The sequence below is a fragment of the Acomys russatus genome, chromosome 25, assembly GCF_903995435.1.
Source record: "Acomys russatus chromosome 25, mAcoRus1.1, whole genome shotgun sequence".
NCBI classification, from domain to species: Eukaryota; Metazoa; Chordata; class Mammalia; order Rodentia; family Muridae; genus Acomys; species Acomys russatus.
In genome coordinates this window covers 13,211,774-13,335,774 of record NC_067161.1, presented here as the reverse complement: position 1 = coordinate 13,335,774, position 124,001 = coordinate 13,211,774, and the positions used below count along the sequence as shown (strand labels likewise).

Below are 124,001 nucleotides of genomic sequence, written 5' to 3'. Positions count from 1 at the left end.
TGTATTTGGGCTCCCGGTTTGGTTACTAGGTCCTGCCTGCCCCAACGAGGGATAGGAGCATTCTGGTAAGACCATAAAAGAACAGGCTACCTGGCCCCCTCCCAAGTCCATGGTCCTTCTGGTAGTCCATGGATATTGTTTCGCCCCAGTGGCTCCCTGTACCCATGATATTTTATCAGGCGGGGCCATCTGGGTGGAGGAGCCCTGAATGTTGGGCTCCTGTGTCCAGCAGAAAACTGGTGGGTTTCCCCTCCACTTTTAGGGTTTCTCTAGGTTCGGGGAGGGGGGCCGAAGCCCGAGCTTAAGCACCTTAGGGGCCGTCTTCTTAGTGCATTCTTTTGCCCAGCGTCCTTCTCCCTTGGAGCATGCACACTGGCTCTTCCTTGACTGGGGTCGCCCTTTCTTCTGGAATTGTTCCTTACCGTCTTTTCCTGACATCGTCTGTTTCAGACGCCCCCTCCAGTCTTCTGGATCTGCGGCAGCTCACAGCAGGATTCTCGCCAAGTCCCTGTGCTGCCTTTTTTTTCCCCCTCTGCTTTAATCTGCTTTTCCTCTGCACTGTCCCTATTATTAGACACTTTTTCTGCCACAGTTACTAAATCTCAGACTCTTTTTGCCCAGTCTCTCTACTCTCTGAAGCTTTGAAGCTTTTTCTTTTTTGGGGGGGGGGGTTTCAAGACAGGGTCTCTCTGTGTAGCCTTGGCTGTCCTGGACTCACTTTGTAGACCAGGCTGGCCTTGAACTCACAGCGATCCTCCTGCCTCTGCCTCCCGAGTGCTGGGATTAAAGGTGTGCGCCACCACACCCGGCTGCAGCTTTTTCTTTATGTCTGTTGCAGACTGGTTGAAGAAAGCCTTGACCACAGCGGCTGTATTTTTTTTAGCCTCAGGACTTAATGGAGTGTACCTGCGGAAGGCATCCATGATTCGCTCCAAGAATGCAGCTGAGCTTTCGTCTGATCCCTGACTAATATCATATACCCTAAACAAATTAGTTGGCCTAAGAGCAGCTACTTTGAGACCTATCAACAGAGTCTGGCGGTGACCAAGAGTCTCCCCTTCCTTACCTTCAACAGTACTTATAATCCAATTCAGGTCTAGTCAACGGAAAGCCAGCCTCACCACTGTAGCAGCGAGAACTCCAGTGGTGCCCGGTACCAATTTCCTGGCTTCCATTTGGATAGTTTCCTTTCCTCTGTTGTAAACAAAACCTGTAACAACTGCTGGCAATCGTCCCATGCTGGCTGATGAGTGAACAAAACAGTTTCTAGTAAACTAACAAACTCTTGGGATTTTCAGAGAAGGGAGCATTCTGGGTCCTCCAATTACAGGGGTCACTAGTAGCAAACAGCCAATGATAGGGCTGATGGCCGTTCGTATCTGCAGGACCGGCTGCTCTTAAGGGCAGAACAGTAGAGTCCGGGCTTTTCGGGGTGGCTTTTATTTTTTTTTAACCTCTAGTTCCCTGAGCCGGTCGTGACCTTGTCTGAGTTGTATCTGGCGATGGTGGTTCTGGAGGAGGTAACGGGGACTCCTGCGGAGCCATAGATTCCTCCTGAGGAAGTGGCCGCTGCGAAGGGGAAGGATAGGGAGGCGGAGGAAAAATTAACTCTTCATCTGTACCACCCTGTAAAACGGGATACAGCAGTGGTGCTGATGCCTTGGACCCAGACTTAAGTATCTCCGGGTCCCTGCTTTCCGTTCTGTAGTTGCCAGCAGTTCAGTTTTCTGCGGAGGAAGAAACGATTTGATTCAAACAGGAAGGATTAAAGGAGTACGCCACCATGGCTGGCTTTTTTTTTTTTTTTTTTTGGCTGAGCCCAATTCTAATCAACCTTAAAGACTAGTGTGCTTAGCTGGTCGCAGTGGTGCATGCCTTTAACCCCAACACTCAGGAGGCAGAGGCATGGGGATCGCTGTGAGTTCCAGGCTAGCCTGGTCTACACAAAGTGCGTCCAGGGACAGTCAGCCAAGGCTACACAGAGAAACCCTGTGTGCTAAGTAAGGATTGAGGCCCCCCCCTCCCCACTCTGTTGTCTCTCTCTCCCTCTCTCTCGCTCTCTCTCTCTCTCTCTCTCTCTCTCGGTGTGTGTGTGTATGTGTGTGTGTGTGTGTGTGTCTTTGCCTTCTCTCTCCCAGAGGGTCTCACTATGTAGCCCTGGCTGGGACTCACTATGTAGACCATACTGGCCATAAGCTCACAGAGATCCACCTGCCTCTCCAAAGTGTTGAGACTACAATTGGATGTCATCATGCTTAGCCCTTTCATCATCATCATCGTTGTCGTCATCGTTGTGTGTGCACACGTGTACGATGTAGATCTGTATGCTGCATGGCACAGTACATTGTGGAGGCCACTGGACAACCTTGGAGTCAGTTCCCACCTTCCTCCTCTATGTGCTGCTGAGGACTGAACTCTGGTCCTTAGGCTGCATCCTCAGGCAGCAAGGCCTTTACTCCTCAAGCTGCCTCACCAGCCCTTCTTTCTCCACTTCCTGTTCACTTTGGGTCAATCGCCGTTGTCATTTACACTTTTTTATTCATCTAGCTAATCCCCATCACAATAGCACCACCCTTTCCCTGCCACTCAGTGTCCTGCAATTTGTTTTATTTTTGTTTTTGTTTGTTTTAATATTTATTTATTATTATACGTACAGTGCTCTGGCTGCACATACGCCTCCAGGCCAGAAGAGGGCATCAGATCACATTATAGATGGCTGTGAGCCACCTTGTGGTTGCTGGGAATTGAACTCAAGACCTCTGGAAGAGCAGCCAGTGCTCTTAACTTCTGAACCATCTCTCCAGCCCCTCTTTATTCCTTTGGTTTTTTTTTTTTTTTTTTTTTTTTTTTTTTTTTTTTGGAGACAGGGTCTCACTATGTAGCCCTGGCTGTCCTGGACTCACTCTGTAGACCAGGCTGGCCTCAAACTCAGAGATCCACCTGCCTCCGCCTCCTGAGTGCTGGGATTAAAGGTGAGTGCCCTCATGCCCAGCAAGCAGTCCAGCTCTTACCTCTGACCTCTTTATGTTTGCCCCCAGCCCCCAACTTAGGTGCTGCTGCTCTGAGGGAGGGTGTTCCCTGTCTGTTAATACTTCCTAGGAGAGCTCTCACAGACCAGTCCAGGGCCTTGTCTCTTAGATAACTTGAGATCCTAGTCCACTGACTACCAAAATAAACCATAAAGTGGACTAATTTACCTCTTTTGTCTTGGATGTTGGGTACTGATGAAGCAGAAGATGAACAGTGCAGGCAGCAACCTCAAGCAAACATTCGGGCCTGGGCTAAGGCTGGAGTAAGGTCCCTCTGTGCTGGAACAGAGGACCAGAGCAAGTGGTTTGCTCATTCCAAGCAATGCAGGGACAGAGGTCATCAAGCATTGTACTTTGGCTTGCAGGCTCCCTTAGGTACCTCTCATCACTTTACGGGGCCTGGCAGCTGGGCTCTCCACAGAGGCGCAGCCCTCACCCCTGCATGCCTCCAGCCTGGCAGCTGGGCTCTCCACAGAGGCACAGCCCTCACCCCTGCATGCCTCCAGCCATAACCTTAGCAGGAGTGAGACAGGAATTTAGAGCTCCAAGAGAACAGGAAAGAGAATAAGAGAACGAAGCAGGAAAAAAATATTGGTTGAAATATCTATATTTTTCAAGCTTAAAGAAAGACATTAATTAACTAATGCAAGCAGCCCAATGAACCTTAAGAATGAGTACAGAGGTGGGCGTGGTGGCACACGCCTTTAATCTCAGCACTCGGGAGGCAGAGGCAGGTGGATCGCTGTGAATTCGAGGCCAGCCTGGTCTACAAAGCGGATCTAGGACAGCCAAGGCTACACAGAGAAACTCTGTCTCAAAAAAAACTAAAAAAAAAAAAAAAAGGAGTACAGAGAGCCGGGCGTCGTGGCACACACCTTTAATCCCAGCACTCGGGAGGCAGAGGCAGGAGGCGGGCAGATCACTGAGAGTTCGAGGCCAGCCTGGTCTACAAAGTGAGTCTAAGTAAGACAGCTAAGGCTACACAGAGAAACCCTGTCTTGAAAAACAAACAAACAAACAAGCAAGCAAACAAAAGAGTCAGTACAGAGTGATGGCTCAATGGTTAATAGTATTTACTGCTCTTACAGTGGACCTTGAATTAGTTTCCAGTACCTATATGGTCACTTACAACAGTTTATAACTTGATATCCTCTGGCCTTTGAGGACACCTGCATGTGTGTGATGTACACAAACTCATCCCAGTACAAACATATAAATTAAAAGTAATAATAATAATAATAATAATAATAATAGAATCAAAGCCAGGCACAATGGCACACACCTTTAATCCTAGCACTCGGGAGGCAGAGGCAGGTGGATCTCTGTGAGTTTGAGGCCAACCTGGTCTACAAAGCAAGTGCAGGACAGCAACCAGGACTATTACACTAAGAAACCCTGTCTTGGAGAGAAGAAGAGGAGGAGGAGGAGGAGGATGAGGATGAGGAGGAGGAGGAGGAGGAAGAAGAAGAAGAAGAAGAAGAAGAAGAAGAAGAAGAAGAAATGCAAAGCTTGCTTGATGTTGCAAGTCATCACTCCCAATATTTGGGCAGATTTTATATTTAAAAAAAAATTTTTTTTTAAAGAGTTTTTGAGACAGGGTTTCTCTGTGTAACCACGGCTGTCCTGGAGCTCGCTCTGTAGAACAGGCTGTCCTCAAACTCACAGAGATCCTCCTGCCTCTGTCTCCTGAGGGCTGGGATTAAAGGTGTGTGCCACCATAGCCCAGCTCACTTGACCAACTTTTTAAATTCAGGCAGTCTGTTTCACAATAGGGGGCTGGTGAGATGGCTTGAGCACTGTCTGCTCTTCCAGAGGTCCTGAGTTGAATGTCTGGCAACCACATAGTGGCTCCTAACCATATGTAATGTCATCTAATGCCCTCTTCTGGCATACAGGTGTAAATGCAAATAGAGCACTCATACAGTAAATGAACAAAATCTTTTTTAAAAAAGTTAAATGAAGGGGGCTGGGGAAATGGCTCAGAGGTTAAGAGCGCTGCCTGCTCTTCCAAAAGTCGTGAGTTCAATTCCCAGCAACCACATGGTGGCTCACAGCCATCTATAATGAGATCTGGTGTCCCCCTCTGGCCTGGAGATGTACATGCAGGCAGAATGCTGTATAAATAATAAATAAATCTTTGGAAAAAAAAAAGTTAAATGAAGCTGGGCAGTGGGATGCACCTTTAATCTCAGCACTTGGGAGGCTGAGGCAGGCAGATCTCTGAGTTTGAGGCCAGCCTGGTCTAAGAGAAGCCCTGTACACACACACACACACACACACACACACACTAAAATAAAATAAAATAATAAAAAATTAAATGCTTTGACCTAGTCTGGAAGAGCATTTCTGTAATCCCAGCACTAAAGACATGGAAAGCATGGGTAGCTCACAACCATCTGTAATGAGATCTGGTGCCTTCTTGTGGTGGGCAGGCACATGTGTGGGCAGGGTACTGTATAAATAATATATAAATCTTTTTTTTTTTTTTTTTGGTTTTTCGAGACAGGGTCTCTCTGTGTAGCCTTGGCTGTCCTGGACTCGCTTTGTAGACCAGGCTGGCCTCGAACTCACAGCGATCGCCTGCCTCTGCCTCCCGAGTGCTGGGATTAAAGGCGTGTGCCACCGCACCCGGCAATATATAAATCTTAAAAAAAAAAAAAAAAAGAGTTCAAGACCGGCGTCTGCTCCATATGGAGTTCAGGGACATCAACAGGAATACACTTTGGTCATAAAAACAAACGAAACCAATTCCCAGCTTCCACATCCGGTGCACAGAGATACGTTCAGACAAACAACATACACAGAAAATTAAAACCAAATGGGGCTGGGGAGATGGCTGAGTGGTTTAGAGCACTCCTGCTCTTCCAGAAGATCTGAGTTCGGACCCCAGCACCCAGGCTTGTTAGCTCACAACCGTAGATTGTACACAAATATATTTTCTGGGGGAAGGAGGTTGAGACTGAGGGTTTGAGGTAGGGTTTCTCAGAGATCTGTTCGCTTCTACCTCCAGAGTCCTGGGATTGCAGGCGAACACCACTATGGCCCAGTTTGTAAAATAGGTAAGTAGGTAGGTAGATAGATAGATAGATAGATAGATAGATAGATAGATAGATAGATAGATAGATAGATAGATAGATGGATCCAAAATAAAAATGCTTAAGATAAAAAATTACGGGCTGGAGAGATGGCTCAGCGGTTAAGAGCACTGGCTGTTCTTCCAGAGGTCCTGAGTTCAATTCCCAGCAACCACGTGGCTGCTCACAACCATCTATAAGGTGATCTGACGCCCTCTTCTGGCCTGCAGGTGGACATGCAGATAGAGCACTTATACATAAAATAAATACATATTTAAAAAGAAAAAATATGTAAGTCCAATAAATAAACAAATAGTCTGAAAACTTAACGATATAGTAACAGATCTGACAAATAGTCCAATTGCTAAACCCAGTTAAACAGTCAGTTGGTATTTACGAGGGCTACGTCTCCATAAAGTGTACTTAACAGTATTTGACTGTATGGCACAAAGACAAGTATAATCTAAAAGCTGAATAGTTGATTGCAATTTTTTGTATACATACATACATACATACATACATACATACATACATACATACACATATTTCTTTTTTATTTCCCTGCAGAAGTGGGGAGGTCAAGCCAAAGGCTCTGCGCAGAACAGCCAAGTGCTCTGTCACTGAGCTGCACATTACCCGTTTTTTCTCCTGATTCTAAGAAGATTAGTAGTGGGGGAGACAGGGTGTAGGGGGCCCCATCGGGCCCCTGGGGTGGAGGCGGGGCGAGGCGGGCCGAAGTGCGACACCGCCCTCTGCTCTCTGCGCGCTGCATCCGGCGCCCCTCCAGCCCGCACCATGGGCTGTCTGTTTGGGCGCGCCGCGCTGCGGGCGTTGTTGTGCGGGCCACGCTTTCCAGGCCTGCTGGTGCGCCCCAGTTCCGGTGAGTCCTACGCTCGCGGGGAGCTGGGCGGATGGCGGCTGCGCGGCCTTTGTTTGCGCACGTGCAGCAGCCGAAAGCTCGGTTTTTGTCCCGGAGGACCGTGCAAGCGCAACTCTCAGCAGCCAGGGTCAGTGCTTTTAGCAGAAGAAAGCCAAAGCCTAGGCGGGGAGACTAGCAGACTCGTGACTCCCAAGGGTGCGGGGTCACGTTCTCCTCACGGAGCCGTTGTTCTCAGGGTCTTGAAAGCCAACCTGAGCCAGAGCAGGCCTAAGACAACCCGGCCACTTCCTGGGGGCTCGGCCCTAGCTACCCATTCCTGGGGTGCCTTTCTGAGAGTCAGATGACCTGCGGCGTTAATTTCATGAACCCTGGAAATTGAATAGTGTCACCAAGGCACAGACCAGCAGGCATCAGAGTTCTGAAGCTACCCTGGGTCTCCTGTCATCTCTGTTTGAGGAATAAGCAAGTTAGCGAGACTTCCTGCCTGGGGTTTTATTCACCCTGTTTAGTGGGCATCCATTGTGGCCTGAGGATGGAGCCTGGCCCCTCCTTTCTAAACTTTTTTGAGACAGGTTTTCTCTGTGTAGCCCTTGGCTGTCCTGGACACACTTTGTAGACCAGACTGCCCTGGAATTCACAGCGATCCGCCTGCCTCTGCCTCCCGAGTGCTGCCATTAAAGGCGTGTGCCACCACGCCTGGCCCCTTTCTAAACTCTTGGTGTTTCTCCTAACTTTGGTACACGTTTGTGAGACTACCAGGGGCTAAGACCCTCCCAGAAGTAGCGTTTGGTCTTGGAGGAGCCGCTCAATGCCCTGGCAGTAGCAAAACGACTACAGACTCCCTGACAGTGCTCTGAGGGGCAGCCTGCTCCCCGCCTGGCAGCTGAGTTCCTGGCCTGCAGTGTAGATCATCCTCCATCCTCGTCCTTCTCAAGCCCTTTTCCCTTGGTTCCCAGGACTCAGCCCGCCTAGACGTGGTGCAGTAACTCTAATTGGTTTCATGCCGTGTCTCCACACCTAAAAGGCAGTGAGGGACCCTGGAGTCACGCGAGGCTAGACTCAAGTTTTCTTCCCAGGGGGACATGATCACGAGGCCTCTCTGGCCCCTAAGTTATCTGAGCCTTTTTTTTTTTTTTTAGGGAAACCATGTCCACACTGGGCAGCTTCTGCTACTGCCAGGGCTGGCTCTGTTGCTGTTTGTTCTTCCAGACCTGCCTGCGTGGTGGTGGGTGGCATTTTCCTGTCCCGCGATGTCCCACGATGTCTGAGCTCTGTCAGGGATCTAGGTGGGAGAGACCTGAAAATGTGGCCCATTTCTCATCCCTGACCTTGCCTCTTGTACAGGAGGGCCCTCCCGGCCTCAGGAGCGGACCCTGGTTGCTGTGAAGCCAGATGGGGTACAACGGCGGCTAGTGGGGGCTGTGATACAACGCTTTGAGAGGCGGGGCTTCAAGCTTGTGGGGATGAAGATGTTGCAGGTATCTGTGGTGCCCCTAAAGTCTCCTAGAAGCACTGGGAGGAGACCACACTGGGGGCCAGCTTCTGTAGTTGTGTCCAAAAGGTGCCCCAAACTCAGGACACCAATTGGGAGTTTACTCTCCAAGGGTTCTTTCCACACAGGCACCAGAGAACATCCTTGCTGAGCATTACCGGGACCTACAGAGGAAGCCGTTCTACCCAGCCCTCATCACCTACATGAGCTCTGGGCCTGTGGTGGCCATGGTACAGCAGGGTGGGGGCGATGGAATGGATGTCTGGGTGTCCTCCCCCAAGTAAAGGAAAGGACTTGGACTGAGCCCAGGGTCCCCGGGCCCCTAGACTTCTAACCTTCATATCTGTGCTGCAGGTCTGGGAAGGGCACAATGTGGTCCACATCTCAAGGGCCATGATAGGACATACTGACTCCACAGAGGCAGCCCCTGGGACAATCAGGGGAGATTTCAGCGTCCACATCAGCAGGTATGGACGCCCTGACACCCTTAGTCTCCCAATGGGTTGGGTAGGAAGGCCAGTATTAGCCGGGGTGTGGTGGCGCTCGCCTTTAATCCCAGCACTGGGGAGGCAGAGGCAGGCAGATCTCTGAGTTTGAGGCCAGCCCGTTCACAGAACAAGTTCCAGGACAAGTACATAGAGAAGCTCTATCTCCAAAAAAAAAAAAAAAAAGAGATCCTTGAGAAGTAGGTGTCTTGCCATGCTTAAAGTCAGACAACTTCTGATAATGAGGTGTTTGCTATAAGATTTTTTTTTTAAAGGACCCGTGTCTTATGCGATCCTCACTCTGTTTTATTTATATTTTTAAAGGATAGGTTTTTTTTTTAAAATTTATTATGTATGCATCAGATCACATTATAGATGGTTGTGAGCTACCATGTGTTGCTTGCTGGGAATTGAACTCAGGACCTCTGGAAGAGCAGTCAGTGCTCTTAACCGCTGAGCCATCTCTCCAGCCCCCTGCTATAAGTTTTTTAAAAACTTTTTATTTTTGGCCAGGCATGGTGGTGTACACCTTTAATCCCAGCACTCGGGAGGCAGAGGCTGGTGGATCGCTGTGAGTTCGAGGCCAGCCTGGTCTACAAAGTGAGTTCAGGATAGCCAGGGCTGTTACACAGAGAAACCCTGTCTTGAAAAACCAAGGGGGAAAAAAACCTTTTTATTTTTAAAGATTTATTTATTAATATGTACATAGTGTTCTGCCTGCATGTACACCAACACACCAGAAGAAGACGTCATATCTTATCATAGATGGCTGTGAGCCGCTATGTGGTTGCTGGGAATTGAACTCGGGACCTTTGGAAGAGCAGCCAGTGCTCTTAACCTCTGAGCCATCTCTTCAGCCCAACTTTTTAATTTTTATTTCATTTATTTATTTGTTTATTTTTGTTTTGTTTTGTTTTGTTTTTTTCTTCTTGTTTTTTTGTTTTTCGAGACAGAGTTTCTCTATGTAGCCTTGTCTGTCCTGGGCTCGCTTTGTAGACCAGGCTGGCCTCGAACTCACAGCGATCCGCCTGCCTCTGCCTCCTGAGTGCTGGGATTAAAGGCGTGCGCCACCACACCCGGCATTATTTATTTACGTTTGAGACAAATTCTCAGCAAGCCCAGGCTAGCTTTGAGCTCGTGTGTAGCTCAGGCTGTCTTGAACTCCTGATCCTCCTGTCTCTACTGCCTTGGGTGTTGAGTTTACTGTATGCTACCATGTCTGACTGAAAACCTCTTCAGTATTCTGTTTTGGTCGACAACCATGAGGGTCGGCTCTGATAACTGATAGGGGAGGCAGCTCTCAGAAGCTGGCCTCTGAACTTGCGAGAACCGGAGGCCAGGCTAGATGCAGATTTCCAGCCCCCACTGCTGCCCACCCGCTCTCTCTTCCTCCTTCCCTTCATGTATTTCAGACAGGATCTCGTGTAACCCAGGCTGGTTTCAAACTGATTATATTGCTGAGGACAGCTATGAGGGTTTTTTCTTGTTGTTGCTGTTTTTGTTTTTTCAAGACAGGGTTTCTCCATGTTAGCCTTGTCTGTCCTGGAACTCCCTCTGTAGACCAGGCTGGCCTCGAACTCACAGTGATCCGCCTCCAGAGTGCTGGGATTAAAAGTGTGCGCCACCATGCCCAGCTCTACCTCCGTTTACAGGACTACAGTGCTGGAGATTGAATTCAGGGTTTTGTGCATGCTAGGCAAGCACTCTACCAACGAAGCTATCTCTCTGGCTCTCATCTCCCTTTTTAACTGTACGTGTGGGTGTGTTGAGTGTCTGTGCATGTGCTGCAGTACCTCTGGAGGCCAGAAGGGGGTGCTAGATGCCCTGGAGCTGGACTTAAAGGTAGTTGTGAGCCGTCTGTTTGGGTGCTGAGAACCAACCTACGGCTCTCCGCCAGAGTGGGATGTGCTCTTAACTGCTGAGCTGTCACTGCAGCCCATCTCTTCCTTTCCAAGTCTGGCCATGAACTCAAGGCAATCCTGCCAGCTCAGCTTCTTCCGTGCTGGTGTTACACGCTTGTAGCACCACCAGCAGCTCCCAAATCCCTTTCTCTTCTCTACATTCCTCTTAGTCCCCCGACAGAGGGCAGGAGGCTAGAGGCAAGTTATCCCTGGGGCCCACTCACTGCAGCACAGACTTCGCCTTTTCTACCTCTCACAGGAACGTCATCCATGCTAGCGACTCTGTGGAGGGGGCCCAGAGGGAGATCCAGCTGTGGTTTGAGAGCAGTGAACTGTTGAACTGGGCAGACGGTGGTCACCATGGCAGCTGCTACCCAGCCTGAGGGTTTGAACTGCCCCTTGTCCTTCAGGGCCTACCTGTGACCAGCTACCTCTGTCAACAAGAACTCAAGCCCACACCCTTCCCATGTCCCCAAACCACTCCTGTTCACCTTGGTCCAACTCCAGTCCAGGGGAGTCTAAGCCTCAACTTTATGTGCCTTTTTGTATCCAAAGCCAGCACGATATTGGGCCATATCCTTCCATACCAAAGTGCCAGACAACCTTTGGGGCACTGTCAAAGGTGACTTCGCCTAGCTCAAAAGAAAGATATTAAAATCTTATGCTTAAAAATGGGGACGGTGGGGCTGGAGAGATGGCTCAGAGGTTAAGAGCACTGCTTGCTCTTCCAAAGGTCCTGAGTTCAATTCCCAGCAACCACATGGTGGCTCACAACCATCTACAGTGAAACCTGGTGCCCTCGTCTGGCCAGCATGCCTATATGCAGGCAGAACACTATATACATAATAAATAAATGTTTTTTTAAAAATGGGGACGGTATACTTATTATTTCTGCCATCTCAGCATTGTGTGACCTCTCCTGGGGAGATGTAAACAAATAAATGTTTGTTCGCCCCCGCTAGGGCACCAACAACAGACCATGGTAACAATCCCATGCATTCCTAGCTTGCTGAACCCAGGCGTTTACTGGCCCAGCGTCCAGGAACATGCATGCGAGGTTACCCACAGAAACACAGGTGACCTCAGAACACCCGAATCACGGAAAAGTCCCACTGAACATGGGTAACAGCATTGAGCACGACGGAGTCCTGCTTTCAGTTACCCTACCCTATACCCTCGCATCCCTGCCCCAAGACCCCTGGGGGTAGGTGGGGAGGGGGTCAAGGCAAGAATTCTACGATGCTCCGCATCACTACTACCCTGGTCCCAGCTACCACCGTATTCTACTTCTTTCATTGGCGTGACTGCAGGGCTGAGCATCCTATAGGTCACCACAGCAATGATGCTCCACGATGTCCCCGTAGCAGGAGGACATTGCTTTACTCAAACACTCTAACGAGAGCTGTTCCGCATGCTGTAAACAGTGGACTTGAAGCTTATAGCTTTACTACCCCAGGAGGAAGACTTTGGTAAATATATATCAACCAGGCAAGAGTCCAGGGACCATGAAATCAAGAATTTAAACGAGGTTCTTTGTCTGGTGCAGTCATTGCTTCTGCCAGTCTGATTTTTCTGAGAAAAGGTGCAGCAAGGAACAGGTGGGGTCAGAGCCCTCTTCACGGCACAGTGAGCCTCTGGGTAGAAGTACCAGTCAGGTCTCCTGAGGGCGGAGCAGCGGAGGCTTACACTCCCAAGGGCTACTCTCAACACTCCCTCGGTGCAACTCAGGCACCAGAGAGCATCCTGCACTTCTGACCTGGTGTGGTACATGACGGCGACCTCTGCCTGATGTCCATTAAGTCTCACACGGACACCTGCAAATCACATCTCAGCCCAGATCCTGAAGTAGCTTCTGAGGCTAATTTGACACGTCATTTCACTTTCTGATATGTCGACAACGGAACCCACTTCTGGGTTCCTCAGCACCGACTTCTGCCTGAGCAACTTCCGTTTGAACCTGAATGAACTGCAGTGATCTTTGCCAGCCACCAAGAGGGTCACTCTGGAATTTTCACCCGGGCTAGCCACGCGAGGGAGCTAAGGGCTTTGCAAGCTCCAGATACTCTGCACTGGGAGGGAGTGTCCAAGGGGCAGAGCGGTGATCAGGCTGGAGTCCCGACTTCCACAGCTGATACCACTCCGCCTGGCGAGCTTGGGTACTTGGACTAAGTGGCGACTGGGCACCGCTCTGCCTCTGAGTCAGTGCCTCCTCCCATTCGCAGTCCCAGCAGGCCGCGCGCCACCATCGGTGTGGGCGGGGTGTCCGCCGGGAGGAGTTGGAGGCGGGGAGTCGCATATGTGGGTATGATAGAAGGGCTTAAGGCACCTCCTTGTAGGCGAGGAGTCCCTACGGGGTTGTCTGGTAGGCGGGGTGGCGTGGGGGCGGGACACTGGCTCTGGATCTTTCTGGGCGGAGCGTGCAGTTTGCAGACTGGCCTTTGCCTTGAAAAAGTATTTCTGGTTCCCAATTCTACTGTCCTCGCAGCCCCGGCCCGCACACAGCATCATGGCCCAGCTGCCGCCCGACGTTGAGGAGGACGATTGTCTTCCCGAATATCACCACCTTTTCTGCCCGGACCTTCTCAAGTAAGCTAAAGCAGGGAACTAAGGAGCGATCCGGAGTCAGGGTATATAGGGGTCAAAACGGAACAGCCGCAGCATGTGACAGCACAGAGGACCGGTGCTCAGTACCCGTCTCCTGGGTGATTGTAAACCCGGAGTTTCTTGGGGTTCTGGAAGGATGGGAAGAGGGATAGAGGGAGAAAGCTTGTCTGTTTTTGAAAACGTGTCTCACTTGATAACTTTACTACACCGAGAATTTTAGGCTAAATAGTCTCCTTCACCCTGAACTTCTAGGAAGCCTAAAAATAACCGACTTTAAAGTTTGCATCTTTATTGCTGGGGATTTGCGTCCAACAAACCAATTGACTTTCGTGCTCTTCAGGAGTATACTTTCTTTCACAAACACAGTAGGTAGAAGTTCACGGGGATCAAAGGCCACAAAGGCGCACACCTTTAATCCTAGCACTGCAGAGGCAGACGTAGGCGGATTTCTGAGTTTGAGGCCAACCTGGTCTACAAAGCGAGTCAAGGACAGCCAGGACTACAAGAGAAACCTTGTCTCGAAAAAACAAAAGAAAAAAAGAAAAAAGAAAAAGAAAAACAAACAAAAGGCCTATCTGTTGACCTTCTGTGACAATGACTGGCCTCTACCTCCCAAGTGCTGGGAGTAAAGTTGCGCAACGCCCCTCCCCACCCCTCCCACGCCCATCCCCTTTAATTCCCGGTTCCACTGCCTCCACCTCTCAGGTGCTGGAGTTACAGGCATAGATCCTCAACGTTGCTTTCGGAGTGGGTTCTAGGGACTAGAGAGTTGATTGAATGGTTCAGGGCATCTACTTGCAGAGGACTCAGGTGTGGTCCCCAGCGCCAACGACAGGACGCAGCTCTCTGTAGGCACACAGGCAAAACACACACACACACACACAGGTAAAATAAATAAACCTAAAGAGGCCGGCCGGTGGTGGCGCACGCCTTTGATCCCAGCACTCTAGAGGTAGAGACAGGCAGATCTCTGTGAGTTCGTGGCCAGCCTGGTCTACAAAGCAATTCCAGGACAGGGAAATGCTGTGTCTAAAAACCAAAGAAAAGCCAGGGGTGGTGGTGCCTACCTTTAATCCCAGCAGTCGGAACTACAAGAGAAACCCTGTCTCAAAACAAGCAAACAAACAAAAATAAAACTGAATAAACCAAAAAAAAATTTTTTTTTTCTAAAAAGGTGACTACAATTTCCTGTTTTTGAAGGGACAAAGTGGCCTTTATCACAGGCGGTGGCTCTGGGATTGGCTTCCGGATCGCTGAGATTTTCATGAGGTACACACTGCTGCTCTGAGACCCTCCCTACTACCTTTCGTCCCTTTGGCTGGGCCCTGATGGATTTTGGGCAGTGGTTGAATGCTGCCCTGAGGTCTCCTAAAGGTGGCTGAGACTGTGTGACTGGCCTCAGAGTCTCATAGGTTGGAGGGGGTGGTGGTGCTACAGTGGGGGACAGTGTCTCTCGGTCACAGGTTTTGTGGCCACATTGAGAGGATTAGCCACTTGCTACTGAAAGCCGGTGGAGGCTCACAGTTAGACTGAGGCTGAGGTGGAGGCAGGCGAGCCCTTCTCCAGTGTCCCCAGCACTTCTCGTCTCACAACTGGGAGTGAGTATTATTCAGAGCTGGTGGCTTTGTGCAGTTTCTTCTGGTAGAACAAAGCTCTGTTTTATTCAGAGTCATAAAGATTAAATAAGTTAGTGTTAGCTGTTGTGGAACCTGTGTCCTAACCATTGTTGTCAGCATGAGGCTTCCTCTTTCAATATGGCCTCTCTGTCCATCACTCCAGTGCCCCAGCAGGCCCTGCATAGATCTGAGATTGGCACCAGTAGCCCAGCACACTCTCTCTGCCATGTATATGGTATCTGGGGCAGAATACCCCAAGCCAGAGACACTTCACGGAAACCTAGGAGTGGGCAACCATGGCACTCCAGGATGTTTCTAGAGTGACTCGGCCTTACTTGAGTCCCCGTGCCTGCTGAGAGTCAAGTTTCAGCCTTGATTCATACCTCAAGCGAAGCTCTTAGGGTCGTTTCTTGTAGAGCAGTGCCTGGTAGGAGCCCCTCCCCCCAGGATGTGTCCCTCATAATTTTCTTCTAAGGCTCACCATCTGGTTTTATAGGCATGGCTGTCATACTGTCATCGTCAGCAGGAGTCTGCCGAGAGTATCCACGGTGAGAAGGAGGTTGTGGGGTTGGGAAGAGTTCCGAGCCCCAGGAGAGAGAAACAAAACATCATCTGTTTCTCCCTGGGAAGAGGAACCCAGTGGCCGTGGGCGCTCATAGATAGCCTTGACTTTTTAGATGTTTGGTTAGTGGGTCATGGCTTTAGAAGTAATATGGTTCTCAAATTGTTCAGTAGGATCACCAGTACTGGAGAGCACCACCCCACCCAGCTCGGTCCAGAGGGAGTGGCCTGCAGGGTAGGCAGAAGTGGGATCTGGGACAGGTGACAATGTTATAGAGAACGCAGGATGTCTTATCCACATCCACCAAGGGTCATGACCCCAGTGGGTGGCTATCTTCAAGCTAAGCCTTCCTGGCACAAGACAGGGTTTCTCTGTGTAGCCCTGGCTATCCAGGAACTCACCAGGCTGGCCTCGAACAGAGCTCTGCCACAGGAACCCACCACAGCAAACGTGGGGTCCTAATGTAACTAACGTACATGAGTCATTTCCGTGAAGTTCTAAAGAGTGTGCTTCTCCAGGCTGAGGCTGCTTCTCCAGGCTGAGGCTGCTTCTCCAGGCTGAGGCTGCTTCTCCAGGCTGAGGTTGCCTTCCACTTCTCTTTCACTCTGGTGTCTAGGCTGCTGAAAAGTTGGTTGCTGCCACCGGGAAGCGGTGCCTCCCTCTATCTGTGGATGTCCGAGTTCCCCCAGATGTCATGGCTGCTGTAGATCAGGCACTGAAAGAGTTTGGCAAAATTGACATCCTCATTAACTGTGAGTTAGCAGAAACAGAGGCTGGGAGTCTTCTGATAAGTTGAAAGGGGTCTTTAGAAGCTCCCGAACTCTGTTCCTGGGACAGGGGTGTGCCTGAGAAGTCTAGGTGTTTGTCTTGGCCCAGCTATGGCCTCCCAGTTGCCGGAGGCACAGTCTTGGCTACAGGCTCTGTTCTGGACTATCTTTGCATTTTCCAAGTGATGGGTCAGCAAAGCCTAAGCTACACTGGGTGCCCTGTGGACATGGCGACATCATAATTCAGGGGTGTTTTGTATACTGAATTTTCTATTTAAAAAAATATAATAAAGTAGCCAGGCGTGGTGGCGCAGGCCTTTAATCCTAGAACTTGGGACGCCAGCCGGTTCTACAAAGTAAGTCCAGGACAGCCAAAGCTACAAAGAGAGACCCTGTCTTAAAAAAAAAAGAGCAGTCAGTGTGCGCTTAACATTGTGGTTCTTTTCTTTGTTTCTGTCTTTTTGTTGTTGGTTTTGTTTTGTTTTGTTTTGTTTTGTTTTGTTTGAGATAAGGTTTCTCTGTGTAGCCCTAGCGTGGCTGTCCTGGAACTTGCTTGATAGACCAGGCTGGGCTGGAACTCAGAGAGATCTGCTTGTCTCTGCTTCTTGCTTGCTGGGAATAAAGGCATGTGTCACCATGCCTAGCTAAAGACTCTATTTTCAAACAAGGTCACATTCACAAACACATGCACGCACGCACGCGTGCACACACACACACACACACACACACACTCACAACTGTATCTATCTATCTGTTTTGCAAGATACAATCTCATATAAGCAAAGGCAGGGGTCAAGCTTCCTGTTTGCTTTGAGCTTATGACCCTTCTGCCTCTGCCCCAAGTGCTGCTGCCAAATGTAAAAGTCAGGCTTTTCTATGCCTACCCGAACTCCTGAATAATGACACGGAGACCTTTATTCTTATTAAAGCTTCAGGCATTATAACTAGGCAGATAGGAGCGGTTCTAACTGGATTAGGCTGGCCCTGCCTGCTTCCCAGCCACATGGCCTGTTACCTGCCATCTTGGTCTCACTCTGGCATCTCCCTGTTTATCCATGTCCTCATGGCCTCTCTGTACCCTACTCTCACCCCCCTGGTCCCCACCAAAGACCCTCTCCCTCTCTCTGTGCCCCAGAAGTCCCACCTTATCCTCTCCTGTACAGCTATTGGCTGTTCAACTTTTTTTTAGCCAATCAGAAGTGATGGAGAACACTTTTTTTTTTAATTTTATTTTTTGTGCATTGGTGTGAGGGTGTCAGATCTTGGAGTTACAGACAGTTGTGAGCTGCCATATGGGTGCTGGGAATTGAACCCAGGACCTTTGGAAGAGCAGACAGTTTTCTTAACCATTGAGCCAACTCTCCAGCTTGAGAACAATTTTTATACAACATTGAGACAAGAAATGCCTCATAATAATGACAATGCCAGTGTGAGACTGCAACCAGATTTCTGGGCACAGAAATCAGCATTTGAATACACAGTGCATAAAAACATCCTTCAAGATCCAGACTGTCTTGTCCGGCTTAGCCGGCTTTGAGAGTCTCATACCCTCACTGCCCGCAGAACACCAGGCCCCTTGTTGCACAGGGCTTAGCCCATTAGTGCCCTGTATTCTCAAAGCCACCTCCCACCAGCGTTCCCCTTCTGTTCTCTAGGTGCAGCTGGAAACTTCCTGTGCCCTGCCAGTGCTTTGTCTTTCAACGCCTTTAAGACTGTGGTTGACATCGACACCATTGGCACCTTCAACGTGTCTCGTGTGCTTTATGAGAAGTTCTTCCGGGTGGGTATCCTCCTGGAAGGGGCCTTTCCTTCAGTGGCTACCCACTCATTGCCACCCCTTATATGTTTCAGGACCATGGAGGAGTGATCGTGAACATTACCGCCACCCTGAGTATGCGGGGGCAGGTGCTGCAGGTCCATGCAGGCACTGCCAAGGCAGCTGTGGGTATGAGTGCCCCCTGTGAACCGCCTCCCTTGATGATTGGTCCCTGGAGGCTGAGAGTCTCCATAGGAACTTGATTGTAGCCGGCCAGTGGTGGCCCACACCTTTAATCCCAGCACTCAGGAGGCAGAGGCAGGCGGATTGCTGTGAGTTCGAGGCCAGCCTGGTCTACAAAGTGAGTCCAGGACAGCCAAGGCTACACAGAGAAACCTTGTCTCGAAAAACCAAAAAAATAAAAAAATAAAAAATAAAAGTACTTGATTGTAGCAGTGGACACTGTAGAGCTCCCACTGGTATTTGGGAGTACCCCCGAGGCAGCCTTACAATTTCACCTCCTATGTGCATTTCTCCCATGCAGATGCTATGACAAGACACATGGCCGTGGAGTGGGGTCCCCAGAATATCCGTGTCAACAGCCTGGCTCCCGGTCCCATCACTGGCACTGAGGGGATCCGGAGACTAGGTAAGTCTTTGGGAGTCTGGGATACCTATCGATGCTTCTAGAATTGTAGCAGGGCTTCAAAATTTGTCTTGCTGGAGGCAGCGGTGCATGCCTTTAATCCCAGCACTCGGGGAGTCATAGGCAGGAGGATCTCTGTCTACAAAGTGAGTCCAGGACAGCCAAAGCTACACAGAGAAACTCTCCAAAAAAAAAAAGAAGAAGGAAAAAAATTCTGTCATGATAAAGCAACCGTGTTTCCAGATGTGGATGAGGGAGAGTGCAAACACCCTGGGCTAGGGGCTTGCTGGGGCCTGACTTTCCATTGCCTTCCAGGAGGCCCCCAGGCCAGTCTGAGATTAAAGTGTCTTTCAAGCCCTCTTCAAAGACCTGGAAACAAGACCGAGATCGCCCACAGCGTGCTGTACCTGGCCAGCCCTCTGGCTTCCTACGTCACAGGGATTTTGTTGGTGGTTGATGGTGGCAGCTGGATGACAATTCCGAATAATGTCAATCAACTGGTAGAGTCTGAAACCTTCTCTGCTAAGCTCTAGGTGAGGCACTGTTCCCACTTCTTGGGGTTCCCATGTCCTTGGATGCCCCATCTTTTACTCTGCCAGGTGCAGCTATGAACTACAACTACGGGCCATGTTTTCTCAGAACCAGTCCTCCCCCTGTCCTGGCACAGAGGGCCCTGCCTGGTAGGGCTGTGAAGGACGGAGGCTTTTGACAGTGGGTTTTTCCCAGTGACCTTTGCCTCCTCCCTATTGGAAGGATACTGCCCTGAATTTTCAGTCTTCTGCCTTAGGCTCTGGAGTGCTAAAATACGACTCCTTTCTTTCTTTCTTTCTTCCTCTTTTTTTGTTTTTTGTTTTTTGTTTTTGTTTTTTTTTTATTAATTTATTCTTGTTACATCTCAATGTTTATCCCATCCCTTGTATCCTCCCATTCCTCCCCCCCCCCATTTTCCCATTATTCCCCTCCCCTATGACTGTTCCTGAGGGGGATTACCTCCCCCTATACTCATAGGGTATCAAGTCTCTTCTTGGCTACCTGCTGTCCTTCCTCTGACACCAGGTCTCCCCCTCCAGGGGACATGGTCAAAAAAATATGGAACGCTTCACGAATTTGTGTGTCATCCTTGCGCAGGGGCTATGCTAATCTTCTCTGTATCGTTCCAATTTTAGTATGCTGCCGAAGCGAGCACTTGTTTTTTTGTTTTTATTTTTGTTTTTGAGACAGGGTTTCTCTGTGTAGCCTTGGCTGTCCTAGACTCGCTTTGTAGACCAGGTTGGCCTGGAACTCACAGTGATCCACCTGCCTCTGCCTCCTGAGTGCCCAGCCCTTCCTTCCTTCCTTTCTCTCTTTCTTTCTTTCTCTAGCTCTTTCTTTTTTATTTGTTTGTTTGTTTGTTTGTTTTGGTTTTCTGAGACAGGGTCTCTTTGTGTAGCCCTGGCTGTCCTGGACTTGCTTTGTAGACCAGGCTTGCCTCAGCCTCCCAAGTGCTGTCCTTTTTCTTTCTTTCTTTCTTTCTTTTTATTTTTCATTGTGATCTAACCTTTAGCAGCTGAGCATCTCTCTAGCCCCTCCCCCTTTTTATTTATTTATTATTTATACAGTATTCTGCCGGTATGTAGGCCTGCAATGAGATGTGGGAACCAGATCTCATTATAGATGGTTGTGAACCACCATGTGGTTGCTGGGAATTGAACTCAGGACCTTTGGAAGAGCAGTCAGTGCTCTTGACCACTGAGCCATCTCTCCAGCCTCCCTTTTTCTTTTTTTTTTTTTAAGATGGATCCCATGCAGCTCAGGTTCTCTTCAAACTCACTGTGTACCTGAAGATGATTTTTTAACTTCGGATTCTCTTGTCTTTACCTCCCAAAAGAGGCACCACGCCAATTTGTGCAATTTGTGTTGAAGATCATCGCCAAGGCTTCATGCATGTTAAACCAGCACTGAATCAACTGAACCACATCCTCCGCCCCAGGATACGTCTTTTGACATGGTAAACAACATGGTATGGTGGTTAAGAGCACTGCCTGCTCTTCCAAAGGACCCGGGTTCAATTCCCAGCACCCACATGGTGGCTCACAACTGTCTGTAACCCCAAGATCTGACACCCCCACACCAACGCACATAAACTAAAATTAAATAAAATATTAAAAAAAAAAAAAAGAAAAGAAAATCCTATGCAGGAGGCAGTGTTCTTCATGAGAAATGCCTCCTGCTGCACAGGTGTATAGTCACACAGGAAATGTCGGGAACCTGATTTGTCAGCCTTAGCCATCCAGCCCTTCCTCAGGTGACCAAGCTGTTTCCATGGTCTGCCTCTCCTTTGCCCACGTTCTGGGTGGGTGGGACCAGGTCAAGAGCCTAACCTGCTACTTGCTTATAGTGTCTGAAGAGTTCCTATGATTTGGCCCGAAAAAAATTTCACTAAAAAAAAAAAATTAATCCTTTTCACTATCTGTAATGTTTACTATCTGCTAGTTGGGAATTTGTTAAGTCTAGAAAGAAAATTAAAAAGATTGATTTTTATCTCTGAAATAGTGCTTGTGTCTCCTCTCTCTTTCTGTTTTGTTTTGGTTTATTTTTTTTTTTTTGAGACAGGGTTTCTCTGTGTAGTCTTGGCTGTCCTGGACTCGCTTTGTAGACCAGGCTGGCCTTGAACTCACAGAGGTCCACCTGCCTCTACCTCCTGAGCGCTGGGATGAAAGGCCGTGCGCCACCACACCCAGCCATGTCTCCTCTCTTTTTTTGTGTCCCTTCAGCTTGGTTGCATCTCCTGCCTGTTTCTCACCAACAGAGTCCAGTCCTTCCCCCACAGCCACATAGCAATATTGATTTCTTACCAAGGGACTCCAGGTCAAAAGGGAGGTGTGGCACTGTGGCCACCCCATAGGAGGGAGCTTCTTTCCCTCTAAACCCTTTAGCGCTGTAGTCACCCATATTCTCTGAACGCCCCCAGCTCAATGGCAAATCCTGAGCATACTTGGCTGTTGCTGTGGTTTTTTTTTTTTTTTTTTTTTTTTCGAGACAGGGTTTCTCTGTGTAGCCTTCACTGTCCTAGACTCACTTTGTAGACCAGGCTGGCCTCGAACTCACAGCGATCCGCCTGCCTCTGCCTCCCGAGTGCTGGGATTAAAGGTGTGGGCCACCACACCCAGCTTGTTGCTGTAGTTTTACTCTCTAACTCCTGGGCAAACACAGTATTGAGGTCATAGCAGCTGAGCCAGCTCAAGGAGGATGCCATTTCAGCATTCACTCTACGTGTGAAACACAAGCACCTGCCCACCCCACTACACACACACACACACACACACACACACACACACACACACACTGCTCTATCCAAAGGCGTTATATAAGGCTACACACTCACACCTGCCAGCCACACCTTTGTGACCATCATGCTGCACTCAGAATAACCAAGACCCTTCCCCAGCACTCACTCTAAGTGTGAAGCACAAACACCTGCCCACCCCACTACATCCCCTCTCCCACACACACACACACTGCTCACAGACCATTTGGAGTCTAGCCTTGTCCAGCAACCCTGGAGAGGCCACATGCGGTTTCTGTGGGGTCTTGACAAGAGGGTGGTTTCCCCCGGAGCCTGTGTCTTGTGTCTAATGTTAGAGGACTTGGGTGTGTGACGCCTCTGCACAGTCTGTGCACCTTCCTGGGGCTGACTACGTTGCTGTTGCGCAGGCCAATGAGAGCCCATGATTTCTCAGGGTGTTAGTCCCTTGCACTTGCCAGCCCTCATACAGAGCCTCTCAGTGGCTTCACTGGAGGCTGCCTGCAAGCTTCCCTTGGTCTCTAGATCTGAAAGTCACTGGTTCTCCAGGGAACAGGCCCAGAAGGAACAAGATGCAGCCTTGGGCAAGGCCTCTTTGAGCTATGCACTCCAAGGCAGCATCTTGTTCCTCCTGGGCCTGTTCCCTGGAGAACCAGTGACTTTCAGTTCTAGAGACCAAGGGAAGCTTGCAGGCAGCCTCCAATGAAGGCAAGTGTGGTTTGGAGCATATACCATGCTTATTTTCGAGTCACTCAAATAGCTGACTCTTAACTCCCATAAAGCTGGTCTCTCTGTTTGGGGTCTAATTGGGAAGCCCAGAGGAGCAGCAGTGGAGGAGGTGTCCCGGTCCCCTGGCGGGGACCAGACCTAACTTATACAGGTTAGACAGCTGGGCCCCCAGGTTGCTGCCTCTCCCCTGCAAAATTCCCCTGCTGTATACATAATAAATTTAAAAAAATAAAACAAAACAAAAGATCACCAAACACTGAGCCAGGTGTAGTAGTTTATGTCGGTACTCTCAGCATTACAGAAGCGGAGGCAGGAGGATTATAGTGAGTTCAAGGCCAACTTAGACTACAGAATTGAGACTACAATTCAGAAAACAAAACAACAATACAAGAAAGTTGGAGCTGGGCATAGTGGCACATGCCTTAAATCCCTGTACTCGGGAGGCAGAGGCAGGCGGATCTCTGTGAGTTTGAGCTCAGACTGGTCTACAAAGCAAGTGAGTCCAGGACAGCCAAGGCTACACAGAGAAACTGTCGCAAAAAAGCCCAAAAAACAAAATAGTACAAGAAATACTTGCTAGGGGATACCGAGAAAGTAACAGGCCTTCAGGAGTGCCTGAGAACTGCAGCCCCCATGGAGGAGTGAGATCAGAGGAGTGGACTGGTGGGCGAGGACCTAGCCACCATGATCAGCAGTCTATTGCCTTTGAAGGCTGAGATACACAGTTGAGATGGCAACATCATTGAGAAAGGGGTCTAGAGCTGGGCGTGGTGGCACACGCCTTTAATCCCAGCACTCGGGAGGCAGAGACAGGTGGATCGCTGTGAGTTCGAGGCCAGCCTGGTCTACAAAGTGAGTCCAGGATGGCCAAGGCTACACAGGGAAACCCTGTCTCGAAAAACCAAAAAAAAAAAAAAAAAAAAAAAAAAAAAGAGAGAGAGAGAGAGAGAGAAAGGGGTCTGTTGGGGAATGGTCTGATGTATTTTGATGCTAATTACTGCTTGCTGTCTGACCCAACTTTTGCTTAATAAAAAGCCATCCCACCTGGGCAGGGCAAAGGAGATAGGTGGAGCTAGGAGAGAGAAGAATTCTGGGAAGAAGAAAGGACCACCACGAGGGAAGGAGAGAGACCTGGAGGGAAGAGAGGAAGGCCGCCATGGGTTAGCTGGAGGAGAAGCACATGGCCGGCGTGGATGGAGAATCCGGCCCAGATGAAGAACATGAGCAAGTATATGGGATTATGGATGGGAGGTAGCTTGATAGAAGTTATTAGAAGCAGATGGCATGGGATTGAGACAGGGATCCCATGCCTGAGGCCCTACTATGGTAAGTAGTTTAGAGGATTGATATCTGCCCACCCCAGGTTAACTAAGGCTATTTTAAAATATAACAAGTGTCTATGTCTTAATTGATTGCTAGCCAGGCCTACAGGTAATACTGATAATACAGATAATACTGTTAGTTTAAAAAAAAACAATAAGTGGTGCCCAGTTAGAGAGATGGAACTAAGAGACTGGCAGTCTTCTAAACTAGCCTGCGAAATGTAGTTAAATGCCTAGAAAAATAATAAAATAAAAACTACTATGGGGCTGAAGAGATGGCTCAGTGGTTAAGAGCACTGACTGCTCTTCCAGAGGTCATGAGTTCAATTCCCAGCAACCACATGGTGGCTCACAACCATCTATGATGTGATCTGATGCCCTCTTCTGGCCTGCAAGTGTACATGCAGGCAGAGCATTGTATATACAATAATAAATAAATAAATCTTAAAAAAAAAAAAAAAAAAACTACTATGGTCCCTCTCCAAAGTGCCATGACAGAAGGCTCCTGGATCTTTTTTGGCTTTGTTTTGGTGTTTATGAATTTGTTTGCAATGTGCTCAGTCACAGTCACACTTCTTACCCTGGCTAAAAAAGTTCAGGGAGAAAGGCAGAGAGTGAAAAAATGTGAAACTAAGTTACTAACAACTAGAAAGGGAGAAGAAACTGAACTCTTCTCCATAAAGTTGATAGCAGCTGGAATTCTAAGCTCCTTAGCTACAAGGTGTTTGTCAGGGCTTTCTGGAAAAGATCCGCCAAAGGGAGATAGCAATAACTAAATTAGGTCCTGAGTTCAATTCCTAGCAACGACACGGTGGCTCACAACCATCTATAATGTGATCTGATGCCCTCTTCTGGCTGCAGGTGTATATGCAGGCAGGGCTTTGTACGTAGTAATAAATAAATAAATCTTTTAAAAAGCTCATGTAGGCAGAGGCAGGTGGATCTCTGTAAGTTCGAGGCCAGCCTGGTCTACCAAGGACAGCCAAGGCTACACAGAGAAACCCTGTCTCAAACAACAACAACAACAACAACAACAACAACAACAACAACAACAACAACAGCTTATGTGCGTGTGTGGATGTGCGTGTGGCAGTGCAGATGGCTGCAGAATCCAGAAGAGGGCTTCTAGAGGCCCCCTAGAGCTGGACTGTAATCTATGTGAGTCTCACGACATGGGTCCTGAAAATTGAACTGGGGTCCTCTCTAAAAGGAGTGTATAATTTTAGCTGGGCAGGGTGGCATACACCTTTAATCCCAGCCCTTGGGAGACATTGGCAGGCAGACCTATATGAGTTTGAGGCCAGGTGGGTCTACAGAGTGAGCTCCATGAGAGCCAGGGATACCCAGAGCAACCTTGTCTCCAAAAAAACCAAACCAAACCACCTGGCCAAAATGAGCAAAGTGCCTTAGGTCGTATGTGTTGAATGGATGGACGAATAAGTCTGTGTTTATTCACCCCGTGCCTCGGCTTGAGCCATGCGGGTGGTTTCTAATATGTCATTGTTATCCACAGGCTACAACTGAAGGTCTGGCTATGTTTATCACTGTCTGTACCAAAAACAAAAACCTTAAAAGTGCCCAAAATAAACAGTGCTAATTTGGAGGGGTTCCTTTCCACTGATTTCTGTTGCCTTGGTAACTTGGAGCAGCCCAGCTGTGGCTTCCATGTGCTATAAGACTGGCACCAGAATCCACTGTCTCCGTGGGGGATTTTCCGTCTACCAGAGCAGGGCCACCCAACTAGGCATAGGAGATGGGCTGAAAGTGACCTTTTTGAGGTTTTTGTTGTTGTTTGGTTGGTTTTCTTAAAAAACATTTTATCTGTGATTTTATTTGCATGTATATGTGTGGGCACACATGTGCCATGGTGCTCATGAGGAGATCAGAGGACAACGTTGGAGACTTGCTTTTCTCTTTCCACCATGTAGGGCCTAGGATCGAATTCAAGTGACAGGCTTAGTGGTCTTTACCTGCTGAGCCATCTTGCTGGCTCATGTTACTGAGTGTGTGCAAGCTAAGGGGAGGGGACCACCTGTGTGCACGTGTAGGTCAGAGGACAACTGTTTTTTGGTTTTGGTTTTTCAAGACAGGGTTTCTCTGTGTAGCCTTGCTTTGTAGACCAGACTGGCCTTGAACTCGCAGAGATCAGCCTGCCTTTGCCTCCCGAGTGCTGGGATCACAGGTGTGCGCCACCATGCCAAGCTTAGAGGACCACTGTTTGCTGTCAGATCCCCCCTTCCTTTATGTGGGTTTCAGTGATCAAGCTCTGAGTGTGAAGCTAACAGTGTCCTTACCCACTGAGCTCTCTCATTGGCACCTGAGGATAACCTCTTCACTTCAACAGTATTATTTTGTTTTTGAGTTTTTATTACTTTATATGTATGAATGTGTTGCCTGGGGCCAGGCGTGGTGGTGCATGCTTGCAATTCCGGCCCTCAGGAGGCAGAGGCAGGTGGATCTCTGTGAGTTTGAGGCCAGCCTAGTCTACAAAGTAAGTCCAGGACAGCCAAGGCTACACAGAGAAACCCTGTCTCAAAAAATAAAACCAAACCAAACCAAAACAAAACAAAAAGAATGTGTTGCCTGATTGTGTTTATGCACCCTGCGTATGCAGTGCCTGTGTGTTTATGCAGCCTGCGTATGCAGTGCCTGATTGTGTTTATGCACCCTGTGTATGCAGTGCCTGATTGTGTTTATGCACCCTGTGTATGCAGTGCCTGTAGAGGCCAGAAGAGAGCATCAGATCCCCTGGGATTGGGGTGCTAAGAATTGAACCTAGACCATTTGCAAAAGCACCCAGTGTTTTTTGTCTGTTTGTTTTGTTATTTGCTTGGACATAGAAATACATTTGATTGGGCTGGAGAGATGGCTCAGAGGTAAAGAGCACTGTCTGCTCTTCAAAAGACCCTGAGTTCAATTCCCAAAACCACATGATGGCTCATAACCAATAATGAGATCTGGTGCCCTCTTCTGGCATTCATGTGTATGTGCAGGCAGAATACTGTATACATAATAAATAAGTAAATACATCTTTAAAAAGAAATACATTAATAAAAATATTGAAATGAGCATACCTACTTAAATACAAAAAACTTTTATTTTTCTTTTTAGAACCAAATTGGCTTTTTTTTTTCTTTAAGACAGGGTCTCTCTGTGTAGCCTTGGCTGTCCTGGACTTGCTTTGTAGACCAGGCTGGCCTTGAACTCAGAGCGATCTGCCTACCTCTGCCTCCCAAGTGCTGGGATTAAAGGTGTGCACCACCACCGCCGGGCTCTTTTTTTATTTTTTGAAACAGAGTTTCTCTTATAGTCCTGGCCACCATGGATACTTTGTAGACCAGGCTGGCCTCAAACTCAGAGATCCACTTGCCTCTACCTCTTGAGTGCTAGGATTAAAGGCATGCACCATCATGCCCAGCTGTTCATTTGCTCATCTTATTCACAGGTGTTATAGGTTTTTTGTATGTTTGTTTGTTTTTGTGGCTGGAGAGACAGCATGTGTGCTTGGAACTGAACTCTTACATTTTTGGTTGTGAGCCTTTAAGGGCTGAGCCGTCTTTCCAGCCCCACAGTTGTTATAGTTTACAGACTACTTAATAACTATTTCCTTTATTTATTCCTCCTCCTCCCATTGCATGGCTTACAGCTCTCTGTTAAACTGATGACTGAAGGCCGGGCGTGGTGGTGCACACCTTTAATCCCAGCACTCAGGAGGCAGAGGCAGACGGATCTCTGTGAGCCAGCCTGGTCTACAAAAGTCCAGGACATCCAGCGCTGTTACACAGAGAAACTCTGTCTCAAAAAACAAAAAAATAAAAAAATATAAAAATAATTATTTATTATTATGTATATAGTGCTGTCTGCATGTACACCTGCAGGCCAGAAGAGGGCATTAGATCACATTATAGATGGTTTGTGAGCCACCATGTGGTTGCTGGGAATTGAACTCAGGACCTCTAGAAGATCAGTCAGTGCTCTTAACCTCTGAGGTATCTCTCCAGCCCAGTCTTACTCATCTTAAAGGCTTTGAATGGCTGCTAGCATCTACAGAAGAGATGGTAGAAGGATCCTGCAGCCAGTACTTTTTGTTTGTTTGTTTGTTTGTTTGTTTTGTTTGACAGGATTTCTTTGGTTTTTTGGTTGTATGTTTTGTTTTTTCAAGACAAGGTTTCTCTTGTAGTCCTGGCTGTCCAGGACACACTTTGTAGACTAGGCTGGCCTTGAGCTCAGAGATTAGCCTGCCTCTGCCTCCTGAGTGCTGGCATTAAAGAGTGCTCTGCCTCGCCTGGCTGAGACAGGATTTCATTATGTAGCTTTGGCTGTCCTGAAACTTGCTCTATAGACCAGGCTGGCCTCGAACTCACAGCTAATGTGATGGAATAACTGTGCTTAAGAGATCTATAGGCGTTTGAGGCCAGCCTGGTCTACAAAGCAAGTTCAGGACAGTCAAGGCTACACAGAGAAACCCTGTCTGGAAAAAAAAACTAAAAAAAAGATCTAAGCCGGGCATGGTGGCGCAGGCCTTTAATCCCAGCACTCGGGAGGCAGAAGCAGGCAGATCGCTGTGAGTTCGAGGCCAGCCTGGTCTACAAAGTGAGTCCAGGATGGCCAAGGCTACACAGAGAAACCCTGTCTCGAAAAACAAAAAAACAAAAACAAACAAACAAAAAGATCTATAGGAGCCAGGCATGGTGGCGCACACATAATCCCAGCACTTGGGAGGCTGAGCTGAGGCGGGCAGATCACTGAAAGTTCAAGGCCAGCTTGGTCTACAAAGCAAGTCCAAGACAGCCAAGGCTACACAGAGAATCTCAAAAAAAAACCTGTAGGTTCAGTTTTCTTAACTAATACATTTTATTACAAACTTATTAACCAAGTGTACGTCATGTATAACCCAACTAACCTAAACAACAGGAAAAGAAGATTAAAGAATACAGTAACAAAACTGTAAGGATATCAGTTACAAGGAACAATTTTCTTGACATGATCAGCAAGATTTCTTCTGTTGGAACCTGGAGTAACCAGAACCCGGAACCTCAGCAGGAGCCCGGAGCCAGAAGCCTTCCCTCGAGTGGTTCTCTCTAGAAGCATCTTGAAGTGGAACAATGAACAGCCAAAACTATCCCAAGTCTCCAAAAGCCCCACCTCTTGTTTCTGGCTCACTTATATATCTCCTCCCAGAGTCTGTTCACGGGATCTTTTTAGCTGGCAACAATCAAGCTTCTGCACGAGGTGGTTTGTCTTCTAGGGGATTAACCTCACCTGTTCTCTCACAAGACCGTTCTGATCCCACACTTGGGATCATAACAAAAACAGGTTTATCTCTCCTTCAAATAATAATAACAATACTATTACTAATAATAATAAATAAAAAATAAAAAGAGAGAGATCTATAAAACAAGCGGTGATGGTGCCTGTAATCCAAGTACTTGGCAGGCAGAGACAGGCAGATCTCTTTGACTTCAAGGCCAGCTTGGTCTACAGAGAGAGTTCCAGGATAGTCTGCACTACACAGAGAAACCCTGTCTTGAAAAAACAAACAAGCCGGGCGTGATGGCGCACGCCTTTAATCCCAGCACTTGGGAGGCAGAGGCAGGCGGATTGCTGTGAGTTCGAGGCCAGCCTGGTCTACAAAGTGAGTCCAGGATGGCCAAGGCTACACAGAGAAACCCTGTCTCGAAAAACAAAAACAAAAAAAAAGAAAAAATAAAACAAAAACCAAAAATGAGAGAGAGAGAGAAAAAGAGAGAGGGAGAGGGAGAGGGAGATCTAAAAAACAAAAATGCCTCTAACCTATAAACCCTGGTTACCCAAGGACAGATGACTTCCTAGAATGCTGGCAGCTGTTCTTGTTTATATGTTTTCACACCTGTAAGCAAGCTTGGGTGCCCCAACTTCACAGGAGGTACATAGGCAGGAACTACATCAGGATGTATGCTGGCCCCTGACTGGATGAAGGTAGGACGCACTGTAGCCTTGTGGGTTTTGCCTTACTAATGGAATTTACCCATATACTCTGCGAAGCCCAGGTATGGTTGGACCTGGCCAGTATGTAATAAGCCTTACTGCAAATTTGGCTACAAAATTGTGGTAGTAGTCTTATTCTCACCGGATGGGATTAACACTATACTGTTTCATCCTTCTCCCCTGGGACAGTTGAAACTTGCTTTGTCATGGTGAAACTCTCCAATGGATGTGTAGATAGGTCGTGAGTGGCATTTTGTCTGTCTCGGGTTCTGTGCTGAGTTTTCAGGTGCACAGCATTATCTTCTACAACACTTGACAAATGGGCCTAGGTCAGGACTTCCCAAGCTGGCCCCAGAGGTCAGCTGGGCATGGTCCCTGAGGCACTGCCTTCAGGACACATCAGGCTCTCGCTTGGATGCAGGCAGAGCTACTCTGGCCCCATAGATCTAACGAGAACTCAGGATCCCTCATTAGCTCCTAGACTATACAAACCAGGCCTTGGGGAAGATGTGTGCTGCAGAGCTCCAGGCCTGGATGGAAGAGCCAGAGTCAGATTGCAGCCACACTGGCACTTGACAAGCTATGGCCTGGCCCTGAGGAGAACTGATGTTCCTTCCACATCCTCTCCTAAGACCATATGGGTCTCAGTTCCCCTTCTCTGGTGCCAAGGAAGCTTGGAAACCCAAAGTGCAGTTCTGAGATGGCAGCCAAAAGAGGGAGGGAGGAACAGCTGGTAAGTATGAAGAATTCTGAGCATCGTGGTCCATAGCAGGAACCTCACCACACAGGGGGCTGAAGTTAAGAGGACTGTCAAGATTTAATGGCTAGCTGAGCTGTAGATTAAGGGACTGTTTCCAAAACAAACAAACAAACAAACAAACAAACAAACCCTCAGAAAATATGGCTGGGCATGGTGGCACACAGTTGTAATCCCAGAGTTCCAAAAGGAGGATCAAGGGTCAAGGGTCAATTCTTAGCCACATAGCCAGTTCAAAGCCAAGCTCAGCTACCTGAGACCCTATCTATAAATAAATGAATACAATGGAAGTTGAAGTGAAATGTGGTGGTGCCTTTACTCCCGGGATTTGGGAGACTGAAAAAGATTGGTATAAATTTGAGGCCAGCCTGGGCTAAACATAGAGTACCATGGCCAGTCAAGGCTACACAGCAAGACTCTGCTTCAAAAAACAAACAAACAAACAGAAAAACAAAAAACCAAAAAGAATTCATTCAGAATTCTTCCATATGTAATTACATAGTATTTGGACAGTGAGGAGGATGGAAACCTTTGCCAGCCAGAGCAGAAACTGATGGGTGCTATAAAGAGGAAGCTCTGGCTTGTGCATGCAGCTCGCCCCGCAGGCAGTGCTCCTGCCCCAGGCTGTGTGAGAGGGAGGAAGGGAGGCGTGGTGGGTGGAGACTGAGGGGGCTGGTGATGCTTCCCGGGGAGACAGGGGCAGGTGTGGGCAACTTCAGCATGAGATGTTAAAATCAGAAAATCATCAAGTCCTCAGGCTGAGTCAGGAGGAATTAACTCTGCCTTACAAACTCACGCTCTATTTTTACTCAAAGGAATGTACTTTGCCTAATTTGAAGGTGAGGAGAAAAAAAAAAAATTCTTCCCACTAAATAAAATATCAGTAAACATGAGAGGCTCTGGGCCCTTGACTGCTGGAGGGCCCCCGGGGTGTGTGATATGAATCTAAAATTGACTTCTCACTTAAGTGTGCTTGCTGAATACAAAATGTTAACCTAGCTTTCAGAATTACAAATCAAAAGTGTTTCAGGGGTTGGAGAAATGGCTCGGTGGCTAAGAGCACCTGCTGCTTTTCCAGAGGACCTGAGCTTGGTTTTCGGCACCCATGTCAGGTGGTTCAGTTGTAACTCCAGCTCCAGGGCACTGTTTTCTAGACTGCTGAGGCACCAAATGCATGCAGCACATAAACACACAGACAATTTATTCATATATTTACTCATTTATTGACCGGGACTCAATATGTAGCCCTTAACTGATCTGGAACTATGTGGACCAGGCTGGCCTTGAATTTATTGAAATCCTCCTGTCTCTGCCTCCTAAGCACTGGGATTAAAGGCATGTGCCACACAAGCTAAAAAAATTTTTTTTCAGGCATTACTTGTTTATAGCTTTATTGAGCTATAAATAATATGTGATAAACTGCACATTTCTAGAACTCTGCTTTGTGTCAACAGCCCTGAAACCATCATACAGTAAAGCGTCACTGTGTGCAGTGCACGCAGAGGCCAGAAAAGGGTGTGAGACCCTCTGGAATGGAGTCACAGATGGTTGTTAGCCACCATGTGGCTGCTGGGAACAAATCTGGCTGACCTGGAAAGTGATATATAGAGCAGGCTGGCTCCCAAACGCTAGGATAAAAGTGTGTGCTAGCTGTCATGGCTGGTCAAAAAATTCTTTTCTGAAGCCAGGTTCACGCCTTTAATTCCTGTGCTTCCTAGGCGGAGGCAGACAGATTTCAGTGAGCTCAAAGCCAGATTGGTCTACAGAGCAAGTTTCAGGACAGAAACAAAAACAAAAAACAAATCAAAACAAAAAACAAAGAAACAAACAAAAACTCAAAAAACTTTTTTGGAGACTGGGTCTCTCTGTGTAGTCCTAGCTGTCCTAGAACTCACTCTGTAGAACAGACTGGCTTCTAACTCAGAGATCCGCTGCCTCTGCCTCTTGAGAACCGGGATTAAAGACCTGTGCTTCCACTGCCTGGCTAAAAATCATACATTTTTCTTTTTGTGTGTGTGGTTTTTCGAGACAGGGTCTCTCTGTGTTAGCTTTGGCTGTCCTGGACTTGCTCTGTAGACCAGGCTGGTCTTGAACTCACAGCTATCCACCTGCCTCTGCCTCTGTTGGGCGCCACTATGCCTGGCTATACATTTTTTTTTTTTTTTAAAGAGACAGGCACCTGTCCCTTGAGGCATTGCAGATGTGGCTGCTGTGTCACGTGTGCGTCAGTAGGTGGCAGAGAGGAGAGAGGCTAAGCCTATGCTCAGTGTTCCGACCTGTGAACATCTAAAAAAAGTGAGTCAGGTGCTTTGCAGGTCTGGATGGGCTCCCAAGGCTGAGCCAGAGACAAGAGGAATCCCACCTGGGATGGAGGATGGGGTGGGTGCGGTGGGGGTGGGGGTGAGGGTGGGAACGAGCCTGAGACAGATGGACCCTTATACTATGGGGCCATGTGGGCTGGCTCGGGGGAGGAGTGAGCCCAAGACACCACCAGTCTAGCACCATGGGACCCAGACAGGGAGCTAGCCTGAGATGCCCATCATTCCAGGTGCCAAGCCGGCCTGGTGCGTGCGTGCGTGTGTGTGTCTTGTGCAGACCATGCCCAAGATGACCTCCTTGCTTGGTGCTGTCATGCACAGGTGAAGTATAGCACTCCTGAGACCCCTCCTGAGAAGCTCCAGACACTCAGACCCTGGGTGCCACTACGAGGTGGAGAAATGGAAGAGAAAGAGAAACAGAAGGATGCAAGCCCAATGAGGAGAGGCAGAACTGGAGACTGGAGGTCAGTGAGGAACAGCCTGATGTGAGTAGCTGGTGACGCCACCTAGGACCACAGTAGGAGCCTGGCCAGTGCTGTCACTGGGGCCATGTCTTGGCCCATGGTACTGCAGCATCAAGGTTCTGTTACTACCAAAGGCCAGGAGGACTTCCATGGTCTCGGCTGCTGACTGGGGACCTGTTGATGTCTTAGGGCTGTGCAGAACTTCTTGTCTGGGCATCATGGGAGAACTGGCCCTGGGGGCATGAAAGCAGAAGAGCTGACTCTGCCTCTAGCCAGCTGCAGTACTCAGGAGAGCAGGTCACACATGGCCCAGGAAGCACAGTAGAGTTGGCCTTGGTTGTAGGAGTTGTGGGTTAGCTGGCCCAGAGAGGGGAAAACTGGCCCTGTCACTCATCTCCTGTGCAGTGGATTGGTAGGGAGAGACACCCTCTTCCTCTCTGGCCTCTTTTTTATTTATTTTATTTTATGTTATTTCATTTTTTGAGACAGGGTTTTACATTTTTTATTTTTTGGTTTTTTAAGACAGGGCTTCTCTGTGCAGCCTTGGCTGTTGGACTCACTTTGTAGACCAGGCTGGCCTCAAACTCACAGCAATCCACCTGCCTCTGCCTCCCTGAGTGCTGGGATTACAGGGTGTGCCACCGTGCCTGCCTCCCTGACCCTTTTTTGTATATGCTATTCCATTTGGGACCTTAGCCCTTCTGCTCTGTCTCCCTCATCCCAAGTCTAAGCAGCCAGCACCGAGCCTAGGCATTTCCACTGACCGCTGCCTCCTGCTCTGGTTTCTTGTCTAGTTACTTTTGCAGTGTTGGGGACTGAATCTAGAACCTTCCCCTGCTAGGCTTTTATAAGTTTGTTTGTTGTTGTTTTGGTTCCTCTCTGGCCTCTTGCCACCTACAGCAGGAGGGTTTGCCAACAGCCACCCTGTTAAGGGAGCTCACTAAACATGTAGGCTGTCTAGGAGGTGATCTGCTGTTTGTAAAGTCTGTATCGTGATGTATCCCAGAGATCTCTCATGCCTACTGGACTTCCCCAAATCAATGGCTCCTGACAACATGTCAGAGGCTGGAAGCAGTTTGGGGGTGCATCGTGGTACAAGACCTTGCAAACACCAGATCACCTCCTAGACAGCCCACATGCTTAATGAGCTCCCTTAACAGGGTGGCTCTTGGCAAGGGTTGGCCCTGAGGTCATCAGAGCAGGAGAGCTGGTCCTGCCCCGCACCTACTGGAGCACTAGGGGAGAGTGGGCCCTGCACCTCACCTGGGCAGCATAGCAGAGATGGCCTTGAATGTGTGAGGGGGTTTGTGGGTGAGCCAGCCATGAAGGTGTGAACCCACTCTGCTTCTTGTCTCCTATGTGATAGTGAGCAGGAGAGCTGACTCCCTCCCTCCTGCTGGGGTCGTGGGCACAGGAGAGCTAGGCCCTGCCCCTCACCTGCTGCAGCAGCACTTGGGGGAGCAGGCCCTGCACCTCGCCTGGTCAGCACAGTACAGCTGACCCTGATGGCGTGGGCGTGGATGAACCAGCCCCTAGGGCATGAGAGCTGCAGAGTTGGCTTTGCCCTTGCTGGTGGCTGAACTGGACTGGCCAGCTGGGGCAGGGCAGGAGAGGGTGCCCTAATAGTGTGTGTACAGGAAAGCTGGCAGGCTGACCAGCTCAGATACCTTTCAGGCCCAGATCCAGGGCTTTGAATCAGCCCACCCCAACATCTATGGACTCGATGAACTTCTGGTGTGTGTGAAGGGGCCGGTCCTACAGATCCAAAACTACAGGGTCTCCACGATACAAGATATTTGAGAATCCCAGATGCCTCTTACCAGACCAACTAGTCATGCAATGGATATTAGCAAACAAAGACGTGTGGACAAAAATGTATACTGTGGGACACACTGTGACACACTACAGTTTCCACAATGAGATTTTTTTTCCCCCCTACTCTGGGCGGGGGTTGCAAGGGTGAATAGTGGGTATGAGGAGATGAGTGGGCTTGGGTGCATGATGTGAAATTCACAAAGAACCAGTAAAAAGTTGAGAGAGAGAGAGAGAGAGAGAGGGAGAGAGTGCCAGGCAGACAGGTCGACACATCATCATGTTGTAGTACAGCTAGGCCTCGATAGAGAGACCTTGTCTCAAAAAACAGAACAAACAAAAAAACATAAAATTTCCTTTTTTTTTTTTTTTCCCCAAGACAGGGTTTCTCTGTGTAACCCTGGCTGTCCTGGAATCACTCTGTAGACCAGGCTGGCCTCGAACTCACAGAGACCCACAAGCCTCTGTCTCTCAAGTGCTGAGATTAAAGGCACACGCCACCACTGCCTAGCTAAAATTACATTAAAATTTTTTTTTTTTTGTTTTGAGCCAGGCGTGGTGGCACATGTGTTTTGACGAAGAACACTGTTTTTGCAAGGACTTTCTCCTGGAGGTGGTGGAGTGACTAGGCAACATCTACCTCTTCTTTTTTAAATATGTTTTGCCTGCATGATGTCTGTATGAAGGTGTCAGATCTTCGAGTTACAGACTGTTGTGAGCTGCCACATAGGTGCTGGGATTTGAGCCTTGGTCCTCTTGAAGAGCAGTCAATGCCCTCAATTGCCGAGCAATCTCACCAAATTTTCTTCTTCTTCTTCTTCTTCTTCTTCTTCTTCTTCTTCTTCTTCTTCTTCTTCTTCTTCTCCTCCTCCTCCTCCTCCTCCTCCTCCTCCTCCTCCTCCTCCTCCTCCTCCTCCTCCTTCTTCTTCTTCTTCTTTGTTTTTTTTTGAAACAGGGTTTCTCTGTGTAGCCTTGGCCCTTGGCTGTCCTGGACTCACTTTGTAGACCAGGCTGGCCTCAAACTTACAGAGATCTGCCTGCCTCTGTCTCCCAGGTGCTGGAACTACAGGTGTACGCCTGTACCCGGTCTCCATCTATGTCTTCTAAGGTCTCAATGACAAAGCTGGATTCCTCTAAATTCATCATGGAGAACCAGTGAGTGTTAGTCTTGCTTATAGTGCATGGGTTGGAGTTACAGGCAGGAGCGAGTGTGATCCTAAAGCTGCCACACTGGAAGGTCTGCACCCCCGATGGAAGATAGCTTCCCCAGGGCTGCATGAATAGAGTTCCTTTTTGGGGGTGTTTTGTTTGTTTGTTTGTTTTGGTTTTTTGAGACAGCATTTTTCTGTGTCACCCTGGTTGTCCTGGACTCGCTTTGTAGACCAGGCTGGCCTCGAACTCACAGAGATCTACCTGCCTCTGCCTCCCAAGTGCTGGGATGACAGGTATGTACCACCATGCATGCCTGGCTGGATAGAATTCTTTTTCCCCAGTCCTCCCCAGCCTGGAAGTCTTGCCTCTTAATCCTGCCTCAGCTGATTGGCCACCAGCTTTTTATTAGAACCAACCAGAAGGAGATGGAGAACAATGTTTATAAAACATTGAGACAGGAGATACCTCATGAAAAGGACAACGCCAAAGTCTCACCACACATCTGCACCCGCACAGAAACTAGCATTTAAATAGCACAAGGATAATCTTTACACAGTGCACAGAAACATCACTCTGACAGTTAGTTTGACACCGTGTTTCTAGGGGGAAGAAAGACGTAAACAACCAAAAATTAATTTCAGTGGCTGGAGAGATCACTCAGTGGTTGAAGGCAGTAAGTCATGTGGCTAACCTGGGTTTGGTTCTCAGCATACAAGTGGCAGCTCATGACCTTTTGAGACTCTAATTTCAAGGGATCCAGTGCCTTCTACTGGCTTCCACAGACACCAGGCATGCATATAGTGCACATACATATATGTACAGGCAAAATATTCATACATATAAATAAAATCTTTATTATATTATAAATTTATATGTTATATGTTATAAATTTATATACTGCCTGCCGGGTTTTTTTTCCAAAATGGTAGAAATCTAAAATTGTACAACTCTGTTAAACACTCTAGTAGATTTCTTTTTCCTGAAACAGGGTTTCTCTGTGTAGCCTTGGCTATACTGGACTCTTTTTGTAGACCAGGCTGGCCTCGAACTCACAGAGATCTGCATACCTCTGCCTCACTGAGTGCTAGGATTAAAGGCGTGTGCCACCATGCCCAGCCCTGGTAGATTCTTTAAATTTAAAATGTACAGAGGGGCTGGAGAAATGACTTAGAGGTTAAGAGTGCATACCACTTTTGCAGAGGACTTGAGTTTAGTTCCCAGCACTTACACAAGGAGCCAACAAGTGCTTGTAACTGCACCTCTAGGGTGATCTGATACAGAGTTTGTCCAGGACAGTGAAGGCTACACAGAGAAACTCTGTCTCGAAAAACAAAACAAGCCAGGTGGTGGTGGCGCAGGCCTTTAATCCTAGCACTTGGGAGGCAGAGGCAGGTGTATCTCTGAGTTTGAGGCCAGCCTGGTCTACAAAGTGAGTCCCTTCACTCTCTGCCTTCAGTCTTGTCTGTCCAAGTAAGGAGTCAAATTCTTGTGTCCCCCCCCCCCCCCCCCCCCCCCCCCCCCCCCCCCCCCCCCGCCCCCAGTGAAAGCAGCTGCTGCTACTTCTCTTTTTCTTCTTTGTTTTTGCTTTTGTGTCTGGCCTGTGATTGATGTCAACTCTTCTGCTTCAGTCCCGTGTGTACAATTATGTGTGCCCATGTTTGTGACACCTTCAAAGTGCCTAGCCTCTTCCTCAATCACTCTCCACCTTATTTTGTGTGTGTGTGTGTGTGTGTGTGTGTGTGTGTGTGTGTGTGTGTGATGTGTGTGGTATATGCACACAGGTGTGTGTGTGTGGACAGATGTGTGTGTGTGGGTGGGTGTATAGGCCAGAAGAAGGTGCCAGGGATTTCTCTATTACTTTCCACCTTGGTTATTCGAGGCAGGATCTCTCAATGAACTAAGCTGTTTAATTTTTCAGTGAGGCTTACAGCTACCTAACCGCGGTGACCCCCTTGTCTCTATATTTTTGAGGGGTGACAGGAGGGTACAGGACCACACTTAACTTTTTTTGTGCATCGGGATTTGAATCTTCTCCTCATGCTTGCATAGCAATTGCTCTTAACTACAGAGCCATTTCTCCTATCTTAGTTTCCGTTTAATTTTAAACATTTAAACAATTTATATGTATGAAGGTTTGCTTGCATAGATATTTGTGTACCGTGTGTGTGCCTGGTGTTTGAGTAGGTGGCATCCTGGAGTTGGAGTTATACATGGTTGTCAGCTGCCATGTGAGTGCTGGGTACTGAACCTGGGTCCTCAGGAAGAAAAGATGGTGTTCTCACCAGGCATGGTGGCACATGCCTTTAATCCTAGCACTCAGGAGGCAGAGGCAGGTGGATCGTTGTGAGTTTGAGGCCAGCCTGGTCTACAAAGTGACTCCAAGACAGCCAAGGCTACACAGAGAAACCCTGTCTTGGAAAAAACCAACCAAACAAACCTTTTAACCTTTCATAAACAGCCCAGTTAACTTGGTTCACACAGGGAGGCAAGCATTCTCTGTGTTGTGGTTCTATTTGGGCACACAAACCATGGAAGCCATAAATATTTTTCTTAGCATTGGCACACAACAGGAACACCTGCTCCCCGGAAAGCCAGCCTTAGGCCTGACTGAGAACACCAAAGGACAGGTGGATATTTACCATGACATCCCTAAATAGAAAGGCTGATACTTACTGGAACTTTCCCTGAGAATGGTAGCTGGCCAAAGACAGTTTCCAGTCCTTGCATCGGGCTTTATTGGAAGTGACTTTATTCTTTCAACGTGTTTTCCTCAAAAACAAAACAAAACAAAACAAAACACCCCCAAAAAAACCCAAAACCAAAAACAAAACAAAAAAAAAACCCATACAGTTCTTACAAGAAAGTGAAACTACGGTTTCAGGAGGGAACCGTGACACCTGCCGTTTTCCACAGCTAGCTGCACACAGCCTCCTATCATGTGCTGGGAATTTCGCCATGGGGGATGACTCAGTAGACTGGCCTGCTGTACACCTTGGGAGCATAGCTCAGTTTTTAGCTCTCGTCAAAACTGCTTATGAAACCATACTTATCTATGGTGGCCACGAACGTAAAAATTGGTTCATACTTTTCCCTGATGGCTAAATTTAGTTCTTGCCTGGATGCACCTCATCTGCTTCCAATTGGCTTAGTTTGTCGCTCCGCATCCCTGACCATGACCCTGTCATGATGACAACGGCATTAGTTGGCAATACTCCCGGTCAGCACTAGGTATCAAATGTAAAAACCTTTGCAAAGGATTGGTGGGGTCAGTCTATAATCCAAGGCGGGGAGGATCAGGAGTTAAAGGGTAGCCTTTTTCAAAAAAGACACCAAACAACATATCAAACAAAACCAAGATCTGTGCCTCCGCACTTCACTGTACGCGCCTGTGGATGAATGTGTGAGCCCCACAGATCCTGCCTTTGTGTGGTGTGACTTTGGGCAATTCCTCACCTGGCGTCAGAGCGCCCCAATTTGGTAGCCCGTCCATTAGTATTCTGGTAGGTACTACCATCTTGTGAAGAAGTCACAGAGGAGGGGCTAGCGGCTTCTCTGGAACATGAGCATGTTTGGTTTCCCGATCAGCAATAGTTTCCCAAAGCCTATGCTCAGGCACCTCTTCCCGCTACAGGACGCTTCGTTCGCCCTACCTCCGCAAATAGTGCAGACCCTCTGAAAGGGGCAGATTACCGTAGCCCCTAAAATGCCCCCGCTGCGAACTCACCTTTATAGCAACCCATGGGGGCGTGGTCAGGCTACACGGCGTGCTGACGTCACGCGCGACGGAGGGCGGGCCGGCGCCGGCGTCCCTCACTGGGTCCCTAAGCGCTGGCGATCAGGCTTCAGCCTCCGCTACCCGGCTGATGCTTGCCTCCTACCGTCCGCTCCCCGCCGCCGAGTTCTCACATCGTTCGGGCCGCGCTGCCGCCATGGGCCTGCGGCAGCCGCGCTGCGGGGCCAGGAGCCGCTAAGGTGCGGTGCGAAGATGGGCGAGGGCAGAGCAGGGCCCGAGCGCCAGCCCCAGCAGCCCGGGCGCCCCGCGCGCGCCCGCCCGCGTCGCCGCGGGGATGCCCGCGCCCGCCGCCGCGCCCTGAGCGCCTTTGTCTACCTTCCGCGCCTCTCGTATCATCCCTAGTTTAGCCGGCGCCGGATCATGGAGCTGAGCCAGCCGACCTCCCTGTCGGAGCACGACGAGCCGGCGTCTGGGCCCCAGCGCGGGGTCAAGGGGCCGGTGGGGCCCGACGCTCCTCGCGGCTGGTCAGATGAGCCCGAGGAACACGCCCAGCTTCAACGGTGGCCAGAGGGACCCAACGCGCCAGTCTGCTGGCTCGAAAAGGTAGAGGATCCTGACGCTCCTAGTCGCTGGGCCAAAGAGCCCAACGCTCCTCGCTGCTGGTCCCAGGAGCCCGATGTATCCTGTCATTTGGCTAAGGAGTTGGAGGAACCCGAATCCCCTCTCTGCTGGTCCCAGGAGCCGGACGCAACCTGCCTCTTGACCAGGGGGCTGGAGGAACCCAACGCCCCTCGCTGCTGGCCTCAGGAGCCAGTCGCACCGCGCCACTTGGCCAAGGAGCTAGAGAAACCCGACCCCGCTCAGTGCTGGTCCCAGGAGCCCGACGCATCCTGTGTCTTGGCTACGGAGCTGGAGGAACCCGACACCCCTCGCTGCTGGTCCCAGCAGTCGGATGCAACCTGCCTCTTAACCAAGGAGTTGGAGGAACCCGACGCCCCTCGCTGCTGGTCCCAGGAGTCGGATGCAACCTGCCTCTTAACCAAGGAGTTGGAGGAACCCGACACCCCTCACTGCTGGTCCCAGGAACCGGACGCTCTTCGCTGCTGGTCCCAGGAGTCGGATGCAACCTGCCTCTTAACCAAGGAGTTGGAGGAACCCGACGCCCCTCACTGCTGGTCCCAGGAGCCAGACGCACCGTGCCACTTGGCTACGGAGCTGGAGGAACCCGACGCCCCTCGCTGTTGGTCCCAGGAGCCAGACGCACCGTGCCACTTGGCTACGGAGCTGGAGGAACCCGACGCCCCTCGCTGCTGGCCCCAGGAGCCCGACGCATCCTGTGACTTGGTTAAGGAGCTGGAGGAACCCGACGCCCCTCGCTGCTGGTCCCAGGAACCAGACGCACCGTGCCACTTGACCAAGGAGTGGAAGGAATCCGACGCACCGTGCTTCTTGGGCAAGGATCTGGAAGAACCCGACGCCCCTCGCTGCAGTGCCCAGGAGGCGGACACAAGGTGCCTCTTGGCCAAGGAGCCAGAGATGCCAGAGGAGCCTGATGCCCCTCACCTGTGGTTGGGGCAACCCGATGGACTGTGTCTCTTGGTCAAGGAACCAGAGGAGCCCACTGCATCTCGCTGCTGGTTGGAGGAGCCGGAGGAGCCTGACGCACCCAACGGACCATGTTTCTGGTCCAACGAACCAGAGGGGTCAGACGCATCTCACTGTTGGTCCGAGGAGCCCCAGGTGCTGTGCCTCTGGCCGGAGGAGCAGAACACTATGCGGTGCTGGCAGGACGAGCCCGACGCACCCTGCTTCTGGCCGGAGAATAGAGAGGAACCCAAAGTTTCGTGTCTACAGTTCAAAGAGTCGGAGAAGCCCAAAGCCCCGTGCAGCTGGCCAGAGGAGCTGGAAGACTGCTGCCCTACGCGGGGCCTACCCCTAGAGCACTTACCAACCGAGGGCGAGCTGCTCCAGGCATGTCCTGGGCCACCCTCGGACCCAGGCTCGGCGTTGTCGCTGCCCAGCGAGCCCGGGACAGCCCAGGAAGAGGGTGCGCGCCTCAGGACTGTGTTCGATGCCCTGGACAGGGATGGGGATGGCTTTGTCCGCATCGAGGATTTCATTCAGTTCGCCACGGTCTATGGGGCAGAACAGGTAATAAGCCTACTGCAGCTCTGGTCGGGAGAGGTGTCTGATTTCTGTTCATCAGGATAGTTTTCCAGAATCTCCCCTTCCTTCTTAGAGGAAGGTATACCCGTGAGTCAAGTGACCACGTCTCTGGCGTTACACTTGCTATTTATTTCCAGGGCCTATGAGTGGGAAACTCTCTAAAGTGCCTCCCTTCTGCCACCCATGTTAGGACATCAGAGGCCAGACTACTTGAGTAGAGTTAATTTATTCTGTGTGTTTACCATTTGTTGTACTAGGCTTTGATGGAGAGAGAGCGTAGAGGCCAGAAGAAGGTCCTAGAAATTGAAAATGCTAACTTCTGGCTGAAGATGTGGATGAGTGGACATAGCACTTGCCTCATGCTCTTGGCCCAGAGTTCAGTCCTTTGTACCACATAAAGGATTTCTGCTGGACAGTAAAGCGGCAAAATCAACAAGCACAAAATAAGTCTTAAGCTGGGCATGATGGTGCATGCCTGTAGTCCCAGCATTTGAGAGGCTGAGGCAGGATTGCTGCAAGTTCAAGGCCAGCCTAGTCTATACAGTGAGTTCAAGAATAACTTGGGCTACAAAGTTAGACCCCATTTCAAAAGACACATGCGTGCATGCATGCACACACTCACTAGTACACGCAGAGGAAAAGGAAGAGAATGAGGCCAGGAGTTTTGTGCATGGCAGGTGCCAAGTCTAGCAGGGCCTTCAGAGCCTCCGCTCTTAGAGGAGAGGTGAGATGTTTTGAAGGGTCACAGAGGCACAATTCAGGTGCAAGAGCCTCCCACACATCTGCCACCAGCTCCTGGGGAAGCTGGCTCCAAGACCGAGTCTTTGTTGGTCCCCATCAGCAGGGCTGTGTGCTTTGCTTGTAACCTAGAAGATACCATCCATGTTCCGTGTTCCCCTTTATTTCATCTGTTAATTTTCATGTTATTCATTTTTCACACATGCAGACATTTGTTAAGTGGGTGTTCAAGTACATTTGCATGTTTGAGCTTACTGGTCTTTAAGAAGAGGGATAAAAATAAGCTGGGTGTGGTGGCACGCGCATCTGTAGTCCTTGCATCTAGCACTCAGGAGGATGTCAGAATCGAGGTCAACCTGAAGCTATAGCAAGACTCTGTCTCCAAAAACCAAGGACAAAATTGATATATTTCTATTAGCATCCTGTTAAATCCTCTCTATCTGCAGCATCCGTAGAGCCACTGGAAAAAACTGGGCCCTGAGGATTCCCTGCAAAGTTCACACCTTGGGGCCAGGCAGCTTCTGGAAGGCTTCTTGCCACCGAACCCTCTTGCTGGCCTTTATCCATAGAGCTTGAGTTCTTGGACTTTCCTTCTTGTTCCTGGGCTAGGGAGGTCTTTCCGGTGCTTGGCAGTTGTTTACTGGTGTTATGTGTCTTCTCTTTAAACTTATTCTTGCCTTTCTAGATCCAATGTGACTGAGTAGGCTTGCCAGGCCAGGCCAGGCCAGAGCCGCATTTGCTCTTTTTTTGTTTTTTGTTTGTTTGTTTTTCAAGACAGGGTTTCTCTGTGTAGCCCTGTCTGTCCTGGACTCCCTTTGTAGACCAGGCTGGCCTCGAACTCATGAAGATCCACCTGCCTCTGCCTCCCAAGTGCTGGGATAAAGGGCATGAGCCACCGCGCCCAGCTCGCTTTTGCTCTTTACCACTTGTGACTCTGCTATTATGTTTTCACTCTATCATTGCTAAAGTTGTCCGAAAGTGGTAATTAGGCAAGCAGTTTGCACCCTTCCTTTCCAGGTAAGAAGCTAGAAGCTGGGAGAGGCTACAGAGCTTTCCCCAGGCCTAGTAGATTGTGTTAGAACAGGGGCGGGGATTCTCTTTCTTTTCTTTTCTTTTCTTTTCTTTTTTTTTTTTTAGCTCTTAGAAGTAGTTCTACCACATTTCAATTTAGGGAATTGTATAAAATTCTCTTTGGTCTCACCTCCCCAACTTGATTACTTTGAGGGAAACTTGGTCACACTTCTCTGTCTGTCCCCTTAACTCTCTTCCTCAAAGGTCTCACCATGTAATTCTGGCTGGCCTGGAACTCACTATATAAACCAGGCTGGCCTCGAACTCACAGAGATCACCTGCCTCTGCCTCCCAAGCACTGAGATTAAAGGCGAGCGCCACCACGCCCAGTCCTGCACATTCTTGAGTGTGGACTAAAATGGGTCAGAATTCTTTGCTCTGATAGTTCCTGGTGGAATTTGCTGTCTTGGAAGCTCCATGGCCAGAGATTGTTGGGACAGAGTGGAAGGAAATCTCCTAGGTCAGTTTGTTTTTTCACAGCTCAGGAGGAAGCTGTGGTGACTGGCTTAGGTTCCCTGGACTTAGAGTGGCCTCCTGGGGTGTGCAGGAGAGCTCTTGCTTTCTGGGAGCACCCCTGTAGTTTTGGACCGGATAAGACACAAAGGAATGAAAGCTAATCATTATGCGTGTAAGAAGAGGTAGGTAGCCTTCCTGACTCAGATAACAGAGGGGCAAAGGCAGGAACATTAACCAATAGTGCAGAAGTTTAGAGAAAAGCAAAACCATTCCCACAATATATGTATTTTAAATGTTAAAAATTATTTATTTTTATTTTATGTGCATTGGCGTAAGGGTGTTTGATCCCTGGGAACTGGAGTTACAGACAATTGTGAGCTGCCGCTGGGAATTGAACCCTGGTCCTTTGGCAGAGCAGACAGTGCTCTTAGCCCCTGAGCCATCTCTTCAAGCCTGTATTTTGAAATTTAGATGAACAAACTACATGGTAGGGAGAGCTTGTGAGTGATGCCTCTAGAGCTGTCACTCAAGTCTCAGTAGTTTCAGGACTCAACTCCTCTGTGAACGTCCCTCCACTTCCTTTTCTTCTGCAAGATTTTTTTTTACTTATTTATTTGTCTGTGTGAGACATACATACAGGTGCCTGCAGTGGTGGTCAGACACTCAAGCTGGAGTTACAGGAGGCTGGGAGCTACCTGTTATGAGTGGTTTCTGGAAACCCAGCAAGCCCTTAATCATAGAGCCATCTCGAGCTCCTCCACTTTTCAAAGCAGAATCCTTGTGCTGATGCTATATAATTAAAAAAAAAAAAAAAAACTTTTTATTGATTCTTTGTGAGTTTCACATCCTGAACCCCAATCCCACTCATCTCCCTGTCCCCTTGGAACCGCCTTCCGCCCTTACAACCTCTTCCCTCCCCCCAGATAAAAACATACACAAACAACAACAAAGAGTAGAAAACATCTCGTTGTGCAAGTTGTAGTGTGCCCCAGTGCTTCCCACGGTACACCCCTCTGTCTACACATCTGCACTTGCAAATGTTCATTGCAGTGAGTCGTGGTCTGACAGCATCAGTGTTGGGTCCTCAGGGGGACTCCTCCTGGTTATCCTGTTGTTGTCCTGTGTCATGAGATTCTGTATCTTTGGATGGGCAGGACCAGCCCCTGCAGGCTCCCCAACAGTTCACAGATGATGTAGATTTTTGGGAATGGTTGAACTCAAGGCCCTGATTTCTGGGCTTTTTTGTTTATTTGTTGTTTGAGACAGGGTTTCTCTTGTGTAGCCCTGGGTGTCCTGGGCTGGCTCTGCAGACCAGGCTGGCCTTGAACTCAAGAGATTGTCCTGCCTCTGTCTGCCTCTCTGAGTGCCAGGATGCTGTTAATCTTTACCTGTAAATGATTCTGTATTTATCTTTTTAAAAAGTAAGTTTTTTTGTTTGTTTGTTTTTTCTTCTTCTTCTAAGAGAGGGTCTCAGTCTATAGCCTTGACTGGCCTGGAACTCACAGAGATTTACCTGTCTCTGCCTGCCAGGTGCTGAGATTAAGGGCACTTGCTTCATCCCTAATTTAAGCTAGTGAGGGTGTGAATGAACAGGCATGCCAGGTGCTAATGTGGCTGTTAGAGGGCAACAGCCTTCAGGAGTTTGGATGTCTCCTGCTGTACTTGCTGTCAGGTCTTCACCTTTGGCTTCTGAACTATCATCTTCCTGCCCTGTTTTATTTTATTCTATTTTTTACAATTTTTTATTAAATATTTTTTACATATACATTTATATTATTACACATTTATACAGCAAGCTACCTACAGCAAAAAGAACCACTAAACAATCAGGAATTATATATATGTTACATTCATAGTGTTTTGGCTATTTGTATTTGGCAGCCTTGAAGAAAACATTTTTTCTATCTTGATGAGTCTAAAATTCTGAAAGTAAATCAGCATCATTATCAACTTAAAACATTTATCTACACCTAAAAATATCTTAATTCCTAAACAACTAAGCTTAATGATTAAACTATCTGGTCTTCAACCCCTTGAGAGACTTTTTTATTTTTAAGAGTTATCTATTTATTATTATGTATATAGTGCTCTGCCTGCATGTACACCCGTGGGCCAGAAGAGGGCATCAGATCACATATAAATGCTTGTGAGCCACCATGTGGTTGCTGGGAATTGAACTCAGGACCTCTGGAAGAGCGGTCAGTGCTCTCAACCTCTGAGCCATCTCCCCAGCCCTCAGATACTTGATTTTTGTTGTTTTGTTTTGTTTTTTTGAGATAGAGTTTCTCTGTGTAGCCCTGGCTGTCCTGGACTCACTTTGTAGACCAGGCTGGCCTCAAACTCACAAAGATCTGCCTGCCTATGCCTCCCGAGTGCTATTTTTTATTTTTTAAAATGTAATTTCTTTGAGACAGTTTCAGCGATGAGGGTGACCTTGAGCTCCTGATCCCTCTGCCTCGTCTCCCACGTGCTGGATCACAGGTGTGAGCCGCTGAAGTGGGCTCCAGTGTCTTTTATGTAATCTGTTTATGAAAGTAGCACTTTGAATTATTAAGTAGGTTGTCTGAATTTTTCATAGGAGCTCTCCCATTTATAATAGAGATGGCTGTTATGGTCCTCCTTTCTCTCTCTCCCAAAGTGTCATGGTATGTGTGGATCTGATTTCCTCAGCTGGTGGCAGATCAGGTGTTGTGTAATACCATCCAGTGTCATTCACAGGAGTCTGAAGGGGAAAGGAGGAAGGGGGCACAGGCATGGGCATGCTAGAACTTTATAGCTGCGTCTTTTTCTTTTTCCTTTTACTTTTTTTTTTTTTTCCTTTCCCTTTTTCTTTTAGCAGGGTCTCAGGTACCCCAGACTTGCCTTCAGCTGCCTTTGTAGTGGACAATAACCTTGGACTTCAGACCCTCCTGCCTCCATCTCTTAGTGCTGGGATTGGAGGTGTGTGCCATCACACTCAGTTTTATGGGGTGCTGGGTTTTGAACCCAGGGCTCTGAATTGTGAGAAGGGATTGGCCCCATTCTTGTTTCTCATTTGCTTGTTTGTTTGTTTTTATTTTTGAGACAGGGTGTCTCTGTGTCGCCCCAGCTGTCCTGAAACTGTCTCTGTAGTAGACCAGGCCGGCCTCGAACTCACAGAGATCTGCCTGCCTCTGCCTCCCTAGTAGTGGGATAAAAGGCTTGTACACCCCTACACACCCCACACTCTTGTTTTGCTTTTAGAAGAAATTAGTAGTAATCAGAAAAGAGTATGTTCACATTTTAATTTTACAGTCATATTAGCATTTGCTTTTTTGTTTTGTTTTGTTTTTAAAGACAAGGTTTCTCTGTGTACACCTGGCTGTTCTAGAACTCTCTCTGTGGATCAGGCTGGCCTCAAACTCAGAGATCTGCCTGCCTCTGCTCCAAATGCTGGGACTAAAGGTGCTGCTGCCTGGCAGCATTTTTTTTTTTTTAACAGCGACTGATCCTTCCCAGGAAACACTGTGGTGGGGCTCTGATTTTGTAAGGCACGGTCTGTCCCACAAAGAACTTGTTGAAGAAGCTGCAGAAGCAAATATTTTTGTGCACACTGTTCCCCCACTTCTTGTTTCTGCACTTTTGCCAGTGGGCAGTTGGTGGTTCTTAGGGGTGTTTGACACTATGGTTCATTGCTCCCCTGTTATTTCTTGTCTCTGTCCTAGCCTTGGATTTAAGTGTCTATGTGTGTGAAAATGGGCATGTGTGGCCAGACTTGATGGCACACATCTTTAATCCTAGCATTTGGAAGACAGAGGCAGGTGGATCTTTGAGTTGGAGGCCAGTCTGGTCTACAGAGCATATTTTAGGTCAGCTAAGGCTACACAGTGGGATCCTGGCCCAAAAAGAAAGAGGGAAAGAAAGAAAGAGAAAGAAAGAAAGAAAGAAAGAGCTTGGATATGTGTGAAAGCGTGTGTGTGTGCACGTGTGCGTGTGTGTCTGTGTGACTATATGAGTGCTTGAAGGAATGTGTACCACTGGCTCTATCTTGACAATTGCCAAAATCTCACAGCAATCTGCAAGAAACCCTGTCTTTAAAAACCAAAAAAATAGCCAGTTGCAGTGGTGTATGCCTGTAATCCTAGAACTCCGGAGGCAGAGGCAGGCGGATTTCTGTGAGTTCCAGGCCAGCCTGGTCTACAAAATGAGTCCAGTACAGCCACGGCTACACAGAGAAACTCTGTCTTGAAAAGCCAAAAAATAAAACTCAAATAACAAAATAAATTATTATTTGGGCTGGAGAGATGGTTCTCTGGTTAACACATGTACCACTCCTGTAGAGAATGCAGGTTTGGGTCCCAGTACCTGAACTGAGTGGCTTGCAATGCCTGTAACTGCAGCTCAGTACCTGAACTGAGTGGCTTACAGTGCCTGTAACTGCAGCTCAAAGAGATGCCGTGCCTCTGGCCTTCACAAGTACTTGAACTCACATGCACATACCCACACACAGACACATATTTTAAAAAAACAAATATAAGTTTTTAAAATAAATAATACATAAGCCAGCTGGGGTGGCTTCTTGCTGTAATGCCAACATTAGGGAGGCCGAGGCAGGAAAGCCGGTGTGAGTTCAACACTAGCTTTCCATACACAGTAGGACCCCGTTTCAATATCAACCAAAGATAGAGGGATCCCAAAATATAGCAGAGTGCGTGTGACCGGGTCTCCTGTTCTGAGAAGGTTATTACATATTAGCACATTGCTTTTCAATTGTTTGTTTGTTTTATTGTTTTCAGACAGTTTTTATGTGTAGCCCTGGCTGTCCTGGAACTCAACTCTATAGGCTAGGCTAGCCCCAAACTCCCAGAGATCTGCCTGCCTCTGCTTCTTGGGGGACTAAAGGCAGGAACTAATACGCCTGGCTTCAGAATTTTATAAATCAAATGTTATTTTATTTCATTTTTGGAATTGTGAGACCTATCTCCCTGTGGAACGTTGGCCCTTAGTTTCCTGTGTAGTCCAGTCTAGCCTTGAACTCATGAGTCTTCTGTCTTGCCCTCCTCCCCCTGAGTGTGGTGATTGTAGGCCTGCCTTGCCAGACCAGTTTTTCCTGTTTTTTTTTTTTTTTTTTGAAGCTAAAGTTCTCTAATGCCTGGTGTATGTGTGTTTTAAATTTTTATTTATTATTTTATGTGTTTTGAATTCCTGAGGCCCCTGCTTCTGGCTCCCAGTGTATACTATAGGGTATAATGCATATAATACACATATGTATGTGATAATAATATATATGCTATGATAGTCACAGGCATGAGCCACCATGCCTTGCTGTTTCATCTTAGTTTTGCTTATATTTGCTGAGGTAGGTATCAGTTGGTAGTCCAGACTAGTCCTGTGCTCAGTCTCCTGGCTAACCGTCCTAAGGGAGCAGCCTGTGACACCTCACCAAGCCTTGTAAACTGTGAACGCCTTCACTACTGTAAGTCACTGGGCTAATAAATGGAACCTTGTGCCTAGGGGAATTTTGCAGCTGTTGTTTAGGTTACATTAAGCAGTCTGCCAGTGAACCGACTACTCAGACTTTTTCAAGTTAAATGGTAATTTTAATTTTACTAACTGGTTCAGCACCAATAAAAGTGAGCCAAAGTCCACTTGATTAGAAAGATTAACATTTCTTATGAAAGAAAACCAGCCAACCAGATAATTTTTCTCACTTACAGCTTCAGGTTGCTGGAGAGAGATCAGAGAAGGCTCTCTGTGCAGCCCAGGCTCTCTGCGCAGCCCAGGCTCTCTGCGCAGCCCAGGCTCTCTGTGCAGCCAGGCTCTCTGCGCAGCCCAGGCTCTCTGCGAGCCCAGGCTCCCTCCCTCTTCAGCCTCTCCGGTGCTGGGATGCTAGGTTGGGTGATCCTTGAGGGTGCCAGTGGAGAGACGCAGATCTTTTATTTACTTAACTGACTTTGCAGCTGGGATGGGACTCAGGCTCTCACACGTGTGTTCTGACTGTAGAGCTCGTGTCCTCTCCCAGGATTCCCCAGGTGTCCCCAACCTCTTGTCATTGAGACACAATGTTCTCATGGACAGAATTCACCTGTAGAACTGTGCAATTGAGTTAAACAAACAAACCCCAAAATATAAAAACAAAACAAAAGAATCTCTCCTAGAATGTATGCCGAACTCATAGCTGCCCTGAGGCGCCCATGTACATACAGCTTGTGGGCTGCAGGTTGGACTGTCATCAGAAGACAGTAAAGTGCTGTTGCCTTCTCTTTTTTCTATTTTTAAAAAAAATATATTATTTTCAATTATGTATGTATGTGTGTAAGTCTGTGTTTAATTATATACATGTGCATGCTGGTGCCCAAGCCTAGAGGCATAGGGAATGCCTGGAGTGGGAATTACAGGCTGGTGTGAGCCACCTAACATTGGTGCTGGGAGTCAAACTCTGGTCTACAGAGAGAATTCCAGTACAGCTAATGCTACACAAGGAAACTCTTGTCTCCAAAAATTAGAAACAAATAAATAAAGAGTTCTTGTTGCTCTTGCAGAGGACTTGCCTATGTTGGGTAGGCTGAGACTGCCTGTAACGCCAGCTGTCCGAGGACTCAGATACCCTTTTCTGACCTCTGCAGGTGTTACACTCATGTACACTTACCCCTCCCCCCCACAGTCAGCAGCAGTAAAATCTTTAAACATTTAGATGTTGCACACATCCTGTTGATGCAGCCCGGTGGAAGCCGGCTCCCCTACATCGCTGTCACGTCAGAGTGTCAGATGGTACAGGCCCACTGAGCAGGGCCTGGCAGTTTGTCCGTGTCTCCTCTGCGCACCAGCACACGGCCATGCCTCATGACTTATCCTGAGGGTGAGCTTCCAGGCTCAGATCCTTCATCAGAGAACAAGACAGTCTGAGAGCCCGCCTGCCCCGCAGAGAGCTCTGCAGCCGCACACACTAGAAGGAGGACGCTTGTGAACGGAGAGATGGGTAGTTAGATTGTTTTTGGAGGCAAGGTCTCATCAAGCCCAGTGGGTCTAGACTTGTTATTAAGTTGAGGATGACCTAGAACTTCTTTCTGATCCACCTGCCTCTGCTTCCTGAGTGCTGGCATTACAGGCCTGTGTCAGCATGCCCGTGTCGGTGTGCATGGTGTCGAGGATCAAACCCACGGCACCCTCCTCCTAGGCAAGTAGTCCACCAACTGAGCTTACGGGCCCGTCCTGCAGAGTGATTGCTTGCATCTGCTAGTGAAGAGAAAATGCAGGTTGATATGTGGATTTAAGTGCTGGATCCTCCAGGATTCGTCAATGTGTACTGCTAGATGCCCAGAGTGGCCGGATTGTAGAGACAGGGCAATAGCTTGCCAGGGGTTCCTGCAGGGGCTTGGCTTGGGGTGGGGTGGGGTGGGGCTTCTGTTGAGTGGGGGTAACATTCAGCTGGGGAGGACGGATGTGAGTGGTACTTGCATAGGGTGCACAAGGCTTTGGTTCAGTTCTTAGTACTGCAAAACCACACACAAAGCAACCCCCGGATGGTAGCATAAATAATGGTTTCATAGCTTTTTTTTGGGGGGGGTTGTTTTGTTTGTTTGTTTGTTTGTTTTAAGACAGGGTCTCTCTGTGTATTCTTGACTGTCCTGGACTTGCTTTGTAGACCAGGCTGGCCTTGAACTCACAGAGATCTGCCTGCCTCTGCCTCCCTGAGTGCTGGGATTACAGGTGTGCACCACTTTGCCTGGCCTTGTTCTTTAGTTTTAAATTTCAATTTATTTAATCATGTCAGGAGGTGTACTTCACATGGCAGTTAAGAGCTTGGCTGCTCTTGCAGGGGACTGTAGTTTGGTTTCTTGTACAGTGTTGGACAGCTCACAACTGCCTATAACTCAAGGTCTAGGGGTCTGATTCCCTTTTCTGGCCTCCATGGCCATACACACAAGCACACATACAGGTAATTTAAAATAACTTGGAAAAAGAGCCCAAGTCCAGCGACGGCTATAGAGTAAAACTTCTGTTTAAAAAACAAAACAAACAAAAAAACCCTCGACGACAGCCAAATGGGATCGTGAGATAGTCTAGGGTTACAAAATCTGACTTGATGTATGTGAAATGTTAATATGAATAATGTCCACATGAACACAAACACAACATGAGACCAGAGCTCACACTGGCCTGAGACTAGCCGCTCCTCAGTGTAGATCAGCAAGGGACGCAGTGGATTGGGACAGAGATGAGTGGGGTGCAGAGAGCGTGCTCCGCAGTACCGAATGAGGTAAGCGAACAGCCTCCTGAAAAGCCCACTGGGAAACACTCCAGAGAACCCCAGCATTCTGGAAGATGAAAGAGAATGGGCAGATGGGCTCTCAGAGTAAATGACGTGGCTATATAAAGCCCTCAAATTGAGTATATTGAGAAGAACGTAGGGGATGGAGAGATGGCTCAGAGGTTAAGAGCACTGGCTGTTCTTCCAAAGGTCATGAGTTCAATTCCCAGCAACCACATAGTGGCTCACAACCATCTACAACGAGATCTGATGCCCTCTTCTGGCCTGCAAGCACAAATATGGGCAGAATACTGTATGTATAATAAATAAAGGAAAAAAAGAAAATGAAAAACATAGGTCCAACACAGTTCACGAAGGCATGGGGTGTCCCGTTCGACAGAGCAGAGGCTCCCGATGACCAGAGGTGCTCCCAAGGACACTGGACTGGGGACTAAGCAAACAAGTCTGTTTCTGAGATCAAGGCTGACACAGTGGTACAGGACCAGTGCTAACCTTAAGCTGAGCCTAGGAAGAGCAAGGCTGTACTGAGAAGTACTGTCTGTTTGAGAACCAACTCCTTAGACTCCAGCTTCCAGCCTGAGGCAGCAGTTGCACCTGCTCACGCTGTTGCTGGGTGCAGCGGAGCTGTGCCACCTGGCCTGCTTCTCCACATGAGCTGTTCTGTGTAGAGCTGTGCTTCCAGCACTCTGGGAGGTGTTCCTGAAAGCAGTGACTTTGTGTATTGACGAAAGAACCATTTTCCCTATCTACAAAGTGGATGTTAAAAGCCGGGTGTGGTGGCACACGCCTTTAATCCCAGCACCCAGGAGGCGGATCAATATGACAGGTGTCCAGGACAGGTAAGGCTGCACAGAGAAATCCTGTGTCGAAAAACCAAAAACCAAACCAAACCAAAACAAAGTGGATGTTAAATTTAAGGGAACAAAATTGTCACTCCAGCCTTGGGATTAGACAGGCCTGGGTTTTATCAGCGCCATGGCTGCTCCTTCCTTCATTTAGTGTTTTTTTCTTGGCCATAAGGCAGTGTCCTATGTAGGATGGTGAGTAGGACTGCCCAGTTGCCTGTCTCTAGGCAGTGGGCAGGTCATCTGTAATGCAGGAAGATGGAAGTGATTTGGAGATTGTGTAACCGGGAACCTGACCTACTTAGGAAAGCTCCTTCCTCCAGGAAAGCCAGTGCTTTGCTTTTTATTTCTGAAATGAGAAAGGGTCTTGTGTAGTTCTTGCTGCCTCTTAGCTTCCACGTAGCTGAGTCTGCTGGTGAACTTTTCATCCCCAGCACATGGCGGTGACAGCATTACCGCCACACCCTTGAGGGGACTTCTGAGCTTACGTTCTGCAGCCGAATAGTGTTAGTAAGGCAGAGTGTGAGAGAGAAGGAGCCTTTCATGGAGGGAGACCTGATGTTTTATGAAAGGGGATCACTGTAGACAGTGCAGGGCAGTAAGCCTGAGGGAGGTGTTGCCGTGGGTCCGTTCTGAGAGTGACTGGAGCCACCATAGAGTTTAAGTAGGAGACAAGGAATGAGATTCAGGGTTTTCACAAGGTGGCTCACATTGGAGAGGTAGGGTGTGGACAGGGCAGATGTCAGGAGGCCAACTCAGGGTCCTACAGCTGGAGAGACTGAGTAACAGGGAGGCGTGGCTAACAGGACACTACAGGTGGAACACTCCCCCTCCCACCCCAAGACATGGCTTTTCTATGTAGCTTTGGCTGTCCTGGAACTCACTCTATAATTCAGGCTGGCCTCAAACTCAAGAAGATCCACCTGCCTCTGCCTCTCAAGTGCTGGCATTAAAGGCACGGACCACCACTGCCCGACACAGAACTCTTTTTTAAAAAGATTTATTTATTTGATGTATATGAGTGCTCTGTTTTTGGTTTTTATTTGTTTGTTTATTTGCTTGCTTTTCTGAGACAGGGTCTCTCTGTGTAGTCCTTGACTGTCCTGGACTCACTTTATAGACCAGGCTGGCCTCGAACTCACAGAGAACCACCTGCCTCTTTCTCCCAAGTACTAGGATAAAAGGCATGTGCCACCATTGCCCCGCTTATGTGAGTGCTCTGTTTGCATGCATACCTGCATGCCAGAAGAGGGCATCAGATCACATGATGCTTGTGAGCCACCATGTGGTTGCTGGGAATTGAACTCTGGACCTTTGGAAGAGCAGACAGTCCTCTAAACCGCTGAGCCATCTCTCCAGCGCTACAGGTGGAACCCTTGGGGGGACAGCCAGCCAGAGGCTGCAACTAGAGGAGAGCCCACAGGTCAGAGATATGATTGATAGTGCAGGGGTTGGAGCATATTGGCTGAAATCCAATATGCAGAGTGGCATTTGAGCGGGTGGTACTTGTGCAGTAAGTACCACCTGTGCTAGTCACTGGGTCCAGACACTCCAGCTCTCTTGCTCGTCGCCGTCGTCCTCCTCCTCCTCCTCCTCCTCCTCCTCCTCCTCTTCTTCTTTTTTGGTTTTTCGAGACAGGGTCTCGCTATGTTAGCCTTGGCTGTCCTGGACTCGCTTTGTAGACCAGGCTGGCCTCGAACTCACAGTGATCCGCCTGCCTCTGCCTCCCTAGTGCTGGGATTAAAGGCGTGCGCCACCACACCCGGCCTCTTGCTCTTCTTTTAAGGCTGCCATAGGAGCTCAGATGCCTGGGTTAGTGGAGGTGCCACATCGGCCAGCGTAGTCTTGGCCTGCGACAGTGGTGCTTGGGGAAGCCTCTGTGCTGCTCTGGGCCCAGCGGTCCTGTAAGCAACGGTGCTTACTATAGAGATTAGGCCCTACTTCTCCCCTTGTTGGGTTTATGTTTAATATTTATTTATTTATTTAGTGACAGGATCTCTGTATACCCTGGCTGTCCTTGAATTCACTATTGTAGACCAGACTGGCCTCGAGCTCACAGAGATTCTGTCTGCCTCTGCCTCCCCGAGTGCTGGGATTACAGGTGTGCACCACCATGCTCAGCTGTCAGGCCTAGTTTTTATCAGGTGAAAAAGCTAAGAAGGCATGAGCTGGGCGCATGGAGGTATGTGCCTGCGCCCCAGCACTTGGGGGTGGGTGTTAGGCAGAAGTTCAAAGCTATCCTTGTTTATTATATAGATACTTTGAGCTCAGATTTGGCTACATGAGACCCTAAGGAACTTTTAATAAAGGAAAAATTGATTGTACCTGCTAGGGGTCCTGTGTACCTGCTGCAGTGTGGGACACTTAGGACTGCCTTATTTCCTTCACACAGACAGGAGGCAGAGCGTCTAATGAGGGTTTTACTGGCAAATTACCCATTATTTTACTTGGTAAACTAGTAAACACTTTCAGAAATTGGAAGGCACTTAAAGTCTTTGTGGAATACCAAATCTGTATTCCTCTTTATTTATTTAGAGACATGTAGTGAGAATTTTGGTTTCTTTAAAAACAGAGATATTGTAAGAATATATTTTTGTTTTAATTCCAGCTGTGGGGACATGGGGCTGCTTTGCAGCAGCTGACTATGATTTGCCTCGTGCTCTAGCAGAGGTGAGATTTTGCCAGCTGCAAATAGTTTCTATGATTGTGTGACATTAGGAATTCTGGGGACTTTTTAGAGGGCGTATACATCAGTGCAAGGACCCCAGGGTTGGGGTGGGTTAGTTAGTTGTTGGTTTTGGTTTATTAACTAGTTCTGTGCAAAGAAGACACTACATATTCTGACAGCAAAGATCAAACTTGCCCCAAGGAGCTCAACTCCCCTGGTCAGCAGGAAGTAGTCTAACAGTTAAGGTTGACCCTTTTCCTCCTTTCCAACTCCTGACTTTATCAGGGATCTCTTTCCTTTCCTCTCCATCCTTTTTTTCTCCCTTATCTAGCATTAGGGGCTTGCAAAGGTGGAAGAAAAGGCATATCGAACGATGGAAATAGTCTCCTATTGTAGCCCTGGCTATCCTAGAACTCACTATATGGACCAGGCTGGCCTTGAATTCATGTCCCACCACACCCAGTATTCCTATTATGAAAGGCTCAACCTTTTTCTTTTTTTTAAAGATTTATTTACTTTTATTATTATGTATACAGTGCTTTGCCTGCATAAATACTTGTAGGCCAGAAGAAGACATCAGATCACATTGCAGATGATTATGAACCGCTATGTGGTTGCTGGGAATTGAACTCAGGACTTTTGGAGCATCTGACCTAAGACCATGATGGGCCAGAGACAGATGGGGATTCGACTACCTGCTGAGTCATTTGTACCTCTTGGGCTTTGTTTAAACCTAAACCTCATGTTAGTACCCTGAAGATAGATGGGTTTGAAGTTGCTGGATGCCTTTTTTACGTTCCTCTTCCCAATGTGGCCATAGTGAATAAATCCCCCTTTCCCCACATTACTAGCCTTTAACTGGGACATGAACACAGGCAGGTGGTTGAGCCCAGGCTGTGGCTGACCCAGCTGGACTTTTCTGGCAATGAGTGGCCTCTGGGCAATAGCTCGGATTCCTCCTGCTGGTCCCTCAGGTAGCCTTGTGACACAATGGTCATGACCTTTCTTTGTCAGGCTAAAAGTGCTGTCGCCTCTGCAGGTTTGGTTCCCTTTCTCTACCCACTCTGACCTCCATCTCCTTCACTTGTTTACTAAGTTATTTTATCCTAGCTGGAGTGGGTGCATCTGCCTTGTATCAGAGTCCAGGGGAAAAGTGAGGTCTTCTGTTGTTGGGTGTCCACCAGTGAACACCGCGAGAGCATGGGGTTTGTTTTGGTTTGGTTTGGTGTTTTGACACAGGGTTTTTCTGTGTAGCCCTGGCTGTCCTGGATTCACGGTGTAGACCAGGCTGGCTTCGAACTCACAGGGATCCACCTGCCTCTGCCTCCTGAGTGGTGGGATTAAAGGCGTGCGTCACCACGCCTGGCAAGGACATGGGAAGCCAATAGAAAGTCTTTATTAGCTGGCTGGTGACAACACTGGGCGATTGGGAATCCCAGTGTAACCCTGAGTCTTTCTCAGGGTGAGCTTTTACACACACACACACACTATTCTGGGTTGACATACTTCAGGTAACAAGAACACTTAGCCGGAAGAACTACAGAAAAGTAAATTTAGAGACTTTCCCAGAACTATGGACGTTGATGGACTAGGTTCTGGCAGGTGGTGCTGTCTACATGCTGAGTTTTACAGCCTGAATGACACTTCTGTCATGGGGTTAGTTTGGTCAGGTCTAGGGGCCTGTCATGCTTTCTGCTCTTCTGACTGGTGAAAAATTAACAAGCCACACAGTACCTGGATGTTCTTGGTGCCTTAATTCTTGATTTGTATTTCGTTTTGTTTGAGAGAGGATCCCATGTAGCCTAGGCCGACGACATACTCACTATGTATGTAGCCTGTGTCTGCTTGAGGCTCTGCTTCCCTAATGCTGAGATTACAGCCATGTGCCACTTCTTTATCTGGCTTTGGTGCCTTTTTTTCTTTTTAATAAAACAATAATATATAATAATTATTATAATTGTGTAATAATAATAATAATAACCAGTAGTAGTAATAGTGTTTTTACATGTATGTCTGTGTATCAAGTGTATACCTGATAGCTGTGGAGGCCAGAAGAGGGTGTTGGAGCCCCTGGAGTTACAGAGGGTTATGAACTGTCATGTGAAAAAAAAAAAAATGAACTGCCATGTGAGTGCTATGGGTCCTGGGAATTGAACCCATGTCTTCTGGAAGACCAGCTAATGATTTTAACTGCTCAGCCATCTCTTTAGCCCATGGTGATGACATTTTTTGAAAAACTTCATTTATTTATTTACTTTACATCCCTATTGTAGCCCCTCCCCCTCCTCTCTTCCAGGTCCCACCTTTCCACCCGCTTCTCTTTTTCCTCTCTCCCCTTCTCCTCAGAAAAGGGGATGTTCTGCCGGGCGTGGTGGCGCACACCTTTCATCCCAGCACTTGGGAGGCAGAGGCAGGCAGATCACTGTGAGTTCGAGGCCAGCCTGGTCTATAATGCGAGTCCAGGACAACCAAGGCTACACAGAGAAACCCTGTCTTGAAAAACCAAAATGAAAAAAAAAAAAAGAAAAAGAAAGAAAGAAAGAAAAGAGGATGTTCCCCCCTTCCAACCCAATCTGGCACTTGAAGTTGTATCAGGACTAAGCACATCCTCTACCCCAGAGGCCTAACAAGGCAGCTCAGCTAAGGGAAAGTGGTCAAAATGCAGGCACCAGCGTCCATGTCAACGTCGGCCCCACTTTAGTTGCTAGGGCACCCTCATGAAGACGGAGCTGTCCATCAGCTACAAGTGTGCAGGGGACCTATTGGTGGGCCAGTCTCTGAGCCCCCATGGTCCTCAGCTAGCTGACTCTGTTGGTCTTCTTGTGGAGTTCTTGTTTCCTCCAGGTCCTTTAACCTTCCCCCAGCTCTTCCACAAGACTCCCTGAGCTTCTCCGAATGTTTGGCTGTGGGTCTCTGCATCTGTTTTGATCTGCTGCTGAGTGGAGCCTCTCAGAGGACAGGTATGCTAGTGTCCTGTCTGCAAGCATCTCAGGGTATCATGAATCGTGTCAGGGGTTGGCGCTCTCCTGTGGGATGGGTCTCAAGTTGGGCCAGTCATTGTTGGTCCCTTTCCTCCTCAATCTCTGCTCCATTTTTATCCCTGCACACCCTGTGGGGTGGTTAAATTTTGGGTCTAAGGTTTTGTGGATGGGTTGGTGGGTGTTGTAATTTTTTTTTTTTCTGAGGCGGAGTTTCTCTGTGTAGCTCTGCCTGTCCTAGACTTGCTTTGTAACCCAGGCTGGACTTGAACCCACAGAGATCTGCCTGCTACTGCCTCCTGAGTGCTGGGATTAAAGGCATGCGCCACCATGCCCAGATAGGTGCTGTAATTTTTTTTTAGATGTATTTATTTATTATGTATTCAGTACTCTGCCTGCATGTATACCTGCAGGACAGAAGAGGGCATCAGATCTCATTATAGATGGTTGTGAGGCACCATGTGGTTGCTGGGAATTGAACTCAGGACCTCTGGAAGAGCAGTCAGTGCTCTTAACCTATGAGCCATCTCTAGCCCAGGTGCTGTAATTTTTAAGGCTCCTTAAAGGAGCCATTTCTGGAGAAAACCGTTAAGTTTACTCTGCACTTGACTCTATTGCAGACTAAGAAACATTTTATGGATGATATTTGTGAATTGAGAACCATTTTTTTTTAAAAATATGGACACAAAATTATTTTGTTTATTTAACAGAGCCAGTATCAAATAGCAGTAAGTTATTTCATAGCTTATATTTCTAGTCCTTAGGAGGTATAGGCAGGAGGATCAGAAGTTAAAAGGCCTGTTTCAACTACAGAGTAAGTTCGAGGCCAGACTGGGCTACATAAGACCCTGTCAACTCCTTTCTCAAAAACATAGTCTTGATGCCTTGGCTAAGTAGGACTGAAACCAACACAGTTATCCTGAGCTTTCTTAGGTTTCACTGTAGCAAACCTACTGTGTTGTCCCTCATGATTAGCTCTGAGGAGATGACTACCCTTTAGAAAGCTTCTGTATCATTCTCTGCGGGCTAGAAGGGAATTCATCAGTGTTCTCTAAACACCTCCACAGTGTCTGTCAGGGCTCCATTCTGATGCACCCACTTCAACTTTATTCTTTTTTTCCCCCTTAAGATCTATCTATCGCCGGGCATGGTGGCACATGTCTTTAATCCCAGCACTTGGGAGGCAAAGGCAGGTGGGTCGCTGTGAGTTCGAGGCCAACCTGGACTACAGAGCAAGTCCAGGCCAGCCGAGGCTACACAGAGAAACCCTGTCTCAAAAAAACCAAAAAACAAAACAAAACAAAACAAAAAAACCAAATCTATCTATCTATTTATTTATTGTTTTTTTGAGGCAGGGTTTCTCTATGTAGCCTGGGCTGTCCTGGACTCGCTTTGTAGTCCAGGCTGGCCTTGAACTCACAGCGATCTGCCTGCCTCTGCCTCCCGAGTGCTGGGGTTAAAGGCGTGTAGCACAACACCTGGATTGCTTGAAAGTTTTTTATGTCTGAGTATTGCTTGCATGTGTGCATGTGCACTGTATGTGTATCTGATGGTCAAGGAAGCCAAAAGAGGATATTGGAACCCAGATCCCTTGGAAGAATAGCAGGTACTTTTAACCACTGAGCCATCTCTCCAGCTCCTGAAAGATCTTTCAATCTATTTATCATCAATCCATCCACCTGTCCATCTGCCCATCTGCCCATCTGTCCATCTATCCATCCGTCCATCATCCATCCATCCATCTTCGTGTGTGTATTTGTCTGTCTGTGTCTGTGTTATGCTCTGTGCATGAAGGTATCACTGAAGACTCGAAGGTGCATGAATCCCCTGGGGGTAGAGTTACAGACAGAAGGTGAGGTGGCAAAGGTAGCTCAGTGGATAAAGGTGCTTGCTGCTGAGCCCGGCAGTGAATTTGATCTCCAGGGCCCAGATGGTGGAAGGAGATAGCTGATTGCTGAAAGCCTCTAACGTGTGGTGCTATGGCATGTGTATGCACTCACGGGATGTAATTTAAAAGGTGAAAATTTAAGGGAGGTTCTGGATGAGGCTCTCAGCTGCATTTCCTGTTGATAAGAGAAACCCTATTTTCTGCTTTAGGACAAGTGCTGACCACTTTGTAGCTTAGTTCTGCTGAAGGACAGGGACAGCTGGGATCTTTCAACACCTGGGTGCAGATGGCTTCTTCAGCGCGTGATTAGCCTCTTTCCAGGCCCCGGACTGGCCTTTGTCCATGTAAGACAGTGTTTTATCCTCACAAAGCCCGATTAGTTCACCCTCACAGGCAGTCGGCGTGGTGTGTCCCTGCCTGGTGATTCAGGAAGCTATTTTTGTACTGAGAAAAGCTGAGCTGAAAATGAGCACATTCAGTGTTGGAAAGCCTTCCAGTATTTAGCCTACCTGTCTCACTTTCAAGTTTGAGTTCAGTAATAAATGCATACTACCTTTAAGTTGTCAAGAAAATAGACATCAGAGTTGCTCTAATGGTGTCATTTCCTCCACCAGCACCCCATAACTTCAGTGTTGTTAGCATCTTTGTTTTGTGTTTACAGAGCCTGTTATTATTATTATTATTATTATTGTTGTTGTTGTTATTATTACATTTTATTTTATTTACTGTGCGTGGTACTTGTAGAAGTGAGAGAACAACTTTCAGGAGTCTCCTTCCACTTTGCAGGCCTCAGGGTCTGAGGTGTGGTTGTCTTGCTTGGAGACTAGCGCCTTTATTGCTGAGCCACCTGACTGGCACCTAGGCAAGTTTTTAAAAAGTAAGTGTTTCTACTTATCTGAGAAATCTCCTTGGTTTTCTTCTGTCTAGTTTGTTTGCTTGGATAGTCAGTTGTCATTTCTCCTCCCTCCCACCCCCCTTCTTTCTCCCCCCCCTCCCTCCCCCCTTCCTCCCTCCCAGGTTTCTCTGTGTAGCTCTGGCTGTCTTAGAACTCACTCAGGAGACCAGGCTGGCCTTGGTCATGTGCCACCACTGCCTGGCTTTAGGACAGTCTTACTCTGTAGCCTTTGAACTTCATGTGCTGGCTAGTTTTATGTCAGCTTGACACAAGCTAGAGTCATTTGGGAAGAGGGACTCTGAGTCGAGAAAATGCCTCCATAAGACTGGCCTGTAGGCTAGTCTGTAATGCATTTTCCTGGGTGCTGTAGGAAAGCAGGCTGAGCAAGCCTTGAGGAGCAAGCCAGTGAGCAGCACTCCTCCATGGCCTCTGCGTCAGCTCCTGCCCTGATTTCCCTGGATGATAGACTACAAGCTCTAAGGCGAAGTCAGCCCTTTCGAACCAACTTGATTTTGGTCATGGCGTGTCATCACAGCAATAGAAACCTAAGACATTTCTGTCAATAAACAACACCAGGGGAGTGGAGATCTTGCAGTAATCAACAGATCTGATATTTGATGTGACCAGGAGGATTTAGATGTGCTGGTCCCTTCCGGTCCTTGGTGGGTACCAGGTTGGTGCAGCACAAGGTGTCTGTGGTGTCATGAGGAACAGAAGGACACTCTGCTATGTGCATGTTTAGCTGCTTTGGCAGCTTGGTAGAGGGAAGAGTGGGTGTAACAAGATGGGCTGGCTACAGGCTTCGTGGTGTTTTTGTGCATCCGTGCGTGCATGCATGCATGCATGTGTGCCCACCCCTGTATTTACTTTGTACTTTGAACTTCCTGGTTCTTCTGTCTCCACACCCCTACCCCCACCCCCAGTGCTGGGATTACAGGCCTACATTATCATTACTGGTTTCACAGAGCCCTGTGGGCTAACCCAGGGCATTGTGCAGGCCAGGCCGACACTGCTTGCTGAGCTGCCTGTACCCCAGCCCTTCAGAGCAATCTTTAGAAATCACCCACAGTAGAGTGTTTCTCCTGCCCATGCTGATGTCGTGGGGAGGTTATGGGTAGGAGAAGGGGGTCCTCAGGGACTTTTAGCTTCTAGTTAAATACATCTTGTGGAGGATTTTGATTTACTCATGACAACAAAATCCAAACACTGGGATGCCTTTTCCTTGCACTTCCTTTCCACAGAGAGCTCTGGCACTCAGGGAACCACGGCTAGTACACTTATTTGGTCCCTTCACTCTCAGGTTCGTGAGCTGTGTTTTAGCTTCTGTAGTAGAAATGGTGTAAGTTCTGTTGTTTTCCTGTGGCGTTTCGTGTGGCTAGCGTGGCTTCCTCTGCCCCAGAGTCTGACTGTCCTTGTAGAGTCCTGGGCTTTGCTTTTTAATACTTTGCTTTTTTGCTCTGGTTCATGTTTCTTGGCTGATTTTTCAGCTATGCTGGGGTTTGCAGGAAGGGGTAGAGTGTTACTTCTCAGTCTCGTACTTCTCTAAGATGCCTGCCAAATGTAGCGCTCTGGGTTTGAATAAATTAGATTGTCCTTACAGCCTTAGCTCCATGGAAGTTGATTTGTGTGTGTGTATGTGTGTGTGTGTGTGTGTGTGTGTGTGTGTGTGCGCGCGCGTGTGTGTGCGTGTGTCTGTCTGTCTGTCTGTCTGCATCTGCCTCTGTGTCTGCGTTTGTGTCTGTGTGTCAAGGTTAGAGGATACTTGTAGAAGTTCGTTTTCTTTCCATCATGGATGTTTAGTACCTTTACCCACTGAACTATGTGGGTGCCTGAATACGAACAATGTTTTTAAAAGTTAAAATGGAATTTAGGTCCTTCCATGTAGCCCAGGCTAGTCTCAAACCTCTCTTCCTTTTTTTCTTTTTCTTTTCTGGGACAGATTTTCTCTATGTAGCCTTGGCTGTCCTGGACTTGCTTTGTAGACTAGGCTGGCCTTGAACTCAGAGAGATCCATTTGCCTCTGCTTCCCAAGTGCTGGGATTACAGGCGTGCTTGCTTGCTTGCTTGCTTGCTTCCTTCCTTCCTTCCTTGTTTTTCGAGACAGGGTCTCTCTGTGTATCCTTGACTGTCCTGGACTCGCTTTGTAGACCAGGCTGGCCTCAAACTCACACCGATCCGACTACCTCCGCCTCCCGAGTGCTGGGTTTAAAGGTGTGTGCTACCACTGCCCGGCTCTTTTTTTCTTTAAGATAGAGACTCAGTGGGTGTGGTGGCACATCCCAGCACTTAGATGCCAGAGGCAGGAGGATCTCTCGGAGGAGTTGAGACCAGCCTGGTCTACATAATGAATTCCAGACTCTTACATAGTAAGAGCATATCTTTTTTTTTTTTTTTTTTTTTTTCTTTGAGAGGGCATGGGATATTCTGGAACTGGAGGTAGGGAAGCTTGTGAGGTACCATGTAGGTGCTGAGAATTGAACCTGGGTCCTCTGCAAGATCAGCCAGTGTTCTTAGCCACTGAGCTATCTTTCCAGCCCTCAATTTAAAACAATTTTTTGTTTTTTCAAGACAGGGTTTCTCTGTGTAGTCTTGAACTCACAGATATCCACCTGCCTCTGCCTCCCGAGTGCTGGGATTAAAGGCATGTGCCACCACTGCCGGGTTTAAAACAATTTATTAGGTGTACTTTTCAGGGCTGAGTATGGCACCACACTGTTCTGATGGTATAGAGTTCCTCCTGCCTCTGTACTTTGAATCCCAGGGGTGAACATGTGGAGGTTGGATCACTACAGGTTTGAGGCCAGCCTGGTCTACATAGCAGAACCCTGTTGCAAGTTAAATAAATTGATGATGATGATGATGATGAGCCTGGTCTACATAGCAGAACAACCCTGTTGCAAGTTAAATAAATTGATGATGATGATGGTGGTGGTGGTGGTGGTGATAAGTAGTGGTGGTGGTAATGGAGGAGGAGGAAGATAAATAATAAAGTAAAACATCCAAAAGCTGTGAAAAAGGGTTTATTCGCGTTCCTTCTCGGTCATTCTAACATGGTGTATAAAAGGGCCTGCTCCTAGCTAAGAATTTACTTTAAAGCGTCTGGCCAGGGTTTCGGAATGGCCAGCAGAGCTTTGCTGTTGATAGTCTTAGGTCCCTCAAGGACAGAGAGGCTGGTGTGGTTGTGGCTTGGCTAGCCCTTCAGGAAGCAGCAGGCTTTGCAGACTTCTGTGCTCAGGAAGTGAGAAGGGAGGCATTTGATAACCTCTATTCATTTGTATCCAAGCAGTCAGCTTTCAGGACTAGAGATGGCTCAGCAGTTAAGAGCTGCCTGCTCTCCCGAGAACCCAGCTTCACTTTCTAGCACCCACGCCAGTTTTCACTCATACGTGTAGGCAAAGCACCCATTTACACACAATAGATTTCTTTTTCTTTTTCTTTTTTTTTTCGAGACAGGGTTTCTCTGTGTAGCCTTGGCCATCCTGGACTCACTTTGTAGACCAGGCTGGCCTCGAACTCACAGCGATCCGCCTGCCTCTGCCTCCCGAGTGCTGGGATTAAAGGCATGCGCCACCACGCCCGGCTCTAGATTTCTTTTTAAGACTCAGTTGGTAAAATCAGTATCAGCACTGCCACACCGAGCCCCTTGGGTACCATTGTGCCGGAGGCTAGCTTCAGAGCCTGGCACTGCTGGGTCCAGTCATTCCATCTTAGAGTCTGATGAAATTGCATCTGACATGGTGGCAGGGTCTCTCCTTGGGTGTCCTCAAGTCTAGATTCTTGACACAGTGTTCTACCTTCTGGGTCTGGGTCACGTGATGGATCATTGAACACTCTGTGATGTCCTGCTGAGGTCCCCAGAGGAGGTAGCTGTGTCTCCACTACTGTCTGCCTTTTTCCTATTTTTCTACATGCCTGCCCGTCAGAGTTCTGCCATTGTCCCCTTACTGGGCACCCTTCCGTCTGGACTGAAGCCATCACTCCTTGCACTTGTAGCACCTCTGTTGGTTGTGAGCTGTGAGCATCCTTGGTACTGGCTCTGTTGTCCTGTTCCTTCATCTTGTGTCCCTATGGGGCAGGTGAACTCTGTTCTTGCTTTTCTGTTTTAGCCTATCTGTCCCTTGCTGTTTCTTTTTTTTTTTTTTTTTTTTTTGGTTTTTCGAGACAGGGTTTCTCTGTGTATAGCCTTGGCCATCCTGGACTCACTTTGTAGACCAGGCTGGCCTCGAACTCACAGCGATCCGCCTGCCTCTGCCTCCCGAGTGCTGGGATTAAAGGCGTGCGCCACCACGCCCGGCTCCCCTTGCTGTTTCTTACACCTCTCCTTCGCTTCTGGTGTGGGTCCTAGTGACCTGATATTCCTGTTCTTACTTGGCTCACCTGGGGTTTTCTAGATGTGGCCATGAAGTGGAGTGGTATGTGGGGGCAGGGGGGTGTGGGGGGGGCGGGGGGGGGGACGAGATGAGGCTTGGTGCTCCTCAGAAGGTCTGTGTCCTCCAGGCCTGGCCCCACCTCCCCAACAGCCTGCAGTGTCCTCTCCTTGCCTGCTACTCTCCTGGGCGGGCTTCTGTGAGCTATTCTGGTGACTCACTGCTCTGCCTGGCAGAGGAGGCTCTGGTACTGTCTGGCCTTTGTGCATTGTTGGGTATGGCCTCAGGCAGAACCAGAGCAGCTGCAGGGTTGAAACACTCCTCCATCCCTAACTCACATACTGTTATTAGTCACTGTTTTAGTGCTGTGAAGAGACGCCATGACCATGACAACTCTTATAAAAGAAAGCATTTAATTGGGGGCTGTCTTACAGTTTCAGGGGTTTGGTCCATTATCATTATGGTGGGCAGCATGGCAGCACACAGCAGACCTGGTGCTGGAGAAATAGCTGAGAGTTCTGCACTCTATCCTCAGGCAGCAGGAAGAGAGACGGGGCCTGGCTTATGCTGGTTTTTTGTTTGTTTGTTTGTTTTAGTTTTTTGCTTTTGTTTTGTTTTTTGAGACAGAGTTTCTCTATCCTGGACTCACTTTGTAGACCAGGCTGGCCCCGAACTCACATCCATCTACCTGCCTCTGCCTCCCAGGCATGTGCTTTTGAAACCTCAAAGCCAGTCCCTAGTGACACACTTCCTCCTCAAGGCCACACCCATCTGAGTCTGGCTGGGGAGTAGGGCATTCTTCTTTAACCCACCTCAGCTCTCCACCACCTGAGGGCTTCCTTGTTGTCTTTACTCCACACCACCGTAAGCCTCTCCCTAGTCAGTGTTCCACCCTGTCTCCCTCCTCATTTTGAAAATTTTATTTATAGAAAAGTACATACACATATAAAGTGGGGAGTAGTGGACCCTGCCCCCCTTACAACCCTGTCATGCAAAGTCATTTGTGCCTGTACTTAGCCCACATATATGTAATTTAACATTCAACGTTACATATTTACTTAATATAATATATATCTAATCTATTCTAAATATTTGGTTAACATTCAGTATTAGATGAATAATATCTAATGTACTCAATAAATACAGATATTAAGTAGAAAATATATTTATAAATATAAGTATTAAATAATATGTATTTTTACAATTGAGATACAACTGGCCTCGATACACTATCTAGTCATGGGTGACCTTGAATTCTTCCTGGTTCGCTTTCCTCCACCTCCCAGGTGCTGTCATTAAAGGTGTACACCACCACTCCTGGCTGGCCATGAGACCCAAGCACTCTACCAATGCAAGGAATTTCAAATAGAGTAGTAAGTGTATCTAGAAACCAGTGCTCTAGAATATTGTCAAATCTGACATTAACAGTAGCTCCACATCATCCATATTCAGTGCGTACTCAAATATCTAGCTACCCTTAGGTTATGTTTGAGTGGAGGCCCCAGGTTAGCATTGGGTGTCTTTCTCAATGGTGCGCCACCTTTTCTTTCCCCCTCCCAGACAGAGTCTCTCTGAACCTGGAGCTTGCTGACTCAGCTGTGCTGGCTAACCAACAGTCTCCAGGCTTCCTCCTGTCTCTAGTTCTGCTGGAATTATAGGTACTGCTGTTGTGCTCTGCAGTTTTCTAAACTGTGGGTGTGGGCGATCAGACTCCAGCTTTGGTGCTTACGTGGCGGGCCCTCTGTCCTCTCCCCACCGAGCCAGCTCCCCAGGTCTTCTCTGTGGTTTTGAACTGTGCTTGTTTGGGTCCGTATCCATGAAAGTACCGTGTGTCTCTGAGTGAGGTCCTGATTGTTTTCATGAAATCAGCAGTTGCTTTTCTGTCTGTCAAACTTACCAAGGGCTGACTCTGTGTCCCTAAGATGTGGATGTGGATTGGCGTTCTTTTGCTGGCTCTGCTTCCTGTTGCTTGTCTCCAGGGTCTGGCTGAGTCCCAGCTCTGGATGGGAAGGTGGTGCGTTCAGGGTTCTGTCGCTCCTCTGCTGTCACTAGGGTCAGGAGAGTGCCACCTGCTGTTCGGTGGTGGTGTATTGTGTTTCAGGCCAGGAGAGCTACGGGGTCCTTTTGGTTACCTGGTTTTCATACAGTGAATTGGTGGGCTCATCTCTCTCCTAATTGTGCCCTGGCACTGAGGCATACTTGATGTGTTGGTTGCAGTTGCCATTCTCCTTTAAAGGCTCGTCCTGAGAGCTTCTGGAAGGAAGCCTCTTCACACTCTCCTGAGTCCTGCTGATGTGCTACATTTGGCTAGCTGCTCTGTTCTCAGACACATGGCTGGGTGCCACACTCAGGGGCACACGTCCAGCACCACACCATCCAGCACCACTGCAGGGAGTGTTCTTCAGGCCTCTGATGCTTTAGTAGATTTCTCTCACACAGTGCTCCGGAAGAAATTCTAACCTACAAAATCTTAGCTACCCTCCCCACCTCCCCTCCCCTCCCCTCCCCTCTCCTCCTCTCTCCTCCCCTCCCCTTCTCAACACCATTAGTCATTCTTTGTTTTGTTTGTTTGTTTTTCAGAGACAGGGTCCCTCTGTGTAGCCTTTGCTGTCCTGGACTCACTTTGTAGACCAGGCTGGCCTTGAACTCACAGAGCTCCACCTGCCTCTGCCTCCCAAGTGCTGGGATTAAAGCCGTGCACCACTGCCTGACTTTTAATTCTTTTTTAAAGGGTCCCACCTCTTTGCAGCATTTGGGACTGTGGGATTAGAATATCTGTTACTTGACTGCTTCCCAAAAGCTTAGTGATGCCCTAGCTTTCTCTTTTATGAAGTCACTTGGCTCTTGTGTGGCTGTTCAAATGAATTATTTTCCTTTGAAGTCCAAAAACTTCACAGATTAAAGTCTTGGAGTTGGGCTTTGATGTTTTCAGGTGCTTAATACTGTACTTTGAAATCATAGTTAAGTTTTTTAAAAAATTATTTCACTTTTTTTTTCTTTTTGGTTTTTCAAGACAGGGTTTCTCTGTGTAGCCTTGGCTATCCTGAACTCACTTTGTAGACCAGGCTGACCTCGAACTCACAGCGATCCACCTGCCTCTGCCTCCCGAGTGGTGGGATTACAGGCGTGTGCCACCACGCCCGGCTCTTTTTTTTTTTTTTTTTTTCAAAACAGGGTTTCTCTGAGGAGCCTTGGCTGTTATTTCACTTTTAGCATTTTGTGTGTGTGTGCGCACGCGTGCATGCGTGCACGCCTGCCCCTCAGAAGACAGAAGAAGGCATGAGATCCCTGGGAGCTGGAGTCACACATGGTTGTCGTCTCTCTGCCTTGGGTGCTGGGAACTGATGGGCAGGGCGCTCTTGGCCATTGTGCCATTTCTCCAGCCCCTTAGTCTTAACTGTAATTACACATACTTATCAGTGTGGTTAAGAGCAAGTGAGTGTGGATGCTGGTAGATACCAGAGAGCATCAGAGCCCCAGGAACTCGTGTCTCATGTGCTTGTGAGCCACTTGAGGGGTGCTGGGAACTGAATTTGAGTCTCTTGTAACCACCGATCCATCTCTCCAGACCCAATTGCCCACCCCCCCCCCCAGTGTTTTGAGACAAGGTCTCTCTGTGCAACCTTGGCTGTCCTGGAACTTACTCTATAGACCATCTTGGCCTAGAACTCACAGAGATCTACTTGCCTCTGCCTCTCAAGTGTTGGGATTAAAGGTTGAGCTTTATTTTTATTTTTGGTTTTCTCTCTCTCTCTCTCTCTTTTTTTTTTTTTTTTTTGGAGACAGGGTTTCTCTGTGTAGCCTTGATCCTGAACTCACTTTGTAGACCAGGCAGGCCTTGAACTCACAGAGATCCACCTGCCTCTGCCTCCCAAGTGCTGGGATCAAAGGCCACCACTGCCCGCCGAATTCTATTTTTAGTGTTTGTGTCTTTGCTTTGGTTTTCTTCTCTTGCAATAACTTGTTTGCTTCAATTCAAGATTTATCTTAAAATTAAAAATTTTTTTTGTTGTATAGTGTGTCTGTGCTTGGGTTTGCATGTGTGTATACTGTAGGCTTGTGTGTGCAGTATGTGCCATGGTCAGAACCTGTGGACATCAAATTCAGGCCACCAGGCTTGGTGACAAGCATTTCTACACACTGAGCCATCTTGCTGCCATATTTGTCTTTTCCTCTTGATTCCTTTTTGTTCCTTTATTATTTATTTGTATACCACAAATTGCCACTGTTGTGTACGCAGTTCAAGGTTTCCTAGGAAGTTGATAAGACTGGTGCAGCTGTTGCTGTAGTTTAACATTTCCGCATTCCAGAAAATGCCTCATTGTTGTGCCAGACTCTTCTCCACTCTTGAGTTCTTCTAGCTGCAGTCATTTTAGAGGGTATCGCCTCCTTGTATTTATTTTTTATTTTTTATTTTTTTGGTTTTTTGAGACAGGGTTTCTCTATGTAGCCTTGGCTGTCCTGGACTCGCTTTGTAGACCAGGCTGGCCTCGAACTCACAGCGATCCGCCTGTCTCTGCCTCGTGAGTGCTGGGATTAAAGGCGTGCGCCACCACGCCCGGCTTCCTCCTTGTATTTTTAATTTGCATCTCATGTGGGACTATACGAATAAGAATATTGAGTATGGCTTTTTTGTTTTTGTTCTTAAATTTTCAAGATTTTTGGTTTTTTGAGACAAGGTTTCACTGTAGCCTTGACTGTCCTGAACTCGTTGTGTAGACTAGGCTGGCTTCAAACTCACAGAGATCTGCCTGCCTCTGCCTCCCAAGTGCTGGGATTAAAGGTGTGCGCCACCACCGCCTGGCTTTAAAGATTGTTTTTTGAAGATTTATTTATTATTATGTATATAGTGTTCTGCCTGCAAGCATACCTGCAGGCCAGAAGGGCATCAGATCTCATTTTAGATAATTATGTGCCACCATGTGGTTGCTGGGAATTAAACTCAGGACCATTGGAAGAACAGTCAGTGCTCTTAACCTCTGAGCCATCTCTCCAGCCCCGAATTGAGGGTCATTTTATGTGCTTATCAGACATTTATGTCATGTTTGTAGAGTTGTTTTTTCTTTCTTTTTTTCTTTCTTTCTTTCTTTCTTTCTTTCTTTCTTTCTTTCTTTCTTTCTTTCTTTCTGTTTTGTTTTTAGAGACAAGGTTTATGTGTAGACCAGGCTGTCCTGGAACTCACAGCAATCTACCTGCTCTGCCTCCCAAGTGCTGGGATTAAGGATGTGTGCCACCATTGCCCAACTGTGTATGTGTGTTTTCTAGACAAGGTTTCACTGTGCTGTCCAGCCTAACTTGGAACTCCTGGGCTACTAGGCCATTATGATGCACACCTTTAGTTCCAGCACTCAAGAGGCAGAGGCATTCAGATCTCTGTGAGTTTGAGGCCAGCCTGGTCTGCAGAGTGAATTCTAGTTCACCCAAGGCCACATGGAGAAACCCTGTCTTGGAAACCAAAAAAAGAAAAGAAAAAGAAAAAGAAAAAAAACTCCTGACTCAAGCAGTTTTCCTACCTTTACTTCCCAACAACTAAGAATATAGGCGTGCATTTAGTACACCTAATTTTTTGGTTTATTTATTCATGTGTCCATGTTTGTGCATGGAGGCCAGAAGTTGACCTTTTTAATTTTTATTTATTTTTTTGAGACAAGGTTTCTCTGTGTAGCCCTTGGCTGTCCTGGACTCCCTCTGTAGACCAGGCTGGCCTTGAACTCACAAGAGATCTACCTACCTCTACCTCCCGAGTGCTGGGACTAAAGGTGTGCGCCACCACTGCCCGGCTGTGTGATATGCATGTGTGGTTATTTTTCTGCCTTTTGAGAGAGTGATATCAAGGGTCTGTCCGCCTCAGTTATTTTCCTTTAAGGCATTGCCACTGCCAAGAAAGCTCTTCCCAGCAGAACATGCTGAACAGTCCCTAAAATTTCCAACTCCTGATTTTCCCACCAAGGGAGCTCAGTCATCATCTTAGAGCCAGGATGTTATTCCTAAGATTAAGAACGCATCTGGGCATGGTGGCAGACGCCTTTAATCCCAGCACTTGGGAGGTAGAGGCAGGTGGATCGCTGTGATTTCAAGGCCATCCTAGTCTACATAGTGAGTCCAGGACAGCCAAGGCTACACAGAGAAACCCTGTCTCGAAAAACAGAAAGAAAGAAAGAAAGAAAGAAAGAAAGAAAGAAAGAAAGCAAGCCCAGGGTTACTGGCAGACCCCTCCAGCATGGCTCTCCACGCTGGCTGGAGCGTTTGCCATGATTGCCATGGAAGTGTCCATGGCTTCTCAGCTCTGGCTTGTGTGAGCAAGCTGTTGCTTTATAGATGGTAAAAGGAGTCAGCGCCCAGTGCGCCCTGCCGACTGTGAAGGCTGTGGTGAACACGTTCTTCTTTGGCCTTTGCAGGTGAAGGACTTAACCCAATACCTGGACCCGAGTGGGCTTGGTGTCATCAGTTTTGAAGACTTCCACCAAGGGATTGTGGCCATCAGAAATGGAGGTAGGTCAGTTGGCTCCTTCCTGTGCCCCCCCTCCACCTCTCCTTTCTCCTCAGTGTTCTGTAACTATCCGTTCTCCCCCCACCACCATACAGCCCTTGCCGCCCTGAACTCACAGAGATGCACCTGCCTCTGCTGCTCAAGTGCTAGGATTGAAGTTGTGCACCACAACACCGGCCCAGCCCCTTACTCTGAGAACATCTGGTGTTCAAGTTGTTTTTTGTCTTTCCTGTTTGTTCTGGAAACCTTGCCCTCCATGATTGGATGGCTCTCAACTGCTTCTTTACAATGTGGAAAGCTACTTTCCTTCCCCAGCATTTCCTGGGGGAAACCCCCCTGAGGAAGGTGTATAATTATTCCATATTCCCCACCCATTCTGTCCAGAGTACAGCTTGCTGTGTGTGCTGTGGTGTGTCCGCTGTCTACACCCCACCTCTTCAGTGGAATCCTTAGATCCATGCATTCCCCTCAAAGGCCCTGCTGCGCATTCTGATCACCGTCCAGAGCCCAGCACTTGTCCACAGGCTTTTTCTTTTTTTCCGTTCAAAGCAAATGTACCTATTGTGAAGTGTGCAATTCTTACGTGTAGCAGTTTGAGTTATGACAGAATTCTGAGTTTGATTCTCACATCTCTGGTGAGACTGTCAGGCAAGTCGCTCTCACCTTTTGATCAGCCCTGTGCTGTTTTCTGCCCCTGCGCACTAGTTCTTCAGCTTTCATGTAAACGTGTCCCGCATATATCTGACTTCATTCCCTCAGTATGCCTCTCAGGCCCACCTAGTGGTTTGTATGTGGCTGTGGCTGTTTTCAAAATGTGGAGTGGTGGCCTATTGTGAGTCTGCGTCTTGCTTATCTCACTTTTGAGATGCTTGAGTAAGGTTTCAAAGAATGTGTACAGGCTTCTGTGTGGACGCATCCGTGCCTAGGCTCTGGGTGCTTAGGCGCTGGGTATGGATTTAGTGTCTTCACAGGGGTCATGGCATTTTGCACTCACCAGGCAGTGACTCAGATTTGCTACTTTGAAGAGATCGTTTAATTGCTCTGTCACCTGCCAGAAGGTGGGGTTGATGGTGATGGAATATGTTAGCTGGAGGCTTTTTACTTCCTTGCACACATCAAGTATTGCCTGGAGGGTCCATAGTCAGCAGGTGAGATGGCGTTTGAGAATTCCTTTGGTCTTAGCATTTGTCTTATCTGTAACCACCAGATTATTACTGACAGTGTCACTTAGGCCTGAGTCCTCAAATGTGTCTAGAGAAGTTGTTGTGTTTTGTCACCCATGTTTCTCTTTGACTGTTTCTCACCCAAAAACCTGTTATGGACACCAGCTTCTAGGGAGAATGCAGTAAGCCAGCATTAAGGTGAGACCATTGGATGGTGGCAAGAAAGCAGAAGTTGAGGCTACCATGCGGGCAGCCTTCTCTAGGGAGGACTGGAGAGAGATGGGCAAGCATGGTTTCTGGGTGAGGGGCACACCCACACCTGGTCCAGCTGAGCAGAGAGCCAGCCTGGGTGATGGGAGAGTGGACCAGGACGGAGGGCCATAGTGACGGCCCAGTGACCTTCCCAGTGGACAGGACTTGCGAGAGGTAGGCAGGGAGTGAGCGGAGCTGAGCACAGGGGTCTTGGTAGGGAGCGAGGTGAATTTACTGCAGGGTAAGCTAGAGAACAGGCAGGGTGAGTGCACAGTGCCAACTGTTAGCCTGACCTGTGAGCCCAACCTCTGATGTGTCTTCCATTTTAACATCTATACAGTCTCTATTGGATGAACCTAATCACAGTAGTTCAGCAAACAGCCAGGCTGCACAGCTGGACCAGGAGAACAAGTGGGAATATGAAAAGTGTGTCTCTATGGGCCGGGCGGTAGTGGCTCACGCCTTTAATCCCAGCACTTGGGAGGCAGAGGTAGGCGGATCGCTGTGAGTTCAAGGCCAGCTTGGTCTGCAAAGTTAGTCCAGGACAGTCAAGGCTACACAGAGAAACCCTGTCTCAAAAAACAAAACCAAAATAACAAAACAAAAATGAAAAGTGTGTCTCTGCAGTAGTAGAACAAAGCTGGGCGTGACTGTTGCGTCAGAGTAGAGCAAAAAAAGAGGCTGGCTGTAAGAAAAATGTATATTGATGCATTTATCATCTTCTTATTCCTAACTCATGACATTTATTTTATTAAAAACAAACAAACAAACAAAAAGGTTTATTTTCAGTTACATGCATTTACGTGTATATGAGTGTGCTTATGTGCCTGTGATTTCAGGTACCCATGGAAACCAGAAGAGGGCGTCAGGTCCCTGTAGTCGCATCATTACACCTTGGTTTTTAAGTGTATTTTAAAATCTTGGCATTAAACCAGGAATGGTGGCAACTGCCTGTAATCTGAGTATTTAGGAGGCTGAGGCGGGAGGGTTGCCAAGAACTAGAGGCCTAGCCTGATCTATGTAATGAGTTGTTCATAGTGGATTACAGTGTGTGACTGTGCCTCAAAGATCCCCCACTTCCCCCCGCCCCCCCATACCCTGAAACTTATGGGAAGTATATTTGGAAATGTGGTGGGAAGTGAGACAGCAGGCCTAGAGGCAAGCGTGGTAAGGCTGCTTGTCACCACCAGCCTTTCACATGGATCATCTAGCCATGGGCACATGTGGTAAGTTCATAGGAAACGTGTAACAGCTGTCACTCTGAATGTTTGTTGAAAATGGGCCATTCTTTGTCGTGACTGCCCGTCTCATTAAACATATCACAAATAACGTTTCCTGGGAGACCATGGAGTGCAGAACACTTAGCTGATAATGGCTGGTACCTGGTCTCTGCCTGTGAGGCAGTGAAGCTGGCTTTGCACCATCTCTGCAGTGGTCCTGTCGCCACGGGTTGAAGGGAGGTGTGTTGCTTGTGCTGTTTCACTCCGGGTGCTCTCTGTACCCTGTCAGGGTGACTGGGGAGGGCTCATTGATTTACTAAGGTTTGGTAGGTGACGGTACAGGCCTCTTCAGACTGGAGGAGTAGCCGCTGGAGCTGTGGCCAGGTAGCAAGGATCTGGGTAGCAAGAGACATCCGAGTGAGAGGATTTCTCCATGGCTGCTAGTTAGTATGTCCTGCTGGACTTCAGTAATGTGGAGTGGTGAGCTCCCTGTGTGGGGTGTACTTGTATCTTGACTTGGAAGGTCTCTGCCCCCATTCTCTGGCTTTCCGTCGGTGTCTGTCTGTCTGTCTGTCTGTCTGTCTGCAGGAGGGCGTGTTAGCTGGTGCCCATGGCTGTCTTTTGAGTTGGGCAGGTCTTGGTTCAATGACTGACTGAAGGAGCACATAGATGTTTTTAATCTCTGGTGACAGTCGTCTGAGAATGCCTTGTCACCCCAGTACGCCAGATGGGACTCATTCATGAATTCATGTGTCCTCTGCCTTCTTGGGTTGATCGTATAGCCACTGTAGTGCCCTCTGTCCTTTCCACAGGGAGGCACTTCTTGGCTTGTGTCTGAGGAGCGGGACAAGCTGGTCTCAGTGAAGTTGCCAGCTTCTATCTCTTCACGGCCTGCCCTCTTCTTACACCTTCTTCTGTGAGGAGCCATTTCCTGGCCTGCCTTTTGGTGGACCCTCCCCCCCATTTATACCCAAGCCCTGTCCACGCTGGCGCTGTATCTGTCCATTTTCCCAGGGGTTTGTTTTGCTGTTGGTTTGGTTTCCTTTTCATGTATTTGTTTTTGTTTTGTTTTGTTTTGTTTTTGAGACAGAGTCTCACCAGCTAGTCCTGGCTGGCCTAAAACTTGCTGTGTAGACCAATCTGCTTCAGAGTCACAGAGCTCCTCCTACCTCTACTTCCTGCATCTAGAATTAAGTGTGTGCACCAGCGTGCCCGGCCCTAGTTTGGTTGATGTTTGAGAGCAATTCATGTCGTCCAAATGACCTCAAACTTGCTATGTAGCCAAGTATGACTTTGTACTTTTGGTCCCTCTGTCTCTGTCTGCTAAGTGCTGGAATTACAGGTGAGCTTTACCGCTCCCACCTAGGCTGTTTTGTTTGAGCCAGGGTCTTGCTATGCATCCTTGGCTAGCTTGGTTATTCACTGTGTAGCCCATGGTGGCTATGAACTCACAACAGTTCTACTTCCACCCCTAAAAGGTCCACCTCTAAAAGGTGAGATGACAGGTATGCCACGTCCACCTCTGAAAACATTGCTTTATAGAGTTGTAGCAGATAGATAGAGTACAGTAGTCGGTAAGTCTCTGAAGCATTGCATAGGTCTGTGTAATCCTAGCACTCAGAACTAGGGTTTTGCTTTGTTTTGCTTGAGACAGAGTTTCTCTGTGTAGACCTGGCTGTCCTGGAACTCACTCTGCAGACCAAGCTGTCCTCGAACTCAGAGATCCACCTCTCTGTGGCTCCCTCCCCCATGCTGGGGGTTCTTTTGTTTGTTTGTTTTGGTTGGTTTGGTTTTGTTTTTTTGAGACAAGGTCTCTTTGTGTAGCCTTGGTTGTCCTGGACTTGCTTTGTAGACCAAGCGGGCCTTGAACTCACAGCTATCCACCTGCCTCTGCCTCCCAAGTGCTGGGATTAAAGATGTGCGCCACCACGCCTGGTTCTGGGGGTTCATTTTTAATCCCATCTTCTTTTTCATTAATATTTTTACATTTATTTAATTAGAAATATAAATCTCCCAGCTAGCTGCTACAAGTAGTTTGGATACTTCAGGGTCTCAGTCTGATAACCCATGATGGGGACATTGCTTCGAGTTCCTCCTGTACAAAGCAGACCCTGGCTTGGAGGATGGGATGGACCTTCTTGGCAGTGAGCTGTAGGGAGCCGCAGAGGTATGGCTAGATGAGGCAGACCCTGGAGAAGTGCTGGCAGACTAGAACAGAATCTTCTGCCTTTGGTGCTAGCTTTCTAGCGGGAAACAGACAGATGATAAGGTGGGAGACAAGAGGCGGTGGGGGTGGCGTCACACAGAGGGTGTGTTGTGGGGGACTGTGCCTGCTGTGTTTGTGGCTGTAGGGGAGCTGGGGTCAGAAGGTGGAGAAATGAGCAATGGCGAGATCATCTGCCGGTGGTGTAGTGGAAGGACTTGGTCTTTTCTGTGACAGAGCACTGAGCCTTATGATTCTACTCCAGCCTAAGCCATGGAGAGTGCTCAGTGCAACAGTCCCCTGCCTCAGCCATTCTGCCAGGACACCGAGGGAACTGCCCAGTGCACCTGCTGATTAGGGCAGTGGCTTTGCTTTTCTGCCTCAGTAATTCTGGGGTTTCATTTACATATGATTAGAAAGACACAGGGAAGTCAGAGTTGGTTTTGAATTATTTCATAGCATTTGAAGAATGGAAGTCATGCATTTCCCGTGAAGTTCACCTCAGGTCTTGCTGTAATATACTGGTGTAGCTATGGACAGCCTCTGTCGCCTGTCAGCATCATTCCACATTGGGGAGCAGCATAGTAAACCACACAATATATTGACCCAGTTTGCAGGGAAGCGCAAGACGCCTGCTGTCACAGCCACAAGCACTGTTCCAGGAATAGAGTGAGATGGGGAACTGTTACAAATAGGCCATAGCTCTGCTCATGCACCCCAGCTCTGGAAGGACAAGAGAAATGCACATTAACCATTTCCAGATAACAGCTAGCTGGGTTACACCTTTAATCTCCCCACTCAGGAGGCACAGAGAGGTGGATCTCTGTGAGTTCAAGGCCAGCCTGGTCTAAATAGCAACTTCTAAGGCAGCCAGGGCTACATAGTGACACCCTGTCTCAAAACAAGAAAGTCCACATAAGGAGACCTAGACAGGAGGATCTGAAGTTTAAGGCCTGCTTCTCAGGGTAAAAATGAGGGGCCGCAAAAAATGGCTCCGCATTTAAGAGCGCTGTCTACTTTAATAGTGGGCCTGGGTTCAGTTCCCGGCATGACCATCTATAACTGCAGACACAGAGGCGCCAACATCCTCTTCTGGCCTCTGTGGGCTCCAGGCATGCAAGTGTGGCTGCCAATATACATGTAGGCAAATATCCATACACATAAAATAAAAAGTTAAAAACAATAAAACAATAAAAAACAGTAAAATAAGGGAGCAGGAGAGATGGCTTCAATTTGGTTCTCTGCATCCGTGTAAGGCGGTTTATCATGGCCTCCAACTCCAGCCCAAGGAGTCCAGTGCCTCTTCCGGACCCCACAGACACCTGTGTGCCATGCACACAGACACATGGTTCAGAGGTTAAGAGCAAATGACTGCTCTTCCAGAGGTCCTGACAACCACATGGTGGCTCACAACCATCTATAATGTGATCTGATGCCCTTGGGCAGAAAAAAAACTAAAAAGCAGGGGCAACCCCTTTTTGTTTTGTTTTTCTTTTGTTTTCAAAACAGGGTTTCTCCATGTAGCCCTGGCTGTCCTGGAACTCACTCTGTAGACCAGGCTGACCTCAAACCCAGAGCTCTTCCTGCCTCTGGCTCCCAAGTGCTAGGATTAAAAGCATGTCCCACCACACTTCACAAACACAAATAACTTTAAAAAGGCTAGAAGCATGCCAGCCACATTCATGTCTCCCTCCGGGGACGCCATATGGGATGTTACTCTTAGATGGATTGTTCACCCTAGGCTGCAGACACATTTGTGGATCTACCATGCTTGGTGAACTTTCAGAGATTTAGGTTTCCAGTTTCAGTTTTAGAGGCTCAAGCAAAGCAAATTTGTTAACACTGCAGTGGGAAAACCTGCTAGAAAAGTTCCAGCCTTTCTAGTCTGTCTGAGATAACAGGTCCCTCCGTCCTGAATCTGGAAGGTTCTGTCTGTGGCACTAGCCAGTTGCGTTAAAAGCAGTGGCATATGTGGCTTGGCTGGAGCTCTCTTGGATCAGATAATGCAGGGACGACAACTTGAGATGGTGGAAGCCAGGTGGGCCTGATAGCCTGCATGATGCTGGGCTGAGCCCCTCGCACCCTTCTGTGGTCCTACCGACCACATGTTCAGCCATGCAGAAGACCCACGATTCTTTGTAAACATTTAAAATTTGTTTTATGTGTTTTCTTTGTGTGTATGTGTGTCTGTACCGTACACATACCTGGTCTCCATGAAGGGTAGAAGGAGTTACAGGTGGTTGTGAGCTGCCCTGTGGATGCTGAGAATTGAACCCAGTTCCTCCGGAAGTACAGCTAGTGGTTTCAACTGCTGAGCCATCTCTTCAGCTCCAAAAACCCATGGTTTTTTGTTTTTTGTTTTTTTGAGTTAGGGTCTTGTTTGTTTGTTGCTTCTTCCAGACAGGGTTTCTCTGTGTAGGCTTTCCTGGACTCGCTTTGTAGACCAGGCTGGCCTCAAACTCAAAGAGATACACCTACCTCTGCCTCCCGAGTGCCAGGATTAAAGGTATGTGCCACCATGCCCATCAGAGACAAGGTTATTCTATGTCAACCTGGCTGTCCTGGAACTTACTATGTAAAAGTAGGCTGGCCTCAAACTCACAGAGATCCACCTGCCTCTGACTCCTGAGTCCTGGGATTATAGGCATGTTCCACCATGCTCAGCCCCAACAATTCTTAAAAGCCACAGAAAAGGGCAGTGTGTAGGTACTGCATGCAAAGGTTGATGTGGCTAAAATCTCAGGGGAGCTCAAAGGACCTTCACGGCTCCTATGAGGGCAGCAGGCCCAGTCCTAAGGGTCTCCTTAGAGCTGCTCTAAGATTATAGTGGCTGTTAGGCTTGGAGGACAGTGTCCCAGCATGAGCCTCCTTGCACCCTGTCCTCACATCTGCAGTGTGCTCTGTCCTCAGCTACCCAGGCCTGTTAGACGAAAACATGAACCTTCTCTGGTCTCCTGTGGCCTGTTCAGGGGGAGCCATGGCCGGCTGCTCCTAAGCATGCCTGGGAAGGTTGCTGTTCCACTTGGCCCTGGAGATATGACTGTACATGCTGGGTGTGGTTCATACCTGTAAACCAGCCTTGAGAATGGACACAGGAGGCTACATGGCTGGTTTAAAGCCAGCCTGCTTTTCAGAATTTTTTGCCTCAAAAGAAAAGGAAAAAAAAGAATGGGACTATGTCTTTTTTTTTTTTAATTACTATTTTTTAAAAGTTTGTGTGTGTGAGTGTTTACATACATGTGGGTGGGCGTGTGGAAGCCAGAGGACCACCTCGGGGTCAGTCCTTACCTGCTGCCTTGTTTGAGGCAGGGCCCCTTGTTCTGCTGTTGTGTGCTTTGTAGGATCCTCCTTTTCCCAGCCCCATCCTACCATTGGAGAAACCGGGCTTACAGGTGTGTGATACCAAATCTGGTTTTATGTAGATTATGGAAATTTAAACTCCTGAGTTTTAACTCCCCCATCCTGCATAGCAAGCACCTCTATCTACTGTGCTGTCTCCTAGCCTGACTTTTTGTTTTTGTTTTTGTTTTTTGAGACAAGGTTTCTCTGTGTAGGCTTGGCTCTCCTAGACTCACTTTGTAGACCAAGCTGGCCTCAAACTCACAGCAATCCACCTTCCTCTGCCTCCCCAGTGCTGGGATTAAAGGTGTATGCCACTATGCCCAGCTTTAATTTAATTATTTAAACAAGTACTTACTAAAAAAACAAAAAAAACCCCAAACCCTCAAAATTGATAAGAATATAGTTAGATTAAAGTGTAAAAAGAGGGGACTGGAGAGATGTCTCAGCAAGTAAGAGCACTGGTTCCTCTTCCAGAGGTCCTGAGTTCAATTCCCAGCAACCCCATGGTGGCTCACAACCATCTATAATGTAACCTGATGCCCTCTTCTGGCCTGCGGGTGGACATGCTGACAGAGCACTGTATACATAATAAATACATTTTTTAAAAAAAGGGGCAGGGAACAGAGCCTGGTGTGATGGCACAAGCCTTTAAGCCCAGCACTGGGGAGAAAACAGAAGCAGGCGGATCTTCCTGAGTTTGGGGTTAGCCTGGTGTACAAAGCGAGTCAGGGCAGCAAGAGTTACACAGAGAAAAATCCTGTCTCAAAAAACAAACAAAAAGTAAGATTGACTGTGCTAAGGGTGTTGACTAAGTAGCCAAGTTGTAAGACACTGTACTCCACGTAAGAAATGGTGTAGTGGTGGAACATTGGGATACCTGTTCTTCTGCACCCTTGTCATGTGCAGTGCCTTGTCATGTGCAGCGCCTTGTCATGTGCAGCGCCTTGTCATGTGCAATGCCTGTCCAATGTGCAGCGCTCCTTGTCATGTGCAGCGCCTTGTCATGTGCAGCGCCTTGTCATGTGCAGCGCCTTGTCATGTGCAGTGCCTTGTCATGTGCAGCGCCTTGTCATGTGCAGCGCCTTGTCATGTGCAGTGCCTTGTCATGTGCAGCGCCTTGTCATGTGCAGCGCCTTGTCATGTGCAGCACCTTGTCATGTGCAGCGCCTTGTCATGTGCAGCACCTTGTCATGTGTAGTGCCTTGTCATGTGCAGTGCCTCTACACATCTTGGAGACATGGATGTGGTCACCCACAGAGGGAAATGCAGGTGTTCTGGAGTCCAGGTGTGGAGAATGTCTCTGGCATTGAGTTAGGAAGTTGGTGCTCCTTTAAAATTTACTTCCTTAAGTGCTGGAGAGATGTCTCAACAGCTAAGAGACTAGCTGCTCTTGCAAAGGGCCTGGATTCGATTTCCCAGCATCTACACGGAAGCTTACAGCCGTCTGTAGCCCAGTTCTAGAGGATGTGATGTCCTCTGGCTGCTGAAGGCACCAGGGATGCATATGGTGCTCATATGCATGCAGCCCAACAGCCGTATAATTAAATTCATAAAAAAGGAACAAATCTTTTAAAAATTTAGCTTATTAAAAAAATAAAAATAATGGCCAGTTGTGGTAGTGCATTTTTTAATCCCAGCACTCGGGAGGTAGAGGCAGACGGATCCCTGTGAGTTTGAGGCCAGCCTAGTCTACAGAGTGAGTCTAGGACAGCCAAGGCTACACAGAGAAACTCTGACTCAAAAAACCAATAAATAAATGAATAAATCAGGCTTGGTAGCTCACACCTTTAATCCAAGCACATGGGAGGCAGAGGCAGGCAGATCTCTGTGAGTTTGAGGATAGCCTGGTTTAACAAAGCAAGTCCAGGACAGGCAGGTCTCTGTTACACAGAGAAACCTGTCTCAAAAAAAACAAATAAACAGCCTGGTCTACAAAGTAAGTCCAGGACAGCCAGGGCTGTTATACAGAAAAACACTGTTTTGAAAAACCAAAAACCAAAACCAAAACAGATAAAGCTGGACGTGGTGGCCACACCTTTAATCCCAGCACTCTGGAGGCAGAGTCAGGTGGATTGATGTGAGTTTGAGGCCAGCCTGGTCAACAAAGCGAGTCTAGGACAGCCAAGGCAACACAGAGAAACCTTGTCTCAAAAAAACCAACCAAACAACCAAATAATAGACAACAAATAAATAAATAAAAATAAAGATAAAAACAGCTTGCTGGAGCACATCCTTCACCAAGTACTCCGGAGGCAGAGGCAGGCAGAGCTCAGTGAGTTCAAAGCCAGCCTGGTCTATATAGCAAATTCTAGGCCAGCCAGGGGTACATAATAGGACTCTGCCTTGGAGACAAACAAACAACAAAACAACAGCTCATGGGGCCTGGAGAGGCGGCTCAACAGTTAAGAGCATTTGCTTTTTCTCTAGAGACCCCAAGTTCAGTTCCCAGCACCCATTTTAGGTGGCTCACAACTGTCTATAACTCCTATCTGTGGGGGAATCTAATCCCCTCTTTTAGTCTCTGTAGGCACCAACACACATATAGCACACACATAAACAATAACAATCGGTCTGCGTGTGGTGTCCTGACTCACGAGGCAGAGGTGGGTGGATGGGTCTCCATGAGTTCCAGAGCAGCCAGGACTACATAGACCCTGTCTCAAAAATAAAGAAAAATTAGCTGGGCACAGTGGTACATGCCTATAATCCCAGCACTTGGAGAGGAAGAGGCAGGTGGATCTCTGTGAGTTCAAGGCCAGCCTGGTCTACAAAGCGAGTCTGGGACAACCAGGGCTACACAGAGAAACCCTGTCTTGAAAAAAACCAAAGGAAAAAACCCTACTCTTAAAACCAACCCTATATTTTAAAATATTTTCACTTTACTATTTATTGGATATGAACATACATACATATGTGTGCATACGTGTGTCATGGAATGCTTGTGTAAATCAGAGAACACCATTTGAGACTTGGGTTTTTACTTTGATGGTGTGAGTTTCAGGGATTGAACTCTGCTTGACAGGCATGGGAAAGCACCTTTGTCCACTGAACGCTCTTACTCATCCAAACTCAATTTCTTCTTATGCAAGATGGTTAACCAGAGGAAAATCCAGCTGTTAAGTGTAACACCTGGACACGGCATGGCTCACTGTTTCACCATATAATGTGTTGAGATTGTTCGGTCAGGTTTTTATTGGAGCCCCTTAGCAAGGCTGTATGTTTTTGCAGAATTTGGTGTCTTGTACTTTTCCTTACAATGTTGTTTGGTTCTTTAAAAAAACAAAACAAAGAAGGGCAGGGCGGTGGTGGTGCACACCTTTAATCCCAGCACTCAGGAGGCAGAGGCAGGCAGATCGCTATGAGTTCGAGGCCAGCCTGGTCTACCAAAGCGAGTCCAGGACAGTCAAGGCTACACAAAGAAACCTTGTCTCGAAAAACCTAAACAAATAAACAAACAGACAAACAAACGAAGAAGATAAAATATTTTACATACATACCAGCTTTTAGCACCCTGGAAGCACTGTTGTCCACCTAGGGATGTGGTCTTGTGCCTCACCTTTTCTGTCCCAGGCACCGCCCCCCCTGTACTCAGCTTGAGGTCCAGTCACTCTTGATGTTGCAGTGATTCCCCTCCATACATTGCAGCCTTAGAAGCCATCTTCCTTAGGAATCCTAGTTGCACTTTTTACCTTGGACCTCCTGGACCGCCCTGGGTGGCCTGCTAAGGCTGGGTCTTCTCTCCACAGATCCTGATGGCCAGCTGTACAGTGTGGAGCCTGTCCAAGATGAAGAGCCCCCTGCCTGTGCTGATGAGTTTGACGACTTTGTCACCTATGAGGCAAGTGCTTTCCTGAACGCTATCTCCCCTTCTCCCTCTTATACTGCAGCGTCTGCTCCCTGAGCTGCCACAGCTGCTTTCACAGGTGCTGTGCCCTGTGCACAGGGGTGACAGGTTCGGGGGGATCTTGGTGGCTGAAATCACAGACTATTCCCAGTGGCCTGGTTGGCTCATCCCTTGGGCCTGTTGTGGAATACAGGTTTGTGGGCAGTTAGGCTTTGTGGTGCCCTTGCTGTGTCCCCTTCTACCAGGAAGAGGCAGAAGATAAAGACGTTAATAATTGTCTGTGTTTGGACACATTGAGTAACCTGCTTCCTGCCCTGTGTCCCTCACTGTTTACTTCTGGCGAAACCAGGGTTGTGCTGTGTGTGATGTCTCCTGTAACTGTGGGTTCCTTGTCACCTAGCTGGGGACAAAGTCACAGCCAAGGAAGGCAGACCACTCTAACTGCCTACCAAACTGGAGAGACATGAGCCTGGGGCCATGTATCTGATGTACAGGATTTTCTTTACAAAATACTTGGAGCTGACGTCCTGATACTCAAGGTGGCTGAGAGACAGAATCTTTGGTCCTGGGAGTTCCAGGCTGACCTGGCAATGCAATGAGACCAGTGTTGAAACGTGCACCCTTGGTGTGCTGATAGCAGTGGCAGCTGCCAGCCTTTCAAGCTCCCAAGTGCTGTAGGATGGTGAGGGCTAAGGTTCTTTACAGCAAGTTCTCAGAACCTTGGCTCCTTTGTCACAGAAGGGGCTGGACCTGTAATATCTAAGTAGCTTTTTGAGGGCTAATGAGAGTTTGGTTTCTTTTTTGCTTTTGTTTTTTTTTTTTTTTTTTTTTTTTTTGTCCTAACCCTAATTTCTCTTTTAAAGGCTTAATTTGAATTACGGTTGTCTGTATGTGGATCTGTGCACCTGAGTGCAGGTGCCCATGGAGGCCAGAGGCATTGCATCCCCTGAAACTGGAGTTAAAGGTGCTTGTGAGCCACACAATGTGGGTGCTTAGAATCAAGCTTGGTTTATACAGAAGGAAAATAAGCACCCTAACCACTGAGCCATCTCTCTTAGCACTCTAATTTCTCTTTTAGATGGGAGAAACATTTTAAAGTTTTGTGTACTTTTAACAATTTGAAAGTTTTCATTTTTTGAAGGTTTTGAGTTTTCAGTATATGGACCAAATAGTGCAGAGGATATCACATGGTGCCTTACTGTATGCAGTGTGCCATCGTATGATGCCTTACTGTATGCAGTGTGCCATCGCATGGTGCCTTACTGTATGCAGTGTGCCATCGTATGATGCCTTACTGTATGCAGTGTGCCATCGCATGATGCCTTACTGTATGCAGTGTGCCATCGCATGATGCCTTACTGTATGCAGTGTGCCATCGTATGATGCCTTACTGTATGCAGTGTGCCATCGCATGGTGCCTTACTGTATGCAGTGTGCCATCGTATGGTGCCTTACTGTATGCAGTGTGCCATCGTATGGTGCCTTACTGTATGCAGTGTGCCATCGTATGATGCCTTACTGTATGCAGTGTGCCATCGTATGGTGCCTTACTGTATGCAGTGTGCCATCGCATGGTGCCTTACTGTATGCAGTGTGCCATCGCATGGTGCCTTACTGTATGCAGTGTGCCATCGCATGGTGCCTTACTGTATGCAGTGTGCCATCGCATGGTGCCTTACTGTATGCAGTGTGCCATCGCATGGTGCCTTACTGTATGCAGTGTGCCATCGCATGGTGCCTTACTGTATGCAGTGTGCCATCGCATGGTGCCTTACTGTATGCAGTGTGCCATCGCATGGTGCCTTACTGTATGCAGTGTGCCATCGCTGATGCCTTACTGTATGCAGTGTGCCATCGCATGGTGCCTTACTGTATGCAGTGTGCCATCGTATGATGCCTTACTGTATGCAGTGTGCCATCGCATGGTGCCTTACTGTATGCAGTGTGCCATCGTATGATGCCTTACTGTATGCAGTGTCCATCGCATGGTGCCTTACTGTATGCAGTGTGCCATCGCATGGTTGCCTTACTGTATGCAGTGTGCCATCGCATGGTGCCTTACTGTATGCAGTGTGCCACGTATGATGCCTTACTGTATGCAGTGTGCCATCGCATGGTGCCTTACTGTATGCAGTGTGCCATCGTATGATTCTTACTGTATGCGATGCACCATCGCATGGCGCCTACTGTATGCAGTGTGCCATCGTAGATGCCTTACTGTATGCAGTGTGCCATCGCATGGTGCCTTACTGTATGCAGTGTGCCATCGCATGGTGCCTTACTGTATGCAGTGTGCCATCGCATGGTGCCTTACTGTATGCAGTGTGCCATCGCATGGTGCCTTACTGTATGCGGTGTGCCATCGCATGGGCCTTACTGTATGCAGTGTGCCATCGCATGGTGCCTTACTGTATGCAGTGTGCCATCGTATGATGCCTTACTGTATGCAGTGTGCCATCGTATGGTGCCTTACTGTATGCAGTGTGCCATCGCATGGTGCCTTACTGTATGCAGTTGTGCCATCGCATGGTGCCTTACTGTATGCAGTGTGCCATCGTATGATGCCTTACTGTATGCAGTGTGCCATCGCATGGTGCCTTACTGTATGCAGTGTGCCATCGTATGGTGCCTTACTGTATGCAGTGTGCCATCGCATGGTGCCTTACTGTATGCAGTGTGCCATCGCATGGTGCCTTACTGTATGCAGTGTGCCATCGTATGATGCCTTACTGTATGCAGTGTGCCATCGCATGGTGCCTTACTGTATGCAGTGTGCCATCGTATGATGTCTTACTGTATGCGATGCACCATCGCATGGCGCCTTACTGTATGCGATGCACCATCGCATGGCGCCTTACTGTATGCAGTGTGCCATCGCATGGTGCCTTACTGTATGCAGTGTGCCATCGCATGGTGCCTTACTGTATGCAGTGTGCCATCGCATGGTGCCTTACTGTATGCAGTGTGCCATCGTATGATGCCTTACTGTATGCGATGCACCATCGTATGGTGCCTTACTGTATGCAGTGTGCCATCGCATGGTGCCTTACTGTATGCAGTGTGCCATCGTATGGTGCCTTACTGTATGCAGTGTGCCATCGTATGGTGCCTTACTGTATGCAGTGTGCCATCGCATGGTGCCTTACTGTATGCAGTGTGCCATCGTATGGTGCCTTACTGTGCATGTGCATCGTATGGTGCCTTACTGTATGCAGTGTGCCATCGTATGGTGCCTTACTGTATGCAGTGTGCCATCGTATGGTGCCTTACTGTATGCAGTGTGCCATCGTATGGTGCCTTACTGTATGCAGTGTGCCATCGTATTGCCTACTTAGCGTGTGCATGCATGGTGCCTTACTGTATGCAGTGTGCCATCGCATGGTGCCTTACTGTATGCAGTGTGCCATCGCATGGTGCCTTACTGTATGCAGTGTGCCATCGTATGATGCCTTACTGTATGCAGTGTGCCATCGTATGGTGCCTTACTGTATGCAGTGTGCCATCGCATGGTGCCTTACTGTATGCAGTGTGCCATCGCATGGTGCCTTACTGTATGCAGTGTGCCATCGTATGATGCCTTACTGTATGCAGTGTGCCATCGCATGGTGCCTTACTGTATGCAGTGTGCCATCGTATGGTGCCTTACTGTATGCAGTGTGCCATCGCATGGTGCCTTACTGTATGCAGTGTGCCATCGCATGGTGCCTTACTGTATGCAGTGTGCCATCGTATGATGCCTTACTGTATGCAGTGTGCCATCGCATGGTGCCTTACTGTATGCAGTGTGCCATCGTATGATGTCTTACTGTATGCGATGCACCATCGCATGGCGCCTTACTGTATGCAGTGTGCCATCGCATGGCGCCTTACTGTATGCAGTGTGCCATCGCATGGTGCCTTACTGTATGCAGTGTGCCATCGCATGGTGCCTTACTGTATGCAGTGTGCCATCGCATGGTGCCTTACTGTATGCGATGCACCATCGTATGGTGCCTTACTGTATGCAGTGTGCCATCGTATGGTGCCTTACTGTATGCAGTGTGCCATCGTATGGTGCCTTACTGTATGCAGTGTGCCATCGCATGGTGCCTTACTGTATGCAGTGTGCCATCGCATGGTGCCTTACTGTATGCAGTGTGCCATCGTATGGTGCCTTACTGTATGCAGTGTGCCATCGCATGGTGCCTTACTGTATGCAGTGTGCCATCGTATGGTGCCTTACTGTATGCAATGTGCCATCGTATGGTGCCTTACTGTATGCAGTGTGCCATCGTATGGTGCCTTACTGTATGCAGTGTGCCATCGTATGGTGCCTTACTGTATGCAGTGTGCCATCGTATGGTGCCTTACTGTATGCAGTGTGCCATTGTATGGTGCCTTACTGTATGCAGTGTGCCATCGCATGGTGCCTTACTGTATGCAGTGTGCCATCGCATGGTGCCTTACTGTATGCAGTGTGCCATCGCATGGTGCCTTACTGTATGCAGTGTGCCATCGCATGGTGCCTTACTGTATGCAGTGTGCCATCGCATGGTGCCTTACTGTATGCAGTGTGCCATCGTATGATGCCTTACTGTATGCAGTGTGCCATCGTATGATGCCTTACTGTATGCAGTGTGCCATCGCATGGTGCCTTACTGTATGCAGTGTGCCATCGTATGATGCCTTACTGTATGCGGTGTGCCATCGCATGGTGCCTTACTGTATGCGGTGTGCCATCGTATGGTGCCTTACTGTATGCGGTGTGCCATCGCATGGTGCCTTACGTCATGCGCCTGTTATGAGCTTGACTGCACTGGCGGTCACAGCTGGTGCTTCATGGCTAACAAACATTTGCAGTGCACACATGCACACTTGTCTGTGATAAGATCACAGACATAGTTTCCCATTCAAGAAGCCCCCTGGGCTCTGCCATGCGCCACAGGCCCCCACAGGCAGTCATGTTTGTGCTTTTTCCGAGTGTCTCTGAGCTACACTCTCAGAACTCCTCAGACCTGCTCTTCACAGTTTTGCATGATTCTTCCATGTCGTGTTTTCCGGGTTTGCAGAGCTAGATACTGCTGTGAACTTTCAGAGAGACTGTTCTTTAAAACAAAACAGCTAGGCATGGTGGTACAGGCTACAGTCCTAGCACTTGGGAGGTGAAAACAGGAAGGTAAGAAACTCAGGTAAACTTTGGCGGCATCATGAGTTCAAGGCCAGTCTGGATTATATGCTACCATAGCTGAAAAAAAAAAAAAATGCCGGGGCTGGCTCAGCGCTTAAGAGCATTGCCTGTTCTTCCAGAGATCCTGAGTTCAATTCCCGACAACCACGTGGTGGCTCACAACCATCTACACACGCTCTTAACACCCTCTTGTGGTATGCAGGTGTACATGCAGATAGAGCACTCATATATATAAAATAAATAAAATCTTTAAAAAAAAAAATGCCATCAGACATGGTGGCTCATTCTTTTAATCCCAACACTTGGGAGGCAGAGGCAATCAGATCTCTGTAAGTTTGAATTGAGTTCCAGGACAGCCAGAGCTACATAGTGAGACTCTGTCTCAACAACAAACAAGCATGTTTTTGTTGGTTTGCTTGTTTTCTGAGACAGGGTCTCTCTGTATAGCCCTTGCTGTCCTAAAACTTGCCGTGTAGACCAGGCTGGCCTTGAACTCTTGGAGTCTGCTTCCCAAGCACTGAGATCGTGGCTTCCAACTTGTTTGTTTGTTTTGCTTTTTGAGACAGGGTTTCTCTGTATATCCCTGGCTATCCTGGTACTTGCTCTGTAGACCAGGCTGGTCTCGAACTCAGCCGCCTGCCTCTGCCTCCTGAGTGCTGAGACTAAAGGCGTGTGCCACCACCACCATCTTTTTTAAGGTAATCCAGATCCCATATTTGGGTCTTCACTGCTACTTAGGGATGATTAGCATTTTACTGATTTGCTGAAAATAGTTGTGTTAAGCCTGTGATTCTGGTAGAGCTTGGTGTGTTTAAGCACATGCTGGCAAGAGTACGTGAGTCATTGCTTGCACATGCGCATTCCTTGTTAGGGCCTCCTGGTAGGTGTCCTGCCTCCTACTACCATGTTCCTGGGGACCCCTTGGGTGTTTAGCTTGTAACCGGAGGATGTTGCTGACATGTCCCAAGTGAGGCAGGGAAGAGTTGGGGAGCTGAGTTAAGGTTTAGGAATGGTCATAAGAAGAAAGCTGAGCAGGCAGAGCGAGGACTGGCCACTTAATCTGGAAGGGCAGTAGGGAAGTTACCCCAAGAACAAGCAGGACCAGAATGATAAGGGTGTCCTGTCCTGCCTACGCTTTCTGTGTGCCTCCCTCCTCTCCCACCACCATTGCAGAAAGAGGATGAGAGTGTGTCTTTTGTACAAACTGTTATCAGGAAGGTTAAAGTGTACAACAAAGTTGCTGTCTTTTGTGCCCTGCCTGTTTGTTAAGGCCAGCAAGGACTCTTCCCGGACTTTGCCTCTCCCCACCTGGCCAGCAGCAACAGGCTTAGTAGAGCGTGTCTGGGAGCAGGTTAAACTTTCTCTGAGGTAGTGATGTGCCTTCAGGTGGGCACATGGATTTTGCAGGAACACCAGCATGGCTAGCAAACAGGAAGGTGACAGTCAGTGAAGAGACGCCAGTGACTCGGTGAGCAGGGGCGCGTGGTGAGGAGGTCGCCTCCAGCAACACACCCTTCCCAGAGCCTGCTCTCAGAAACAGGCCTGTCACGGTGCTTGACCATCATCTGAGGGTAAGGAGATCTGAGAGTGCACTCTGCCCGAATTCTGTTTCTGAGAAGAGAAAGGCTTGTGGAAGGAGGAAGCACGGCCTGGCCTTGGGAGCCGTCGGGCAGCGTTAGCCAGACTTGGTAGCCTGAACAAGGACCTCATCTTTCTTGGTGACATGAATGGTCTGTTAACTAGTGAATGTAAGGACGCATTGGAATGTTCAAAGCACCTTGCTTTTAAAGTGAGTTCATCTTTACTTTGGTAAAAGATTAAAAAAAAAAAAAGTTGGTAATGTGGAGTTGTTGGCTTCTGGGCAAAGCTAGGTCCTAATTGGCTCGCCAATGGGTGAGGCTGCGTGCTGTTTCATTGTGTGTCATGAACTACAGTAGTACTGTGCTCCAAGGTGGCTTTTTTGTTTGTTTGTTTGCCTCTTTTTGAAGGGTCTTGGGAAAACAGATTGGCTGTTTAGCTCATTAGCACCTGTGCAGGGCAGAAGACCCGAGTTTCAGGAGCTGGCATAGGCAGGATCTGAGCTGGGCACTTGTCCTTGCAGAGCCTCACAGCACGGTCTTCTGTCTTTGTGGCTGATTTACGTCTAGAAGACTGTTGGTGAGCAGCCTTGGGTTTCATGTTTGTCTCCTGCATCCCACAGCGGAGCCTGAGGACTTTCTGCAGTGCGTGCGGATGGGGCCTCCTGACCTTGCTCATTGTGAAGTAGATAAAGGTGTACATGCAGGTCTGTCCCCTGTGCGTGACTGGGTGCTTCAATTATACCACGGTGGTGCAGAAATGAATTGAGCACGTGTGGTGCAGCCTCCCTCCGGGTCTGAGGTACAGACAGCCATGCCGATATTTGCCTCGTTGCCCTTGGTTGGTGGAGTTCATTCTTTCCTGAGTATTCGGCTAAATTCCAGGGAAGGTGCCATCCTTGGTCTGCTCCCAGGGACACCGCCCTCAGCATCACGAGATCTCCAGGAAATAAGTAGGCTCCAGCCTTTGGACAGCTTTTCCCTCCCAGAAGAAAATGTGCTAACTGCAGTGAGAACTGTTATACTTGCTATTACAAGTGTCTGAGCTGTGCTGGAAACCAAGGGTGTCCATGGCCAGGGCGGAGCAGTGAGGACTTGGCATGTGTACTAGTGGCTTGGCTTAAAACATTTTTTTTTACTGCATTTGCCAGGTGGTGGTGGTGTGCGCCCTTAGACCAGCCTGGTCTACAGAGGACAGCCAAGGCTACAGAAAGAACCCCTGTCTTGAACTACCACCTCCAAAAATTACATATTAAGGTGTGTGTGTGTGTGTGTGTGTGTGTGTGTGTGTGTGTGTGTGTGTGTGTGTGCGCGCGCGTGCACATGCAGTTGTAGAGGTCAGGGGAGGTTTTGCGAGTCCTTTTTCTTCTTCCACCATTTGGCTCCTGAGGATCAAACTCCAGTGATGAGGCTTGGTGGCAGGTGCCAGACTGTCTCACTCTGTATACAAGCAAGAGACCAATAAGATTAAAAATGTAAGCCAGGCGTGGTGATGCATGTGTTTAATCCCAGCACTTGGGAGGCAGAGGCAGGCAGATTGTTGTGAGTTTGAGGCCAGCCTGGTCTACAAAGTGAGTCCAGGAGAGCCAACACAGAGAAACCCTGTCTCGAAAAACCAAAAAAAAAAAAAAAAAAAAAAAAAAGAAAAAAGAAAAAAGAAAAAGAAAAAAAAGATTAAAAATATATAATCAAAGCAATATTAGGCAAAGAATCTGGGGGAAAAAAGGACCCTGGCTTGGCTTTTTTAAAAGATGCCTGAAGGTGGGGTGGTCATGTATGTTTTTAACCTCAGCATTTGGGAGGCAGAGGCAAGCTGGTTTCTATGAGTTCAAGGCCGGGCTGGTCTACAGAGCAAGTTCCAGGACAGCCAAGGCTATACAGAGAAACCTGTCTCAAAAAACAAAACTAGAGCTGGAGAGATGGCTCAGAGGTTAAGAGAGCACTGCCTCTTCCAAAGGTCCTGAGTTCAATTCCCAGCAACTACATGGTGGCTCACAGCCATCTATAATGTGATATGATGCCCTCTTCTGGCCTGCAGGTGTATATGCAGGCAGGGCATTGTGTACATAATAATAAACAAAGAAATATTTAAAAAACAAACAAAAGCAAAAAAAAAAATGTAAGTCGAAAGTTTCACAAAGTTACTTCAAGGTCACATTCTATTGTAAGCAAACACCTACTCTGAGGTCCTGCCAGATCAGAGCTGGAGCACATGGGTTCTGCCTGCTCCCTTGCTGGGTAAGATCCACAGCTTGGTGCTGGGCAGGGTGTCTCATGGGGCCGTGCTCATGGACCAGGGTCAGCATCCTACAACATTCTTGTAGACGTTTTTGCTTACTCCTGAAGAACCATGTCTAGCTTTGTTTTTATATTTCTTGGAAATATACAGGGTTTTTTTTTTAGTGCCTGGATAAATGACTACTGGCCTCCCTCCATGGACCATTAGTGTTGTACCAGGTCTTGTATCCCATTTGTCCACCATCTCCTAGGCTAGCCAATTGACAGATGTGGCACCTGCCTGCTCTTCTAGCCTCTCCAAACTGGCTTCTGCAAGATGGCGTTGTTATCTGCTCCATTTGGAAGAGAGCTGCTTAGGTGCATGGGCAAAACAGAACTGCACTGTAGAGGTCCCTTCCCCCTAAAGACAGGCCTTGGCAGCATGGAGCTCGTTATGTAGACCAGGCTGGCCCTGAACTCATAGAGAGCTGCCTGCTTCTCTCCACCTCCAGAGTGCTGGGATTAGGTGTGTGTATCACCGTTGTCTGGCTTTGGTTGTCTGACTTGGCTGCTTTCTACAAATTACTCAGTGTTGATGAATTTGTACCCTTTGGAGTCGTCTTGTTTCCTTCCTTGCTCTAAGACATGCCCATCCCTGTCACCACTGAGATCCTTATGAAGAGTATTTACAGCTCCCTTTGTGTTTGAAGTTCCTGATCAGTCAGGTGTCTGAGTCACATGCTGTTAGTGATGGTCAAGATTGGAGCTGGCTTCTCGTCAGCCTGGAGGCCCGGGTCTTCTGGAGGGTTGCAGGCACAGGGAGATGCTGTTGTCCTCACTCACACCCCTTGGAACACCAGACTACCGGGACAAAGGGCATATTTTTCCTGCTACAACTGCAAGTTTTCTGAAATCCTATTTACAAATTGTTAACCTCAGAATCTTCTGACAGAGACTTATCCTAACTTGTAACTTCATTTCAATTAAAATAGAAATTGTAAGTAAAAACTGCCTTCCTTCATCCCTCTTTAGGTTTTTTGTTTTGTTTTGGTTTGTTTTTTTTCCGTTGTTGTTGTTGTTTTTCGAGACAGGGTTTCTCTGTGTAGCCTTGGCTGTCCTAGACTCGCTTTGTAGACCAGCCTGGCCTCGAACTCACATCGATTCGCCTGCCTCTGCCTCCTGAGTGCTGGGCCCTCTTTAGTTTTAAGTTCATTAGTATTATTTAAATTCTGACTGCCTGGTGTAAGTTGGGCCCTGCGTTGGCTTCTGTGTCTGTAGGGGAAACATCTGAGCTGGAACAGTTGGCGAGATGATAAGCATTAGAGGTCATCCCTTGACTTCACATTCCAACACAGCAGCCTGGCTGGGGATGGTGGTGCATATGTTTAATGCCAGTGTTTAGGAGGCTGGCTTCTAAGTTCCAGGCCAACTTGGTCTATACAGCAAGTTCTAGAACAGTCAGGGTTACACAGAGAAACCCTGTCTTAAACAAAACAAAATAAAACAAAAAACAAAAAAACCAAACAACAGCAGTAGTCTAAACATGCAAAATAACTATTGTTGGTAATATCTTTTTGTTTTTTGGTTTTGTTTGTTTGTTTTGTTTTTGTTTTTGTTTTTTTGACAAGGTTTCTCTGTGTAGCCTTGGCTATCCTGGACTCACTTTGTAGAACAGGCTAGCCTAGAACTTACAGTGATCCACTTGCTTCTGCCTTTGCTGAGCTGGGATTAAAGGCATGCGCCACCACGCCCGGTCTGATGGTAATATCTTAATTTGATCTTTATTACATTTTGTGTGTGTGTATGTTTGGGTTTTGTGAGGCAGGGTTCCTTGCGTAGGCCTGGCTGTCCTGGAGCTCTAGACCAGGCTGAACCGTGGAGTTCTCTGCCTCCCAAGTGCCACCACCACCCAGTGCATTTTTGTGTTATTAAGTTTATTGGGAAGTGGCATGCCACAGTGTGTGTGTGTGTGTGTGTGTGGAGGTTAAGGAACAATTTTGGCGAGTCAGTTTTTTCCTTCTACCATGTGCGTCTTGGGAATCATCAGGCCTAGTGGCTGGTGTCTTTACTCACTGAGCCATCCTGCCAGCCAGGGATATAGTGATTTTAAAAGGCACAGCCTTGCACTATTGCATATTAATCCCTTGACTGTATAGAAATAATGTGCTGGAAGCCAGAAAACAAGAGGTTCTGTGGGGAGTACTTGTGATTCTGGGATGCCTTTTATTTACCTTTATTTTTGTTTTGTTTTGGTTTTGGTTTTTTGAGACAAGGTTTCTCTGTGATAGTTTTGGCTGTCCAAACTCACTTTGTAGACCAGGCTGGCCTCGAACTCACAGTGATCCGCCTGCCTTTGCCTCCCGAGTGCTGGGATTAAAGACGTGTACCACCACGCCCAGCTATTTACTTTTATTTTATGTGCATTGGCATTTTCTCCCCTAGGGTGTTTTTCTTAGGGGCGGGGGTTTCAAGAGAGGGTTTCTCTGTGTAGCCTTGGCTGTCCTGGACTCACTTTGTAGACCAGTCTGGCCTGAAACTCAGAGATCTGCCTGCCTCTGCCTCCTGAGTGCTGGGATTAAAGGTGTGTGCCACCACACCTGGCTGTGCATTGGTGTTTTGCCTGCATCTATAGTATATGAGACCAACAGATCTTGGAGACATTTGTGAGCTGCCATGTGGATGCTGGGATTTGAACCTGGGTCCTCCGGAAGAGCATTCCCTTACCTGCTGAGCCATCTCTCCAGCCCCATGCTTTGTATCTTTTAGATGTGTTATTATCCAACTGATTTTAAAATGACTTACTTAGCCAGGCGTGGTGGCTCACTGTACTACTCCCAGCACTCTGGGAGGCAGAGGCAGGTGCATCTCTGTGAGTTCAAGGCCAGCCTGGTCTACAGAGTAACTCCAGGACAGCCAAGGCTGCACAGAGAAACCCTGTCGGGAGGTGGAGGGGGAGGAGGAGGAAGAAGAAAGACTTCACTTTTGTTTTTGAGACAAGGTTTTTCTATTAGCTCAGGCTGGCCTTGAACTCATGGTCCTCCTGCCCTGCCTTCTGAGTGCTGGGAAGCTCCTCTATGCCCACCTATTTTTTTTTTTTTTCCACTTTAAAATAAAAGGCTGAGGGTGCAGCTAAATGGCAGAACACACAAGGCTCCAAGAGGCCCTCGGTTTAGTCTACTCGCGTGCACACACACCAAGTTTTGTTTATAAGCTAATGTTGATGTTTACAAAGCTTGTTGTTATTTTTGCTGGTGCCGTGTCCTCTCTGCAATGTGGCCTCCATAGCTACCCATGCTAACAATTGGTTTTGTCTCCTAGGCCAACGAGGTGACAGACAGTGCATATATGGGGTCTGAGAGTACCTACAGTGAGTGTGAGACCTTCACAGATGAGGACACCAGCACCCTGGTGCACCCTGAGCTACAACCTGAAGGGGATGCTGACAGTGCTGGTGGCTCAGCTGTACCCTCAGAGTGCCTGGACACCATGGAAGACCCTGACCATGGTGCATTGCTGCTCCTCCCAGGCAGGTCTGTACCCATGCTGTGTGTGTGTGTGTGTGTGTGTGTGTGTGTGTGTGAGTACAGGTACCTGCAAAGGCCAGAGGCATAGGATCCTCTGGAACTGGAGTTGCAGACAGTTGTGAGCTGCCATGTGGTGGACCCTTTAGAATTGCAGTCAGTACTCTCAGCCATCTCTCCAGCTCCAAAAGCTAATGCTCGTCTTTAGAAGCACTTGTAACTGAGCTGTATCCTCAACCCATTAGCACAATTAAAGTATTATTATTATCATTATTATTGTTGTTGTTATTATTATATGTATTTTTTGAGACAGGGTTTCTCTGTGTTGCCCTGGCTGTCCTGAAACTTGCTCCGTAGACCAGATTGGCCTTGAACTCAGAGATCCGCCTGCCTCTGCCTCCCAAGTGCTGGGATTAAATGTGTGTGCCGCCACAACCTGGCACAATCTTTTTTAAAAAGATTTATTTATTTATTTATTTATTTTGTATACAGTGTTCTGCCTCTATGTACACCTGCAGGCCAGAAGAGGGCACCGGATCTCATTATAGATGGCTGTGAGCCACCATGTAATTGCTGGGAATTGAGCTTTGGAAGAACAGCCAGTGCTCTTAACCTCTGAGCCATCTCTCCAGTGCCCATCACAATCTTTTTATTTATTTATGTATTTATGTATTTATTTAGGGGTGAGTTTTTTTGTTTGTTTGTTTTGTTTTGTTTTTGGTTATGTTTTGGTTTGGTTTTCGAGACAGAGTTTCTCTGTGTAGCCTTGGCTGTCCCGGACTTGCTTTGTAGACCAGGCTGGCCTCGAACTCACAGCAATCTACCTGCCTCTGCCTCTTGAGTGCTGGGTTAAAGGTGTGTGCCACCATGCCTGGCTTAATCATTTATTTAAACAGGGTCTTAGTATCTATCTCTGGCTGTCATAAAACTCACTATGAGGATTGGCTTTGGACTCAAGAAATACTCCTGCCTCTGCCTCCCAAATGCTGGAATTAAAGGCAGGTGCCACCATGCCTGGCTAATTAGCACAATCTTTTTTTTGTTTTGTTTTGTTTAAGATTTATTTATTTATTAAGTATATAGTGCTCTGCCTGTACGTACACTAGCAGACCAGAGGAAGGCACAAGATCTCACTATAGATGGTTGTGAGCTACCATGTGGTTGCTGGGAATTGAACTTAAAACCTTTGGAAGGCCAAGCAATGTTCTTAACCGCTAAGCCATCTCTCCAGCCCCATTAGCACAATCTTAAAACCAGGGCCGGAGATCATAATATTCACATATCTTTGTGACACTCTGCATTGACCACATATGAACATAATAAATAGTAAATAAAATATCATTAAATCTTAAAAGTTATTGGGCATGGTGGCGCATGCCTTTAATCCCAGCACTTTGGGAGGCAGAGGCAGGTGAATCTCTGAGTTTGAGGCTAGCCTGGTCTACAAAGTGAGTTCCAGGACAGCCAGAGCTTCACAGAGAAACCCTGTCTCAAAAAAAGCTTAACATTTGACAGGTGTGGTGGTATACACCTTTAATTCCTGTACTTAGGATGAAGAGGTGTAGATCTTTGTGTGTTTGAGGCCAGCCTAGGTTACATGTGAATTGCAGGACAGCCAAGAGCTACTTGAGACCCTGTCTCAAAACAACAACAACAAAACACTTAAAAAGTATAACAGTGTACTATAATAAAAGCTGTTTATTTACAACTGTTGGGCTGTAGTGTGACTTCATGATCCACTGCTTAATGTACACAAGTCCTAGGTTCTAGTCCCAGCACCACAAAAAAGTTATTTAGGATAACTTTTAGAAGTTTTTGTTCTGTATTTTTGGTTTTTTGGGGGTTTTTTTGTTTTGTTTTGTTTGAGACAGGTTTCTCTGTGTATCTCTGCCTGTCCTGGAACTCACTCTGTAGACCAGGCTGGCCTCGAACTCAAATAGAGCCCTGTGCCTCTGCCTCCCGTGTGCTGGGGTTAAAGGTATGTGTGGTGATGGGGCTCAGCTTGTGGCTTGTGGAATGGTATGCATGCCTGTGCTTGTGACTTAGAATTGCTTCTGTCTATCTTTTGCAGATCTCACCCCCACAGCCAGGCTGTTGTCATGGTGATTGGCAGTGAGGAACACTTTGAAGATTATGGTGAGGGCAGTGAAGCAGAGCTGTCCCCGGAGACCCTCTGTAATGGGGAGCTGGACTGTGAAGACCCGGCTTTTCTCACCCCCAGGTGACACCCTGCACTGTGCATGGTCCCTCTCCATGTCCAGCTCCACGCCTAGCGATGGAGAAACTTCCATACGTGCTTTATCTGATGCTCTGTTAAACACCCCATGGAGGAGTGTTGAGTTGGTCGCAGAGGGAAGGCTAACTGTAACCCCTCATGTCTGCTCTTTGCAGTGTACTGCAGACTTTGAGGTATCTGCTGAGCCACTGCAGCCCCACGCTGCAAGTCACTGAGCGCTTTCTGGCCCATTGGCTGGCTTTGAGAGAGACTAGAACCATAATCCCAGCCCTGCCATGTTCTGATAAGATGCTTGCTTTCTCTTAAGTTGTGCCTCAGGAGATTGACTTGCATGCTCACTAGACCCTGGCTCGTTTTTGTCTGAAGACCTGGGTAACCCCTCCTGAGCATTCAGTCTGAGGAAAGCACTGCCTCTCAGTGTGGCCCAGGCCTGGCTCGGCAGCTCTTCCATACTGACCACATCTCCCATCTGCCTTTGGGTTCCTGAATTTGTCTACTTCAGCCTGGTTACCATGGCAGCACAGACCCGTGGAACCAGTGCTAGGAGGCTTTCTGTAAGCTAAGCTTGGGCTCTCCTGCTCCTACGCCACCTCAGAAGTACACTGGCTGTGAAGCGAGCTTTCTCAGAGCGTCCGGGTGCTCAGTCCCCCTGGGGAGAGTCCTAGGGCTTTGAGTTGGAAGTAGTGGGCTTATTCTAGAATTTGGCATTTCTGCATCCCTGTGGCAGTCTGTCCTGTTCGTGAAGTATGCCCCATCTCCTGCCTGGTGTTTTCAATCTAAACTGTAATTTTCATGCTACATTTTATGTATTCCTTTCTATCATTCTTTTTTTTAAAAAGATTTATTTATTATGTATACAGTTTTCTGTCTGCATCTATGCACACTTCCAGGCCAGAAGAGGGCATCAGATCACATTATAGATGGTTGTGAGCCTCCATGTGGTTGCTGGGAATTGAACTCTGGACCTCTGGAAGAGCAGTCAGTGCTCTTAACCTCTGGGCCATCTCTCCAGCTCATCTATCTTTTTTTTTTTTTTTTTTTTTTTTTTAGTTCTTTAAATGAACTTCTAGATGGTGGGTCCTACCCCAGGGATGAGGCTGCTTTCCTGACCTCAGTGCCCAGAACAGATGCGTCATGGTCCACCACCAATATGCTAAGAGCTTATTGAGTTGGAATCATAGGAGTCAGCCAGCATCTCCAGAAGGCTGATAGAATCCTGAGTAAACGCAGATCTCAAAAACACAAGTCTACCAATGGACCTTTTATTTTTTGTTCTTTGAAACAGTAAGACCATCTCAAAATAATAATAAAACCCAGCAAATAAAATCCCAATGGAGACATACTTTCTGTCACATTCAGGTGATTTCCACAGGGGAGAAAGCTGTGTATGCATTTACCTTCTGCTAAAGGGAGTTTTGTGGTATAGTGCCACTGCCTGGTTCTGTGCACTGCCCAACGGGGGCTGTGTGTGGCAGCGCTGGCTGCTCCAGCTGGGGGATGCTCCAGGCTCCTCACAGTGATGTGAGGAAGGACTCATGGTAGTCCCGAGAGCACAGCCAGCACCTCAGACAGTTCATTCTCTTCCTCTGTTTCTGTCTCGCACCCTTCACACCCTCAACCCTCATGCCTGGCAAAGATGACCTAACAGGGCCTCCTCTCTCCTGACTAGCCCTCTGTCTTTCTAGCTCCAACCCTCTTGCCTCAAAGCTGTGCAACGTCCTCACTGATGAGGCCTTTGAGTTTTACTGTAGCCAGTGCCACAAACAGATCAACCGCCTTGAAGACCTTTCTGCTCGCCTGACTGACCTTGAGAGGAATAGGTAACAGGCAGAAGCCGCTCCGCTCTGTGTTCGCAGGGAGAGGCCACTGCAGTGCTTCTCCATTGCTGGCCATGGCCGCCTCTTTCAGCAAGGCACTCAGACAGTGGACTCTTCCTGCGCCCCAGCTGTCCTGCATGCCTTGATTCAGCTCGCTGCTTACCTCCCTTCTCCTTTATGCACGTGGCAGCCTTGGTGGCTGCTGTCCCTGTAGGAGGAAACAATCTAGTATGTGCAAGAGAGCACCCCAGCATTTTACCAAAATTCTTTCTTCAACTGAGTCGCAGAAGGTAGAGCTGGGGAATTTGAAGATGGGTTTTGTTTTTGGTGTTTGTTGTTGTTGTTGTTGTTGTTGTTTTGTTTTGTTTTTTGGAAACAGGGTTTCTCTGTGTAGCCTTGACTGTCCTGGACTCGCTTTGTAAACCAGTCTGGCCTCGAACTCACAGTGATCCACCTGCCTCTGCCTCCCAAGTGCTGGGATTAAAGGCATGCACTACCACCTTCTGGCTTAAAGATGGATTTTTAAAATCAAATCTGTTTTGGGAGAAAAAAAAAAGCAAAAGAAAACTCGCAAGTAGTTAGTTTTCTGGAATGCTAGTTTAGTCATGACCACCTGTGCTCTGGGGTGACTGTGCGCTCCAATTTGGGGGCTTGGCATTGCATATCGTGCCTGCTGCTCCTCTGCCCTGTCTCCTGGGCAGGACTTGTCTCAGCCCTTTGCCTCTCTGTCTCTGACCAGTCCCAGCAGAACTAGCATTCCAGCGAGTTCCCCCAAACTCATAGGACACACCTCTGGGTTCTTTATTTGTATCAATATTCCCTAGACAGGGCTTTTTTTTTTTTTTTTTTTAAAGATTTACTTATGTAATATTCTGTATGCATGTACACCTGCAGGCCAGAAGAGGGCACCAGATCTCATTATAGATGGTTGTGAGCCACCATGTAGTTGCTGGAACTTGAACTCAGGACCTTTGGAAGAGCAGTCAGTGCTCTTAACCTCTGAGGCATCTCTCCAGCCCTGGCTAGAGGACTTTTAGGAGAAGAATCTGGAGAAGAGATGGCTGAGTGTGAAGCTATCACTAACATCCCGTGCTAAGCACAGGTGGCAAGTGGCCACACAGGCTCTTGTGGGGCAGAAGCGTTAAAGCAGACCGTCCTGGTATTGGAGCATGCTGGAGTTATGTTAGAGGATGCCATTTGTCTGCCCCAACACTGCAGGGCAGTTAGCCAGGCTGGATCTACACCTCTGCCCTGCTCTGGCTGCAGTCCTGGTGCCCTTGACATATTAGTTTCTTTCTTTGTGCTCTGTGTAGCATCACAGAGTTAGAGACCTTTAGCCAATACCCAGTGTGGTAGGATCTTGGCCAGTTGGGAAAGACCAGAGAGAACCTGATGGGGTCCTGGTCACAGTGCTGGAGGCTGGAATATTCTTTGAGGACATGTTTTGGCAAGATTTAAAAAGATCTAGTCACTGGTGACTCCAGAAACCCCGCTGGTTTCCACTGTACACAGGCTTTCACCTGTCTTGGGTTCAGTGCTGGGGAAGGTGCCAGCTGCTTTCTTCCTGCTGGTGAACCGCCCTAGTCCTGATGAGCAGGTGTGAGCTACAGGTGTATTGTTAAAGAAGACACGAATGTTGTCTCAGTCACTGGAGATTTTTTCAGTGCTGAAAACCTGCCTCTAATATGGTGATGATCATACCAGTTAGGCTCTGTGGGGTAGTGGTCAGACTGGTATGCGGCTCATTGTGACCAGTGGGCCCTCTCACGCTAAAAGGCTCCGCCTAGGTGTAGAGAGACTTTAATGTTAGTTAGGACACAGTTGTCAGGTACTAGTGCCCCAGTACGAGTGAGAGAGCCAAATTGTGCCTCCTGGCCTGCCTGGATTGCCTCAGGATAAGCTTCATGGACTCACCATACAACAGTAAGAGCCACATGGTCCTCCTGTAGCTATGTTCTTCAGCCACCCGGAAGTATCTGGAAAAACAATCCATTCTATAGGAACCAAGCAGTCTGATTTACCCAGAGGTATATTTTCAAAGTTGTAAACTGTTGCAGGATTTGCTGGTCCAGAGGTGATAGGTACACAGAGCAACCTGTTCTAATTGTCCATGATTGTAAGATAAAGCAGATTTGTACTAAAATGCACAGTGCTAGTCAAGGGTCCAGTCAGCAGAGGGAGCCAAACAGTAGCTATACAAGGACTGAGCTGTGAGGGTAGGAGCACAGGGTGCCTACCAGTGCAGTGACAAGAATTCTGAGGAGTCAGGAATAGCAAGCACCACCCAAGGGATCCAAATCGCTTTACCCACCCTTTAGCAGCCTACAACCCTGTAGAAACGGTGTGGCCGAGACCTCTGTAGGTGGTGTGCTATCAGCACCCGCTCTCTAGTGCCCTCTATTGGCAGACTGTAGCATCACGAATGAAAATGTATCCCAGCATTGTACTTCCCAGAGCCACCCCAGCAGAAGAGAGAAAAGAACAGCCTGGGCAGCCCTTGAAAGAGGAGAGGGAGGCCGCAGAGCCTGCAGGCAGCTCTTGTGTGTGAGCAGTTGTGTCTATCTCAGGCCCACAGGCTCAGAAGGGCAGCAACGCTCTGATTGGCCTCAGAGTCAGAAGAGGCATATTCAGCCTGTGCTTGCTGTAGGTGGTGCATGGCACTGCTCTGGGATGGAGCCAGGAAGGGCTTCTGAATCCCCGCCCTACAGTTATTTGGTGTGTGAAGTTTCAGGACCCAAGACAAATGATTACAGGCTCTCCTACCATGGTAGGCTCTGTGTGATAGCCAGACAACTGGGATAATGGTTTCAGAAGCATTTGAGAATGTGACAGTGGCCAATGATGTGGACCCAGGTGTAGTCAACTGGCGGGTTCCGGTTGGGCCCTGCGCGGTAAAGTAGCCTGCTTGGTTTCTTTTGAGGTCTTAGGGATAGAATGAGGACACTTAGCGAAGACCTTTACAAAGGGTGTCACGCCTGTTCCCTGCCTTACAGAGGGTGTCCTGTGCATGCGGCTCGCCTGGGGCAAGGGGCTGCATGCCTGGGTCCTGCTATCTCCCCAGCCCAAGCTTCCTGTTTCCTCCTGTCCTTCGGTCTGCTCCCTGACACTATTTTCCTGTTTGTTTGGTTTTTTTGCACAGCCCAGCCAAGCGGCTCTCCAGCAGGAAGGTGGCAAGGTAGGCAGAGCCTCGATCTTTTTGCTGAAAATTGTACGAAATATATTTATTGGCAGTCGTTTCTGAAAAGCATTTTAGAAAATTTCTCTTTCAGGTTTTTGTTTTGTTTTCTAATCCAAACTTTCAAGTTAAATTTTATAGTTTGGGATAGAAAGCAATCGAGGGGAGAGGTGGTAGAAGGGATTTCTCGGGCTGTGGGTGTGGCCTGGACCTGGGGCTCATGGCAGCTTCTTGTCCTCTCGGAGCTTATACTCCCTGTAAAGGCTGGAATGGGCAGCAGTGTCCCTGTGTCTCCTGTAGGAGCCAGCTTTTTAGAGCTGGCTCTGGGTAGCTGCCTGCCCAGCCTGTGCTCTTGTCAGCACAGTGGCTTACATGGAGAGGAGAGAGGATGGGAAATAGCTCTTGTCAGAGTCTTGGTTTTTGTGAGGGGTTTTTTTGTTTTGTTTGGTTTGGTTTGGTTTGCTTTTCAAGACAGAGTTTCTCTGTGTAATTCTGGCTGTCCAGGATCATGCTCTGTAGCCCAGGCTGGCCTCAAACTCAGAGATCCGTCTGCCTCTGCCTTCTAAGTGCTGGGACTACAGGCATGTGCCCACCGAGTGGCTAGGACTTGCTAGAGTCTTACAGCTTTTGGTTTTGGAGTTTGGCTGCTGTCAGCTTCCTGCTGTAAAAGGTGAGTTGTGCTTCTGCCAACCAGTTGGCTCCTGGGCAGTCATTGCTGGAGTCACAGCGTTCAGGGTCTGAGACTATTGCACCCTCCTTCAGGCCAGGCTAAGACAAGCTGTTGCTGAGTCAGTGATCAGTTTCGTGCTGCTCCTGTCCCCTGAGTCTGCGTGGTCTCCACCGCCAGTCTTCTCCTGGGACTGTGGGGAGCATCCCCTCCTGTTTGCACAGAGTACCCTGCTTTCACCACTCGGGCATGTATCCTGACACCCGTGCATTTGTTTCAGGGATTGAGTCATCCAGTCCCTTGCCCCAGCCTTCCTTCTCCTATTTTTCACTCTGTTTTGCATATCTTCCTGGGGCTCCCGAGGAAGGGAGGGACCTGGAGGTAAACCTCAGATTTTTCTGAAGTCATTGGCCACAGCCTTTGGTACTGAAGTTGCCACTAAGTTTAACAACCTGTCTGTTTCTTCATGGCTCTTTTCTCCGTGAAAGCTTTTAAGAAGTTTTCTTAAATTTTTGATTGTTCTAGTGCTATAGGCTTGTAATCACAACTACTTGGGAGGCTGAGGCAGGAGATTCAACTCTGACACCATCTCAAAAGTTTTCAAAAGTTCTGGGAATAGAGCTCAAGGGGTTGAATGCAGGCCTCACGTGTATGGGCCTTAGGCTCAATTCCCAAAACCATTTAAAACAAAGAAAAAGAAAAAGATGACAAATTTCACGAGTCTTGTTGCAAGTCCTCTTTCTCATTAATTATGAGGGGCAAAGTAAAGGTCTGAGAGACTGGGCAGTGAAGTTTGACCCTTTGAAAGTCTCAGAAGTTATTTTTCTGCTCAGATGTATTTGTTACAACAAAAGCCAGCTTCCATATTCATGATTTATGAATGAGAAATGCATCCTGCAGTGTACTTGCAGAATGTCAAAGCATACATGCAGATTTTATATGCGTTGTGCCCTTATTTAATTCTGTCTCTAGAAACCTCAGGAAACACAGAATGTCTATGCTGTAATTCACATTGCAGAGTGTCCAGCCCATGGTGTATGGTGTTCAGCTGTGACGGTGGGACATGAGGCTATTCCCTCCCTGTCTCCATCTATGGAAATGGAAGCGGGCCTCTCCCTGAGGCATCTGGCACAGAGTTGGCCCAGTGGGATACACAGTAGAGACTTATTTCCACCTCCTTGTGCAAAATGTGGGTCTGGGGGAGTCTCAGAACCTCATGCTCTTCTTGTTGGCCATAATCCCTTCTCCCAGGGGTTCTTGAATGGAGTTGGTGAAGGAAGACTGGCTCTTCTTGCTGGGGATTAAATAAGCCACACTCCCCCTGCCAGACTGCCGCAGCTTCAGCCAGAGGCCACATGCTGGGTACTTAGGGACAGCATGTTCCCCTAGCCTGAGATAGGCCCAGGCCTTGGCCCTTGCCCAGCGTGGCCCCTAGAGTCTACAGTGGGCAGTTCTCTGTCCTGGGTGTGGCATCAAATTGAGGTCAAGGTCCTGTTTAAGAGCAGCGACTGACAGGGAACACAGTGTTGTTCAGCACCTTCTTAGGATCTGAGGACTAGAGCAGCTCTCCCAATGTGCTGCCGGCATTTATGGTCCTAAGGCAAAGGAGCAGGCTTCCCTTCCCTCTAAAATATTCATGGGGGCGGGGGAAGGAAACGTACAAGCTCAGTCAGTGAGAAAGGAAATAGCATCATTCCCTGATAAGGTGAAGCTGCCACAGCTGAAACCTCAGCCTGCCGCATCCTTATCAAAGCTCCTATAAAATACCGTCATAGAAAACTCACTGAAGCGCCTTCCTTGCCTGCAGACTGTCCCCCATTTCATAAGAGAAGACTGCGTGACCGCCCTTCTCCAGGTCACACAAATCTGAGCGTCAGGCCATCAGGTTTAGAGCCTGGCCCTGAGTATGGGACAAACTCAGTCCACGGCTTCCCACCACTTCTGTACAAGCGCCCTCAAGGGTGTGTGCGTTGCTGCTAACTTTGATTTACCACAGCTAAATAAGTTAGTCTGAACCATGAGCAAGTGTCCATGTGCTGAATGCTGCCCAGGCATGTACAGCTGAGGAGTAACTCCTGCCAAGAGACTGCAGGGCTCGTGTCTGGACCAGCTCCGCCTGTATGCACTTACCTGCTGTTAAGGGGAGCTTTGTGTTACAGCTGTACTGCAGAAGTATGACCTGAGTGACTTGTGGAGTTCACGACACCCTCAGGCCCCTTAACTGTCAGTACCAAGGAGAGCACACTGGAAACCAAGCGTCAAGAATGTATATAGAAGCCAGGCATGGTGGTTCATGCCTTTAATCCCAGCACTTGAAAGGCAGAGGCAGGCAGATCTCCATGAGTTCAAGGCCAGCCTGGTCTACAGAGTGAGTTCCAGGACAGCCAAATATACACAGAGAAACCCTGTCTGGGGGGCGGGACAACAAAAAAGTATATATACAGAAGCTGAGTGTGTTGGTTCATACTTTAATCCCAGCAGAGGCAGGTAGATCTCTGAATTTGAGGCCAGACTTGTCTATGTGTTGAGTTCCAGACTAGCCAACCAATGTCTACACAGCAAGATGTGTCTCAGAACAGAAACAAAATGTATATAGAGGTGGGCACAGTGGCCACTGCAGTCATGAGGCTAAAGCAGGAAGATTGTGAGTTTGAGGCCAGTCTGTGTTAAAAAGCAAGAAAGACCTCATCTTTACAAAAAAAAAACAACTCTCACATGTGTAGGTACACTGTTCAGGAGTCAAGATCCTGAATTAATGTTTGATGGTCCTCTGGTGAATTTGATATTTCATATCATGCTGAGGGATGATGTGTTTTATTGCACCCTGGTCCAAAGTACCCTGTTGGTCCCCTCAGCTGGCAGGGAGGAATGTTGTGCTGTCAGGTTCCAAAGAGTGCCGGGAGGACTCAGGCTACCAAGCGCAATCTGCTTGTTCCCAGCCTCCTGGTAAAGGCGACTGGCTTGATGCTTTGGTCAGGAGAGCACTGCCCCCAGGAGATGGGAGGGCCTGTGCTCCACGGTGCTGATGCCTGCCTTTCAGAGGGACTTGGACAGACTCTTGTTTGAAGAGCTTGTCATTTGTTTTTTCCCATTCTTCCCTCTGCTTTTGGTTCTTTTCTGCAGGTATCTGCACCAGTCAGGGACTCTGACCATGGAGGCCCTAGAGGAGCCTCCCCCAGAGCCTGTGGAGTGCCCAGAAGAGGACATTGCTGACAAGGTAGGCGCTGCATGCTGAGGGCTGGGAAGAGGCAGTAGGCAGGGTCACCAGAGTGCTCTAGGGGCTGAGGGCCTGTCTGAAGGTGGGTGGTGCTTGGGAACACCTGATCTCCTTTTCGCACTTGAGGAATGTTGTTGGGACTGGTCATTGGAAGTGTCAATGGTGTCATCTAGCTAATTATACCCTCTGTTTAGCCCTGGTCCCCTCAAATGCTTATGTCGTAAAAGAGGAGCATTTCATAGCATTTGGGCAGAGCAAGAAGGCACAAGGACTAGAACCAAACAGGAGCCATAATATTTTATTATGTTTATTTACTGCATGTATGTGTGTGGTTACATTAATGCCACACACATGTGTGGCAGTCATAGGAACACAAAAATGAGTTGCTTTTCTGTGAGTCCCTTACGAGTGAACCATCTCACCAGACTACCATTAGCTATTGTGCTAGATTGTGCCAGGTTCCTTCATGTGAGTCATTGAGAGATGCCAGAGACAGCATTTACTTGGGGAGTGTAGTTTCAGACGCCAGAGTCCATGACCATCACATCTGGGAGCATGGCAGCAGGCAGGCTGGCGTGACACTGGAGCAGCAACTGAGAGCTCACATCTTGAGAAATAATCGTGAGGCAGAGTGAGCTAACTAGGAATGGTTAGCTTTTGAAAACGCAAAGCCTGCCTCTCGTGACACACCTCCTCCAACAAGACCACACCTCCTGTTCCTTCCCAAACAGTTCCTTCGGCTCTGGACCAAGTATTCAGATAAACAAGCCATTCTCATCCCAGCCACCACATTTCACTCTGTGGCCCCATAGCTTTGCGGCCATAGCATAATGCAAATGCATTTACTCATCTTCAAGCACCCGATCATCCATCATAGTCTCAGCATAATTTAAAAGTCCAAAGTCTCTCTATTATAACTATCAGTAAACTCAAAAAGGAAATTACATACTTCCAGCATGTAATGTACGTTCCACTCCAGAGGGCAGGCAAGAGGGAAAAGGGCACAGAGGGCAAATTCTGAACCAAGGCAAGACCAAAACCTAGCAGGGCAAACTCCAAATCTTCTGGCTCCATGTCCAGTGTCAAAGGGCTTCGATGGCTCCACCCTCTAGCTTTGCTGACTGCAACATACTCCCTCTCCTCGGCTGATTCCACTCCTTGTGTGCAGCTCTACCTGGCAGCTCTTTCATGGCTCTGGCATCTCCACTATCTTGGAGTCTTGAACAAAACCCAGGCTTCACTTTCACAGCTTCTTGCAATGGCCTCCGACACACACACACACTTATTGTGATAAGACACCATGACTAAGGCAACTTATAGAAGAAAAAAACAATTTATTTGGGGTTTACAGTTTATCACCATCATGGCCTGGGACACGGCAGTAGGCAGGCAAGCATGGCATGGCACTGGAGCTCACATTGTGTAGTAGGATGCATGTTTTTCCTCCTGGTCCCAAGCTCCCATAATAATGATTCATGAGACTCAAAATATATTTACAAACGCCTAGACCATATAGTTAGGCTCTTCTCTGACTAGCTCATAACTTAAAATAACCCATTTATACTAATCTGCATTCTGCCACGTGGCTGGTTACCTGTATCCGGGTACCATTCATTTGTCCTCCTCACATCTTCCCCAGTTGAGTCTCCCATGCATGCGCTGTCCTCTTCCCTTTCTGCCTGCTGGATGTCCCACCTTATATTCTACCCTCTTATAAGCCACAGGTTGTTTTGTTTCATTGACAGGTGTTGCCTTCATACAATACACAAGATATTCTCTGCAACACTAAGACACAGCCATGAAGCAGAGAGAGCATTGGAAATGATGAGGGGTTCTGAAGCTTCAAAGTCTGACCCCAGTTACACACCGCCTTCAAAAAGAGCATACTTCCTAATCCTTCCCAAACTGTTTCATCAACTGAGGACCAGCTCCCAGCTGTACTAGTCAGGGTTTTATAGGGGAAAAGAATGTGTGTGTGTGTGGGGGGGGGGGGGAGGTTTATAGGGGAAAATAAGTGTGTGTATAGGGGAAAAGAAGTGTGTGTGTGTGTGTGTGTGTGTGTGAGAGAGAGAGAGATTTATTAGAATAGTTTACAGGTAGTGGTCCAACTAGTCTGACAATGGCTGTTTACCAATGGAGAGTCCAAGAATCCAGTAGTTGTTAACTGCACAGAGCTGGATGTCTCAGCTGGTCTTTAGTATATATCAGAATCCTGAAAAGTATGCTCTGATGCCAGTGAAGGAATGGACTTGCCAGTGAGAAGGAGAGCAGGCAAAGAGCAAGCTTCCTTCTTCCACGTCCTTCATGTGGGCGGCCAGCCGAAGGTGTTGCCTAGATGAGAGGTGGGCCTTCCCACCTCAAATTATTTAATTAAGAAAAAATTCCTAAACCTGGTGTGGCTTTAATCCCAGCACTCAGGAGGCAGAGGCAGGTGGATCTCTGTGAGTGTGAGGCTAGCCTGGTCTACAAGGTCTAGGATAGCCAAGGGTACACAGAGAAACCCTTACTCAAAAAACAAAGAAAGAAAAGAAGGAAGGAAGGAAGGAACAAAAGAAGGAAGGAAGAAAATAAAAAATTCCTCCCTAGCACTTAGGAGGCAGAGGCAAGTAGATCTCTGAGTTCAAGGCCAGCCTGTCTACAGAATTAATCTTCCAGGATAGCCAAGGCTGCACATGGAAACCCTGTTTCAGGAGAGCAAAAATCCCTCACAGGTGTACCCTGGACTTTATTTAATCCCAGATGTAGTCAACTTGACAACCAAGAACAGCAATCATAATTTTACCCCTTGTCACCTGACAATCATATCTCCTTATGTCATAATTAATTGCCACATGAAAATAATAGCCATTCATAATTTTGTCCAACATGATGTAACTATCTTACATACAACCCCTAATAGGTTGCATTGTCTTTTCAGGAATATTCTTTTTTTTTTTTTTTAAGATTTATTTATATGTATACAGCATTCTGCCTACATGTATGCCTGCAGGCCAGTAGAGGGCACCATATCTCATTACAGATGGTTGTGAGCCACCATGTGGTTGCTGGGAATTGAACTCAGGACCTCTGGAAGAGCAGGCAGTGCTCTTAACCTCTGAGCCATCTCTCCAGCCCCCAGGAATATTCTTTTAGTATCTCAAATTCAAATATGATAACCATTGATATTCTCTTAATTGATGTTACTTTTCAAAGAACAATTTCAAAGAAATTGAAGAAAGAAAACACAAACATTGGTACAAACATTCTTAATAAAATAGGACAGAAAGACTCGTGTCAATTATAATCCTTGTCTTGCAGCTGGTCACGCGGCCTTAGCAGGTATTTATAAGTACCTTCCTTACTGCCCATCCAGTATGTCCTCCTCCTCTGGCAAGCACCTCAGCAGGTCTTGGCTCTTTTCCTGGAGGAGTGACCCATACTGTCACTCCCAAAGGGTCTGTTCTTATTGTCACCCTGTCTGGACTAGCTGTTGTAGTTTCCCATAGACTTTAGGACACAGTAGCACAGAGATGCCCTGAAGATCTCCTGCAACCACGCCTAATCTTTCTGACCTCCGTTGTGGAGAAGCAATCAGTTTCCCTTGGTAATCTGGGTCAATCATGCCTTCTAACACTGTTCTTCCTTTCTTAGCCTGTTGGGCTAAGGGCACCAGGTGCTGCTGAATCATGTGACCCACATACTCACTGTTTTCCCTAGCAAAAGCAACTCTATTTATTAATTATGTATGTATACAATGTCCTGCCTGCATGTACACCTCCCGGCCAGAAGAGGGCACCAGATTCATTACAGATGGTTGTGAGCCAGGATGTGGTTTCTGGGAATTGAACTCAGGACCTCTGGAAGAGTAGTCCGTGCTCTTAACCTCTGAGCTATCTCTCCAGCCCCACAGAAGCAGTTCTAAAGGCTTCCATTTTGCCTCTCCAACTATAATAACTGTCACTTCACAGGTCTGGTGACTAACATCAGAATCCTACTTCTAAATATATCTGTCCCAATTATAATATCTACAGGATAAGTTCAGGGACAACCTCCATCCACCCGTCCACCCACCCCTGGCCCTACTGTGGGTCAGACTTCAGTAAAAACTCCATTAATCACCTGCCGTCCACAAGCCCCTTCTCTAACTGGAGGGCCACAGTGTTTCTGGGGTTTCCTGGAATCCGTGTCAATTCAGAACCAGTCTCCAATAGACCCCAGAAAATCTGACTGTTTCCTTTCCCCACACTGTACAGTTACCACTGTAAAAGACTGCAGGTCCCTCTGGGGAAGAACTGGGGAAAGGCTAACAATAAAACTCTTAGGTATTTTATCAAGGTCCTTCCTCAGAGGAACCTGGCTGACCCTTCTTTCAAGGGGTTCTGGGTCTGCAAACTGGCTCAAGTCTGGAAATTGGATCACAGGGCTAAATTCTATTCTGCCATGAGCCTATGTAGCCTTTCACTTGTTTTAGAGTTTGTGTGCTCATACAGAGCAAACAGAAGTGCAGCAGGCCTCTTATCTGTTCATGCCTGGAGACAGCATGATTGATTAGCCAGTTCAAAGGTCCAGCAGGCCTCTTACCTGTTCATGCCTGGAGATAGCATGATTGATTAGCCAGTTCAAAGGTCCATAGAGTCCTGGCGCCATCAGACTCACTTTGCCTGTGCTGCCCATTACAGTAAGTAGAGCGCCTTACCTTGGCAATTCAGCGCTGCCACCTGCCCCAGATACTTCTGGACTCAGTTAAACCCACCCTTCCAACCTAAGGTCTGGCACAAGGAAAAGGATGACAGCAAAGCTCTTCAGATGTGCTGGTGCCCCTCTCACCATTTTTTTGTCTTACACTATAAGGGAAGGGCCTGTCTCCTGGGCCTTCCCATTGTGGAGGAGTAAGTCTTACACAGCTTACCTGCTGTAGCATTGCGGTTTCCTTGAGCCTAACATCCCCTCATCACACTAAGACAAGAGTAGCAGGCATCTCCAGCGCCTTCTCAGTAGGGCATCTTGACAGATGCTGCAGCCACCATTCAAACTTTTGATACTTTTTTGGGGGAGGGGGTTGTTTGTCTATTTTTCTTTCTTTTTTTGCTTTTGTTTTTGTTTTTTCGTACAGGTTCTCTCTGTGTAGCCTTGGCTGTCCTGGACTCGCTTTGTAGACCAGGCTGGCCTCGAACTCACAGCGATCCGCCTGCCTCTGCCTCCCGAGTGGTGGGATTAAAGGGGTGTGCTACCACGCCTGGCTGTGTTTATCTATTTTTCAAGACAGGGTTTCTCTGTGTAGCTATGGTGTCCTGGAACTCACTCTGTAGACCAGGCTGGCCTCAAACTCAGATATCCATCCACCTCTGCCTCCTGGGTGCTGGGATTAAAGGTTTTCACCACCACTACCACCTGGCTTTTGACACTTTTTTTTTTTTTTTAACTTTGAGAGCTTCCTTATTAAACCTAGACTCTCCACTCTGTGGGCCCCTATCAATAAACTCAGCCTGATACAGTTTAATTTTCCTCCTGCCATTATCCCATACCCTTCAAATCCATCCCCACTCATAGTCTCCAGACTTTCTGCTTGAATGAATTAGCAAACGCATTAAGCTCTTCAGTATGTGGTGTGTGCCTCCTCATGAGCTACACAGTCTGTCTCCGCTCTAGGAGCCTCTTAGCTTTAAGTCTGCTTATAGGTCTAGAGGCAACTCCTGGTCAGCCCTGAGGGGCATCAATGTTGTATTGCCTGGCGTCTCCTCCAGAGAAATTCCCTGCTGGTTTAGCAGTTAATGAAGGATTAATGTCCTCAGCCAAAGGCACAAGAGGCAATATTTCAGGGTGTTGGGGTACATCTGCTGAGGGTGGGGAGACTACTTCCTCAGGTGAGAAACCCCTTGAGAATTGGAGGGTGCAAAGTTCTCAGCTTCAATAGGATCCTCCCACTATTTCCAGCCTACAGGGTCCCATCTCTTACCAACTAATGCCCTTGCTTTAACACCTGCCAGGCCTCCTGTCTACCCTGCTTCAGCGCTCACTGTATCCTTTCTCCACAGCATCCCACGGTCTTCCCCTGGGCTCTCGGGCTGATTCCTTCCTCTGCTTGTCTCCACTTCTCCTTAGAGTCTGCTCCCCCCCCTTGAAGGAGGGACAGACAGGGATGTCCCTTTCTGTCCCTACTGTTTCCAGGCATCTGGGCCTCCTCCATGAGCTTTGTCTGGCAGTTGAGTCTCACATGTGAAGCGTGTGTGGGTGAGCCTCATGGTCCCATGCACAAGTCAGAAGGTACTCTTGGTACCAACTAGAGCACAGATTTACCGTTGACATCTGCCCTTGTTCTGTTGAGTTGACTGTGACCCTGTGGGAGCTACACTGCTGTGGATTTATGGAAATCCCCATGTTGCCTCCCAGGTGTTCCCTTGGGAGCACAGCTGCTGCCTCTTCCTCCTCGGTCCTCAGGGACTCATCTTTTTGCCTAGGTCATCTTCCTGGAGAGACGGGTGTCGGAGCTAGAAAAGGACAGTGCGGCTGCTGGGGAGCAGCACGGCAGACTGCGGCAAGAGAACCTCCAGCTGGTGCACAGGTGAGTGTGGCCTGTGGCCTGGCACTGCCCAGAGCCACCACAGCACCACTCGCACCCTGTTCATTTCTGCCTCACCGAGCAGGATCCTCCAGGGAGCCAGTTTGCACTTGGTAGTACCCATCCACTCACACGCTGGGTGATGCCAGGCATGGCCAGGAGACCGTGGCGGCTTGAGCTGAGGCTCTGCAGAGATCTGCCACAACAGCACAGACGAGACGATAGGGCCCTAGAAGAGCATGCCTATATGCACGCAAGATAGTTCTATCCACCAGGAGCAGTTAGGGAGGTACACCTGAAAATGGTGAGCAAGGCATGGTGGTGCAGGCGCACAGCCTCAACGAAATTGGACAGCGTCCCTGAGGATAGCATCCAAAGTTCTCCTCTCTCTTCCACATGCATGTGTTTCAAATTTTAAAACACGGCGATGGAGAGATGGCTCAGCAGTTCAGAGCATTGGCTGCTCTTCCAGAGGATCTGGGTTTGGTTCCTGATTCCCTAGTAGCTCACACCTGTCTATACATCCAGTTCCAGAGGATCTGACACTCTTCTGACCTCTTCTGACACTGCACACACGTTGTACACAGACATACACGCAGGCAAAACACCCTGCATAAAATAAATCTTTCCCCCAAAACGATAAATTTATGTGGAGAAAGTGCCTCAGTTAGTGGAGCATGTGCTACATGAGCCCTGAGTTCAAAACAGACCCACAGAGTGAGAGCAACTCACTGTGCCCAGAGCCTGTGTAGCTCGATTTTCTGGAGCACTTGGTACTCTTGATGGAGCTGACCCAGGGTTCATCTGCAGCTAGCTTATGGTCTGGGAGCCTCTGATGACATACTGAGCACCTGGCCTAGGGGAACCTGGCATTCCCACACTGGCAGGGGTCCTGGGCTGAGTCTCCCGAGGCTCTTGCTGTCCTCTTTCATCCTTGTGTAACTCTCAAAGCCAGATACTTTCTCCACTTTACAGATGAGGAAATGGAATCAGTGCAGCTTACATGGTTGGCCAGGGCCTCAGAGGACACCGGGTAGGGTTTATGGGGCTGAGGGCAGAGCCTTGTCCTGGAGAACCAGGTAAGGGAGGTACTGTGCAGCACCATAGATGGCCTCTATGGACCTCAGCCCTTTTATGTAGCTTAGCCCAAAGGTAAACTGAGCAGGAAGACAAGTTGCATGGTGTCCTCACATGGGCACACTTACATACACACAAGCAGATCACCCGCGCACATAAACTAAATAGAAATAATCTTTCAAAAAGAAATGAAAAGGAACCAAGGCTGAGTTTGTGTGTCTGCAATTCCAGCACACAGGAGGTGGAGGCACGCGGGTCGGGAGCCTTACAGATGTGTTGTAGTGTGGCTGACCTTCACTAGCACGCGCCCGTGGTGCTGTTCTTCACCCTGGATGTCTCCATGAGGCTCTCACAGGTTTCTGTGCTGGGCACTTGATTTTTGGTCTTTAACTCTGAGAAATAGATGTGCATGTGCATGCACCACACATGAGAATCTGAAGAAATTGAGGCAGTTGGTTTTCTTTCCACCCTGTGGTTTCTGGGACTCAAGCTCAGGTAGTCAGGCTTGGTGGCAAGCAACTTTACCTGCCAGGCTATGCTGCCGCCCTTCAGAGGTGTTCTAAAGCTCTCGCTATCGCCTTGTCCTTTATCAGCCTTAACGTCCTTTGGTCATAGTAGATATTCTAGAACTTTAATTTTCTTCATTTTCATAATATCTAATATTATCTTTTTGTCCTTTTTTCCCCTTATGTAATATCTTCAGCTTTGAATTTGAAACTTTCTAATTTAATTTTCTTATTCAGTTTTCACTTCTTCCTTTCATCCCATCTCTGTCCCTCTTTGGAGTCACTCAGAGTCTCGTATATGCTGCGCAGGCACTCTACTTCTGAGCCTCACCCTCCTAACGTAAATTTCTCAGAGCTTTTTTGGTTTCGCTTTTTTGAGACAGACTTTCTCTGTGTAGCCTTGGCTGTCTTGGAACTTGCTCTATAGACTAGGCTGGCCTCAAACTTACAGAGATCTTCCTGCCTCTGCCTCCCGAGTGCTGGGATTAAAGGTGTGTGCCACCTCACCTGACTTTAAGACTTTTTAAAAGTAATTTATTCAGATTACATCGCAATTGTTATCCCCTCACTTGTATCTTCCCGTTCTCCCCTCCCTCCCTTTTTCATCTTACTCCCCTCCCCTAGGTCTGTGACAGGAGGGGACCTCCTCCCCCACCATATGATCACAGCTTATCAGCTCTCTTCCTGGTAGCCTGCTTACTCTTCCTCTGAGTGTCACCAGGTCTCACCACCCAGGGGAAGTGGTCAAATGGGGGTACCAGAGTTCATGTCTGAGTCAGTCCCTGCTCTCTACACAATTATGGAAAATGTGCTATCCATTGGCTAAAGCTGGATAGGGACTATAAGACTTTTAAAAAATCTATTCTTTCCCTAGCTGCCACTCTTTTTTTTTTTTTTTTTTTAATGTATTTATTGTATATGAATGCTTTATCTGCAGAACAGAGCATCAAATCACATTATAGATGGTTGTGAGCCACCATGTGGTTGCTGGGAATTGAACTCAGGACCTCTGGAAGAGCAGGCAGTACTCTTAACCGCTGAGCCATCTCTCCAACCCCATAGCTGCCACTCTTATTTCCTCACAGCACCAGACTTTCCAAACTGTGGGCATCTGTATGATGTTGTTCTTCATCACCCCTGTGCTGTCTGGTGCTGAGGCACTCACGCAGGGGTTACAGCTTTTTCACAGCTGTAGGCAGGGCTGGCAGGACTTTTCCCAGGGACTGTGTCTGACTCTCCTTGCCTTCTGCAGGAAGCCAGGCAAGGGGCCAGAGCCTCAAGCCTAAACAAGGTTCTTCTCTAAATGACCCTGGAGGGGACAAGGTGCAACTCCATCACAGCCTTTAGGAACCACACATACCGAGGACCTGGCGGAGCCCCTCGAGGGTATGATGTGCAAGCCTCACCACAGTCTAACTGTGCTGCCTGTGAAGTCTGCACTTGCCTCAGCAGTATGGACTTCCTGTCATTTGCTTCCTGCAGAGTGCTGTGGCCCTCAGACCCCGACACTGGTCATACATGTTTTAAGTTTGTAATGGTCATCCTGGGACAGCTGCTCCCTGGTCAGTGTACAATGCCTCAGAACAATACTTCATATACCGTACAGACATGTACATCTCTTCCCCTTCCCCCTCAGAGCCAACGCCCTGGAAGAACAACTTAAGGAGCAGGAGCTCAGAGCGCAGGAGAGGGTCCTGGAGGAAACCAGGAAGCAGAAGGAGCTCCTGTGCAAGATGGAGCGTGAGAAGAGCATTGAGATCGAGAACCTGCAGGCCAGGTGAGCAAAGCTCTGCTGCAGGCTGGAGAGAGCCTGTCTACCTGGGAGGTATAGCATCTAGGGAAAAGCTTAATAACAGAAAAAGGGATACTCAGCAGCCGGCGCACACCTTTAATCCCAGCACTCAGGAGGCAGAGACAGGCAGGCTCTGTGAGTTCAAGGCCAGCCTGATCTATAGAGCAAGTTCAAGGACAGTCTGGTCTACACAGAGAAACCCTGTCTCAGAAATTAAAAAAAAAAAAAATTTAATTACATTAATTTGTGTTCGTGCATGCATGTTCATGTGTGGAAGTCAACCTGCAGGAACTGGTTCTCTCCTGCTGCCATGTGGATTTTGGGCATTAAATGCAGGTTCAGTTGAACATAGACTAGCCTGGTAAATACAGAGACCTCGTCCCCCCCCATATCCCCCAAAATATCAACTTTTATTTTAAGAGAATTTGGCAGAATCACTTTGCTTGGAACTGATGCCATGGGTGCTTGATACATTAACAGTCACACTCCAGGAGCAACTGATTGTGTAACTATTCGTACACACTCACACCTGATGGAGCTGTGCTGAAGGGACACTGGGGCCAACTGAAAGAGCTTCAGTGACCAGAGCTGTGAGTGGCAATGGTAACATTCCCATGGGAGGATAGCCAGGGTGCAAACAACATGGGCAGGAGTTCCCAGCCATACAGTCAGCCTGTGCATAGAGGACAGTATTGCTCCCAGAGGAATACCAAAGATGTCTGCAAACACCCCTCCAGGAGCTTATGTGGAGTCCCTGTCTTAGGATATAAACTAAGAGACAGGTAGGGATATAGCTAGCACACACACCTTATCCAAGTGACCCATGATGGCAGTGGGCATCAGGTGAATGTGACAAGGACCTCACTGTGGTACAATTTTCCCTGAACATATTTCCGCCCCCACCAAGTCTAACCACCAAAAACCAGTTGGAGGCACATTTTGGAGAATATATGTCAAAGACTACCAGAGTATGACAGTCTGGGAGACGCACAGACCAAGGGATATAAAAGACACGGGATAATGCTGGGAAGCCCTGGGGTTTGGTGGAATGTGTGTTGATTAACAGTGTAATCCAGCCGGGCAGTGGTGGTGCACGCCTTTAATCCCAGCACTCAGGAGGCAGAGGCAGGCGGATCGCTGTGAGTTCGAGGCCAGCCTGGTCTACAAAGTGAGTCCAGGACAGCCAATGCTAACACAGAGAAACCTTGTCTCGAAAAACCAAAAAAAAAAAAAAAAAACAGTGTAATCCAGCTGGGTACAGGCTGTGATGCGCCACAGTGATGAGTAGGGAAACCAAGACAGAGACGCTATACTGTCTACAGCTTTTCCGTAAAACTAACATTCCTAAACCCAGAGCACCTTTAAATGCCATCATGGAACCGGTTTTGGTGGCTCACGCCTTTAATCGGGAGGCAGAGGCAGGCAGATCACTGTGAGTTCAAGGCCAGCCTGATCTACAAAGTGAGTCCAGGACAGCCAAGGCTACACAGAGAAACCCTGTCTCAAAAAAAAAAAAAAAACAAACAAAAAAACACCATGGCCAGTGCAAGGTGGCATACACCTGCAATCCCAGCATTCAGGAGATAGAAGCTGGCTGATCAGGAATTCAGAGTTGTCCAAGTCTACACAGGAAGGTTGAGGCCAACCCGGGCTTTACAGTACACTATCTCAAAAGACAAGAACAGACAGTAAAAAAGCTGCGTGACAGGGTAAGGTGAGGCCTGTGGGATTATGGTGGGTCACAAAACAGCTCCCATGCCCCCTGGGGGAGCAGTTCCCAACCTGTTCTCGTGTCCTAGGTTGCAGCAGCTGGATGAGGAGAACAGCGAGCTGCGGTCCTGCACGCCTTGTCTCAAGGCCAACATTGAGCGCCTGGAGGAGGTGAGCTGCGGGCCTGGTGCCTGTGGGGAAGGTCCTGCCTAGAAGAGATGCTGTCCTCCACCCTCTGCTTGTCACACCAGCATGGAGCCAGGACCTGTGACCAGGGCCTTCGAAACAGAGGAGGGCAGGCTGATAACACTGGGCCCTGCTGTGCTCAAATGCGAAGGAGCTGCTGTTCAGACATTTTCCCCAACCCAGCTTTTCAGCTCTCCCACACCTGGGATCTGCAGGCCCAGAGCCCTCACTGTGAACACATGTATGAGGTGACTGGAAGATGGTCTTGCTTATCAGCAGGCAGAGGCAGTACTGTTGTCACCTTCTGTTCCAGTCTTTCACTGAGAGGCCACCCTTCCAGGCACCTTCACAGAGCCCTCTGGGAAGCTCTGAAATGAGAGTGTTTCCAGCCTCCCTAGAGTCTGACTCCTGTAATCCAGAGGAGGAACCAAGCAGGAGCATCCCACAGATGTTGAGCTGGAGCTCGTCTCCATATGAAGGTCCCTTGGCCACAAAGCAGGGCAGCTTTGCCTGATGACAAGAAAGCAGACAGTCCTGTCATGGACAGAGTGGGAGCCACGGCATGTGTCACTGGACTGGGAGAGCGATGGTCTAGAGCACAGGCCGTTGAGTCAGGCAGCGTGTACGGGCAAAGCAGTGCCACTGCCTGTGCACAGCGGGGTCTGTTTCCACAGGAAAAGCAGAAGATGCTGAGTGAGATCGAAGAGCTGACACACCGGCTCAGTGAAGAGCAGGAGAATAAGAGGAAGATGGGGGACAAGCTGAGCCATGAGCGGCACCAATTCCAGAGAGACAAGGAAGCAACTCAGGAGGTGAGCTGGGCCATTTGTCCCTTCCCCGTGTCTCCATATTGTCTAATGTAGCCTGCTCTCTGCTGGAGACCAGGAAACCCTTTCACTGCCTGCCACTCTGGGCACTGCCACTGGTGTGCAGTGAGTGGCTCTTTGGAACACAGATCAAGATTTTCTCAGGAGAGGGTGGTGAGGTTAACTAGTGGGAGCTCACCTTTTGGTCACCTCACAGCTGATCGAGGACCTCCGCACGCAGCTGGAACACCTACAGCTCCTCAGACTGGAAGTGGAGCAGCGCCGGGGCCGCAGCAGCAGCCTGGGCCTGCAGGAGTACAACAGCCGCGCCCGGGAGAGTGAACTTGAGCAGGAGGTCCGCAGGCTCAAGCAGGTGTGGCTCCGCCCTCACACCTACCCTTACAGAAGCTCCTGGAAGGGTTGCATGAGAAGGGGCACCACGCTGGGGTCCTTCCTGAGCAGGGCCTTATCCCAGCAAGGAACATACAGCTCTGTGTGACACTGCCATGTCCCCTAGGACAACCGCAACCTGAAGGAGCAAAATGACGAGCTGAATGGGCAGATCATCACCCTCAGCATCCAGGGTGCCAAGAGCCTCTTCTCCACCTCCTTCTCAGAATCACTGGCTGCCGAGATCAGCTCTGTCTCCCGAGATGAGGTAACTTGTCCTGCCTTCGTATGACCCCAGGTCGGTTTACTCTGCCTGCACGGCTCCCTCCCCCTCTCTCTCTGCACTGACCCTTTGCTTTCCTGCAGCTCATGGAAGCAATCCAGAAGCAGGAGGAGATCAATTTCCGCCTGCAGGACTACATTGACAGGATTATTGTGGCCATCCTGGAAACCAACCCATCCATCCTAGAGGTCAAGTAGGACATCTTAGCCCAGTTTGGGCTGATTATAGACTCCACAGCACCCCAGAGTGGCCCTGTCTTGCCACAAAGAGCCAAGACCAGCAGGTCCTGCTGCTTACCAAGCGTAGGGTGTGCAGGCCTCATGCAGCTGGACCGGGATCACAAAGAAGGGCTGCAGAGGGCACTAAGAAGGACGAGAGCGAAGTCCACAGCAGACGAGGAGTGCAGAGGCTGGGTTCCCTGAACACCAGGATGCCAGGGCCTCCCACCAAAAGCCCGCCTAGCCAACCACACCCACGTCTGCTCAGCAGCATGCAGATATGTGGGCTTAGTCTCTCAGGCTGGGGTGGGTCCCTGGCGACTCTCTGGTCCACCCTTCTTCTTGCTATGCAGCCTTTAGGAAGAGAGGGAGAAAAAGGAATCCTCACCTCAGTTGCTGCCTCTCACTCGTGTTGACATGGTGCCACCCAAGCTTGGCCATTCCCACATGGTATGCAAGCTGAGGACCCAAAGTTGGACATAAACATGGTAGTGCTGGACAGACAGACAGACAGGCAGGCAGAGATGGCACGTGTGGGGTCTGGTCTGGAGCCACAGGCCACCCATTCTCCTTGCGCTGCTCAGGCCACCTCCCAGCAGACGGGCTTCCATTCACCTTTGGACCCAGGGCCTCTAAGCCACACAGCCATTCTCTGGCCAGACCCTCAATATAGTAACTCGTCCTCTCTGGCCCTCTTGTGGGGGACTAGGGCTGCTAGCTGATGCTGACTATGGAACTCACTTCCTGGACTGGTGAACACTGTTGGCCTCTCTGACCCCAGGTGCAGGTGCTGCTTCTCCTCAGGTGTGGCCTAACCTGGCTCCTGGGCCCACACCTTCCTCAGGCTGACTTTACTGCCTTGGGAAAAGTCTACACTCCCCAGACAATAGTCAAGGCCTCTGGAACAAAGTTTCCTTCTCTGCTTTTGACTTTAAATCACTGGGTGTCCCCTAGGAGTCATTTTTGCTGGTGAGTGCGTGGAGGAGGCGCTGACAGACCCAGAGGCAGAAGAAGGCTTGCTGCCTGCCCCTGCACTACCATAGAGCTGCAGCACCCATAGGCAGCTGGGCCTGAGCCTGAGCACTAGCTGGAGTCTGGGTACACCCTCTGAGACCACACCATAGGCTGTGTGAATGTGTGTGCGTGTGTGTGCGCGCGCGCGTGTGTGTGCATGCATGAGTGTGCGCACACGTGTGAGTGTTTGTATGCTTGTGCCCACACCTGCTGCCCTGCATCCCTTCACTGCCTACCCTCTCCCTTGCCTACCTTCTACACTACAGTTTAAGATGTTGCCTCGTATTGTACATTTTGGGGAAAGCCTTGTGTGTAAATCAGTGTAAACTTGGAGGACAGATTTTTCTATCATGTAGAGTAGGTATTTTTTATAGATTGAAGGTTGATCAATTTTTTAATACTTTCCAGAGAGAAAACTATCTGTGTATACATATGAAATATATATATATATATGTATAATATATCAATACTGGAGCCCTGCCTTTCTGTGCCCAGGTCCAAGCCCCGGATAAGGCTTGTGGCCTGCCTCTGCTGTCTGCCCTGCAGTGCTCACTGTAAACACAGGTCTCCACAAGACACTGGGAAACACACTCATCACCAACTTGCTCACGCCATCTGCTTCAGCTCCCTGAGAAGTAGCTCTTCCTCCGGGGCACGGAAAGATGGGAGGGGAGGAGGATCTTGTCCCATGTGTCAGCCACCACAGATTAAAGCTGTTACTG

The 124,001-nt window shown here is 48.3% G+C and overlaps 3 protein-coding genes, 1 non-coding gene and 1 pseudogene across 5 annotated transcripts; 4 read left to right on the top strand and 1 right to left on the bottom strand.

Moving 5' to 3' along the window:
- The first annotated feature begins 6,856 nt into the window (after positions 1–6,856).
- Nme4 (NME/NM23 nucleoside diphosphate kinase 4) lies at positions 6,857–11,269 on the top strand. The gene is made up of 5 exons (XM_051167540.1): positions 6,857–6,983; positions 8,328–8,461; positions 8,604–8,705; positions 8,830–8,942; positions 11,121–11,269. The coding sequence occupies exons 1-5, from the start codon at positions 6,899–6,901 to the stop codon at positions 11,242–11,244; spliced, it is 558 nt and encodes a 185-aa protein (XP_051023497.1). The 5' UTR covers positions 6,857–6,898; the 3' UTR covers positions 11,245–11,269.
- Positions 11,270–13,276: 2,007 nt separating this feature from the next.
- Decr2 (2,4-dienoyl-CoA reductase 2) lies at positions 13,277–19,608 on the top strand. The gene is made up of 8 exons (XM_051167905.1): positions 13,277–13,447; positions 14,666–14,734; positions 15,578–15,629; positions 16,260–16,395; positions 18,066–18,190; positions 18,262–18,355; positions 18,711–18,815; positions 19,128–19,608. The coding sequence occupies exons 1-8, from the start codon at positions 13,368–13,370 to the stop codon at positions 19,343–19,345; spliced, it is 879 nt and encodes a 292-aa protein (XP_051023862.1). The 5' UTR covers positions 13,277–13,367; the 3' UTR covers positions 19,346–19,608.
- Positions 19,609–19,895: 287 nt separating this feature from the next.
- LOC127208888 (uncharacterized) lies at positions 19,896–19,996 on the bottom strand (annotated as a pseudogene).
- Positions 19,997–33,048: 13,052 nt separating this feature from the next.
- On the top strand, positions 33,049–33,179 carry LOC127208865 (small nucleolar RNA SNORA17). Its single transcript, XR_007833133.1, has one exon. It is a non-coding gene; the product is annotated as a small nucleolar RNA SNORA17 (small nucleolar RNA).
- A 7,496-nt stretch (positions 33,180–40,675) lies between these two features.
- Rab11fip3 (RAB11 family interacting protein 3) lies at positions 40,676–123,325 on the top strand. 2 transcript variants are annotated; one of them, XM_051168428.1, is made up of 15 exons: positions 40,677–42,500; positions 73,050–73,143; positions 85,068–85,159; positions 97,445–97,656; positions 99,719–99,868; positions 101,569–101,703; positions 104,840–104,875; positions 108,666–108,759; positions 115,197–115,300; positions 118,517–118,657; positions 120,472–120,553; positions 121,243–121,380; positions 121,592–121,747; positions 121,892–122,032; positions 122,131–123,325. In XM_051168428.1, the coding sequence occupies exons 1-15, from the start codon at positions 40,770–40,772 to the stop codon at positions 122,242–122,244; spliced, it is 3,420 nt and encodes a 1,139-aa protein (XP_051024385.1). In that variant the 5' UTR covers positions 40,677–40,769; the 3' UTR covers positions 122,245–123,325. The 2 variants fall into 2 exon arrangements, with proteins under 2 accessions (XP_051024386.1, XP_051024385.1); XM_051168429.1 differs by lacking the exon at positions 101,569–101,703 and having other exon boundaries at positions 40,676–42,500.
- The last annotated feature ends 676 nt before the right edge of the window (positions 123,326–124,001 follow it).

Excerpts from the sequence above, each read along its gene's own strand:
- Nme4 (XM_051167540.1), top strand. The coding sequence starts at position 6,899 with ATGGGCTGTCTGTTTGGGCGCGCCGCGCTGCGGGCGTTGTTGTGCGGG. Across the intron at positions 8,462-8,603 it reads TGGGGATGAAGATGTTGCAG|GCACCAGAGAACATCCTTGC; the intron begins GTATCTGTGGTG and ends CTTTCCACACAG. Across the intron at positions 8,706-8,829 it reads CTGGGCCTGTGGTGGCCATG|GTCTGGGAAGGGCACAATGT; the intron begins GTACAGCAGGGT and ends TCTGTGCTGCAG.
- Decr2 (XM_051167905.1), top strand. The coding sequence starts at position 13,368 with ATGGCCCAGCTGCCGCCCGACGTTGAGGAGGACGATTGTCTTCCCGAA. Across the intron at positions 13,448-14,665 it reads TTCTGCCCGGACCTTCTCAA|GGACAAAGTGGCCTTTATCA; the intron begins GTAAGCTAAAGC and ends CTGTTTTTGAAG. Across the intron at positions 18,191-18,261 it reads TTTATGAGAAGTTCTTCCGG|GACCATGGAGGAGTGATCGT; the intron begins GTGGGTATCCTC and ends TATATGTTTCAG.
- Rab11fip3 (XM_051168428.1), top strand. The coding sequence starts at position 40,770 with ATGGAGCTGAGCCAGCCGACCTCCCTGTCGGAGCACGACGAGCCGGCG. Across the intron at positions 73,144-85,067 it reads TGTGGCCATCAGAAATGGAG|ATCCTGATGGCCAGCTGTAC; the intron begins GTAGGTCAGTTG and ends TTCTCTCCACAG. Across the intron at positions 122,033-122,130 it reads GCTCTGTCTCCCGAGATGAG|CTCATGGAAGCAATCCAGAA; the intron begins GTAACTTGTCCT and ends GCTTTCCTGCAG.